Here is a 120,946-nt window from a genome sequence, read left to right as displayed (position 1 = left end):
AAAATGTACCGATACAAAGCACATTCTTCTGATAGGTCCTCAACTGGCATGTTAATATCGCACCCGCAAAACACCAGTCTTAACCGCAACAGTGAAGAGGCCGTTCCGAGATGCTGGTCTTCTAGGCAGTTGCAAAAAACATGCCATACCTCAGTCTGGCCAATAAAAAGAAAAGATTAAGATGAGCAAAAGACCACATACACTGGAAAGAGTAGAACCAAACACAAAGTCCTGTAGAGGTATTGTTGTGACAGTCTCCCAATTGTTTTTATATGTGGTGTTTTCTGTCTGAACTTTGTTCAGCAACATGTGTTATAAAAGAGACTTTTATTTTTGATGGGGTATGCCAGTTTAACAATGATCAGACATATATAAAGTACGTTTAATTAAAAAATGGCAAGACTTTCTGTACTTCTATACACAATTTTAGTTTAAATGTTTAATTTACTTTTCCGCTTTTTTAATGCATTTTCACATCTTACTCCAAGACACAGTGAGGATCTGTTGAAGGTCATCTTACCACATGACCTTTGTCTCATCAGACCACATGACCTTCTCCCATTCCTCCTCTGGGTCATCCAGATGGTCATTGGCAAACTTCAGACGGGCCTGGACATGCGCTGGCTTGAGCAGGGGACCTTGCGTGCTCTGCAGGATTTTAATCCATGACGGCGTAGTGTGTTACTAATGGTTTTCTTTGAGACGGTTGTCCCAGCTCTCAAGGTCATTGACCAGGTCCTGCCGTGTAGTTCTGGGCTGATCCTTCACCTTCCTCATGATCATTGATGCCCCACAAGGTGAGATCTTGTATGGAACCACAGACCCAGGGAGATTGACCGTTGGTAGGTGATTTTTATTTAAAAATCATACAATGTGATTTTCTGGATTTATGTTTTAGATTCCGTCTCTCACAGTTGAAGTGTACCTATGATAAAAATTATAGACCTCTACATGCTTTGTAAGTAGGAAAACCTGCAAAATCTGCAGTGTATCAAATACTTGTTCTCCCCATTGTATATCATATGCCCGGTGCCAGCTCTAGCCATTTGGGGCCCTAAGCTAAATTTGTATTTGGGGCCTCCTCTCTTCTATTGGTCGGGGGGCTCCCTAGCAGTCAGAGGCCCCTAGCAGTCAGGGGCCCTAAGCGAACACTTATGTTGCTTATGCCTGGAGCTGGCCCTGCATATACCAAAGACATACATGACAGTACAGTGATGCTTTTGTGATTTTATTGAATAGATGTATAGTTGTATTAAGAGTTTGTTTTCTTATATGCAGAAGTGCAGTTTCCTTCTCAGGCAATGTAATTCGACCTGGCACAGACCAAGGATCAGAACACCTGTCATGATATCTTATCAACCAGTTTGGCTCACTGAGATGTTTTTTGACACCCAGAAGTCTTTAATGTCTAGCTTATAGTGTTACTCCAGAGAGAGCCATAGGGCCTGCCCACCTTCCCCAAATGCTAACCGCCACTCATAAGCTACAAACTGAAAAGAGAAAAGCATCCAAATGCCCTGAGTGTCTTAAGGATGTCCTCTGAATGGTTTGTCATGTCTTGGTCCCCTGGACATGCCTTAGACATTCCCTGGACATGCCTTAGACATTCCCTGGACATGCCTTAGACATTCCCTGGACATGCCTTAGACATTCCCTGGCTGCTGGTGATACCCCACCAGCTTCCTGACTGAAAAAACATGTTTTGTCACATGCATGTGTCAGCTGTGTCACATCGCTTTACATTCTTTTGTGTGTAATTTTCAGCAAAAAAATACATAATTTCAATGACTTTTGCTCAATCCTCTGCGCTGCTGGTGAAGTTCAGAAGACGACAAGGGAAGCTCCAATCCCATTTCTTCAGTTAGCTCCTCCCCTGGTTAACTCCACCCTAATGCCTGCGACAGCTCCAGCAGGTAGACGCCCATCCTCCGGCAAACTGCGATAGGTCCTTCCCAGCGTCGCTTCATTCGTTGAACATTTGCTCAGGTTTGGTTCCTAGTGAACACACCTCAGGGTTTATGACACCTCCAGGTGGTGGAACCCACCGTTGGACTCCCTCTGTTTCTCCCTCTTCCTGGTTTGGACCAGGGTGAAGACTAGAGCAGCCAGGGTGCTCCTGCCCGGACCCCCGCGGGTTACACTGCGACCTCCATGGCTGGAACACACCTCGCGGCTCCTGAGAAAGTATGTCTTGACATTCCCGCGACACTCGCTCACGCCCTTCACATATATCTCTCCTCGTAGCTCTCGCGCGAAGCCCCGCCTAACCAGGACACGGCTAGTACCTTCTGGGACCTGAACATAAACACAGACGTATTCATGAATCCCTGCAGATTAACAAGCAAAAAAATAAATAAAAGCTCTGTTACGTAAACAGGTTTCGAGCAATGGCTTTGCTGCTAACGTTTTTATAGACTTTGATATGCGCTTCTCACCCATGGAGAGTGATAATTTGTACCACAGTTGACGTTTTTATAGAAAAATTATGAGAAATGTTAAAACCCAAAAAGTAAACACTGATATTTAATATCCTCTGTTTAAGTTCCCACACTTTAAATGTTGGTGTAACCTGTCTAATGTCCATGTTGTAAACCTGAATGACCCTATACCTCCACCCACAAACCCATGACTAGTATATACCTGAATGACCCTAAACCTCCGCTCACTAACACATTACTCGTATATACCTGAATGACCCAATACCCCCACCCACAAACCCATAAATAGTTTAAACCTGAATGACCCTATACCTCCACTCACTAACACATTACTAGTATAAACCTGAATGACCCTATACCTCCACTCACTAACACATTACTGGTATAAACCTGAATGACCCTATACCTCCACTCACTAACACATTACTGGTATAAACCTGAATGACCCTATACCTCCACTCACTAACACATTACTAGTATAAACCTGAATGACCCTATACCTCCACTCACTAACACATTACTAGTATATACCTGAATTACCCTATACCTCCACTCACTAACACATTACTAGTATAAACCTGAATGACCCAATACCCCCACCAACAAACCCATTACTAGTATAAACCTGAATGACCCTATACCTCCACTCACTAACACATTCCTAGTATATACCTGAATGACCCTATACCTCCACTCACTAACACATTACAGGTATAAACCTGAATGACCCAATACCCCCACCAACAAACCCATTACTAGTATAAACCTGAATGACCCTATACCTCATCTCACTAACACATTCCTAGTATATACCTGAATGACCCTATATCTCCACTCACTGTCGTTACTTTATTTACTAAAATTAGCATCTTCTGTGTACTCCACTGTGTTGTTAGCATTTCCCTGTTGTGTATGAAACATGTGACCCACCTGTATGCGCCCACTTACTCCAGTGCTGTCCATGCGGCTGGCCAGGTTCACGGTCATGCCCCAAATGTCATACTGAGGCTTGGTGGTGCCTATCACCCCCGCAACCACCGGACCGTGGGCTATGCCTACAGACACAGGTCAAAGGTCAAGTGGGGTGTGTTTCTGTGTGCGTCGTGCGAAAGTAAAATCGCAATAAAGAAAATTGACAACTTGGTCTCAAGTACCAAAATTACATAGCAATGTACTTGAAACCAAAGACATTTCAAAGGCCTTTTTCTCATAGTTACAACACTCATTTCTCATGAAATATGTCAACTGTTCCATCAGACAATCAACTGTTGCAGCCTGATATTGGAGTAAAACTTGGCAAGTGTGTATACAGGCTACATGTATATGTTAATAAGCTACAAGGAGTGTGGCAGCCATGTAACATTCCTGCCCAGCCATGTCTTAGTCGTAGCAGATACTGTTTTCACTGAAGGGTGTTTTCATGGAATTCACCATTTCCTCTATTTGTGACAAATTTCAACCTCTATTTCCAGCCTGGTGTAGTCTGACCTGGAGTAGTTTTAATAGACTCTGGACTTAAAATGTTTCAGGAAGCAAGTGTTTTGATGAGTCTGGCTGTTGGTTTATTTGTTCCAACCCCTGTAGTTAACTGTTCACATAGTTTTGTCTGGTTTTCAATCTGCTTAATGCCTGATCTTGGTTTTCCAGAAATATAAGTGCCCAGGCTTATTGTGTTTTCATACTGGGGAAGAGGCTGGATGGCAGTATGGATTTATGGGATTTCTGGGATGCCAGCCAATGTACATCTTCACTGACAGTACCTAGATTACCACCTGTTGCTGTGACTTGTTCTGTTGATGAGGCAGTACTTCAGCATTGCTCAGACTCTCACAATTGAACAGATTAATAATGTGTTATTTTGGGATGGGCAGATTGCTTCAGGCTAGTGTTGTAGTAGAAACACAACCAGATGAATTTCTGCTTAGTTTAAACTGGGTTGTGGCATATCCTGTGTACCTGCTCAATTCAACCATTGTGTGTGTGTGTGTGTATTTGTGTGTTTTCTTACCAACACGGAGCTGGAAGCTGTGTCCAGAGTCTGTATTTATCTGTTTGAGTGTCGCCTGCATTTCCAGAGCAAACAGCACCAGCTCACTGAGGTGATGCCACTGATCCACGCACTCCTGTGACACAAATATCATAACATTCCTTCCTCACACACCTACAACAAACATCATTACTGTTCCTTCCTCACAATCCTTTAACACACCTCATTACTGTTCCTTCCTCACACTCCTACAACACACCTCATTACTGTTCCTTCCTCACACTCCTTTAACACACCTCATTACTGTTCCTTCCTCACACTCCTACCACACACACCTCACTAGTAATCCTTCTTCACAAAAAAACATTGAAATAAAAGATTTTGCCATTTACGGATAAGCTATTGAAATGTGATTCTTCCAGGTATTTGATAGTACTTTAAATGTAGCTCAGTTGATTGTTTTCAGTGGACTTGCCAAGAGGGCACTGACTGACCTGTTTGTCTGGACTCAGGCCAGAGGCAGCCATGTAACAGCTGCCGATGGTTTTGATTTTCTCAATGTCCTGAAAATACGTTTCATCCAGCAACTGGAGACCCAAAGACGCACGGAGAAATGAGAAGAGACAGAATAAAGAAGAAAACATATCAGCAGGTAACTAATCACATTCGGACAACTCATGCACTTGCAGTGTGCGATTGTTACCTCGTCAAAGTCAGCGATGATCTCGTTGAGAAGTCGCAAACACTCCACATCCTGATGGATTAATTCTTTCTGTTTGTAGTAGTCAGTGAAACCTGGGATGGAGGCAAACAGCACCCCAACACGCTCGTAGGACTGGGAGTACAGGTCCTAAACATACACCAACATCAAGTCAGATACCACGACAAAACCCAGGAATAACACTACAGGATTAAACATTCACTGGTCATCAACGCCCGGACACCCTGAAATACAGAAGGCACCTTGGCGGCCAGCCCATAATGGCCTCATGCCTCGTTCTACTCCAAAACAAACCTGCAGTCTGGAGGTCACGTGCTGTAACCCAATTTATCAAGGCCCCAGCACCCCCTACATGAGCGACGTGAGGGGCTGCTACTCAAGAGGCCGTCCTACAAAAGCCTGCAGAAAAGCCTGCAAATACACACACCTGGTTGTGCCGGTCTCGCCCCAGGAAGTGTTGCGCGACGTGTGAAGGCAGGATGTTGAAGAGCAAACATTCATTGTGTTCCCTTAGTTCCTTCATGTCCATCACTTCCTTTCTGGCCTGCAGACGCCACAGAAAGTCTAAGCGTGCTGTCGCCTCCAGCTGGACAGGAGGGGAACAGCATTTTAAGGATTACGGTGGAGGAGATAGGAGGAAAGGGGTGAAAGGAGGCCGGAGGAAAGAGGAGAGAGGAGAGGAGGAGGAGGGAGTACAGATCATACCTGTCTACTGTTGTAAAGTACAGCCATCGCAAACATGGCCATGAGCAAAACACACACATCTTTCCTCCTCAGGTACTGATGCCTGCAAGGGGCATACAACACGACGGGAATTACATTTTGGCATTTGCTTGTGTTAGTTAGTGTGTGTGTGTGTGTGTGTATGTCTATGTTACCTTGTGTTTCCAGATGTGTGTTGCACAAACAGTGTGTGGTAGCTGACCTCTATGAGGTATGTATACACAGCTATAGCCGTCAGTGAGACAGCTAGCTTCAGGAGACAGTGCAGCCTGAAGAACACAGCACACGACACCATGGCAACCACCCCACTGAAAACCAGGAACTAAAAGAGACAAGAGCTCTTCATCACCAAAAACAATATTTTCAAGAAATAAACAAAAACACCTTGAATAGTCACACCAAACAGGCTTAGGAAATTATGTATTTCCAATGTTTAAGTTTAAGCGTTAGGCATTAGGGTTAGGTCATGTTTAGGTTTGGGTAATGAGGTTAAGGTAAGGGTTTGGGCCAGAGGGTAGGGAACATGGAACATAGAGGGAGTTTTCAATGCTGAAAGTGTGTGTGTTTTTACCTCAGGATTAGAACAGATATCAACAGGCCAGGTAGAGATGTGCTGCTGAGAGGTTATTTTAGTGTCAAGCTCCACCTCCAATTCTACACACCAAAGCTAAAACACACACACACACACACACATGCAGTTAAGCAGACAGTCACAAACAGTTCATTTAAGACAAAATGCCCAATTGATCTCATGAAACAATCATATTTTTCATGGATCCATTCCTGCCCAGCCATGTCTTAGTCGTAGCAGATTATACTGTTTTCATAGAAGGGTGATTCCATGGAATTCACCATTTCCTCTATTTGTGACAAATTTCAACCTCTATTTCCAGCCTGGTATAGCCTGACCTGGAGTAGGTTTAATAGACTCTGGACTTAAAATGTTTCAGCCGGCACAGCCAGAAGTGGACTGGTCACCCTTCTGAGCCTGGTTCCTCTTAGGTATCTTTCAAAATTTCGGCCTTCTTAGGGAGTTTTTCCTAGCCAATGAAATTCACCACTGTTGTTGTTTGCTCCTTAGGGTTTCAGGCTGGGTGTTTTGTCCAACTGCCGTTGCAAAAAGGGCATTATAAATACATTTGAAACAGGATGTAAAAGGATGTGGCCTATGATTTCACAATAAATCCCATGTCAGCTCATAGCCCCTGTCACCTCATGTATCAGCCAGCGCCTAAACCTAATGACCTGTGTAGTCAGTCAGTGATGCCATCTCATCCATTACATGCCGAATGTATCTGAGACAGAACGCTCAGCAGGTACGCCACTGTATGTGGGTTTTATTTGGGTTGGTTCTGGTATAATGAAATGCACCTCACAAATGCAACGAAATTAAAACTTGAAGGTGGCACCACGCAGTTTGTTGGTGGAGCATGGCTCCAGCTAAGAGTAGCAAAGTGGGTTTGATTCCTTCGGTCCCCCCTCGACACGGACAAACGCTTGAAACGGGTCAGAGAACCAACGTGATCATCGTATTAGATTTTAGAACTCACTATATCTGATGAAGCCACTCCAAAGTTGATGATGACAGCAGTGAGTGTGAGGATGGTTCTGGCACTCTTGGTCTCGTGGACCCAACAGCAGATAAACTGCAGCGCCAGAGGACACCGCTTGAACTCCTCGGCCAGAACCAGAACCAGCAGCAACAGATACATGCACACGCACACCCCGAACTGGACCAGCATTGGAAACATTCTGAGGGGCGGGTGTTTTTGTGTGTGTGTGTGTGTGTGTGCACGTGCGTGTGTGTACGTGCACGAGGTGGGAAAGGAGAGTGGATGGGAAAGGGAACAGAAATAGGATGAAATCAGAGGCAGAAGAGCATGTGAACGTTAGAACTGATTCTGATTCTGGAGGATCAATGGATTTCATTTAAAAAAAAGTTACTTCAATTTAATGAATCATGAAACGCAGTCACACAAATATACACACACACATATATACACACAGAAACACACAAATATACACAGACACGCACAACCAGATTAACCTTGCGGCAGAGATGAGGGCCTGAGAGGCCAATAGGAATAAAAAGATGATGAAGGATCCCACCAGGTTGGACTTAAACATCTCATCACGCATTTGGGAAAACTAGGAAGAAGATGGAAATATTCATATGTCAAAACTAGGAAGGATGGGAATGTTCTCAAACAGGTGAATTAATATGTGCTCAGTTGTCAACCTTGAGTGGTTCTGTTAATGAAATCTTGTCCATATATGAGAAAACACCTCTTTATATACATCTATAACTAACTAATATAATACATGTAAATAGCATGAATCTCAAAGTCTAAAAATCTTATAATATTGTTATTCTCACACTTTAACCTCAACCTCAATAATAAGAATTCATAAAGGTTTTTTTACGAGGATACTGTAGGAAAAGAGCTACTCCCAATGGATACATATTTTTCCAATAAGGAAGATGGATGCCAAACATTTTCAGTACATTGAAAATGTAGGTCTGTTTGAAGAAGCTAGTACATAGTTAGTACCAATACACGTTTTCTTTCAAAGGGGGCTGAAGAGGTACTACAACAATTAGAATTACTAAATTACAATTACTACAACAATTACAATGGCTGAACTCAGATGTATGTAATGTGTCATGAAGGCAAGCAATCAAACAATCAACTCACGGTATATATGTATGTGTGTGTGTGTGTGTGTGCGTGTCTGTATGCCCCTACCTTGTCCTCAATGTGTCTGTCCTTGAACTCCTGTGTGAAGGTGGTAATGTGTTCCTGTCTCATCCGTTCGCTGCTCCTGACCTCAATGGCCCGCTGGATCCTCTGGTTGACCTCCCGCGTGCCTGTCCGCTGCACCGCCAGCTGATTGGGCAACTGGGACAGAGAGCTGTTGCTGAAGGTCGCCAGGATCTGGTCCGAGAGGAGATGTTTGAAGAAATATTGAAAATCCTTCTATCCATTAGATAGAAGGGTTTCATTTTACAGACAGAATTCAGGGCGGAAGCAGAACACTCACGAGAGGTTAAGGGTCAGAGGTGAAGGGTCAATGGTCGCTTACACAGTTCATTCCGATGATGTTTCCAAATGGCAGCGTGGTGGTCCATCCGGTGATGACAGGCTCCTCCTGACTGAACCGCTGAGACAACTTGACGGGCTCCTCCTGTTCCTCCTCCTCGGACGTGTTGCGAATCAGGAACGTGTCGATTTTGTGCTTTCGCAGAAACTCGTTTCTCTCGTGGCCGTGGCCCTCTTCCGTTTCAAAGGCCCCGTCCAGGCAGTCGAGCGTTGCCCGGGAGATGTGGATACGACCCGGCACACCTCCGGCCTCCAGCATGTTGGCGATGTCCACGTCCCAGGACCACACGTCAAACTGCCATTTCTGCAGACCCAGCACCCCGCACAGCACCGAGCCAGAGTGGATCCCGATACGCATGTCCACGTCACGCTTCAACTCCCTTCGCACGTACCTGCAGGTCAGAGGTCACGGAGCGGACACAGGCTTTGGGTTAACACCAAATGTCACACTGCCTAGAAAATACTTATATTTGGGGTCCAGGAATTAAGTGAAAGGTTTAAGACATGACTAGTGTGTCTGTGTGTGTGTGCTTGTGTTACTTTATGGTGTTGATCATGGCAAGGCCCATCTCCACACAGCAGCGTGCGTGTGCTCGCTCAGGCTCTGGAACTCCTGACACACAATAGTAACAGTCGCCAAGGATCTTGATACGCATGCAGTGGTGCTCCTGCGCACAAACACACACACACACACACACACACATGGAACTTCCTCTGAGCCAACTTCGTGGATTGCTGATTGAGGATAACCTGATCATGTGGTCTCACCTCAGCCAGACGGTCAAAGCGGCCAAACAGCTCATTGAGCGTTCGGACCAACTCCTGAGCCGACAGGATCATGGACAGAGAGGTGAAGCCTTTTATATCGGCAAACAGAATACTGTAGGGAGAGAGAGAGAGACACAGTGTGTTGTCTGTACATAAGCTGCATTTTAAAAAGACAGATGTCGTTTTGACCGGTCTTTCAAGCAAACTGATCGCCAAACTGGTGTAATTGTTCAAAAAACAATCGGTGGGACCAACGACATAAAAAGGCTGTTTAGTTTTTTCTACTACAATTACTATCTTCTTGCTTTTGTCCGAGCTTTTCTTCTTTTTGCATTATGTTAAGGAACAGATTTATTATCAGGGTGGGGGAGTGGGTGGCTGTTGGAATGAACAGGCATCCATGTTTTATTTATACATACCTTGTCTGTTGGGGAAGACGCAGGTTTATTTCAAAACGGATCCAACTTTTTGGAAACGTAATGACCTCTACTCCAACAGTCTATTGCGTTGCCAAGAAACTAGGAGGCGTGTGTTGTGGAGGTGATGATCACTGGTCTTGCACCGCGTGTTGTCAGACAGACTGACCATGGAGGATGCTATTCTGTTAGCAGTAGCACACTGACGTTTGTTTCTTTAGGCAGGCTTACTTTTGTAATAGTTTACTGTGTTCGTAACATTTAGAGCGGGGCGATGTTGTAACATCTTTAAGAACAGTTGGAAGGTCAAGAGAAAATATTGCATAAGTTGTGGAGGGTGTTGTTATGGGGAAACGTACGCTGATTCATTTACTCTGGCCTGATGACCTGATTATGACCTGATTTAAACTGCGGATCTTCTCAGCTGCGTTTCTGTCTCCTGTTAAGTTACAGACTTGCTGGGGTTCTGCTGTGTTTCCTTTCAAGTTACAGGCATGAGTTGCTTCTACCACTAAACCGCAACCTTGTGTATCGTTCCCTTTTTGTTCCCCTTTCAGTATGCTGGAGACAGTAAGGGAGCAGTGCTTGCTGAAAGTAGTGTTAGGATAGCTCATTGAAGAGGAATGTCAGCCAATTGAATGAATACAAATACTGCTTCCATCTTGTTATGTATTCATCCTCTATTTTCTTATTAATTTACTATATAGGAAGGCCATGCTCTCATTAGAGGAACTTTGGTGACGACTAATTTCCTTGCATGCATGTAAAAAAAGAACTTGTTATATGTTAAAATTCCACAAAACCTAGACCATCCCCTAAAGCGCCCATGCATGTAATCTAAACCCCCTAAAAAACTAAAATAGTCTTGCTAGGCAGCCAACTGTCTGGTTTTCCCTGGTCCAACCCGGGGATATTCCTGGAACATTTGTCTCTAGCCCAGTACCAGCATTCCCCCAGACATTTTTATCAGACCCTTTTCAGAGCTTAAAAATTGACTTTCAGTCCAATCCAGAGCTACCAGCCCTACAGACTTCTGTTTCCTGTTCCCAGCCTTTGGATGTTTGTCTCTGTATATTAGTTCTAGATAATGAAAAGCACTCCACAAATGTAATACATTATTATTAATTATTATTCTCTGTACTGGTGAATGTAGGTCTTGTGTGTGTGTGTGTGTGTGTGTGTGTGTGTGTTTTGGTCACTCCCATCTGACATCTCTGTACTGATGAATGTAGGTCTTGTGTGTGTGTGTGTTTTGGTCACTCCCACCTGACATCTCTGTACTGACGAATGTAGGTCTTGTGTGTGTTTGTGTGTGTGTGTGTGTGTGTTTTGGTCACTCCCACCTGACATCTCTGTACTGATGAATGTAGGTCTTGTGTGTGTGTGTCTTTTGGTCACTCCCACCTGACATCTCTGTACTGGTGAATGTAGGTCTTGTGAAACTGCTGCTGCAACTGGTCATCATCCATGTTGGTCATGTCAGCAATCATCTCCAAGGCAACAAACCGCGGGATTATGGAGTTAACCAAACGTTCCTGGGGATGAGAGGTACAGGATGATGGTTGTTCTCACTCCCTCACCCCCTTCTTCCCTCTCTCCCATTCTCTCTCGTCTCTCTCACTCTCTCTCTCTCATCCTACCTGTCAATTCAATAGGTGCTTTACTAGCATGAAGGGATGAAAAGGCATGAAGGGTTTATTAGCCCTCACATGGAGGCACTGAGCAGGCTAGATACTGAGCCACGGGGAGCAGAAAAGAACTGTCAAAAGACCTGAGTAACAAGGTAATGGAACTTTTCAAAAATGGAAAGGGATATCAAAAGATATCCAAAGCCTTGCAAATGCCAGTCAGTACTGTTCAACCCACAGGTAACTTCAGGCGAAATACAGGCTGCTCTGGAAAAAGACAGTGTGGTTGTATCAAGGAGCACAATATGACGATACTTGAACAAAAATTAGCTGCATGATCGAGTTGCCAGAAAGATGCCTTTACTGCACCAATGCCACAAAAAAGCCTGGTTACAATATGCCCGACAACACCTTGACACGGCTTCTGGCACACTGTAATTTGGAGTGACAAGACCAAAATAGAGCTTCATGGTCACAACCATGTTTGGAGAGGGCTCAACAAGGCCTATAGTGAACAGAATACCATCCCCACTGTGAAGCATGGTGGTGGCTCACTGCTGTTTTGGGGGTGTGTGAGCTCTAAAGCCCCCGGGAATCTTATGAAAGTTTATGGCAGGGTGAATGCAGCTTGTTATCAGAAAATACTGGCAGACAATTTGCATTCTTCTGCACGAAAGCTGTGCACAGACTTTCCAGCACGACAATTATTCTAAGCACACGGCCAAGTTGACCATCCAATGGTTACAGCAGAAAAAGGAAAAAGGTTCTGGAGTGGCCAACACAGTCTCCTGACCTTAATATAATCGAGCCACTCTGGGGAGATCTCAAATGTGTAGATCATGACCAAAGACTGCGTGACCTGGAGGTATTTTGCCAAGACGAATGGGCAGATATACCACCTTTAAGAATTCGGTTTCCATTTCTAATGGATTCAAGTGTATGACAGGAAAATACAAACTTGGCTGGAATTTGGTCCTTCGTCCATTAGTATTTTTTGCTTTTCCTGTGTCTGTAAATCATCTAAAATTTGGAATACATCTGGTCAGTTTTTCAAATATGGAGTTTCTTGGAGAAGAATATTTCTTACAGTAAAGCAAAAAGTGCATCTCTTTCACCATCTCTCCTGTCATGCACGGACCACATTCACACTTTCTCTGTCTCTCATCCTACCTGTCTATGGTTCTTTCTATCTCTCTTTCTCATCCTAGCTGTCTTTGCTTCTTTCTCTCTCTTTCCCATCCTACCTGTCTGGTTCTCCCTCTGTCTTTCCCATCCTACCTGTCTCTGGTTCTCTCTCTCTCTTTCCCATCCTACCTGTCTCTGGTTCTCTCTCTCTCTCTTTCCCATCCTACCTGTCTCTGGTTCTCTCTCTCTCTTTCCCATCCTACCTGTCTCTGGTTCTCTCTCTCTCTTTCCCATCCTACCTGTCTCTGGTTCTCTCTCTCTCTTTCCCATCCTACCTGTCTCTGGTTCTCTCTCTCTCTCTTTCCCATCCTACCTGTCTCTGGTTCTCTCTCTCTCTTTCCCATCCTACCTGTCTCTGGTTCTCTCTCTCTCTTTCCCATCCTACCTGTCTCTGGTTCTCTCTCTCTCTTTCCCATCCTACCTGTCTCTGGTTCTCTCTCTCTCTTTCCCATCCTACCTGTCTCTGGTTCTCTCTCTCTCTTTCCCATCCTACCTGTCTCTGGTTCTCTCTCTCTCTTTCCCATCCTACCTGTCTCTGGTTCTCTCTCTTTCCCATCCTACCTGTCTCTGGTTCTCTCTCTCTCTTTCCCATCCTACCTGTCTCTGGTTCTCTCTCTCCAGGCGTACTCTCCCCTCTATGCAGCGTCGTGTCTCCAGGAAGGCCTGTCTCTGGGTGCGGTCAGACAGGTAATGAACGAACAGCCCCGCAGTGTTCATACCCAGGTACAACAAGGCCTTCACCAGAACCTACACATATAGACACACACACACACACACACACACACACACACAATCAAACTAGTTAGCACGCACCAAGGAGAGGAGAAGGAGACAGAGGATGAGGAGGAGAACGTGGTTGAAGGGGACGACGAGAGGGAGGATGAGAAGCACCGAGAGGACAAGGCGTGAGTGCGCTGGTCACCTTTCTGAAGAGTGCAGCGTCGTCGTAGTGGCACAGCGTCTCCACCAGGAGGTGCAGCGCGGCAGTGAGCATGCCAGTGAGGAGCGACCAGAGGAGTGGGAGGGGCAGAAGGGTGTAGGTAGCAAACAGAGTGAACAGGACGTACCACGCCTGGTCCTTCTCCAAACCCCCCACCACACCACCCAACACCTGCGCTGTCTGGGAGAACCAGCTGGTCAGGGCCAAGTATCTAGTACCACACACACACACACACACACACACACACACACACACATACACAATTTACATTTGATAGGCAGTTATACTGACCAATATGAATGTAGGAATAATGTACATCATTTACACAGGCCACTGCACAAATATAGGAAATGGCAATACAATTTTGATTTCTTTACCAATAGGAAGCAGGCTAACCAAAGGACATATCCTAACAGAACCTACCATATGTTACGGTTGTCTTGTGATGCTTTTACACAATACTACACTTGTACTTTATGTGAAAAATAGTACGGCATTGAAAGCTACAAATCTTCAAACAATGCTACTCAAACAAATCTCCACATTCACAGCAATATTCCAAAGGTTATGCTAACAAAGTTGACTTTCCCAATTGACTAGCTAATGGTATTTCTCCAGGTCGTTGTGCACAAGCACATCACCTATAGAGATGAAAAGAGGTCTCAGATGTGCCTATTTTAAATCAAGTAGGTGGAACTTCCCAGTGGATTAGGAAAATCTTGCACGACTAATACCTCAGCCATTCTGGTGATGACATCATCTTGTAAGAACAAAGCACCAGAATGGAGAGCCCCACCCCCAGGGCAATGAACAGGCCAATCAGACAGCATTTGGCTGTGTTCAGGCTGTGAGGCTCCGTCCACAAGGTCAGACCCAGGATGTGGAGTTTGGTGATGATGTCAATGACGTTGGTGAAGACCAGAGAGTTTATCCTCTGACCGGCTGCATGCTGCTGATACAACTGCTCCAGGTCTGGGGACCTGAACACACAGATGAAACAACACACACACACACACAGTTTAATATGCTGTAAAATATATATTTTAGTTATACAACCCTGTTTCCAAAAAAGTTGGGACGTAGCGTAAAATGCAAATAAAAACAGAATGTAATGATGTGCAAATCATTCATCCCTATATTTAATTGGAAATAGTACAAAGACAGCATATGAAATGTTGAAAATGTGTGTGTGTTTCTGTGTGTGGGTGTGTATGTGTGTGTGTGTGTGTGTGTATCTGCGTGTGTGTGTGTGTGTGTGTATCTGTGTGTCCTACTTGAAAGTGTGATGCAGATCTGGCAGGAACACTCCTCTGACAGTTGAACCCCAGGAGACGAAGTAGTCGGCGTCGCTGAGGGAGTCGTTGATACTCTGGGCTTCCGTGGATACTCTGTCCCGATTGTCTGGGTGGATACGAACCGCGGACGAACGCCGCTTATGTCCCACTCCCCCCCGGGACACCTTGCCACGGATCTGCCTGTTAAAGAAACATCCCATAATTATCAACCGCTAATCATCCCATATTAAAACCTATGTCCTTTCATTATAAACTAAAACATTAAAAATGTATAGATTTTTCTCAAATAGTGGTGGGTGGGGTTATAGTGGTGGGTGGGGTTATAGTGGTGGGTGGGGTTATAGTAGTGGGTGGGGTTATAGTGGTGGGTGGGGTTATAGTGGTGGGTGGGGTTAGGATTAGTGCGGTTTAGAACAGCGTCAAGGGTGGTTGATAATAATAATATATTAATAAAATAATGAATTGTGATTATAAATATGTACTTTTCTAAGTATATAATAATATGTACATTGCATTATAAAGCAAGCTGTCATTTGTAATAACCAACACTCATTCATTTATATTCAAGCAGCTGAGTCACAGAGGAGCAGTTTCGGAGGCAGGAGTCCACGTTGGAAATGTATGCCGGCCATTTTGTACCAACCTGTTGATGTCGTTGATGTAGGCATCTGTGAGCACTATGCGTGCCCCGGAACCTATTCCTGACATTGACCCTTCCTCTGGGTCAGAGGTTGGAGGGTATAAGTCACGCCGGTCGATGATGTGTCGGACGGCGGACTGCCACATTAGCCGTTTCCTCCGCAGGCCCGGAGAAACGCCGGGACTTGCACCGGCAGAGAGGGTTGGCGCCTGCAGAGTGATGTCAGCGGGGTGCCGGGGCTCGCAGCCGCTCTCCTCCCTGGCACAGGTCGCCATGGCTACGGTGCCGTTCTGGACCGCCACTTTGAGGTTATTTGGTTTAAGGTTCATGATGGAGGTTCGTGATGTCACCTATTGCAGGTGGACGCATACGTCTGTGCCTGTGTGGATTAGAGTTAAAAATAACAACAACCAAAATACAATTGCACTATGCGGAATAAGTAAGTACACACCTATAAGTTAGTACACACCTATCATTACGTAAAATGGCTAAGATTAGAAGCAGGTGCACCAACACAGGTGCAAATGATTAGAAAATCAGTGGAGTAACTTGTGAAGCTCCAGACAGATTTTAAAAATGTATTGATGCCAGTGAGTCTTGAAAGGTTATAAGGCATTTATCTGATGAATCATCTACAAATTGAGAATAATTCAGACCACTGGCAATCCACACCTCATCACATTCAGGCCAAGAGCTGACAAAACATGCTCACAGATGTCTCCAAGAAACCCCGGGGTAACATCAAAGGATCCACAGGCCTCTCTTGACACAAGTACAGTCGAAGTGCCTGAGTCATAAAAGACACTGTCAGAAAGAAACTGCACAAACTTGGCCGACATGGCAGTTCAGGAAGGAAGAAGCCTCTGCTCTCAAACAATCATATGAAAACACAGCTTGGGTTTGCCAGACCACAGCTTGGTAAACATCAAAACTACCACTGTAACAAAGTGATGTTTGGCCACAATGCCAGATGTTTGTTCAAAACAAAACACTACCTTAGAACAGAAAAATTAACCCTAAAGCATGGAGGTGGTTTCATCATGGCTTGGGGCTGCTTTGCTGCATCAGGGCCAATTTACTGTCATTAAGTCAACCATGAATTACATATTGAGAATTTTTTAAGAGAATGTGAGGCCGTAAATATTGGTCTGGCAACAGGAGAATGTATTTTTATTTATTTGAAGAACAACAAGGTGTGATAGAATAATTTTCTGAAAGCATACAGTATATGTAAGAAACATTTAAAATATACTGCATTTCTTTGGGCAATTTATTTTTACGGCCGAATGTTTTCCCCTGTAGTTCATCTGTATGGTTTTCCTTTAGTTGAAGAACGTACATCTATGGTGTGAAAATATTTTTGTGAAATATTGCTTTGGCATTATGTTTCCCCAGTACCGGTGGAGAAAAGAAAGATGTCAAAATCAAAACATAAAGATATTATGACAAAAACTATCCACGTTGCCCCCTTTACCACCAGGCCGGATCTCTAAACTGTCCAATGTTATTCGCACCAACACATTCTGCTCATTCCCACACTAATATTCCAGCCAGGAAGGCAAATTTGTCATGAAGGCACACTTACCTAGTGATCTCACCTGCATTGTAAAACTGGCATGCCTAATCTTAGGAATTCCTTAAATAATTAATGTTGGTAATCCTACAGGTGGCAAATCATTCTCATGAGTTGTTGACATATTTTCTAAAACACAAATGTGTGTGCGACTTTGGGTTGCCTGAGGGATCTTAACTTACCATAGTGGAGACGTTGGAGGCAGTTATGAGGTGTGTAGACCCATGATACCCACTCTCCTCATTTGACCTAAAACTGTGTGGGGTTGTAGAATGTACTACGGCTGTTCTTGAATTCAGCGTGCTAAATCTAGAATTGATCACGGTAGTCCATTTGTACCATGCGACTCCTCCCCCATGACTCGACCATTAGACACACAGCTAATCTGCTGCTCACTCAGAACAACTCATTTACTGCCAATATTTCCCATTTTTAACAATCACAACATTTTGCAAAACCCCTTTTGTCATTTCATCCACTCCTGGTTTTCCGGTCTTCCTCTACAATCCTCCTCTCTCCTCTCCTCAACCAACTCTTTCCCTCTGTTTGCCGGACTCTGATCTGCTAACCGTCTCCCTCTCACTACCATATATCCCATCAGATACAGAGCACTCCCCTTGCAGTTTCAGAGCAGATCCCACGCAGTTCCAGACCAGTCCCAGAGCAGATCCCAAACAGTTCCAAAGCAGTCCCCGAGCAGTTCCAGTACACTCCAGTGGATGAATAACTGTCTATGTTGGTAAGATTTGGTCAAGTCTTGCCAGGCGTCACAGTGGGAGGAGGGTTTAGTGGCGCTGCTCTTAGCCCGGAGCTCAGGTAATGAGCTGATAGACTGGCCAGATGGCACTAAAGCTCCCCCCCTGACCTCCTCTGCACCAGAGTTGGGGTCAATTCTATTTTAGATGCAGGGCATCGGACAGTGAACCAAAATCCAATTAAAATGTAAAAAGCGAATTGGAATTAAAGAGAATTGGAATGACAGTGCACTGATCCTGTGTAGACTAGAAGGGATGAGGAGCTGATCCCAATCCTGAACCGGCCTATCGGACTGACAGAGACAGGCCCAAGTGGGTGCAAGTGTGACGGGGAGGAGAAAAGATGGAGGGGTAAAAATGTGAGGGGGAGGAGAGATAGAGGGATGAAAGTGTACAGTCAAGAGAGGTCGGGTGTGTTGAAGTCAGCAGCAGGGAAAATCGAGTCCCTAGAAAGAAACGTTAAGAGATGTGTTTTCTGAAACCGGGCTCGTCACAGAAGAGTGCACGCTACAACTAACGGTTGTAAAAACACTTTAGATTCAGTGCAGACTCTTAAACACGAGGACGCTTTGGCTCTATCAGTCTATCTACCGAGGCCACACTCATGACAAATTGCGTTTGAGGTCGGTAACATATTGTCTTGAGTAAATTAGCAGGTTATGTTGGGGTTAATAGCAGGGTGTCTTAAGGACAGTAACAGGGTTAGTTGAGATCAGTAGCAGGGTGTCTTGAGGTCAGTGGCATAATGTGTTAATTGTCCAGTCCAACTGTTTGTTTTGCATGGCTGATGCCCTGGGCGGGTGGAGATTTCACTTAAGGACTAATGGAATGATCTAAACTGTGCCGGCTCCACCCAGCTGTGGCACTGTGCTATCTAAAGTAGTGAAGTCGTCAGTCTAAACAGAGTGACGTATCATTGTGTGTGTGTGTGTGTGTGTCAAAGTTGTGGGAAAACAGATGAGAGTGCCTGACAAGCTGGTCATCTGGCCAAACTAGGTAACCAGGCAAGAAGTGCCTTAGTAAGGGAGGTAACCAAGAACCCAATGGCCACTGTAACAGAGCTTGTAAGTTTCTCAGCAGAAATGAGAGAATGTGACAGAAAGACAACTGTCTCTGCAGTGCACAGTCAAGCAAGCCTTTATGGTAGAGAGGCAGCTGGTTTGGAGTAAATGGCACATAAAAAAATGCTGTCAGAAGAAGCCATGCTTTTGTGGATGTGTGCTTTGGGTCGGTGTCGTGCTGAAAGGTGAACTTCCTCTTCATCTTCAGCTTTCTAACGGACGCATTAAGGTTTTGTGCCATAATGGCCTAGTATTTGGAACTGTTCATTATTCCCTCCACCCTGACCAAGGCCCGGTTCCAGCTGAAGAAAAACAGCCCCAAAGCATGATGCTGCCACCACCATGCTTCTCTGTGGGTATGGTGTTCTTTGGGTGATGTGCAGTGTTATTTTTGCGCCAAACATATTTTTTGGAATTATGGCCAAAAAGTTCAACCTTGGTTTCATCAGACCATAATACATTTTCTCACATGCTTTTTTGGGGACTTTTTGTTTGTTTTTGCAAACTTCAGCCAGGCTTGGATGTTTTTCTTTGTAAGAAAAGGCTTCCGTCTTGCCACCCTACCCCATAGCCCATTCATATGAAGAATACGAGAGATTGTTGTCACATGTAGCACACAGCCAGTACTTGCCAGAAATTCCTGCAGTTCCTTTAATGTTGCTGTAGGGCTCTTGGAAACCTCCCTGACCAGTTTTCTTCTCGTCTTTTCGTCAATCTTTGTAATTTCTCGGTTGTGCCATATATTTTCCACTTGATGATGGTCTTCACTGTGTTCCATGGTATATCTAATGCTTTGGAAATTATTTTGTGCCCTTCTCCTGACTGATATCTTTCAATAATGAGATCCTTCTGATGCTTTGGAAGCTCTCTGCAGACCATGGCTTTTGCTGAGTTGCAACTAAGATAATGTCAAGCAAATCCTACTAGAACAGCTGAACTTCGTGATTAATCAGTCACTTCAAATGATGGCAGGTGTGTAATGACTTCTATTTAACGAGTTTGAATGTGATTGGTTAATTCTGAACACAGCCACATCCCCATTATAAGAGGGTGTGCACACTTAAGGTTTTTATTTTGAATTTTTCCCTCTCGAAGATTTCAGTTTGTTTTTCAATTGAATTGTTCACATTGTAGGTCATCTTGTAAAAATGTAATCCTGCTACAGGAGTATCATGTAGCCAAATATGATTTTATAGAAGCTCACTGCCATCCCCACTACCCAGGCCCCTCTACTGACTGTAACCATGATTCACAGAACAACCTGGTGGCTTCATTTCCTGTTTATTATACAAAAGAACAGTGGTAGACATATCAACAAGCAGGGGAGTTCAGATCCCCTGGAATGTGGTCTCTCACGAATCACACACACACACACACACACACACACACACAACACAGACACACACTCACGTGACACATACACACACAGACACACAGACACACACACACACACACATCATAGAGGCCCATATGTACTCATGACACTCAGGAGGTACCAACAAGACTGCCACTTCACATACATTTCATTGTGTGTGGAATGCCCTGTCACTAAACACCATTTACCTTTCTATTTCCTTTCTTTACGAGAGTTTACTAAGTGGGAAGTGGCTCAAGGGTCACGCGTGATGACCCCTGCAAATTCAGTCGGACACAGTCGGAAATGAGGCGCGACCTCTGGCAGGCCCGGCTTCATACTGAATTAAGAATCGAAGCGAAGAAATCAGTCACCGTCTCCGGCTTTCATGAGCTAATCAACCTAACGTGTGTCATATCTAACAGAGCAACCACATGGTGCCTGGGCTAACAACCGCTACCCCGGTCACCATTCTCACAGGCCTGCTTTGAAACATGCTTCACAGGAACAATTCAGCCCAATAAATAACCTCTTATCAAAATATAAAACATCACCATAAATACTGAAATACATAAACATACTATATTATACAGTATTTGACACAAACAACACAGTTAAATCATAGTTCATATTACACAAGGCCTGTAAGTACACGTTTTTCATAGTGTTCACTTCTCTTAATATAAAAATATAAATAGGTTGGATCCATATGCATGCTTCATCTCTCTCTATGTGTTTGAATACAATGCTCGCTACAAGAAAAAGATTAAAGTATTTTCTTGTGTCTTAGCTGTACCTTATTAAACATGTAAGTTGGCATAGCGAGAACAGTAAACTTACACCTCTGACAAGAACAAAACTAAAATTTCAATTTAGCGTTGCGTGGCTATACAAAACACCCAGTGGGCAGTTTCACAAAACGCATTCAGTTATCCAGCTCGCTTTCAGAAGATCTTAACTTTCAAATACAGCACCAGCCAACTGGAAGTGTGTCCAAACCTTTGACTGGTACTGTATGGTACTTAAGTCAGACTTGGATATGGATTTTGGATCAGTAAGCCTATCACACCATGCCAAATCTACCTCCACCGAAACCTGTCCAGACAGAGAGCGGGGTAACTGGTATAGGTGCTTTGTAACCTCCCCCCTCCATGTCTAAATAACTTATTCTAAATAATCCATCAGCTTTAATCACATAAGCACCACTGTCAGGGTTGGCACTGCCGATGTCATCGCTCTCTCCACCAATGAGGCGTCCTGGAGGCTTTGAGGTTGCCGGTGGTCATTTTAGTAGTTGTCTGAAGGTGGCAAAACACCTTTTACATTCCAATGTGAGAGGTCACCTAGACCAATGAAACCTAAATGCGATTTGGCAAACAGGAAATTGGTGCAGTGAGGACAGGGATTTTAGTAGTAAGAGTAAACCTGTATAGTACGACCCTCTAGACCAAAGACAGTTTAGTCTTCTGTAGTTTCCCTATTTGACCCATTACTTACTAATGGCTATATAAGTACAAGGGGTGCACTGGAAGCATTAGTTCTACCTACTGGTATTGGTAATCTCAGAGTCGATATTCACAACTTTCCCACTGCAAGGAAAACTTGATTTTATAGATCGCCAGCAAAAAATATGAACAAAGATTTAACGTTACTTATCAGCGCATTTCACATTACTTTTTAATTTTTAAATAAACGATAAAAATTTTAAGGAAATACTAAATTTTAGGCAATATATACACAAATACTTTTTATGAGCTATACAAATGTTAGTAAAGCTGCATAGTTCTAGAAGAGTCTGGAACTAACCTTTCTGGTAAATATAGTAAAACTTTCCAGTAAATATCAGTTGCTGAGTTGGTAAATGGTACAAATATTATGAAAATATGAATCATGTAACTATTTTTCTCTATTAAAAAAGTGGGAATAGGACCTGAAATTACTGGAATGCTTTTGAAATACAGTAATGATAAAACTATGAAAAAATGTAATATGTCACCTTTTTGTAAAATCAATACAATCATACAGTGACAGTGCAACATTGGTACCATTTCGGACACAAAAAAAACTACTGACACTACTCTGCCCTTCGCCCAGAGAGTCGCGCAAACACTGTCTGCGGACTCGACACCCTCTTAACGATAGATGTAACGTGAAATTAGGGTTTCGTAACGTTCTGAGCTAAAAATCCGGTACTTATAGAAACACCACAGTGAGATGTAACTGCTGCCGGGGCAGGGGTAGTCTGCCAGATGCCATGAAAGGCTGGTTTGTCTGAGTCCGAACAAAATTGATTGTTCCTGCTAATAAGTCCATAAATCTGTGTTAGCACTACCAATTGACGTCATGGATTTCACAACGGTCATCCCAACTCCTCAGAGTCACGTCAATGGGGAGGCAGTGTTGCTACAGTAAGAAGGACTGACCGTTCAGAGTGCAAACTAAACAAAAAAGATATACAGTATAATTATATGCAGTATATATTATATATATATATATGTAATGTAAATGTCACTGACGCCAGTCAAATCAATTATACTTAAGGATACGAACAACTGAGCGTTAGCACTCTAGCTAACAATTCAATCTCAAACTTGGTATTTTCCAAAAATTCCCCAAAAATGTATACAATATCCAGCGATAATAAAACAGTGTTTGAGAGCCAATAAGTATGGTTGAAAGGTGTTAACAACAATAACCTTGGCTATATTGAACGTCTGCAGATGGGGAACACCAGTTGTTTTCCCCCACGGGGGACTTCATTCACAGGGATTAACTGTGACGTGAATAGCGACTCTGAGCGTGTCTTGGTGGTAGGGGATGATGCTAATCTGGTCCAGAGAGTCAGAGAGGGGCCTGAGTCCTAACCATAGAGTAGGACAGATTAGGTCTTATTACAACCTACAATTCATATATTTATAATGTCAAGCTGTTGGTGAGCATTCCTTAACTCCACCACTGAAGCCCAATGGACCAGAGATCAAACATCTGTATGCTCTCTCTCTCTCTCTCTCTCTCAGTGTGTGTGTCTCTCTCTCTCTCTCTCTCAGTGTGTGTGTGTCTCTCTCTCAGTGTGTGTGTCTCTCTCTCTCTCTCTCTGTGTCTCTCTCTCTCTCTGTGTGTCTCTCTCTCTCTGTGTGTCTCTCTCTCTCTCTGTGTGTCTCTCTCTCTCTGTGTGTCTCTCTCTCTCTGTGTGTCTCTCTCTCTCTGTGTGTCTCTCTCTCTCTGTGTGTGTCTCTCTCTCTGTGTGTCTCTCTCTCTCTGTGTGTCTCTCTCTCTCTGTGTGTCTCTCTCTCTGTGTGTCTCTCTCTCTCTCTCTGTGTGTCTCTCTCTCTCTATGTGTGTCTCTCTCTCTCTCTGTGTGTGTCTCTCTCTCTCTGTGTGTCTCTCTCTCTGTGTGTGTCTCTCTCTCTGTGTGTGTCTCTCTCTCTGTGTGTCTCTCTCTCTCTGTGTGTCTCTCTCTCTCTGTGTGTCTCTCTCTCTCTCTGTGTGTCTCTCTCTCTCTCTGTGTCTCTCTCTCTCTGTGTCTCTCTCTCTCTGTGTCTCTCTCTCTCTGTGTGTCTCTCTCTCTGTGTCTCTCTCTCTGTGTGTGTGTCTCTCTCTCTCTCTCTCAGTGTGTCTCTCTCTCTCTCTCTCTCTCTCTCTCTGTGTGTGTGTGTCTCTCTCTCTCTCTCTCTCTCTCTCTCTCTCTCTCTCTCTCTCAGTGTGTGTGTCTCTCTCTCTCTCTCTCTCTGTGTCTCTCTCTCTCCATCCCTCCCACCACTGTGTGAGATAAAACAGTGGAAAGCTAGCCCATCTTCCTCACAGATAGAGCTGCTTTGGCACATCTTAACTAGAGACTTAAAAAAAATCAGTTATTAGCGAAATGTCATGGCAGCCAGTGGAGGAAAACATGGGGTGGTGCAGGGGCAGGGGGGTGGTTGGGGCAAAGGTCATAAGGACAGTCTAGCAGTGGGTGGGCGGGGCATTAAAGGAGACATTGTGGCGAGGGGTCAGGAGGTCAGGGTCAGTGTGCCATGCGCTGGGTACAGCAGGTGTCAGGAGGCCCCAGCAGGTGGAGCTCTACTTGATGTTCTTAAGCAGGGAGGTGCGGGCATTGACCACGGCCTTGAAGGCATCCTCGCTGCCAGGGGCAACACACTTGTCTGGATGGAGCAGCACGGCCAGCTTCCTGTACGCCTTGTTAACCTCCTCCCTGGAATATCAACAGGAATGAGAGTTAGGAACCAGAGCCCAGGAACCAGAGTTAAGAACCAGAGGCCAGGAACCAGAGGCCAGGAACCAGAGGCCAGGAAGCAGGGGACACTGCTGAAGCTGTATGTATGTGTCAGACTTGATTGTGAAATGGATGGAATCTAAGCAGATTTCTATTTCCTAATGACCTTACATAATCCAAGGCCACCCACCCCCCACCCCCACCACCAACCCCCCACCTAACCACGTCAGATGGGAATATGGTGATTAGGGAGATGACGATAAGAAAGGCAGAAAGGGGGCAGAGGCAGAGCAGGGGGCAGAGCAGGGGGCAGAGCAGGGGGCAGAGCAGGTAGAGACTGTGTAAAAGAAGAATTGGTTAAGGATAGTAGATGGAAGGTTATGAAGAGAGGAAGTGCATGTTAAGGGTTAAATTAAGAAGAGATGATCCGTTCTCCTCCTGATCCTCTTAACCCTTCCAGTCTGACGGAGACCCTGTTGTCATACTGACCTCACAACCCCTTACCTGAGAGAAATAGGACAGGTCATTGTGTACTTCTAATACTGACTGGACGGGTCAGGGTGTACTTCTAATACCGATTGGACGGGTCAGGGTGTACTTCTAATACCGATTGGACGGGTCATTGTGTACTTCTAATACTGACTGGACGGGTCAGTGTGTACTTCTAACACCGATTGGACGGGTCATTGTGTACTTCTAATACTGACTGGACGGGTCAGTGTGTACTTCTAATACTGACTGGACGGGTCATTGTGTACTTCTAACACTGATTGGACGGGTCATTGTGTACTTCTAACACTGATTGGACGGGTCATTGTGTACTTCTAACACTGATTGGACGGGTCATTGTATACTTCTAACACTGATTGGATGGATCATTGTGCATTTCTTAAAGCGACTGGACAGATAACCGACTGGTGAACTCATCGGTACAGTCCTCACTGGCTGGCTGGTGTTCTGACCCAATAACACCAAAGATAATGAAGGAAGTCCATTCCAATGACGCTAACTGAAGTGGCTCATGCAAGGGGAGGCATCTGTCGGGAGTGTCAGGGGGGTTATCTGTCGGGGGTGTCAGGGGGGTTATCTGTCGGGGGTGTCAGGGGGGTTATCTGTCGGGGGTGTCAGGGGGGTTATCTGTCGGGGGTGTCAGGGGGGTTATCTGTCGGGGGTGTCAGGGGGGTTATCTGTCGGGAGTGTCAGGGGGGTTATCTGTCGGGAGTGTCAGGGGGGTTATCTGTCGGGAGTGTCAGGGGGGTTATCTGTCGGGAGTGTCAGGGGGGTTATCTGTCGGGAGTGTCAGGGGGGTTATCTGTCGGGGGTGTCAGGGGGGTTATCTGTCGGGGGTGTCAGGGGGGTTATCTGTCGGGGGTGTCAGGGGGGTTATCTGTCGGGAGTGTCAGGGGGGTTATCTGTCGGGAGTGTCAGGGGGGTTATCTGTCGGGAGTGTCAGGGGGGTTATCTGTTCTGTTCAGTCTGTCTGTCTGTCCCAGCCTCAGGCGACCAGGGGTGGACACTGACCCCATGCCTGCCCCTTGAAGCCTTGTCTTACCGTGTGGCCCCGGGTTTGACCCCAAGCATGTCCCAGGAGTCTTTGCTGTTCCGTATGCGTCGGATGGTGTCAGCCTGCTCCTTGGTGAAGCCGACACTGACCTCCGCCACCGGTCGCTTCCCGCCATTCTCACACATGTCTGTGATGGAGGAGAAAAACGCCTGGGGAACACACACCGATTAGTGCAATCCATCAATAATCAATCATTCTCTGTCGGTGATCAGGTAACCAGCTGTGTGTGTATGTGTGTGTGTGTGTGTGTGTGTGTGTGTGTGTGTGTGTGTGTGTGTGCGCGCGCGTACCTGGAACATCTCACTGATACCCTCTCCACTCTGTGCCGATGTCTCAAAGTAGTGGAACCCTCTAGACTCCGCCCACAGCCTGCCCTCACCCTCGTCCACCACACGACGCTTGGTCAGATCCACCTGGGCCACACACACACAGTTAAGTCCAGTGAAACAAGTACACACAGGAGCACACATAGACACACACACACACAGACAAACACACACCTTGTTGGCACAGACAACGAAGACAATGCTTTCCATGTTAGCCTGAGAGCCCATCTCCTGTTTCATCTCCCCCAACCAGCTGTCCAATGCATCAAAACTCTCCCTCAGTCCCACATCATACACCAGCACCACACCCTGGCTGTCCTTATAGAACTCATTACGAACCTGCAGAAGGGAACAGAGACAAACAGAGAATGAGCAAAAGAGACAGAAAGGGGAACAAAGAACAATAGAGAAGGAAATAGAGAGAAATAGAGAGACAGAAAAGCGGACTGATATTAAACTAAAAGAAAACATCAGATACATTTCACATTCACTGTGTAGGTTGGACGGATTTGTGTGACAACAGCACTCTCTGCTGGTGAAATGACTAACTGCAGAGAAACAGCACAACCAAGTTTACTTATGGAGTAGGAGGCAATTACTGCTGCTGATTTAGACTCAAGGACAGGACAGGTACACAATTATAAAACAGTAGTTGTACAATTGATCACAGCTATTCCCAAGAAGATAATGTATGATAAAATAAAAAATATATATTTAATTAAACTGACAGGCAATCACCTGCTTTAGATTTTCACCTGGTCTGAAATGTACCATGGTGATCTGGTATGTGAGGATGTTGTTACAACATGACCATAACATAATTTACAACTTCGTTAAGCTGATACATGTGTCACTTAATTAAACGTAATACATGCGTTTGTATTTATAATCACTTTTTTTAAACCTTTGTGTCCTGTGAGGCTCTGTATATACAGCCTGGTACTTACAATGTCAGAGTTGAGGGTTCAATTCCCACAGAGAGCCAAGATGAAAACTTGCTGCTGTAAGTCACTCTAGATAGGACTGTCTGATTAATGACTAATATGTCAATGCATTTCTGTGTTGCTGAATATTTCATTTTGTTTGTGTAAAGCACAGACCTACCCAAATAAATAAAGTAATAAAGGTACTGACCTCGTAGAAGAATGGGTGTCCTGCCATGTCAAAGATGTTTACTTTGATTTCTCTGTCACGCACCTGCACTCTAAGGACAAGAAACAATCCATTACACAGACCGCTGTGGTAGAAATTTAAAGTACACCTAGCAGAACCCTTTAAGGCAGTTATTCAAAATACTATTTAATACAATAACTATTTAACATATTTGCAAACAGAGACAGAAAGCCACTAACACAAGTCTGTCTCCCATACAGTTCAGAAAACCTTTTGTATGGGCATGAAGGTGTGACAACAACTCAGAGAATAACTGACCTTTGAGCAAAACTTGCCTACGGTCTCAATCAGCCTAGGCATGTTCCTTTGATTAGTTTAGCTCTGTATTAGCACATCTTCCATTTTCCTACTGTCAAAATACATGAACTCAGTAGTTTACTATCAACACAGTACTTAGCTAGTGATCAATGACAGATCAATGACACAGACTGCCCTCCTAAACAATGACACAGACTGCCCTCCTAAACAATGACACAGCCTGCCCTCCTAAACAATGACACAGACTGCCCTCCTAAACAATGACACAGACTGCCCTCCTAAACAATGACACAGCCTGCCTTCCTAAACAATGACACAGACTGCCTTCCTAAACAATGACACAGACTGCCCTCCTAAACAATGACACAGACTGCCCTCCTAAACAATGACACAGACTGCCCTCCTAAACAATGACACAGACTGCCCTCCTAAACAATGACACAGCCTGCCTTCCTAAACAATGACACAGCCTGCCTTCCTAAACAATGACACAGACCGCCTTCCTAAACAATGACACAGACCCCCTTCCTAAACAATTCAACGACAAAGGAGGAGCCTTCCAGATCAACGACACGTGGGAGGAGCCTTCCAGATCAACGACACGTGGGAGGAGCCTTCCAGATCAACGACACGTGGGAGGAGCCTTCCAGATCAACGACACGTGGGAGGAGCCTTCCAGATCAACGACACGTGGGAGGAGCCTTCCAGATCAACGACACGTGGGAGGAGCCTTCCAGATCAACGACACGTGGGAGGAGCCTTCCAGATCTTGTTGATGAGGCCTCCCTACTCACTCCCTGCCAATTTCAGCCATCTTGCTGCACAGTGTAAGGCTTGAACAGACCGTGGTGGGTAGCTTGGTGCTAAGAAATATCCCTGTGCCACCTGGAAGGATCGTAGTGCATTGCTTCTAACCAGTCAGTGTCCTCTGACATGCATAGGGTGCCTATTCACTGACAGTCACATACTTCAACAGCTACAGTACACTAGTCTCCGCTGCTCATCTCATCTGCTTCAAGTATTAACGATCCGATCGAACTGCAATGTGCATCTCTGTTCTAAAAATCACAGAAATCTGCCACTTCATCCTGAAATAAAATGAATTGTTTCATTATCATGCAGGACAACTTACTTGGTGACTCCATAGTCAATCCCTATGGTGGCAAGATATTTGGGCACAAACCTCTTCTCACAGTATCTCTTGATTATGCAGCTCTGCAATGAAGAAATTACACTAGTGGATAAACTAAGGATAGATGAAGCACCTCATAATTAATAATTCTGTCTCTTCAGAAGTTGTCTGTGCAAGCATTCTCCTAGCTAGCTGGCATATTGTAGTTAAAGAAATACATTTTGTTTATCAGTATTGAATACTGCAATACATTATTTAAACATCGCTTTCCAGTCCAGTTATTTGCTCCATGACATGGGCAAACAATTTCAAGCATAATATCCTCCAGATTATGTAGCTAGCAACTACTGCAGGACTGGTAGGTCATCAGATATCCTCTAGGATAAATTACCAATAAGTATAACGTTTCAGACTATGTCTAGAATCGTATAACGTTGTTGTCCCTGGGTATGCACTAAAACATACTAAGATACTAAGTGTCGACAACGTTAGCTTGCAAAGAGCTACCTTGGGTTTAGTGAAGGCCAACGTTGGCAGAGTACTGTTGCTGGTTAGCTAGCTTTGTTACGCTACAAAAACAAATACATCTAATCTAATGTTCCGTTAATGTTATTGTAATGTTAGTTGACATACCTTGCCCACCTCGGCATTGCCAAGGCTGATTACTTTCACACGCAACGATTTCTTGTTCTCACGCCTCTTCTGCACATTTGTGTCCATGCTGCTGACACCTACACGCCAATTTTCTTTTTTTAAATGTCGTTATTTACGTCGTGGCACTGGCTGTCAAGACAGCTGTAATTCCAATGGGGAGCTATGGTTAGCCAGCTAGGTAGGCAACTAGCTAGCTAACTAATTTAGCACGCTCCTTAGCTGCTTATCAGACATTCACTCCATCGAAAACAACCCCCTTCAAAACCGCATTAACCCCTTAGCATCGTTATTGATCTGAACTGATATTATAAACGTAACGTTAATTTTGTAGACGTGACAATTATATTTGTAGGGGTTACACAGGTAGCTCTACATGCCTGTGGTGTTAAAGTTGTATTGTAAGTGCTGCTGTTTTGCACACGTCTCCTGACTGTCAAAGTACCTTTCGTTGCAGCAGATTCGTTGTTAAGTGAAAGAAAAAAAAACTATTATTAGAGAAAGCTGTATGAAAGTAAAATTTAATAATTTACAGCTAGTTATTGTCACATAAATTAGATTTTTGTATAGATGTTTACAGAGTAAATCAATAAATCAAATTATATAGTTTGTGCAACTGAAGCCGAATCTATGGCAACAGTGAGAAACGTCGGTAGATTCGACTGAACTAAAACGTAACACAAAATGTAAACATGAAGAATACTTATATGTAAGACTTTTCAGGTTGGTCTGAATTAAGATTTTATTATTTAATAACAATTTCAAGTCGTCTTTTATTTTATATATATGTATATGAGACTCTACACATTTAGGGCAACTTTTAGAACCCTTTCCTAACTCTTAATAGAACACAAATGTAAATTATTTTTAAATACATTTTCTCTTGCTGCCATTAGGCTTGACAAACTAAAATATCCCCCTTCAGAAATGTTTAAGTTACTTTATCATGTATATTTTGAGTTGAGTAATATGTTGGGTTAGTATGTTGGGGGCAAATAAATTTAAGTTAATCAAATGGACACATGTATTTCATACTTTACTATACTTATAACACGACTGGAAATAGCATGACTGGAAATAGCTGTAAAAAGTGAGGTAATGTCATACCCATGGTATAATGTCTCTTACAAACCAGATGGTTTGAATCCTGAATGCTGATTGGCTGTCATATCCCATCAGTCTTACAGCTAAGTTAGTAACCGATCCATAAACGCAATAAGGCAAGGATTTGTGAATCATTGCCAATACATCACAGTTTAGCGCTGTGTCCAGGCATTCCACGATTTGTTGTGCAGAAGAACTCTCTTCATCTCTCTCTCTGTCTCCCTCTCTACCTGTCTCCCTCTCAACCTGGCTCCCTCTGGTTTCTTAAAACTTCACCCTGTACTTGTCAAGAATACAGGAAGTAGTATGACACAGGAAGCATCTTACACCACTGACTACATGTAATTTAATACTGAGAAGAGACAAATTAAACCTTTACAAAGGAGAACCATATTAAAGGTGAAGTTTAATTAACTTACTGCGGGAACATTGTTGATTTTGCTACAATGCGGATCTAAGATTTGCAAGTAGATTTTTATGTGAAAGACAAGACAAAAACGAAAATGGCTTTCAAATATTCTCCCCCAGAAGAAGATCTCAACTGTCCTGTATGCTGTGATATCTTCAAGAATCCTGTCATCCTGTCATGTAGCCACAGCTTCTGTAAAGTATGCCTGGGGGAATACTGGAATCAAAAGAAAACCTGGGAATGTCCAATTTGCCGGAGACGATCATCAAAGCGCAACCCTCCATTTAACTTGGCATTAAAGAACATGTGTGAGAACTTTGTACAAGAGAGGACTCTGAGAGCTTCAGCTGGGTCTGAGACCCTCTGCAGTCAGCATGGGGAGAAACTCAAGTTCTTCTGTCAAGAACATCAACATCCTGCCTGTGTAGTGTGTCAGACTTCCAGAAAACACCTAAACCACAAGTTCTGTCCTATAGATGAAGCTGCACATGATTATAAGGTGAGTAATTTTAAGAAAATAAACATTCAGAATTGTTTCAAATCTATAGTGAGAATGTATTAGACAAACATTTGGACCTCAAAAGATTCTAAAATGTATTTGTTATCGGCTTTATTGATCTACTAACAGTGTTAGAAATGAAACCCTTCTTTTTCAAATCTAAATTGGTGGTTCATTTTTATTTACACAGTTTATTGTCATACAGAATTCTAAAAGTGCCAGATAAAGTTAAGACCATCAAAAGTATGTAAACTATGCCACCGTAACCATGGGGAATCAATACAGAAACTTAACCTTCAAAGTGTTTCTCTTTGAGACCCATTTTAGTTTCACTTTTGAATTGTTTCATTTAGAGCAAAGAAATGCTGCTGTCTGCCAATTATTCCATTGTGTGAATGTAGGGACAGAAGAAAATGCTATTTCAGTTCAGAATAATAAACAAATGCCACTAAAATATAAAATATTGCACAAGCTGAAGAATTGAAATGCATCCATGCAACTCCACACTCCACGGATAAAGATTAATTCACACAGTAGTCTTGAAAAACTATTGATATATAACAAGTCTATAAACAATATAAATGAATTAGTGCCAAGGAAAAATGAAGTGAGTAGGGCTGTCCGTTGTGGATTGAAGGCTGTAATGCCCCTCTGAAATAGACAGTTGTGTATTTTGTTGCAGGAGGAACTCAAGACTGCACTGAAGCCCTTACAAGAGAAACTGAAAGATTTCAATAAAGTTAAGTTAACTTGGGACCAATCAGCAGTGCACATTAAGGTAATAATACTGACAGGAGGCAATATTTTATATAGCTGTAATTCACTAAGTGTGTGAATCAACAATTAACTTTTTTCTATCTCTGTCTCCAGTACCAGGCTAAGCACACAGAGAGCCAGATCAATGCTGTATTTGTGAAGCTTCATCAATTTCTACAAGAAGAAGAGGAGGCCAGGATAGCGTCTCTGAAGAAGGAAGAGAATCAGAAGACTCAGACGATGATGAAGAAGATAGAAGAGATTAGCAAATATATATCATCCCTTTCAGACACAATCAGAGACATAGAAGAGGAGATGAGAGCTGATGATGCTTCATTTGTACAGGTAAGAAATCAAACAATTATTCTTGTTTGAGATCTGGTGATAAATTAATAATTACATTTATCACATTGACAATCCTCTGTCCTTTTTTCTCTGTAGAACTACTCGTTCACGATTAAAAGGTAAGAGAGCAGCTTCATAGTCTTTGTCATATAGTAGACACTTTTACCTAGAGCTACTTAGTGTTATGTGCTGTTCTCAAGGGCACAACAGATTTTTGTCCACCTTGTCAGCTTGGGTGATTTGTGATTCAGATTCAGAATCAAATTAAAATCAACTTCATTTATAGATCATATTTCTTGAATGAAATCCATTTCAATGTGCTTATGGACAAAATAAAATGTAAGATAAAAATGTTATGCTTAAGACATTGAAATCGTTAAACAGTAAAAAAAGAATTGTGACCATGAAAGACTAATGTATTATAATGGGAAAGGGTTTATAGTAGAGAAAAAAACACAGGAAGCAAATAGCCCATTGGTTAGATACAACCAATGGGCTGCTGGTTATCAAAAGGTCAATGGTTTGAGTACAAACAAACCATTGACCTTTGATGCTGTACCAGAGTCCAGTGCAGTCTGCCAGACCCAAAGATGGTTCCAGGGGAGCTAATAGATGTAGCCAAACACCTGGGCAACCTGACGTTCATAGTCTGGGAGAAGATGAAGGTCATTGTTCAGTACAGTGAGTATTATTCTACCTTTATAATAATAGAATGGCATGTTTTGTTTAAACCCAAATGGCTAACATAAAACATTTTATATGAAATATTTGGACATTGGTTAGGTTCTCTGTTTCCTGTTCTCTCTCTCTTTTTAGGTCCCATTATTTTGGACCCCAACACTGCCTACCCAGCTCTGCTCCTGTCTGATGATCTGACCAGTGTGAAACATATTTACACACAGGAGCTTCCTGACAACCCAGAGAGGTTTGATCTGAGTGAATTTGTTCTGGGCTCTGAAGGCTTCACCTCAGGTACGCACAGCTGGGATGTTCATGTTGGAGACCATCCAAACTGGGCGATAGGTGTGATCCAGAAGTCTGTCTCCAGGAAAGGACGTGCTTTTTGGGATGGAACCTGGGGAATACAATTCCAAAATGATAAATACGTTGCAGTGAGCCCATTTCACATATTACATCCCCTTTTAGTGAAGCAGAAAGCCCAGATTATCAGAGTGCAGCTGGACATGGACAGAGGAAACCTGTCTTTCTCTGACCCTGTCAGTAACACACAGTTGCATACATTTACATACATCTTCCTTCAGAGTGTCTTTCCACTCTTCTATCACCCGCTGTTTTCACTCGTACATGACCAGTCATTGACAATTGTGCCAGTAAAAGTCTCGATAAGAGACAGTTGGACCTGATACCACCTTTGTCTATAACAGTGATGCAGAACAGAATATGTAAATTCTAGTCAATTCATTATTTTTGCTTCTAAAAGCACCAAATAGTGTTGAGTTGGTTGCAACTTCATATAAAACATTTAGTTATAAATACGTCTTGTACAGTTCAGTAAAAAAAATCTATTTACTGTACTGCTTATCTAACACAAATGTCTGCTATGTTTGTTTAAAAAGAAAATCCATGGGAGGCCAGTATGGAAAAGGATAAGATGTATCCACTCACTGCTTTGAGTCACTCTGCATAAGAATGTCTGCTAAATCACTTAAATGTAAAATGTCACTGTTTGTTTGAAATGTAAAGTGCTTTGTTCACAGAACATCATGTTTTCATCACTCTTATTATTGTTTCAATACAGTGTGCATCATGGAAATGAAAGTAGATTTAATGTAAAACAGGAAGCAGAGTGATAGACAATTACAATGGCTTCTAGATCTTCACGTCCAGAGGAAGATCTCTACTCTCCTGAATGTTACGAGATCTTCCATTATCGTGTCGTCTTGTCATGTATCCACAGATTCTGTAAGGCATGTCTGCAGGAATACACAAACTGACATGGACACATTGTAGTCCGTGAATGGTTTCTCCCTCTTCACAACATGGTGGGCGGTTGCAATACATTTTTCAATTTGGCTTGGCGCCACTTCATTCATTCAGAGCAGGCAGGCATTTATTGGTGTAGCCTCAGGGTTGTCAGCAGCATACTGCAGAGACTTAAGAGCTGGTTTTCAGTAGTTGTTTGTTCCCTTGAAAAACGACAGTCTTATTGGCTTTTGTCGGGAACGCACAACATGTATGGCAGTATGTGTCCCTTGCCATTATGGTTTCGGCCCACAGAAACTGTTCTTTCCACAGAAGCAATCATTGTCGCGTTCAATTTGCCTCATACAATGGCATGTTTGGCATTGCATATATTGCATATCCGATTTGGCTATGTATTGTGTTCTTTCATTTATACATGGAAAAAGTAAGTACATTTCAGGAAAGATGTGGTACAAATACTGGGTAAACATTACAATTATCTTCTGATCAAATGTAATCCACGGTGTAAACATTACAGTTATCTTCTGATCAAATGTGATCCACGGTGTAAACATTACAGTTATCTTCTGATCAAATGTAATGCACGGTGTAAACATTACAATTATCTTCTGATCAAATGTAATCAACGGTGTGAATATTACAATAATCTTCTGATCAAATGTAATCCATGGTGTAAACATTACAGTTATCTTCTGATCAAATGTAATCCACGGTGTAAACATTACAATTATCTTCTGATCAAATGTAATCCACGGTGTAAACAATACATTTATCTTCTCATCAAATGTAATCAACGGTGTAAACATTACAATTATCGTCTCATCAAATGTAATCCACGGTGTAAACATTACAGTTATCTTCTGATCAAATGTAATCCACGGTGTGAATATTACAGTTATCTTCTGATCAAATGTAATCCACGGTGTAAACATTACAATTATCTTCTGATCAAATGTAATCCATGGTGTAAACATTACAGTTATCTTCTCATCAAATGTAATCCACGGTGTAAACATTACAATTATCTTCTGATCAAATGTAATCAACGGTGTGAATATTACAATAATCTTCTGATCAAATGTAATCCATGGTGTAAACATTACAGTTATCTTCTGATCAAATGTAATCCACGGTGTAAACATTACAATTATCTTCTGATCAAATGTAATCCACGGTGTAAACATTACAGTTATCTTCTCATCAAATGTAATCCACGGTGTAAACATTACAATTATCTTTTGATCAAATGTAATCCACGGTGTAAACATTACAGTTATCTTCTGATCGAATGTAATGCATGGTGTGAACATTACAGTTATCTTCTGATCAAATGTAATCCACGGTGTAAACATTACAGTTATCTTCTGATCGAATGTAATGCATGGTGTGAACATTGCAGTCTCATTTGGGTCTCAGATGGTCTATATTGATTTCCATCAACACGTTCATGGAGTGAGTCCAGATCAATGCCTCATCGATAACATCGTCATCATCCTCATCCGGGAATAAACACAGAAGAATGAGAGAGGTCGGCATGCCGACGAGTGAACAGGGCATGTAGGCGTGGCAACACACGGATATGTTATATCTTGACATTATATTTAGTATATATTGAGTTTTCCGTGTGGGAAGCCAATTCTGGATGGGGCTGCTTGCTTAGTAAGAGCTATAGTCCTGGTTAATTAGGACTATAATCTGAGAGTGTTCAATGCTATTGAAGGCAGTTCCCTGACCCCTGATCAGTAAATTTCCACTATCTGTCAATAGCATCCATTACTCTTGCTAGACAGATGGGCATCGGTAACAACAAACACGTTGAACAAGTTCTCTCCACTCTCCATTCTTGGGTAACTAACAGGAAAGTCTGTGAACATAGGTCAACAAAATTATTTCCGACTTCATCAACTCCATCATCATCATCGTTGGCTGGCATTAATGCCAGATCTGTTTGTGCTGAAAATCTACTGCCAAAACAACCTTGTGTTGGTCACGAAGCAGATGATCTGTACCTCCATCTGTCCTATGTCCCGGTTCTCAGCCTGACGACCGCCGAACGGAACATTCTCCTGCTCGGATCTTAGTGAACAGCGGGATAGGCTGTTTTTCTCAGATTCTTACTGAACAGGGGGAGCGTATTATCCTTCCTGAGAGCAGCAGCTGAAAACATTTCAAGACTTGTTTGTAGGGTTGTTATTAGACTGTGTGTGTGTGTGTGTGTGTGTGCAATAGAGAGATGGAAATAGTGAGGGAGAAAGGGGCTAACGGTAACCAGCTAAGAGTTAACAGAGTGAAAAGAGGGAGGGGGGGGCGGGTGGTAAAGAGTAAAAACACAAATGGAGGGAGGGAGTCGGTGAGAGGAGGGAAAGTTTCTGAACTCGGTCCGGCAGCAGTCCTCGGTCTCTGCCAGAGAGCACTGCACCCTCTAAACCTTTCCTCGGGGTGCCGGGACTCCAGTGGCCCCTCAGGAAAAGATGCCCCTAGGCTTGACCTTCCCTCGTCGTCTGCCCCGCCTCCCGTTCCTCCACAGGCTGCGTGGCGTGACCATGACCCGTTTGGTCCAACCGGACCTGCTGGGCCTCTGCCAGGGCCCTCGGAAGCTGCTTCTGGACTGCACGTCTCTGATGGACCATCGCTCTGTCTCAGGTAAATAACCGCTGACCCCATCGGCCTCCAACCTGGTGTCAGTCGGTATCCTTGGGCGACAGGTATGTTAGAATCATGTTCTTTACACACGTTTTGTGCCTTTGTTTGTTCATTTTATTTATTTTTTGGGGGGGATCCCCATCCTGCCAAAACAGCTGCCCTTCCTGGGGTCTATAGAAAACACAAAACACAACAAGGAACAAAACAATGATACATTGTGTGTGTGTAAGTGTGTATATATGTGTGTCGATCTGTGTGTAATTGTCAGTGTGTTCCTGTTTTGCTATCATAGTTAGATAGTGAAACATGTAAAAGCATCTGAGGTGAGGGCATTTCGTTTGTCCTCACTTCGACAAGAAACTTAATCTGAAGGTTAGAATTAGGGTTATGTTTGAGTATAGGCATTAAGGGTTAGGTTAGGTTTAGGGTAAGTTTAGGCATAACGATTAAGTAATTTAGGTTAGGGTTTGGTGAAAGTCAGTGTCATGTTTAGGCTTAAGGTTAGAGCTTCTGGACTTTTTTTTAAGGAACTAAATAAATTGCTGGTCCTCACGTTGATAGTCAAACACAAGTTTCTCAGTGTTTATGTGCCACAGATACATAATGACTCTCACCTGGTCTCGGTTATTAAACAATCTCTTAGCTTCACCTACTAACCCCATGACCTTTCACCCTACTGGAACCTTACCTGACATATCTCACAGTTCACCTGTTTTCAACCCTTAAAGGAATTACCTGTAACTGCGACATACATTTTGTTCCTTTTATTATTCAAGACTATAACCTATTGCTTCATGAGCTTGGTTCAGCTGTACAAATCAAATCCAAAAAATTGTGACGTCATAGATGATCAGTCTTGACGTCCAAATCTCAGTCAATTCCAGTTGGTCACATTTCTCCAGCACCATGTCTTAGCCATTTTCAGGAAGAGGATCGGGGAAGACATTTAGGTGTTGTATAACTCCCATTTGAACACCCTTTAATCGATTTCCCCTTTGAAATAAAGTCCGTATTTCAGCATAATGTCAGAATGGCTGAGTTGCATTTGCACTGTGTGTCTATCTATGTCGATTGCTGTTGTATTGAAGGACTATAGCTGGAGTTGAAGCAGATTACCTCTGACGACGCTCGGCTGAGCTGCTTCACATGAAAGGGATCAAATCTCCCACACCGCTTTGGGCCATGCAGGCCGTCCTCCATCTGACTCAAATCTGCCTGGTTTCTCCCAGCAATACGGAGCCCTTCATTAGCATTTCATTTCAACACATCGCAGTCTGTAGGTGGAAGGAACACAACGCGGTCAGGGAAATTACCTCGGAGGCGTTCAACAGAACTGACCCCCGCTGTAAAATATTATTTGTCCCTAACTTAGAAAAATGGAGGACACTAAATCGGATTAAGACACAGGGATTAAATGAGGCTGTGTGGATGAGAATACCGGATGTGGTGGATGAGGACATTCATCATTGTAATACCTTGTTCTGTGTTTGTCAGTGTTTGTGTTGGGAGGGGCTATTTACCCACTCTCTCTGCCAAGCTATCGCTGTGCTCTCTCTCCTTTTCTGTCTCTCGCCCTCCATCACTCTCACTCTCTCTGTCTCTCTCTCTCTCTCTCTACCGCGGCTGCTCAGTCCAGTGGGCAGTCTTTCCCTGTGTCACTGCGCACGAATGAACGAAGAGAGAGGGAGAGAGAGATGGAGGGAGAGGAAAAGAGAGAGGGAGGGAGGGAGGGAGTGAGAGAGGAGGAAAAGAGGAAGAGGAGTAGGGAGGGAGGGAGGTTTGGAGGGAGGGAGGGGGATGGATAGAGGGAGTGACAGAGGAGGAGGGAGAGAGGGGGGCGTGTGTGCTTGCTGTTTTCTACCTGCATCACCGTCACACAGAACAGGGGATGTCTGGCTCAGTGAGAGGGTGTGAGCGTGTGTGTACGTTCCGGCATTTGTGTGTCTCTGTGTGGGTCTGTGCGTGTGTCTGTACCCAGGCATTGTTATCGAGTCCGAGCTTAGCGGTGCTGCAGCCGAGGTCACCATAGCCTGCTTTCATGCACAGGGTGTGTGTGTGTGAGTGTGTGTGTGTGAGTGTGTAGATTAGCATCACTCTGGATGTAGCCAACGGGGGGAGGGGATCCCTTCAGTTCATCCATCCATGTACGGTAAGGTTGATGTGTGTGTGTGTGTGTGTGTGTGTGTGTTTAAATGTGTGTGTACATGTGATTTTATGTCTACATTTTTCTTCTGTGTTTGTGAATGTGTGTGTGTGTGTGCGCAGTGTATTTTCCTCCGTTTCCTCTTTGCTTTTCATGTCTCGACAGAGTTTGAATCTCTCTCTCTGGTGTCAACAGCAGCTGTTAACCGTGTGCTTTTGCATTGTGTTTGACCTGTGTGTGTGTCATGTGACCATGTGACGTGTGTGTGTGTGTGTGTATGTGTTGTGAATGGATTAGCTATTGTAAATATCTCTGACCCTAACTACTGTAAACAAACACTGAACAGATGTTCAAACAAAGAGCTGCGTCATCATCACCACTAGTCCTCACGCTCACTCACTCTGTTGTCCTTCGTGGTGTCAAACATGTGCCCGGACGGCCTGTCTTGGAAAAAACGCTGGCCACAGGGAAACAAGGCCACCGATCAATTAGTTGTTTGGTCTGTTCAAATCTACAATCAGTCTGAAGCTCCGCCCCGTGTCATCACTGGATTGGAGGAGAGTGTGATTGACAACAGGCCAGCATTCTGTACAGTTCCTCTGCTGTTGTGTGTAGCACAGAACTATCAGCACTAAGCGTTGCAATCAGATGCTGCTGAGATCTGATGCTCATGTCTCTCTCGCTCTCTTTGTAATCTTCTGTCAAGCACCTGCCTCTCCCTATAGGCACCCATACTGGGAGTGAGGGAGAGATGGAGAAAGAGTGAGAAAGAGTGAGAGAAATAGTTAGAGGGAGGTCAACAAAGGTTAGTTGGTTTTCTTCATGTGGATCGACAAAGAACAACATCATCAGCAGCCCCCCTCCACACACATGGACGTCATCGTGTATTTAAGCACGTGCGTGTGTGTGTATGTACAGTACTGTGTGCATGTGTGTGTGTGTCACAGGTTTGCCTGTACCTGCTGCCAAAAACCTTCACAGTGAGAGGAAAACAGGGAGAATTGGATCTCAAGGGCACATTTGGCTCATTTCCATGAGAAACATTCATGATTTTTGGGGCTGAATGTTTTAGATTAAATGTTCCAATCGAGGCGAGGTCAAGATTTAGCTTACGTTTAGGTTTAAGGATTGAGATGTGTTTTTAGGTGTTAGCATATCATTTGGTGTCCACGCAATAGTAAAATGTGTGGTGATTTGTGTGCATGTGTGTGTAGGTGGTTTTGTTTTGTTATTCTGACATGTTTAGCTGAAATAACACACCCACACAAGCAGAATGAAACTCTGTCCCAAAAGGAGATTTAGACACCCCCTGCACCTCCCTGACTCCTCCACCTCCCTGACCCCTCCACCTCCCTACCCCCTCCACCTCCCTGACCCCTCCACCTCCCTACCCCCTCCACCTCCCTGACCCTCCACCTCCCTGACCCTCCACCTCCCTACCCCTTCCACCTCCCTACCCCCTCCACCTCCCTACCCCCTCCACCTCCCTGACCCCTCCCCCTCCCTACCCCCTCCACCTCCCTACCCCCTCCACCTCCCTGACCCCTCCACCTCCCTACCCCCTCCACCTCCCTGACCCTTCCACCTCCCTGACCCCTTCCACCTCCCTACCCCCTCCACCTCCCTGACCCCTCCACCTCCCTACCCCCTCCACCTCCCTGACCCTTCCACCTCCCTACCCCCTCCACCTCCCTGACCCTTCCACCTCCCTGACCCCTTCCACCTCCCTACCCCCTCCACCTCCCTACCCCCTCCACCTCCCTGACCCCTCCCCCTCCCTACCCCCTCCACCTCCCTACCCCCTCCACCTCCCTGACCCATCCACCTCCCTACCCCCTCCACCTCCCTACCCCCTCCACCTCCCTACCCCCTCCACCTCCCTGACCCTTCCACCTCCCTGACCCCTCCACCTCCCTACCCCTCCACCTCCCTGACCCTCCACCTCCCTACCCCCTCCACCTCCCTACCCCCTCCACCTCCCTGACCCCTCCACCTCCCTACCCCCTCCACCTCTCTACCCCCTCCACCTCCCTACCCCCTCCACCTCCCTGACCCTTCCACCTCCCTGACCCCTCCACCTCCCTGACCCTCCACCTCCCTACCCCCTCCACCTCCCTGACCCCTCCACCTCCCTACCCCTCCACCTCCCTGACCCTCCACCTCCCTGACCCTCCACCTCCCTACCCCCTCCACCTCCCTACCCCCTCCACCTCCCTGACCCTCCACCTCCCTGACCCTCCACCTCCCTACCCCTTCCACCTCCCTACCCCCTCCACCTCCCTGACCCCTCCACCTCCCTACCCCCTCCACCTCCCTACCCCCTCCACCTCCCTACCCCCTCCACCTCCCTACACCACCATCTCCCTACCCTCTCTTTCGTATAGGCAGCACTCAGTGAGATTGCCAGTGTACTCTATCACTGTGATCAATAGGCTGTTCTCAAAGGCTGTGATCAACATAATTCACAGAATGGGCCTCCCTCTGTCTGTATCTCTTGTCCTCATCTCTCTTCTTAAATCAGTTAAGAAATTATAGTATTTACTTTGTTTGTTATTCATTGGTTGCCGTGTTCTCATGACAACAAGTCACAAATCTTGTTGCTGTGATAGCACATTGAATTTAGAGGACTCATTTTTTCTATGCTCTTGAAATAATTTGTAGATCCCTATGATTTTGAGGGAAATAACCTTGGCAGGAGGTTAGGAAGTGCAGCTCAGTTTCCATTTTATTTTATTGGCAGGGTGCACAGTGCCTGTCCTCTCTAGGGAGCTCAGTCTCCCTATGATGGCCTCTCTCGATAAGGGCACTTAGTCTGTGTGCCCATAGCCTGTCTTCTCTAGAGTCTGTAAATAGTCTGTGTGCCCATAGCCTGTCTTCTCTAGAGTCTGTAAATAGTCTGTGTGCCCATAGCCTGTCTTCTCTAGAGTCTGTAAATAGTCTGTGTGCCCATAGACTGTCTTCTCTAGAGTCTGTAAATAGTCTGTGTGCCCATAGCCTGTCTTCTCTAGAGTCTGTAAATAGTGTTCTTTTGTTTTTATTTCATTTCAGATCAGTCACAGTGATCAGGTATTAATGTGTGAAATAGTGTTTTTTGCTCATGATTTGTCTCTTTTTGTTGGTCTCCCTGTAAAATCTTTAACCCCTCCCCACACACACACACAACCCTCAACTGGACAACATCTTGCAACTTACATATTTTTTTGTAATTTTTTTATGCTCATTCTACTGCTTTTATTTGGATTATTTGCTTCATTGCTTTTGTATTAATTTGTTGTACCAACGGCCAGAACAAATTCCTTGTTTGTTGTGAAACTTACTTAAAACACTGAAAAGTGGTTTGCCATGGAAGGTTTGAGAGAATTTGCTATCCTTGGAGGGATATTTTGTTTCTACAACACCTAAAAAGGTAGGATGCTGCTTAAAATGCAAATAAAAGCTAAATTAAATTATGTGCTAATCCGTTATTAATAAATAATTATTGCTAATATTAGATCTATGAAAAGCCATGCTCTGTCCCGTATTGAAGTTCCTTGCCCTTGTCTAAATTTATTTAACACTTTTACTCCAATTGTTTTAGATGACTTTTTAGATATCAAATCTCATTTAAAGCACTCCTTTTGCCCCCCAGACATTATACCACCCAGACTGCTAAAGAAATTATTGGAACAGTAGGTCCTGAACAACTTTCCATTATAAACAGTTCTCTCCACACAGGTTGTGTTTTGACTCTTCTTAAAAACCTAATCTTGACACCTCTGTTTTTAATAACTACAGGCCAATTTCCAAGCTGCCCTTCTTATCCAAACCTTTTGAGAAAGTTGTAGCAAAGCAACCTTTAGAGGTGGTGGAACATAATCTTATTTTTGAGAAATTCCAGTCAGGCTTTCGTCAGAAACATATTACTGAAATTGCTCTTACAAATGGCTTTTTGTTGAATGCTGACTCTGGAGAATGTTCAATCTTGTTATTAAGGGATCTTAGAGTAGCTTTCGACACCACAGACCACAACATTTTATTTGACAGACTTAGAAATTGGTTTGGGATCTCAGGGATTGAACTAGATACAGTGGGGAGAACAAATATTTGATACACTGCCGATTTTGCAGGTTTTCCTACTTAAAAAGCATGTAGAGGTCTGTAATTCTATCATAGGTACACTACAACTGTGATAGACGGAATCTAAAACAAAAATGCAGAAAATGACATTGTATGATTTTTAAATAATTATTTTGCATTTTATTGCATGACATAAGTATTTGATCACCTACAAACCAGTAAGAATTCCGACTCTCACAGACCTGTTAGTTTTTCTCTAAGAAGCCCTCCTGTTCTCCACTCATTACCTGTATTAACTGCACCTGTTTGAACTCATTACCTGTATAAAAGACACCTGTCCACACACTCAGTCTAACAGACTCCAATCTCTCCACAATGGCAGAGACCAGAGAGCTGTGTAAAATTGTAGACCTGCACAAGGCTGGGATGTTCTACAGGACAACAGGCAAGCAGCTTGGTGAGAAAGCAACAGCTGTTGGCGCAATTATTAGAAAATGTAAGAAGTTCAAGATGACGGTCAATCTCCCTCGGTCTGGGGCTCCATGAAAGATCTCACCTCGTGGGGCATCAATGATCATGAGGAAGGTGAGGGATCAGCCCTGAACTACACGGCAGGACCTGGTCAATGACCTGAAGAGGGCTGGGACCACAGTCTAAAAGAAAACCATTATTAACACACTACGCCGTCATGGATTAAAATCCTGCAGCGCACGCAAGGTCAGGGGGCTCAAGCCAGTGCATGTCCAGGCCCGTCTGAAGTTTGCCAATGACCATCTGGATGATCCAGAGGAGGAATGGGAGAAGGTCATGTGGTCTGATGAGACAAAAATAGAGCTTTTTGGTCTAAACACCACTCGCTGTGTTTGGAGGAAGAAGGATGAGTACAAACCCAAGAACACCATCCCAACCATGAAGCATGGAGGTGGAAACATCATTCTTTGGGGATGCTTTTCTGCAAAGGGGACAGGACGACTGTACCATATTGAGGGGAGGATGGATGGGGCCATGTATCGCGAGATCTTGTAAGAGCATTGAAGATGGGTCGTGGCTGGGTCTTCCAGCATGACAACAACCCGAAACACACAGCCAGGGCAACTAAGGAGTGGCTCCGTAAGAAGCATCTCAAGGTCCTGGAGTGGCCTAGCTAGCCTCCAGACCTGAACCCAATAGAAAATCTTTGGAGGGAACTGAAAGTCTGTATTGCCCAGTGACAGCCCTGAAACCTGAAGGATCTGGAGAAGGTCTGTATGGAGGAGTGGGCCAAAATCCCTGCTGCAGGGTGTACAAACCTGGTCAAGAACTACAGGAAACGTGTGATCTCTGTAATTGCAAACAAAGGTTTCTGTACCAAATATTAAGTTCTGATTTTCTGATGTATCAAATACTTATGTCATGCAATAAAATGCTAAATAATTACTTAAATCCAGAAAATCACATTGTATGATTTTTTTGTTTTAGATTCCACCACTCCCAGTTGAAGTGTACCTAATTAAACAAATTACAGACTTCTACATTCTTTGTTAGTGGCAAAACCTTCAAAATCGGCAGTGTATCAAATACTTGTTCTCCTCACTTTAGGTTCAAGTCGTATCTGTCAAACAGAGCATTGTAGTGTCCATTAATAATTATACGTTTTCCTCTGTAGCTGTCTTATGTGGTGTTTTCCACAGGGTTCCATCTGGGGGCCAATCCTGTTTTCCTCTGTAGCTGTCTTATGTGGTGTTTTCCACAGGGTTCCATCTGGGGGCCAATCCTGTATTCTCTGTCTATGCTCCCATTCGGAGGTGTAATTCGGCAGCATTTCTTTTCATTGCTATGCAGATGATACGCAGTTGTATTTGTCGGTTAAGCCAAATGATTTGAGTAAGATTTGTGTTCTGGATAATTGCCTTGAAGATGTTACAAAATGGATGTCCAAAAATTTTCTTCCGTTAAACACTGAGTTTTAATTATTGGCCCCTAATCTATTTTTGGATGATGTTAGGTTGGCTCTAGGATCGCTAGCAAAAAATACTGTGCCTGTGGCCAGAAATCTGGGAGTTTTCTTTAATCCAGACTTACAATTTGAATATAACACAAAAAAACTGGTGCAGTCATGCTTTTACCAACATTTCCAAAATAAGATGGGTTTTATCTTTTGCGGACACTGAGAAAATTATACATGCTTTAATTTCAAGTCGCCTAGACTGCTGTAATGCTTTGTTTACATGCCTCAAAAAGTTCCTAGGTAAACAGAATTCAGCTGCCAGACTTCTTACAAGGGCTATATCAAGGTCTCATAAAACCCCAGTGTTGGCAGCTCTACGTTGGTTACCGCTGAATTTCAGAGTAGATTTTAAAATGTTACTTTTTTGGGCATTACATGGTCTGGCACCTGATTACATTAGTGACATGCTCAACCTATACTGCACTGTTAGGCCTCTCAGACCAGCTGAAAAAGGACTTCTAGCTGTCCCAGAGTCTAGACTGGAAACTAAAGGGAACCGGGCCTTTGATATATGGTCCCCTTGACTCTGGAAGAGCCTACCACAGAATGTCAGAGATGCTATGTCAGTGCATTATTTTAAATCTTACCTAAAACTCATTTTTATAACATGACTTTAAATAATATTTTATCATTGTGATTTTATATTTTGTTTATTCTTTTTACTTCCTTTACTTTAAAAAAAATATATATATATGATATATATATATTTATATATATATATCATATATTATTATTTTAATGTATTTCTATTTGTTTGTAAAGCACTTTGTGAAATTGTACTAGAAAAGTGCCATGCAATTAAAGTTATTATTATGTATCCCTACATTTAACTGACAACAGTAGAAAGACAGTTAGTTCACCATAGACCACAACACGTCTGTGTGCCTGGAAGTGATTGGGGAGGTGAAGGTGTTGTGGCGATTTCCCTGTTTATTTCTAAAAAGAAGTGTTCCTGTTCTAAGCAGTTTATTAACAACGTGAGTTAGATCAGATCCAAACCAAATTAACATTTTGCTGAATCTTTGCTGGATGGGACCAAACCACAAGGATCCATCTCCTTTATACCGTGTCCCTTGGAGAATGGTGATGTCTGTGTCTTCTGCACATTCTGCGTTTACGCCCTAAAGTCTGAAAGCAGCGGACCCTTGGACCTGGTATATTGCAGGATGATGTAGTAAAGACGTCTGATCCCCGCCTCTCTCTCTTTCTCTATATTTCTCCACCTGTCTCTCTCCATCCTTCTCAACACTTCTCTCGTTCTCTCCCTGTCTCTGTCTCTGCTGTCTGTCTGCCTCTGCAGGTGTTTGTGGATGCTGTGGGGCCTTGAGACCTCGCTATAAGAGGCTGGTGGACAACATCTTCCCAGAAGATCCAGAGGTACCTGGTCTCACTGACATCGTGCGCTTAGAACCTGCATTTGCTTCCACGGGGGGACACGTTTTGATTTCGAGTAATACCGATTTGGACGTGTGAAAAGGTTCCCTTTAGAACCGCAAATTAATGAAATGGTTCCTCTTAGAACCACAAATTAATCAAAGGGGTTCCACTTGGAATGCCCAGAGAGAAATCTACCTGTCATAATACTCACACAATCACACAGCAGCGCACTAACGCAGACACACTGAATGTTTCGTTTCTGCCTCCATTAGGTCAGAGATTAGTTTGTTAATCTCAAACGAGACGTTATCATCTGAACATCCAGAGCCAAATTCCTGGGAACATTTTTGTCTTTAATAACATGCATGGGTGTACACGTGTGTCTGTGTGCGTGCGTGTGTGGATGTGTGTGCGTGTGTCCCTTGCGTGCAAGAGTTACTCTGAGCCTTGTCTAATCCTGGCATGGGATAATGATAGAACTGTCTGTGAATTGAAGCATATGTCACTGTTTAATTTCTCTCTGTACCATTTAAAGGATTTATTGGCAGGGGAATCATCAGCAATAAAATAAATCAACAATTAATTAAAAATAATAAGCAAACCTTCCGGTCTGGTTTTGCAGACACAGAATATGCCTTGTCCAGGTTTTAAAAAAAGTCAAGCACGAATCAGTCCTAGACTGACTGAATGTGTTCAACTGGATGCCTTTCACTCGTGACAGCAAAAAACAAATCTTGCCAGAGTTACCTTAGGTATTTTTGCCAAATACATATGAGAGTTTAGATATTTAGAGGTTTTTTTCTGTGTCTGTATATGAGAAGGAAATATCAATCTCAAATTTCGTCATATTACATTTGGCAATGATTTAGGAAGTGCAACTCCGTTTCTACCTAATTTTGTGGTCAGACAGTCAGTCTGTCTTTTCTTGGGAGCCAGGTCTGGTTTTGATGGCTTCTCTCAAAAGCAAGGCTCTATAGGTTTCTGAACAGAGCCCTAAGACCAGCTTCCTGGGGAGATTTTCCTTCCGTTAAATGTCTTTGTTAGGGAAAGTTTGAGAATTTCTTTGCTGCTTTTTGGGATGGTGTAGAAGGGCGTCCTTGCCTTGTCTCTTTGATTTATTTGATTTGATGTTTCTCTTTCTCACCTGTCTTTCACTACATCCCTCTCTTTATCCCTGCAGGATGGTTTAGTAAAGGCTAACATGGAGAAGCTAACATTCTACGCTCTTTCGGCTCCGGAGAAGCTGGATCGGATTGGAGCCTATCTCTCTGAGAGGCTGTCCCGTGATGTGGCGCGAAACAGATACGGGTAAATACACAAACGCTCACAGACACACACGCATACACACACACAAACACGCACACCTTTTTTTGCACCCGCAAACACACACAGAAACACTTGAACACAAGTATTTCAGCTTTCAAACTGTATTATGTAAACGGTATAACGGTATATATACATATGTATGTATGTGTGTGTTTGTATTTGTGTATATGTATGTGTGTGTAAATATATATTTGTGTGTATGTGTGTGCAGATATGTGTGTAAATATATTAATATATGTGTGTTTGTATTTGTGTATATGTATGTGTGTGTAAATATATATTTGTGTGTATGTGTGTGCAGATGTGTGTAAATATATTAATATATGTGTGTTTGTATTTGTGTATATGTATGTGTGTGTAAATATATATATTTGTGTGTATGTGTGTGCAGATATGTGTGTATAGCCATGGAGGCGTTGGACCAGTTGTTGATGGCGTGCCACTGTCAGAGCATTAACCTGTTTGTGGAGAGTTTTCTCACCATGGTCCGCAAGCTGCTGGAGGCCGACAAACCCAACCTGCAGATACTGGGAACTAACTCAGTAGGTCACACGCACACACAGGTTGTCACAACCAGCAACATCTCACCTCTTCTGTAATCCCTCTCATCACAGACACATGCATGAGAGTACTTTGCTCTTACAGAAATAAGGGCTTTCTGCAACCTGAATTGAGCATGTTGCTGTCACAGGGGTGGAAACCCTTCAAAGAAACCGTACAAACCAGGCAGAACCAATTTGGTTCCCGATCTCAACCGCATTTGGTCACTATGGAACCCTATTTACACATCAGATGTTTATTCCTTTACATATCATCATATATCATCTCTCTCATGTGCATTAGAGAGATGATATGGTACACACATTGAGAGATTAAGGAGATGATTCAATGGATTCAGGTCACACCTGAACTGGAGGAAATGGAAACATGGAGGAGGTTTACTCCACTTACACAAGATCTACTGGCAAACAATTTGAGAGGCTCCCTCACATCCACTCTTCACTCCACAGTCCTTCTCTCTCTTCCTTTCCTCTCATCCTCTACTGGCCCTCAAAATACAACTGACAGTGGGTGTGCGTATGCTCGTGAAGTCAACATACTGCACAAAGGCATGAATCAGAAAAGGATACTTACAGAACTAGTACATGTAGTGCTAATCTAACAATGGCAGTGTACCTGCTCATGTTCTTAACAAGGAGACTGTGGTTTTTCTTCGTATGGGGTGCAGCTCAAACCTCATCATTGCATGATTACCCGAAGCCTCTAACCGGCATTTTGTTCTGCAGTTTGTGAAGTTCGCCAACATCGAGGAGGACACTGCATCCTACCATCGCAGTTATGACTTCTTTGTGTCACGCTTTAGCGAGATGTGTCACTCCAGCTATGAAGACCCTGATGTACGCACCAGGTGAGTAACTCCATGGTGAAGTGTGCATTGGAACCCTTAACTCCATGGTGAAGTGTGTATTGGAACCCTTAACTCCATAGTGAAGTATGTATTGGAGCCCTTAATCCCATGGTGAAGTGTGTATTGGAACCCTAAATTCCATGGTGTAGTGTGTATTGGAACCCTTAACTCCATGGTGAAGTGTGTATTGGAACCCTTAACTCCATGGTGATGTGCATTAGAACCCTTAACTCTATGGTGAAGTGTATATTGGAACCCTGAACTCCATGGTAAAGTGTGTATTGGAACCCTTAACTCCATGGTGAAGTGTGTATTTGAACCCTTAACTCCATAGTGAAGTATGTATTGGAGCCCTTAACCCCACGGTGAAGTGTGCATTGGAACCCTTAACTCCATAGTGAAGTATGTATTGGAGCCCTTAATCCCATGGTGAAGTGTTTATTGGAACCCTGAATTCCATGGTGTAGTGTGTATTGGAACTCTTAACTCCATGGTGAAGTGTGTATTGGAACCCTTAACTCCATGGTGATGTGCATTAGAACCCTTAACTCCATGGTGAAGTGTGTATTGGAACCCTGAACTCCATGGTGAAGTGTGTATTGGAACCCTGAACTCCATGGTGAAGTGTGTATTGGAACCCTTGACTACATGGTGAAGTGTGTATTTGAACCCTTAACTCCATGGTGAAGTGTGTATTTGAACCCTTAAATACATGGTGAAGTGTGTAGTGGAGAAAGACTGGGTAGAAATGTAAGTCTACCTTCAGTAAAACAGTGTTCATTTTAAACTATAAAGCGATGTCCTCCCTCTCTCTCTCTCTCTCTCTCTCTCTCGCTCACTCAGTCTCAAGGTGTATCTCCTTTTCCTCTCCTTTCTCACCCCCCGCCCCCTCCAGGATCAGAATGGCAGGTATCCGTGGTCTTCAGGGCGTGGTGAGGAAGACCGTAAACGATGAGCTGCAGGCCAACATCTGGGACCCTCAGCACATGGACCAGATAGTTCCTTCACTCCTCTTCAACCTTCAGGTCCATGTGGAAAGGTGTGTGTGTGTGTTGCTTGTGTGTGTGTGGATAGTGTGTATTCTAACAATGAGTGCGCGCCCAATTTATGTGGCCTCTACTAGTGTGTGTGTGTGTGTGATGTGGGTAAATAGTGGGTCCCCGGGCTGTGACGAGGAGAGCCCAGCTGAGCTGACGGAGAGGTGTTTCAGAGAGCTGCTAGGTAGAGCTGCGTACGGCAACATCAAGAATGCTGTCAAACCCGTACTCATGTGAGTCCCACAAACACACGCAATTAAATGCAGGCTCACACACACAATTATGTTTGACTACCACAAACATTATTCGCATTAACGGCCCTATTTCTCCTAACTCTTAAACCTGAACCTAATTCTAATTCTTACCTGAAGTGTAAACTTTGTGTAAACTTTGTGTAAACTTTGAGTAAACTTTACCCTAAACCTAACCCCTAAGCTGTTTCCTTGTTTAAAAAAACTCACAAGGGAAGGAAACCCTGGACCAATATGCCAACACAAACACACAAACACACACACATAGACAAACAATGCTTGCTGAATCCAACCCCAACTAATTTTTTGTGTGTTCAGGCACCTGGACAACCACTCTCTGTGGGAGGGGAAGAGCTTTGCCGTGCGCTGCTTCAGGATCATCATGTATTCCATCCAGGTCGGTTGTCAGAATCACCTACAGGCACTGATCAGGAATAACCTCATTGGTCAATGATGAGTCATCTCGTTGCTCAGCATTTTGTTCCACCTATGCTGGTTACACTGCCAGTCAGGGTGTCTTTATGTGTGCTGCCCCTGCTAATAATGAACAGTTTTCCATTCTGTGGAATACCTTAACAGGGCTTAGTACAATACAATGTAATGTTATTAACAAAACACATACCTTTCCAGCATGAATTCTGGCTTACAGCAGTGATCTCTTTGCATCATGGCAAACGTTAAACAGTTGCAGGAAATTGTTTTAAAATGGCTACATATTCAAATGTCATTTAATTGTACCTTCTCAAGGCCCCAGTGTTGTTGTGTTCAGCTCTGCAGTGGTTAAGTCAGTTAAACTCCCAGTGTTGTTGTGTTCAGCTCTGCAGTGGTTAAATCAGTTAAACTCCCAGTGTTGTTGTGTTCAGCTATGCAGTGGTTAAGTCAGTTAAACTCCCAGTGTTGTTGTGTTCAGCTCTGCAGTGGTTAAGTCAGTTAAACTCCCAGTGTTGTTGTGTTCAGCTATGCAGTGGTTAAGTCAGTTAAACTCCCAGTGTTGTTGTGTTCAGCTCTGCAGTGGTTAAATCAGTTAAACTCCCAGTGTTGTTGTGTTCAGCTCTGCAGTGGTTAAGTCAGTTAAACTCCCAGTGTTGTTGTGTTCAGCTCTGCAGTGGTTAAGTCAGTTAAACTCCCAGTGTGCTTGATTTATCTCACAACTGGGTTTGGATAATGTTAATGGGTTCCGATAATGTTAATGGGTTCTGATAATGTTTATGAGTTCTTATAATGTTAATGGGTTCGGATAATATTAATGGGCTCCGATAATGTTAATGGGCTCCGATAATGTTAATGGGTTCTGATAATGTTCATGAGTTCTGATAATGTTAATGGGTTCGGATAATGTTAATGGATTCGGATAATATTAATGGGCTCCGATAATGTTAATGGGTTCTGATAATGTTCATGAGTTCTGATAATGTTAATGGGTTCGGATAATGTTAATGGATTCGGATAATATTAATGGGCTCCGATAATGTTAATGGGCTCCGATAATGTTAATGGGTTCTGATAATGTTCATGAGTTCTGATAATGTTAATGGGTTCAGATAATATTAATGTGCTCCGATAATGTTAATGGGCTCCGATAATGTTAATGGTTTCTGATAATGTTTATGAGTTCTGATAATGTTAATGGGTTCTGATAATGTTTATGAGTTCTGATAATGTTAATGGGTTCTGATAATAATCCCTGTCACTTAACGACACAAACATAATCTCCCTTCTCCACTTCCTCCCTGGCTCCAGTCGCAGCATTCTCACCTGGTAATTCAACAGTTGCTAGGTCACCTGGATGCTAACAGTAAGAGTTCTGCCACAGTGCGTTCTGGGATAGTGGAGGTCTTGTCCGATTCTGCCGTCATTGAGGCCAGTGGCTCTGTGGGTGAGTGTATTTGTATTTGTTTGTAAGGGGAGCTCAGTACAACACGAGAACACTCAATCCCAAATGCACCCCTGACACTGAATCCTACGCACTCAGGGAAAATGAGAGGATATGATCAATACTACTCCCTGTCATGTCATTGATAGTGCTGGCCACTAGGGCGAGAACAAGCCAAATCATGTTTGTACTGTTTGTACTGACTGTATTACCAATCCAATGCGTGTGTGTAGGACCCACGGTTCTGGAGGTGTTCAACACCTTGTTGAAACAGCTGAGGCTGAGTGTTGACTATGAGCTCACTGGGAGCTGCGACCCGTATGACAGCAACAAGACCACAACGGATCAAGAGAAGCAGTTACAGGAGGCCGTCATCAAGACCATAGGTGAGAAGCTGTGTGTGTCTGCGTCTGTGTGAGTGTGTGTCTGCGTGTGTGTGCGTGTGTGTCTGCGTCTGTGTGTGTGTGTGTCTATGTGTGTGTGTGTCTGCGTCTGTGTGTGTGTCGTGTGTGTGTCTCCGTCTGTGTGTGTCTGTGTCTGTGTGTGTGTGTGTGTCTACATTTTTCATGTGTTCTTTCCACCCAGGGTCCTTTGCCAACACGTTGCCTATCTACCAGAGGTCAGAAGTCATGCTTTTCATAATGGGGAAGATCCCTATTCCTGGAATATACCCTGCCCTGGGTTCACCTAACACTGGGTAGGACACACTCCCAACACACTCAAGATGTTCTGGACAGGTTTGGTGTCTCCAGTGGGTAGGACACACTCCCAACACACTCAAGATGTTCTGGACAGGTTTGGTGTCTCCAGTGTAGTTTACTCTCAACATGCATTTATTCATTCATCTATCACAGTAGACACCAGGCTGCACATTGGCACCAAATATAAACCTGCCTTCATGACATTGTGGATTGTTTATTTCAGTCCCCAATTTGACTGTACTTCTGATTGTCTCTCTTCTCTCTCCATATCAGGTTTTATTTGACCACAGCTCTGATTGTCCCTCTTCTCTCTCCATATCAGGCTTGAAGGCAGTAGGATGATCCAGGTGATGCTGTTGAAGTCTCTTCTGCAGGTGAATGTCCGTTATTCTCATCATAACGACATGATAATGACATGATAATATGATATGGAAAGATTTGTTTTGTTTAAATGGAAGACCTTCTACAGGGTTTTCTGAATGTGTAGGTTTTAGTATAAGAACACAGTTAATTCTGGAACAATACCCAAACAGAGGATTAAAAAGGAAAATAGAGTAGTGATTTATTGATGCCCTTCATGCCAACAATTTATCAGCTTTGCAAATGTTTACCGTAGAAAATACAGTATGTTTTGTCATTAGTGAGATTAGTAATGGAAAGTCTATGCCAGGGTTCTGGAGAGGAGAATACAGCCAATAGTAGAACCTCAGATTCAGGAGGAACAGTGTGGTTTTCGTCCGGGCCGTGGAACACTGGACCAGCTCTATACCCTCTACGGGGTGTTGGAGGGTTCATGGGAGTTTGCCCAACCAATCCACGTGTGTTTTGTGGATTTGGAGAAGGCATTCGACTGAGTCCCTCGCGGCATCCTGTGGAGAGTGCTTCGGGAATATGGGGTCCTGGGTCCTTTGCTAAGGGCTGTCAGGTCCCTGTACGTCCGAAGCAGGAGCATTGGTCCGCATTGCCGGCAGTAAGTCAGACTTGTTCCCAGTGCATGTTGGACTCCGGCAGGGCTGCCCTTTGTCGCCGTTTCTGATTGTAATTTTTATGGACAGAATTTCTAGGCGCAGCCAGGGGCCAGAGGGTGTCAGGTTTGGGGACCACACGATTTTGTCTCTGCTCTTTGCGGATGATGTTGTCGTGTTGGCCTCTTCAAACCAGGACCTTCAGCATGCACTGGGACGGTTTGCAGCCGAGTGTGAAGCAGTGGGGATAAAAATCAGTACCTCCAAATCCGAGGCCATGGTCCTCAATCGGAAAAGGGTGGCTTGCCCACTTCAGGTTGGTGGAGAGTGCCTGCCTCAAGTGGAGGAGTTTAAGTATCTAGGGGTCCTGTTCACGAGTGAGGGAAGGATGGAACGGGAGATTGACAGACGGATCGGTGCAGCTTCTGCAGTAATGCAGTCGATGTATCGGTCTGTCGTGGTGAAGAAAGAGCTGAGCTGCGAGGCGAAGCTCTCGATTTACCGGTCAATCTACGTTCCTACTCTCACCTATGGTCATGATCTTTGGGTCATGACCGAAAGGACAAGATCCCGGATACAGGTGGCCGAAATGAGCCGCTGCTACTCCACATCGAGAGGGGTCAGCTGAGGTGGCTTGGGCATCTGTTTCAGACGCCTCCGGAACGCCTTCCTGGGAAGGTGTTCCGGTCCCGTCCCACCGGGAGGAGACCCCGGGGAAGACCTAGGACACGCTGGAGGGACTATGTCTCCCGGCTGGCCTGGGAATGCCTCGGTGTCCCCCCGGAAGAGCTGGAGGAAGTGTCTAGGGAGAGGGAAGTCTGGGCATCTCTGCTTATCATTTATTTGATTTATGGTGATATGTATTGTAATTTATCAGATTAGTGGTGATATCTATTGTAATTGATCAGATTAGTTGTGATATCTATTGTAATTGATCAGATTAGTGGTCATATGTACTGTAAATGATCAGATTAGTGGTGATATTTAGTATAATTGATCAGATTAGTGGTGGTATCTACTGTAATAATCAGATTAGTGGTGATATGTAGTGTAATTAATCAGATGAATGGTGTTATGTTGTGTAATGATCAGGTTAGTGGTGATATGTACTGTAATTGATCAGATTAGAGGTGCTATGTACTGTAATTGATCAAATGTTGGATGATATATAGTGTAATGATCAGATTAATGGTGATATGTAGTGTAATTGAACAAATTAGTGGTGATGTGTACTGTAATTGATCAGATTAACAGTGATATGTACTGTAATTGACTGTAATTGATAGTGATAGTGACCATCGAGACTGTGATTGCGAATGTGAACCTGAAAATAATCATTACTGTGGCATGTCTGTCTCTCCCTCCTGTCTCGCTCCTCTCTCCCTCTTGTCTCCCTCCTGTCTCTATCTCCTCTCTATCTTCTCTCTATCTTCTCTCTCCCTCCTGTCTCCCTCCTGTCTCCCTCCTGTCTCCCTCCTGTCTCCTTCCTCTCTCTCTCCTCTCTCCCTCCATTCCAACCCCAGGTGGCGGAGTGTTATGAGAGCAGTAACATGTTGACGGCCCTGCCCTCGTCCTTCCTGGAGCCCCTGCTTTCCTGCACCCTGATGGAGGACCCTGACATCCGCCTGCTGGTGCTTTCCATTCTGATCAGCCTCATAGACAGACACCAGAATACACACAAGTTCACCTTACTCAGGTCAGTCACACACACACGCACGTGCGCACACACAAACACACACACACACACACACAATCAAGTACAGTATAGTCAGTGGTTTAGATGAGATTAGATTCAACTTTATTGTCATTGAACATTACATGTACAGTACAACGAAACACAGTTAGCATATAACCAGAAGTGCAAAGAGAGGGCAGAAAATGTACAAGTATTTACAAGTATTGAGTATATGTATATTACAAGTGGAATGTTCAGATGTGCAATGAAGGCAAATGCAGTACAAATGGCAATGCTAAATGTGCAATGTAAATAGAGGAGGGCAGGAAGTTTACAAGTATTAGCAGGGTTGGGTAGGTTACTTTTTAAATGTAATCCGGGGACAACTAAATAAAATTTTATATGACTCGGCTAATATTATCAAAGATGTACTCTGTTTTTACCAGCCCTCCAACCAACCAAAACCAGAGACATTTAAACTAGCGCTTCCTCCATCACTGAACTGGTTATGGTTGCCCACCTTTGCGCGCATGATGATCACACACACAACTGAGGCGAGCAATTCATATTTTGGTTCAAATAACAATGTTTTTATAACATTAAATAATAAACTCAAACATACAACGTGTCATAATTGTTTTCAGTTGAAGTAATACAAAAGTAATTATACATTTTTTCAAAAGTATTTGTAAATGTTGGTAACGTAACGGATTACAGTTACTGTTTACTTGTAATCCGTTACTCCCCAACTATGAGTATTAGGTATAGTGTCTGTTACAAGTGGGATAATAGTTGTTTGGGTACAAATGGCAAATTCTTAAATGGCATTTTAGATGTGCAAACAAGGCAAATTAAGGCGTAAATGAAGCACTATTTCAGCATAGTATTTCCTGTATGTTGAATGACCCACAGTCATTTTATTAGGTCAATATATATTAACGGTCAATGTTTTGTCGTCAAACTGGTTGTCCCATTTTTTGTTAGGTGATTCCCCGAGCTCATTAAAAAGGCTGCTGTATTTTTCACTTAAACCATATAGTCTACAGGAAACTACTGGACAACAAAACATAAAGAATAGATATCTCCCTCTATCTTAGCATCTTGTCAGACATTTCAGTCCTCAAGCTGAAGGTGGAAAAGTGTTCCAGACAAGACAATCTCTTCATGAAAAAGGTATGTGTTTGTCTACTATTGTAATGTCCACAAATATAGTGCAGTAGCTGTTAAATGAACATTTACAGAAGAGAAAAAGATGTTTCAAAGGAAAGTAAGTTTTTTAATATTTGATGTGTGTGTATGGGTGTTTGTGTGTATGTGTGTTTGTATATGTGTGTGTATGGGTGTTTGTGTGTATGTATGTGTGTATATATATGTGTATGGGTGTTTGTGTGTACGTGTGTGTGTGTATGGGTGTTTGTGTATGTACAGCATGGCCATCGTCTCTACAGACACATCTTCCTGGCATGTTTAGAAGAGAACAGTGGACGGAGCCACTACGAGGCTCTGTTTACCCTATTGGCTCTCCTTAGCGTGGAGCTGGCTAATGAGGAAGTGGTAGTGGACCTGATACGCCTGGCTCTAGCACTGCAGGTACCTATTACTCATTATCAGACAACGGCCAATAGAGTCAGAGAGTATCAGAGAGGACCAACAGAACTTCAAGTTGTGAAATTCCCCTTTGAGAGAGCTAGTTGAGACAAGAACAGATCGTAACCACAGCATGTTCCTAATTTGCTCAATAGTAATCAATCACGTTAGCTGGGAGAGACGCTGGTGTTTCTCCCGTGCCTGATTTGTTGTCTTCTCCTGGTAGGACCTGGCCCTGGCCAATGACGAGAGACTGTCTCTGTATAACCGCTGCGCCGTCCACGCCCTGTGTGCTGCCTACCTCAGCCTGATCTCCCAGCTGACCACCGTGCCTGCCTTCTGCCAGCACATTCACGAGGTAGGGCTGTGTTGGCGCCCCCTGGCTGTTGCCCACAGCACACAACGAGCCGGGTACAGCGGCTGTTCAGAGGTGGCCTCAGTGGGCGTGACCATATCGTTCTGTGGGCGGGACCTTACTGAGTGTCGTATGTCGTATGTCGTCTTTCGATTTTCGCAGCTTAAGCCATTGCGAGACGTGGCTCCAAATGCAAAGGAACCTCTGATGTTTGATGACGTAAACGGACACTTTTACACCACGAATATACGTCACATTATAAAAGAAAAGGTTTTAAGTAAGCGAAACCCGCCATGTTCTGCCCAGCAGCAACGTTACGATTGGTGTCCGGTTGCACATGGTGTTTCGGTGAGATAATTGGTTGGTAGGCCAGGTCGATTAAACCAGTGCATTGCCAGGAATGACCCAGGTTCCTTCTCAAGTTTAATGGTTTTTCTACAAGACATTCTGCAAATTAACATTTGTTCAACCTTGTGGAGAGTGAAAATCCTCACAAAGTTAGTAAAACAAGGAATGTTGCGGGAACGTTTAGCCGCAGGAAAACGTTTAGTTTGAAGGTGAATGTTTCGTTGGTTGTTAGGGTTAGGTGTTAGGTTAAGGGTAAGATTAGGTGTTTGGGGTCAATGTTAGGGTCAGGTTAAGGTCAGGGTGTGGGAATAACTGTGTTTGTGTGTCTCTAGGTCATAGAGCTGAGACAGAAGGAGGTTCCCAACCTTCTGCCTGAAGACGTCTTTTCTGACCCCCCCAGGTACACACACACGCACACACACACGTACGGTCACACTAAATGAAGACGTCTGTACTGACCCCCCCCAGGCACACACACACACTCACACTAAATGAGACTGATTTTCTTAGAAAACTGTGCGTGGGCGTGCCTGTGCGTGTGCACGTGTGTGTATTTTTCCAGAATTCCAGCTTCTCTTGAAGGAGTGGAGGGAGCGGTGCTGTTTCAGCAGTGTAAGATCACTGAAGTGCTGGGAGGGAGTGGCTACAACATTGAAAGACTGAACACTCCATTCACCCCTCAGATTACAGGTACACACACACACACACACGCGCGCACACACACGCACACACACACTCACGCGCACACACACGCACACACACACACACTCTCACACACACACACACACACTCACACACACACACTCACACACAAGTACAGACTGTAGATATGCGTGTGCACACACACACTCACACACACCTTACTCCATTTACCCACTAATCGTGTGTGTTCGCAGATGAGGACCGCCTGTCGAGGAGGAAGAGTATAGTAGACACCATCTCTATGCAGATAGACATGGACCCCCGATACAGCCCTGACACACTACAGGTACTGTGTGTGTGTGTGTGTGTCTAAGCCAACAAACTTCTATTGTACGGCTCAAGAATCCATAGCCGTGATTATATGGCTTTTAATTGGATTGTGTCAGAGGTGTAACAGAGTCTGGCGTAACTGTCTCCCTGTTGTCCACAGAAGTCTCCAGCAGAGGAGATCACCTTTGAGACCCTAAAAAACGCCATGGGTAAGAACACGCACGCCCACGCCTACACAAACATTTATTGTTGTTGCTGTTGTTGTTAACAGTCACAACAACAATGACGACAACAAAGATTCTCTCTATCTCACTGTCCCTCCCTGTCTTCTTTTCCTCTACCTTTTCCTTTCAGTGGACAACGCAAATGATGAAGAGCAGGAGAAGGAGAAGAGGAGGCTGCTGGTAGAGAGGTTTCAGACCGCTCCGTTCGAAGACCTTGCCGCCCACTGTGGAGCCAAGGTGACCCATGAACTTCGACCTTCAACCCATCGCCCCTAACCTCTTTGAGCTCCTAAACTCTGTTGAAAAAATAATATTAATTGAGTGCGTGTTCACATATGTGTGTCTTTTCCAGTCCTCCCTGCTACAGAGTAAGCTGGACCAGATCTTTGAGCTGACGATCAGGCCGCCTCCCAGTCCTTCTGGCTCCGCCTCCCAGGGCCAGACCCCTTCTCGCTCGGTTCCTGTTTACGAGATGAAGTTCCCTGACCTCTGTGTCTACTAGCCTCACACACATACACACACACACACACAGAAACACACACACATAGACACAGGCTGCTGGATCTCCTCAACTGAAATACAGAGTGAATAACCAAACTGTCTTCACAAGTATATCCATGTTATGTGTTTATATGAAGCAATAACTTTACATAGCAATAATGTGACTGATTATAGTAGACGAAAAGCCTGTTTGTGTGTGTTACTAAGTGACTGCGTGACTAATGTTAAACTTAGTGGGTTTTTCACATGGATACATCCATGTTTCAGGAAGTGAATCAGGCTAAACGAAAAATATCATGCCAATACAGTTAGCCAGCTAACTTTGCACACTAACAATATCCTGTCAATGTAGTTAGCCAGCTAACTTTGGTCACTAACAATATAGTGTCAGTACAGTTAACCAGCTAACTTTGGTCACTAACAATATCCTGTCAGTGTGGTTAGCCAGCTAACCTTGGTCACTAACAATATCATGTCAATACAGTTAGCCAGCTAACTTTGGTCACTAACAATATAGTGTCAACACAGTTAGCCAGCCAACTTTTGTTGCGCTTCACTGTTTGATTTACATTTCCAACCAGTTTAAAATAAGGTACCTTGAGTTTCTGGTACAGTACAGTATGTTGTCAATATACACCACTAAGGCTGTATCTAGTCACCTACGCATTGCTTTTCTCTCATTTTTACAAAACAACTGTATTTCAAAATGTATCTGGTAAACCTTTTGATTCTGCTTTGTGATATTACACTGCTTGGGTCATCACAATTATCAATGTAAGTCACAGCAAGAGTGTCTGAATTTACTCCATTCTACTCTGCTCTTTCCTACTCTATTCTGCTGAACTCTGCTCCATTCTGCTGTAGTCTGCCCTATTCTACAAAATGTGGCTCCTTTCTTGTCTGCTGTATTCTACTGTGGTGCTCTACTTCACTTCACTCTACTCCTCTTGCTGTGCAAGGGACATCTGTGGCACCATTGATATTCTGAAAGTCAAAATTCAATCAAAATCTAAATGCAGAACCCCCCCCCCCCCAATGTGGTGTGTCAACCCCATTTGTGTCTTGTGGTTTTGCTACAGATTCTTGGATGTTTTGTTCTCTATGTTTGTATGCATTTATGTATGTATGTCTGTGTGTGTGAGTCTCATTCAATTGAACTATTTTAGTTGTTTTTTTTACGAAAGCAATATAGGCACAATTGTGAACGACAAATCATTAAAAAATATGATATTTTCCCTATGTGATGATTATCTGTGATGGTGTGTGATTCAAAGTTGTTCTTGGTTTTATGAATCCACCGTATACTGTCTGTGTGTACTGTCTGTGTGTACTGTCTGTGTGTGGGTGTTTGTGTGTTTTTGTTGGCCATGTGTATTGACCATCTGTTTGGACTGTGTAACTGTCTAGTTGTCTTATTCCCGAGTGCTATATCAGATAGACTACATATATTATACAAATATAAAATATTACATTATATAAAATCTGTGTGTGTCGATTCTGCTTTTATGATTGAACTGGAATCCAAATGATCGATATATACACATACTGAAGGCCTGCTGGTTGGCTCTTTGTTCGATGGCTAAGTGGCATTAAAACCCACATTTGCCTGGATTAACACCTTTAAGAGGCCGTGTGGCGGAAAGCAGAGGTGGAGTGATTGGAAATGGGAGGAAGTGGGGGGCTGAAGTGGGAACAAACCAGGAAGAAGATCAGGCCGAGGAGATGGGTAGGAGAGATGGGATGGAGGAGATGGGGTGGAGGAGAAATGGAGAGGAGATGGGGTGGAGGAGAAATGGAGAGGAGATGGGGCAGAAGACATGGGGAGAAGAAATGGCATCACAGGCTTCTCATAACTTCACACTGTAGTTGGCTATGATAGTTTGGTTATGATAGTTTGGTTATGATAGTTTGGTTATGATAGTTTGGTTATGATAGTTTGGTTATGATAGTTTGGGTATGATAGTTTGGGAATGATAGTTTGGGTATGATAGTTTGGGTATGATAGTTTGGGTATGATAGTTTGGTTATGATAGTTTGGGTATGATAGTTTGGGTATGATAGTTTGGGTATGATAGTTTGGGTATGATAGTTTGGGTATGATAGTTTGGTTATGATAGTTTGGGTATGGTACTACTGCAGCTGGTATCTTTGCAAATTTAGTGATGCTGTATCTTAGATTTCTTTTTACCACCCAGGATGGTGTGTGTGTCTATGTATGTCAGATGGGTTTGTTAACATAGTCACATTCTGATGTCCGTTGTATCAACAAATAAAAACGTATTGACTGTGGTTGACTGCAATAAAATGTACAGAGTTAAGATTTATTAAAGAACACATCAGCTAATATCATTGCTGTGTCAGAGGGCAAAGTGATCTCAGCCAGTCACAAGCCTGTTTCCTAACGACCAATCAAACCAGAGCTTACTGGATATCCATCCTAAAGTGTTAGATGGGGAGTTTAAGAATATCTCCTTCCCGACATTCTTCTCCTCCACCGCCTGTTCCTCCTCACTCCTCCTCACTTCTCCCCTCCCTCTGTCCTTCTCTCCCCTCACTGCTCTCTCTTCTGCTGTCCGTCTTTGATGATGACGTTTTTGAACAGCGTGAGCAGGGGTTTCTGGGTGCGTTCGTCCCAGCTCTTCATGAAACCCCCATAGCGCTTAGTGGCAGGCGGCCCGCTCCAGCGGAAGTGTTTCATCTTGTACGAGCCGTCCTTCTTCTCCTGAAGGCTGAACACCCCGCCCAGATTATCCGCCTCCCTCCCCAGGCCCTCAGGCTCTCCGCCCTCTGTGGCCCCGGACTCCAGGGAGGGGTACGTGGGCTCCTTGTTCCCCAGCGCCCGCCTCATCTCGCTGGGAAAGGCCTCGGACGACTCTTCCTCCACGCCGTTGGTGTAGACCTTGACCGGACGGCGTTTGCGCCCCACAGGCTTCCCCCATCGGAAGTGCTCCATGGAATAGGAGCGCTTGCTCTGCACGTCGCTCTGCTGCTCCGAGGTGGAAGCCACTGAGGAGGGGGAGAGGGCTGACAGGGGAGAGGAGGGGGGAGGGGAATTGAAATCGGAGACGGGTTGGAGGTGCATCTCGCCGGGAAATACGGGATATTCCGCGGTGAGGTCGGATCGACAGAGTTCGATACACTCCTGTGAGGAGGTGAGAGGAGAACGGAGGAGTTGAATAGAGCGAGGAGAAGGGCATCGTATAACTGAATAACAATAAAAACACTTTTAACGGCTTGCTCACATACCTGAATATACAACATGCGGCGTTTATAAAGCCAATGAAAAGAGAAATCTGCACACAGCTGTTGTCAACATGCCAATAACAATGGCACATAATCTCATTGAAGCAAAGGTGTCTGGTTTGGCTTTTGTCAGAGCGTTTATCCATCTTATTTGAAGGAATCACATTTTTATCATTTTCATCAGCATAACTCACCAGGATGTTGCTCTCAGAGGTGAGATCCTGACAGTGAGGTTTCTCCCAGCATTGGCCTTTAACCCCTTCGAATACACCCACCACGGCTACAGCCAGTAACCACAAAGGACACAGCATCTTTGTCCTGCACACAGAACACAGGTTTACTGACACAATAACGGCTTGCAGCTAAAAGATTTGAAAAAAGTTTCAAGGCAATTGGATGTTTTAGAAGCATTATATTTTATTTTCAACAAATGTACAGGCATACATTAGAATTGACCACAGCCCTGGTGGCTAAACTACTCAAAAATGTACTTAATAAAATAACAAGGTTTTGGTAAAATAATCATGTTGATTAATGCCTGTAATTTAATAAACAAAAATTAGATCTTCAAATTTAATTGATATTTCTTTCTCAATCCATGAAAATATGACATTTAAAATTCAATGATTTAAAAAAAAAAAAAACTATAACATTTTAAGATAAGTCTGAAGAAGATGAGTCTAAACATGATGAATCTAATGAATGTCACCAACCTGTTCTAACTGTGACTCTTCTCTCCTCTTGACCAGACTATCACTGAATCTTCTCTGGAGCTGTCCACTCTTGTGTGTCTGTGCTGTTGTCTCTCGGTATGTGTCGGTTTGTGTGTGGTTGAGTCTAAGAGTGTGTGTCTCCTCATCTCTGGACATCTCCTTTTATACAGTACCTGAGTGACGGAGGTTCCCAAAGCCACACACACATATACACACACACACACACACACACACATGCAATGACAACCATGTCCAGTCTTTGTCCACTAGTCATAACTTGAATGTCAGCAGAGTGAACAGGTGGGTAGAAACACACATACACACACACACACCACACATACGCACACACCACACACACCACACACACACACACACCACACCCACACACACACACACACACACCACACACACACACACACCACACACACACACACACACCACACCCACACACACACACACACACACCACACACACACACATACACACACGGGTGGGGGACAAGGGTCTTAGCGATGGTCTGCCATGGCGTCAGAGGGGGCTTGTTTTCTAGGCATTGAAGGTGAGGGTGTGGCGTTACATTGGTCTGAATGGGTCTGATCGAAGGCCTGCTGCTTGGCTCTTTGTTCGATGGCTAAGTGGCATTAAAACCCACATTTGCCTGGATTAACACCTTTAAGAGGCCGCGTGGCGGAAAGCAGAGGTGGAGTGATTGGAAATGGGAGGAAGTGGGGGGCTGAAGTGGGAACAAACCAGGAAGGAGATCGGAGATGGGTAGGAGAGATGGGATGGAGGAGAAATGGAGAGGAGATGGGGGGAGGAGAGATTGGGAGGAGACATGGAGGAAGAGAGACAGGGTGGAGGAGCGATGGGGAGGTGGACATGAGGACGAAGAGATCAGGGGATAGGAGACATGGGAAGGAGATGTGCAGGAGACATGATGAGGAGATGGGGAGGAGACGTGATGAGGAGATGGGGAGGAGACGTGATGAGGAGATGGGGAGGAGACGCGGAGGAAGAGAGACAGGGTGAAGGAGGCAAAAACCTTTCTCCTCCAGTTTTACTTTGCTCACTGTTGTTCACTCAACATGCATATTAACATTGTGCAAATCATTTGAAAGCTTATAGACAGAATAGCTTATTCAATGTACTGACCCAAGTCCGTTTTCTTTTATAGACGGAGCTCTTTGGAAAATGGAGGAAATGGGGATGAGGCATGGTGAAAGGAGCTGAAATGAGACAGCATGTTTACATAATCCCCATTACTGTATCTGCGAGGGCGTCACTGAAGGGGTCTATTTACATCCTCACGTTTGGACGACACCTCCTGGGGTCAACAAAATGACTTTAAAATACTGGGTGCCATCAATGACACTCCCCCTGCGCTGAGACCGCCCCTTTGGTCAGTCATTTTCAATGGCATTATCTGGCCGTCTGTCCCATCGCAGCCTCTATTGAACTCTTATCAGTGATTCTACCATTCAATGTGGACATCCTCTCTGTTAACAGCCATTGACATTCAATTCGCACACACGCATGCACAAACTCACACAGACACTCACACAGACACACACACACACACATTCAAGTGGATGTCCATTAGTACACGGATGTGACCTTGGCTCGCTGGTTGAATGGCCATGCGATCAACAACAACAAACCCAGACGCACATACATTCATTCATATACAGAGCTGAGTGGTTTGTGGAGCTGAGAAGGCATTCAGTGAACTTATCAACGACAAGACACAAGCACATCTGTTCTTTAACGTTTATTGACAGAATTTACCATTAATGCCAAAAAAATAAAAAAATATCTGAAAGCAGTGGTCTCTCTGCGGAGATAATAGCTCTAACCAAAAGGAAACACAGAGAAAGGAAGAACACCATGGCCTGGGTTCAACTGCACAATCAGCACTGCAGACTTTTAAATATATAGGGTGCAATGCAGTGTTAATTGTGTCAACAAAAAGAGATGAAAATATTAGTTTTCAGTGGCTGTTGACGAGATCATAGCTGACTAGATAGAAAAGGAAAAAAAACATTAACTAAACAAAACATATTTTTCATTATCTTTGTGATGAAAGTCTAATATAACTACCACAGTTGGATAGGAGGACTTTGGAAATTGAGCTTCTCAGTGTTCTTTTTTCAAGACGCTCTTTCAGATATATTGTTATGTGTAATTTGTTATTGGCATATTGACAACAACTGGCGTAAATATTTATTCAAATGATACAAATGTGACTTAAAATTTTTGATAATTCAGTCAAAATGACTGAGACTAGACTAAATAAAAAAATAAAAAACTGTGCCAAAATAAATGGTCATTATCGCAATGTACTGTAGGGACTAGGCTATTTGGAAGACAGACGTTTAATGGTTCCACCATCCAACAGCAGGGGGTGCTGTTGCTCAGGTATACCGGACATAAACAGAGGCAAGACCGTTTCTGGCACTCCAAAAACACTGAGGCCATGAGTTGCAGCTTCATCACCCCATAAGAGAGCAAAGACTGAGTATTATGATCATATTGAAAGTATGTATGTTGAATTCATGATCTATTGATGAAAGACGATCTATAACGCTTTACAGCCTTTATGATTACATTTTTTATTTAAACCCAGGAAGCAAACCCCATTGCTCATTTGGATAAACACTAAAAAACTCCCAAGACAGACAATCAAAAGTTAATGACAACAGAGATATATATTACAAGATAGAGTCAATTTGGGATTTATGTATTTTGCTAAGCAAAAACATAGGCTATACCCTGTTAGCCAACTGTCTGTTTTCTTTCTGTCTCCTCTCTTGACAGCCCTGCCTAAGTTAAAAGAATATATGTTATTAGAGATGTGATAGCTAGGTTTGTGCATCTCAGATTGAGTTACAGACATGTGTCCTGATCACTTTGATATTAGGAAATGAAATCTCAGTTTCCAAGCAAAAAATGTTTTCAATTAGTCCAACTGTTACCTTCAGTGTGCCATCTACACACAAAATCATCCAGCCAAGCGGGCCTGGGTGTTTGCTCACAGGTGTGTGTGTGTGTGTGTTTGTGTTTACAGTTTGTTAAAGCAAATGCATAGTGTGTGTTTGTGTTTACAGTTTGTTAAAGCAAATGCATAGTGTGTGTTGTGTGTGCGTGTACGTTGTGTGCGTGTGTGTGTGTGTGTGTGTACGTTGTGTGTGTGTGTGTGTGTGTATGTCGCATGTCACTAGGCTGAATCCTATTATGGAGGATTATGGGGATAAGATGTCTGCTAAGAGTTCTGACACCCCGTCACTTTCTTCTGGAAGACAGAGACGACACCTCACACACACGCACACACACACACACACACACAAACACACGCAAACAAACACACACAAACTCAAACCAAGACTCGCACAAAGAGGGGGGAAAGAAATCACAGAGAGAAATAGCACACATATATATTCACAAGAAGATATTCCTTAGACTCAGCCTTTTCCAATGAGGAGTTGTCACCGTCCACATAAAGGTAGGAACCATTTTTTATTGATCGAGAGAGAGCTGGAAAGAGAAATGGTGGAGAGAGAGAGAGAGAGAGGTGGGTGTGAGCGAAAGAGAGAGGGTTTCGATCCGCTTCCCATCAATCAAATGTTTAACGTATTGTGTGCATGTGTGTGTGCGTGGTCACACCCACAAACAAAAGTTTCTTACGGTATATGCAGACAGTTCTGCCAATGAGGCGTCTATCTAAACCTTCCAAGAGTGGCACTTTCTCATTCGTGTGCATCGCTTAGCGATCATTCACACGTCTGAAGCGTGGTGTTAATTCCTGTCAGTTTTTGGGAAAACCGTTATGTGCAGTGAAAGCAGAGGCGGTAGGATCACAACACAGCGCAGACCTGGATACACGCGCGACGCGAAACCCTCGCGCCTCCTTTCATAGGAAATTGCCTTCTATGGTCGGGAAACACCGTCAGCAATTACAGTAGAAATTGCGGTAACCAGAGGGGCCTTTCTTGAACTCTGCCAAACCCAACTGTAGATAGTTTTAATTGGCTCCACGGACACACCGGACGATGATGGTTTCTGCGTTGAGTTCCGATGACGGTGCTGAATCACGTACATTCACTAATCCAAGGATGAACTGTGGCCACAATGGTGCGCACCGCTCCGAGACTCGGGTCGCAGCTTTCCGCGTTAGGGCGCTGACGACAAAGGTTATGTAATCCAACTAATCTAAAAGGCCTCGCCCACCTACTTAGCTAACCCACACTACATACTGCAGGTAGGGACGGAGGGAGGGAAATTATGAATGGGAGAGGAAGCATAGAAAATCAGAAAAATCTATATAAACTGAGTGAAAGAAGGGGAAAAAATCATATATTTAAATGCCAAAGAGCGTTAGTGGTTGCAAAAAAAGACATGTAAGAGAGGGAGAAACAATCAAGGAGGGACGGGGAATGTTGGAAAACAGCTGTATCTATCTAAAAAGGAGAAAGATGATCTACAAACTTCTTCAGGTAGAAGGCACTTTCCATAAGGTGAAAGCTCTCATGGGAATGGTCAACTCCAAAGGTCAGGAGTGAGCCCTCTATCCATATTAATGGACTGATGTCATAGGGGAAAACATGTATATATACTCCGCAGAATTCTGCATTAGTACCTTCAGAGAACATTGCAAAACCCAAAATATTTAATTCAGAGCAGAATTAGGATTGCACTTATTAAATCAAAACTCTGAAAATAGAAGTAAAATGTCACAACCACCTGAATGGAAACCTAAAACAAAGCTCTTATCTAAAGAGAGATGAACCTACAGGAACGCCCGTTCACAGACATCCACAGAATCCCAGGACAGCAGCACATTTCCCCCATCCAAATAATGTAAAAAACTAAATGTGTACTAGCTGACACGCTGGAACTAATCAACCAAGCAAATGGAAAAACCAGGTTGGGTTGAACAGAGTTTAAAGTGGCAGGACCGATCCCTCAGATAAGGATGATTTCAGTTGCTGCATGTAGACATCAAACTTGGGAATCTCATTGCTGCTATTCCTGCACTTCATTTGCACAGGCACCTTAATTTACCTTCCTTGCACATTTATACATGCCACTTGTAACTTACATTATACATAATACTTGTACATTTTCTGCCCTCTTCTATTTGCACTTCTGGTTAGATGCTAACTGCACTTCGTTGTACTGTACTTGCGTACTGTTCAATGACAAAAACGTTGTATCTAATCTAACATTTAGGAAAGCCTTGACAATGTCTAGACTCAGTGAGCATCATTTTCCTATTTAAAGAGACCAGTGTCTTGAGAGAAAACAGGCTATGTATAATGAGATCAGTGAATGTGTTGACCCAGCTGAATTGTGTTAATTTTCTCGTCATGCACACAGATGAAACACTGTACCAAGCTAATAATACAAAATGTTTACAGTCTTTATTCTGTTTAACATTATTGTGTGTATGATTAATTATTTACCTCTAAATTTATATTTGTATGAATGTTATTCATCTTATGGTCCAATTGTTTTGGCAACATAAACAAATTACTCCTGCCAATAAAGCCTGTTTAAAATCAAAGATAAAGAGAGAGAGAGAGAGAGAAAGAGAGAGAAAATAGAAGGAGGCTACCAATACAGCTGAAGTGAGAGAGACCGATACATAGACAAGAGAAACAGGAGGAAGGTATTAGAGAGTGGTTAGAGGATGGACAGATTTGTCACCAACAATCTCTCTATGACGTCTGCCTGTTTAGGGGTTCCATCTGTGTGCTGAGTGGTCGCGGTAAGAGTTCCAGGAAGACGAGGGTTGACATGCTCAACTTAATGATCAATTGTGGTCTCTGGAGATCTTAAGCGCCCATTGGAATGATAAAGCAGGCTGTGGTCTGACCTACAGAGAAAGAGAGAGGTCAAGTGAGGTCACATTATCTGTGAAAGTGGTGGTGGAAGAGCAACACTGTATATTAGCATAAAGAATCTGGCTTCTTTTGGCCATCCCTGTGACAGATTGTCAGACAGTTAGAGAGAGAAAGAAGAAAATGACAGACGGACAGCGAGAGAAAATGAGGAGAATGAAAGATAGACAGCTGGAGAGAAAGAGGAGACTGACAGGCAGCTGGAGAGAGAAAGAATAGAAAGACAGACCTACAGGGAAGAAGGGGAGAATGACAAACAGCTACTGGAGGAAGGGGAAAGGGTGAGCTGGTGATGGGTGTTTTAGTCTGTATTTAATGCCTACTGATCTGTCTTGTGGTGAGTCCATAATGGGATTCTCTTCCTCAGATTGGAATTTTCCGGTGACACACATCTACCTGCTTAGGTACCACAACCAGCCCACACCCAGCTCACACCCCACAACCAGCCCACACCCAACTTACACACCACAACCAGCCCACAACCAGCCCACATCCAGCACACACCCCACAACCAGCCCACAACCAGCCCACATCCAGCACACACCCCACAACCAGCCCACAACCAGCCTACAACCAGCCCACATCCCACAACCAGTCTACAACCAGTCCACCAGACCACACCCAGTCTACAACCAGCCCGCACCCAACCCACACCTAGCCCACACCCAGCTTACACCCCACAACCAGACCACAACCAGCCCACACACAGCTTACACCCCACAACAAGCCCACACCCAGCTCACACCCCACAACCAGCCCACACCTAGCACACACCCAGCTCACACCCCACAACCAGCCCACAACCACCTCACATCCCACTACAAGCCCACAACCAGCCCACACCTAGCACACACCCAGCTCACACCTAGCTCACACCCACAACCAGCCCACAACCACCTCACATCCCACTACAAGCCCACAACCAGCCCACACCAAGCACACACTCAGCTCACACCCAGCTCACACCCCACAATGTCAGATGGTGTGTGTGTTAACCATGTGTATGTCTTCCCAGATGTTGTGTGTGTTAACCATGTGTATGTCAGATGGTGTGTGTGTTAAACCATGTGTATGTCAGATGGTGTGTGTGTTAAACCATGTGTATGTCAGATGGTGTGTGTGTTAAACCATGTGTATGTCAGATGGTGTGTGTGTTAACCATGTGTATGTCAGATGGTGTGTGTGTGTTAAACCATGTGTATGTCAGATGGTGTGTGTGTTAAACCATGTGTATGTCAGATGGTGTGTGTGTGTTAAACCATGTGTATGTCAGATGGTGTGTGTGTGTTAAACCATGTGTATGTCAGATGGTGTGTGTGTGTTAAACCATGTGTATGTCAGATGGTGTGTGTGTTAAACTATGTGTATGTCAGATGGTGTGTGTGTTAAACCATGTGTATGTCAGATGGTGTGTGTGTTAAACCATCTGTATGTCTTCCCAGTGAGGATGCTGCCATAGGGAGAGGAGGATGTCCGTGTCTCACTGTGCTCCAGTCTCTTCGTTGGTGGGGAATAAGAGCCAAGAACTGCTGGACTGCATGCAAACCTGAATGGCCATGTGGTCAACTGGACTGGGAATAGACGTGGTTTAAGACAAACGTGTGGTTCGGTTTGGCGCCCATGCTGGATTTCAACTGAGGGTGGTCTGCCTGAACTTGGACTAGGGGTCTTCCTGGATTCAGATTCGGTTTATAGGGTTTCCCTGGAGTTGGATTCGTTTTTTTTTTCCGGAACTTGGATTTGGGGTTTCTTCCTGAACTTGGATTTGGGGGTCTTCCTGAACTAGGATTAGGGGATCTTCCTGGATTTGGGAAGGATTATAGGGTCTTTCTGGGGTTGGATTAGGGGTCTTCTTAAACTTGGATTAGTGGTCTTCCCGGACTTGGATTAGGGGTCTTCCTGAATTTGGATTAGGGGTCTTCCTGGACTTGGATTAGGGGTCTTCCTGAATTTGGATTAGGGGTCTTCCTGGACTTGGATTAGGGGTTCTTCCTGGACTTGGTTTGGAAGGTCAGGATGAGATTGGCTCTCCTGTTATCTGCTGCCTTACTGGGCCTTTGGGCCACTGCACTGGTGACAGGAGACTACTCACCCTCAGACACACACACAGATAGACATCAAGACACACCCTCAGACAGAGACGAGCACGACACCAAGGCAGAAAGAGACAGGCAGTCAGATTCTGGTTCTGTCATTCCTCCAACGGACTGCCCCCAGGAACCAGAGGAAGACTACCAAAGGGGCATGCATGCTGACTCCCATTCGGACACACACCCAGATCCACACAATTCACACGATACACACCCAGACTGGTTCATGGACTCACAACCAGACTCACATCTGGATTCACACCCGGACTCACATCTGGATTCACATCTGGATTCACACTTGGAGTCACATCCAGATTCACACCTGGACTCAGACCCAGACTCAGACCCGGACTCACGCTTAGACGTCCATCCCATCAGCAGCAGCCTTATGCAGTGTGGAGAGTACAGTAATGAGGTGCTGCCTAACGGGAAGTGTCGAGTGACTGCCACACTGCCCCAGCTTCAACACCAGCGCTGCCCCGACATGTTCCGATGCACGGATGAGGTGTCCTACTGGCTCCATGAGAACCAGGAGAGAAAGCAGCAGGTGGAGGACCTCCAGGAGACTATCTCTCAGCTCCAGGAGGAGCTTCGCAGCCACAGGCACCGCATAAAGTCCCTTGAGCTACAGGTCAGTCAAAGACCGTTATACAAGTCTGGTTACCAGGATTACAAGGAGGCCTGAGCTCTAGAGCTACAGGTAAGTCAAAGACCGTTATACAAGTCTGGTTACCAGGACTACAAGGAGGCCTGAGCTCTAGAGCTACAGGTCAGTCAAAAACCATTATATAAGTCTGGTTACCAGTACTACAAGGAGGCCTGAGCTCTAGAGCTACAGGTCAGTCAAAGACCATTATACAAGTCTGGTTACCAGGACTACAAGGAGGCCTGAGCTCTAGAGCTACAGGTCAGTCAAAGACCGTTATACAAGTCTGGTTACCAGGACTACAAGGAGGCCTGAGCTCTAGAGCTACAGGTCAGTCAAAAACCGTTATATAAGTCTGGTTACCAGGACTACAAGGAGGCCTGAGCTCTAGAGCTACAGGTCAGTCAAAGACTGTTATACAAGTCTGGTTACCAGGACTACAAGGAGGCCTGAGCTCTAGAGCTACAGGTCAGTCAAAGACCGTTATACAAGTCTGGTTACCAGGACTACAAGGAGGCCTGAGCTCTAGAGCTACAGGTCAGTCAAAGACCATTATACAAGTCTGGTTACCAGGACTACAAGGAGGCCTGAGCTCTAGATCTACTCGGCAGTCAGGGGAGTAGAGTGTGGAAAGAACTCAGACAAATCAATCATCGTGATGAATATCAAGCATTTTGGCAATTTGACTATGATACAATATTTTTTTTAATTATCTGTGATTGGATAAAAAAAAATGTTTTAAAAGAATTGGCTAGTCTGGTTGAAACATGGTGGTCAAGCCTACTGCCACATCTGGATTTGAGCACCTTTCCGCCTCCCTCATCTCCCCGACCAGGACACACATGGAACAAGATCTATGAATCAGTCTTCCTAGTTGGCCTGTTCCACATATTGATCTAGCTGCATTTCCTGCCAACCTGTAGAGGCCACTCCACTGTTTTTCCTCTTGTTACTAGCAGTCTTAATTCTTTGTCCATTGTAATTCCATTGCTAACATCTGAGCCCATGGTCATTTGTCATTGTGTATTTATATTTTCTTGCCCAGGCATATTAACAGATAAATAACATGAAAAATGTACAATAAAAGAAGGAAAGAAGTTTGCTGAAGGGAAAAATATGGGCAGACACATTCATCTATAACAACAATACATTATTTTATTTAGTTTTTAATAAAATATCTGTATCATTTATTTGATGTTAGATTATTATATTTAGTTATTGATAAAATATCTGTATCACTTATTTGCATTCATATTCGTGGCGCCCTGAGATTGGCTCTGAGATTGTGCAGTCATACTGCATCGATGCCCATGACACATTTTACATAATCATCTTTAAAAATTAACAGATGGAGGTAATAAATAATGAACAAATGTTATATATAGAATCTCTGGAACAAGGAGGTGGTTTTGGTTTTTCTCTGTGACGTCTTACAAGTGAAAAGGTTTTTCTGTTTTGAAAAAGGAATCAATCCATAAAGGCTTACAAAAAATATTTTCACATCTATTGGAAAACTTTGTAAGTTTTGTGAAATCCCTTTAAAGCACAATAACAGCACAGTCACTGTCAACTCATAATTTTCCATTATTTCTTGGAGAAAATTGCTAAATGATCTATGCAAAATGTATCCTAAAAAAGAAATATATGGCATATTGAACTAACCGGAATATAGTAAAAAAAAATATATGGCTTAGACCTCAGTGCATAAACAACTATCAAATGAAATATATCTAACTTACAGTAGCAGGGTGGTAGAGCTCTGAGGTTTGACAACTGTCTAAGTTGAAGGTGCTGTGATTTAACCATTCAACAAACTGACGCTGTTTTTACTGTCTGTGGTCAATTGGATGAACACAGCAAGTGGCACAGATTCAGGGGCAAGCAGGTAGCACTGTTGTTGTCTTACCTGGGAACTTAGACAAATCAAGATGGCAGTGATCTTCAGGGCTGAAAGTTGTAGCTTGAAGATTTATTCCTGGGTTTCTGATTTAGTTCCAGACCCAAGTTTCCATTTAAAGTTGAAAAGCTGTAAAATCCTGCTTTCTAAGCAGTCTTGTAACTGGTAAGTCAGATTTCCAGAGTTTTTAATGTAGAATTAACTATTATGTTGTATAATTGGTGCTTGGCTGTCCCTGCCAACCAACTGCTTGCTTCTGTTAAAGAAACTTCACTTGTTGAGAAAGTAGCAAGTACAAGTAGCAAGTGTGAACATTTGCAATTGTTTAAGACATGATTTGCCCACAGAAGTACTTGATCTCAGCTTGGTGTTTTAGTGTAGGCCTAAGTTTGACAGGACCCCCATTCACAACATAATGTTTCAGAGGGCCACCATGATTGTGTCTTGCTGACGAAACTCAGAGGGTGACTTCCACAAAGTGGCTGAGGGTTTAATAAATGCATACCTGATGCAAGAAGATGAAATCTATTACATGCAACCATTTCTGATAATTATTTTGGTTGTGTTTGTTGGATCAAACCTATAGTAAGCAAGCATGTGTTCTTGTATTTTTTCACTAATAACTTATGTCAAATATGCTGGAAGTTTCTACAAGAGCACTTTGTAAATATACAGAATAAGAGAACTCTCTTCCTCAAACACAGATGCCCATTTCAGGTTTTCATACAAGATAAAGTTGGGACCTTAAGCTTTTACCAGAAACATAAAGGACAAAGTGGTAAATAGCATCTAAAGGAAGTACTCCGGAACTATAGGAGCATCAGAATTTTAGAACTACATGAGTGTCTGAGTTCTACAACTACAGGAGAGTCTGAGTTCTAGAACTACAGGAGAGTCTGAATATGTACAGCTTATAACTTGTATAGATGTTGGCTAAACCAGTCACCAGTAGTGTGTGTGTGTGTGTGTGTGTGTGTGTGTAATTGAGGGAATTTGTTCGTCCTTCCTGAATAGTTTTTTTGTAAATGTCACCAAGGGGTTTCTTTCCCCTAATTCGTATTACCTTGTCCTATGGGTTCCCTAAAGCACCAAGGAATGCACCTATTGAAAGTCGCTCTGGATAAAAGTGTCTGCTAAATTACTAAAATGTTTGATGTAATTCCAACTAATTTCCTAATACTGCCTTTACCCCTTCCCATTATCCCCTAACCCCCGAAGATAATCTCTCCCCTCCCCCAGTCCCCTGGCAATCCTGCTCTTCTGGCTTCGTCTTCCTCCATTTCTCCAGGTGTTAATTCCTCCTTAGCCCTCAATGCTAAAAGGATTATCCCGCAGCCTGCCCTTGCCTCATCTGCCTCTGTGGCCCTCTCTGAGTTCCTCCACACTCTCCCTCTGCTGTAGCTGGGTTTAAAGGGGCACTGTATAGAATCCTGCCTCTAAAAAAATAACATGACTAGTTGCCTTCTCGTCTTTCCTTACCAAACAATACCTGAATAATGCCAGCTAGTCCAGGGTGATATAGGGTAACAAGGATAGTGCTGTGAGTCTCTAAAGCGAGTATAATGAGATTACAAGTCAATGCAAACGAATAGATGGAGTTTCGAAAAAGTTTAAACAGGGAATATCTCAGGCACTCAGAAACATGTTGTAGAAAATCATTATTTGAAATCTTGACTGTAGATGCGTACTGGTCATTTTTGCATGCACGCACTGTATGCTAGTAGTTCAGTGAAAAGCTCAGCCCATTTAACCTGATATGTAACATACCAATCCAGGTGCTATAAGATCTGGCATGCGTTATGCAGCCGGGCAAGAACTCACCCCCCCCACTCCCTTGTCCTCCAGGGTGAGGACAAGAACAATGTGAACGGAACCCTGGAGCAACGCTTCCGATCGTTGGAGGCTCAGTTCGCTGAGGCGGACAACATGCTGCACGTCCACAGTTCCATCCTGTTTGATCTGCAGACTCAGGTCCGGAACCTGTCCATGACGGTCGAGCGGATCAAACGAAACCCAGGCTGCATGATCAACATAGTCAGAACCAGCCCACTACTCAGCGCTCAGCAGGCACTGCATCCAGGTACACACACACACACACAATTGTGCACATGTTGATATCGCTACAATTCTGTCGGGTTGATTACTATATTTAAAAAATCCCTAACCCTAACTTTAAACCCCAAAACCCTAATCTTAATCCTAAACCTAACTCTAGTTCCATGAGTAACCTCCAGCCTCCAATTACATAAAAACAAACAAATTCCCCTTGCTTGAGTCACTTGCTGTATACAGAACATGTTGACACAGACATTTCAGTAACACAACTGATAAGCATCCATCTTTTTATTTGACAGCAATTTGTTGACAGGTGTGTCTTGGGGTCTCACCCTTGATCTCAGGTGTGAACAGTTCACTATGTTCAGGCACTATGATCAACCGGGTTGACACATTTTGAAAACTAGGCTGCTTGCACCACATCTCAGTGACCCTCAGGTGTTTCACGTAAGAGTGGGAGGAACAGAACATGCATCTCCATTCAGGAGGGAGTAGAATGAGGTTCCACAACAAGAAAAAAGTAATTGAGCAGCGCATTGCTGGAACCTGTACAGGAATCACGACAGGATTGCAATTTGCTGAGGGATTTTGTACACTCGTCTTTGGAGAGCTTACCTTGTGTTGTTGAGTAAACTTTGTCTTGTTTGAGCGAACATTGTTTCATTCTAACTATTTGCTGGCTCAAACCTTTAACTAATCAGTTGCTTACTGGAAGCATCAGTATCAGGTTTGAAATGTAATTATAGGCAACCGGTTGCTGAGAAGAAGCATAGTTTAGTCACTTGCTCAGCAACATATATTTTTCATGAAGCACAAAAATCTATATCTATATGTAAAATGCTGGCTCTGAAAACATCATTGAAGTATAAAGTTTTTAGCTTTGACTTATTCCGAGAGTTTTGAGGCAGAAGTACAGAGTAATTATTGAGACAGTGAAGCATTTTTTCTTCTTTTAACTTTTCACAAACGTTTTGATTTTAGATCAAACCTTCACTATGAAGTACAAACCCGATTCCAAAAAAGTTGGGACAATTCAAAGAAGAATTGCAAAGAGTTTGAAGTTATCATCATCTACAGTACACAATATCATCCAAAGATTCAGAGAATCTGGAACAATCTCTGTGCGTGAGGGTCAAGGCCGGAAAACCATACTGGATGCCCGTGATCTTCGGGCCCTCAGACGGCACTGCATCACATACAGGAATGATACTGTAATGGAAATCACAACATGGGCTCAGGAATACTTCCAGAAAACATTGTGGGTGAACACAATCCACCGTGCCATTCGCCGTTGCCGGCTAAAACTCTATAGGTCAAAAAAGAACCCGTATCTAAACAGGATCCAGAAGCACAGGCGTTTTCTCTGGACCAACGATCATTTAAAATGGACTGTGGCAAAGTGGGAAAGTGTTCGGTGGTCAGACAAATCAAAATTTAAAGTTCATTTTGGAAAACTGGGACGCCATGTCATCCGGACTAAAGAGGACAAGGACAACCGAAGTTGTTATCAGCGCTCAGTTCAGAAGCCTGCATCTCTGATGGTATGGGGTTGCATGAGTGCGTGTGGCATGGGCAGCCTACACATCTGGAAAGGCACCATCAATGCTGACAGTTATATTCAAGTTCTAGAACAACATTTGCTCCCATCCAGACATCGTCTCTTTCAGGGAAGACCTTGCATTTTCCAACATGACAATGCCAGACCACATACTGCATTGATTACAATGTCATGGCTGCATAGAAGAAGGATCCAGGTACTGAAATGGCCAGTCTGCAGTCCAGAAAACATTTGCCGCATCATAAAGAGGAAGGTGCGACAAAGAAGACCTAAGACAGTTGAGCATCTAGAAGCCTGTATTAGACAAGAATTGGAAAACATTCCTATTCATAAACTTGAGCAACTTGTCTCCTCAGTCCCCAGACATTTGCATTCTGTTATAAAAAGAAGAGGGGATGCCACACAGTTGTAAACATGGCCTTGTCCCAACTTTTTGAGATGTGTTGATGCCATGAAATTTAAAATCAACTTATTTTTCCCTTAAAGTGATACATTCTCTCAGTTTAAACATTTGATATGTCATCTATGTTGTATTCTGAAAAAAATATAGAAATTTGAAATTTCCACATAATTGCATTCTATTTTTATTCACAATTGTACAGTGTCCCAACCTTTTTGGAATCGGGTTTGTATTATGTGGCAGTTTTTATTTCAGTACTTGTACATCAGCGCTTGCGATGAGTCCGAATTCACAGTCCATTCATGGGTGACGTCACAGGAAGTTCCTAACGTGGGAAGTTCAAAGTGCATTCTAACAGGATGGAGTCCCCAGTAAATCTGCAGGACCAGGGACTGTGTTTTCCCTTAAACAGGGTGAATCAGGAAGCCACTGAAGGTGTTCTGTTGTGGACCCATTTCATGGAGAGTATGGCCCAGGGGCAGACACATGGAGACTACATCATTCTTTTCCAGCTCTGCAACGAACCCATTGGAAAAGTACCTAAAATGTGCTTTAGGAATGAAGATGCTGTTCCACGAAATAATTTGGCTGTTCTTGAAAAGGTGCAGTCCAGCGCGTTGCTTTGAACGGCCAGCAAGAGCGGTGAACCTGAAGTAGTAGACTCCATTCACTGGTGCTGTGAACACACCTGCGTCAGAGAAGATCAGCGCGTGAGGAGAGCATTCCCCATACAGATGGACTGAACAGGGGGGGAGGAGGTCTCATCAGGGTGAACCGAACCACCAAGGGGCACGGACACATTCTTGACCTGGCTCAGGTATTTGATCTAGCAACCACTATTCACGGGCCAGATACTCTAACCTATGGAATCCCAGGAATGAAAAATGTCAGTAAAGGTTAATTGATGAACACATTAAAATGTAAAAAAAGTTGTCTCGTAATTTCCTTTGCCTACTATTAGCCAACAAATAATAACAATAATAATAACAATAAAAAATGAAATATAATACATTTTACTCATAATTAATTTTATTTATCATTCTGATTATAATATAATATAAGGAAAATGGGACATATTATGTGAGGAAAATAGGAATCAAATAATGATTAAACTGTGCTAGGCCTGAGAAAATAGTAAAACTGAGGTGTTGAAAAATATATAGGGTGAGTAAACGATAAATGGAAGAGTAAAATAAATTATTATAATAGTAGGCAAAGTAAATAATAAAAAAAAGTTGTTATACCTAACTATCCTTTTAACTAATTGACACATCAAATAAACTTTTACTTACATTAGTCATTCCTGGGATTCCACACTAACCACTAGGCTGCCCTGCCACCCCGTCTTGAAATAATTGGAGGAGAAGGTCTGATTTGAGGGATCGCTGGCTATTTCATCCAATGGATGTCTAGGGGAGGGCTTACTTTCACATGCTGACATGATGACCACACAGGCCCGGTTGGGTTAACATGCTGTTTTTATGTTATCTGTGAGACCGGTCTAAGTTCTACGCGGTTGTTTGTACTGGCCGCTGTGGTCTTACGTGCCAGTCCAGGACGTCATGGAAAGTAAGATAACATGTTCCTGATTATTTTCCAGTAAATGACATACCCACATGCGTACCTGTTGTAGCGCTGTAGGCCCCACCAACGTTCGTGATAGCTTTGTTGTATATTACGCCTGTGTCCTGGTCGAAGGGTCCCACGTCTCCTGAGAAATTCATGCCCGCAGAAAACGCCACCTTTGGCTTGTCTGGCGAAACACCAGTGCAAACACATTGAGTGTTGTTGATACATGAATGTGATTGATTTTAAGTGGACGTGTTTTAAAATATGGATCTAACATTTTATAGCCACACACTGGTAAATAGTCAATACTGAGTCTCTGGTTAGCTGTCCTACTAACTGTTCAAATAACATTAAGCTAAGAATTGTTGCTGTAAACATTTGTAAAATGGCTAAATGTGCATGTTGACATTTAGACATGTATAAAAATGGTTTATCGATGCTTAGGCCAATTTCACAGACATTTCTAATAATTGTTAATTGTTCTTATTTGTATGTACACAAGTCTTAAAACTCAAAATGTTTATTGTTAAATGATTCATGGTATTACCAGGTTAACACAACCCCATAGATTATCTTAAAAGAAATTGCAAACGAAGGGTAACCCAAGGCCAATGTGAAGGAAGACACAGAAATGATGTGTTGGACTAAATCATAGGTTCATCCATTCTGCTGACCTCTGAAGACTTGCAAACGTACCTTCTATCCTTCTATATGGTCACAGGCGACCCACCATCACAATGAAGCAAATAATGTAAACTTGCCTGCATTTACGTTCTCCAGTTTTTCCACCCTGTCCCTGTAGATCTTCAGTTCAGTCCTGGTGAAGCTCAACTCTTTTTCTGTTTCACAAGCATGTTCCTCAGGTCCTGTAGCTCAGTCCAGATGTCAGAAGTCTTTCTTTGCACTCCACTGTCTCCCTGACACATTGAACAAGACAGAACGGCAGCACCAGCAGAGCTCCAGGAAAACCCCTCATTCTGAAACGATATCAAAAGTCATGAAGGATGCATGGCTCAGTCCCCTTTTTTTATACAGTACATGCACATACCTTAGTTAATTATTACATTTAAAATAAAGTTTTTTAAAATTATATATCAAACACTGGGGAGTAGAATTTGGACTTTTGATAGTGCAGACATGTGGACACATCCAGTCAACGCACTGCAGGTTTATTGACTCTGTTGTGATGTTGGAAAAGTTCTTCTCCCCCATCACTATTCTAAGGAATGGGAATTGACGGGAGTGCTCACAAAGACTCCAAATAACATGTCGCGTTGCTGGATGAGAAAATAATAATGTAATTCGGTCAACAGGAAAATCATTTACAGTTTTTCTCAGTCGCTTTGGTGCATTTTTCACATCATCCCTAACATGTGCAAAATAATAAGTGCATTTCTCAGAACAATTTGTAAAAACTGCAATATACAATAGATATGTTTCTAAAGCTAGTCAGTCACTAAAAAATCCTTAGCAAGTCTCTCAAAAGTAAATGTTCATGCCAATGATCATGTCATTGTCATCAGAATGATTAGTCATGGATTCATTGTTCACGATCAAGGTTGTCAAAATGTTTAGGCATGTTGTCAATGTAACTGTTTACTTTGACAGTATTACCTGATGTAAACTTAGGCTACAGTTTGGATGAGAGTTACTGTATTGAAAATGCACAAGGCTGCACTTCTATGGCATATATCAATTTCAACAGTACTATTTACATATTACTGAATGTGGGTTATTGATTGAAAGAGACTGGACAGGATTTTGTTTTTCACAGCTTTTACTAGTGCTACTTCATGAAAGAATTTTTAAAAAATTACAGTAAGAAAAAGACAAGGGTCACAAAGAAAAAAAAAAACTAAATTAGAAAGAAACACAGGAAACAACCCTAAGGCATAACTTCGCCCGCAGCACTGTTCTAGTGCTGTCTCTACACATCCAGATGTTCCTGTCTGTCGGCCACGTGGAAAGAATCTGTTGGAATGCCTTATCCATCCTCTGCAGGGGTTAACTGTGATGTCCTCACATGCTGCATCCATTGTAGCCAGCAGGGTCATCTGTGTGTGGCTGACGATCGTACACCTTCCACCTCCATGCTGAAAATAACTCCTCTCTTGGGTTAAGGAAAGGTGAATAAGGTGGGAGGAATTCTATGAGCATCCTCGGGTGGGTCACAAACCATTACCTTATGATGTTAGATTGATGGAAACTCACATTATCACAAATGACCGCATACTTTGGCAAATCCTCTCTAAACAGACCCCTCTCATCATCAGGGATGAGAGCCCTGTAGAGTCTCTAAAAAGTTGAGTAGATGCTGGGTGTTGTATGGCCCTATAAGGGGGATATGGGTTAGGACACCATGCTCTGAAATAGCAGCACACATGGTGGCCTGGCAAATCCACAGTCGCTCTGTGACCGATGATATTCCGACCCCGCCTTCTGCATTTGGTCAGGTTGAGGCCAGCCTCATCCACGTATATACAACGTTGTGAGAGAGTTCACTTGATTCCAACTCCATTACACGCATTATCCCAGAACACACAGTTGAATGTGTTTTGGTAAGGAAGAGTGACATAAAATTTACATATACTGCATGTTCCATCCACAGCAATGAAAATTAGTGCAGTTTATGCTTACTGTACAATGTATCACTATAAAATGTTGCTGTAAAGTAGTTACATAGGTATATGTTTTACCTGTACATACTGGTACTGTAGCAAAAGGTCTAATAGAAATGTGTAAAACTATGCTTTATGACAAAGAGTTCAACATTTTGCATGTAATGGCTTATGCAAGGAACTAATGCCTAGATGTTTTGAGGGGTAAGACTATTCAACAGAGAACCATCTACTATATTTTGATCAACATGACATGAGCAATTGAAAATGTGGAAAAAAGCGGAAACTTGTACATTATCAGTTGCAATATGTTCAAAGGAATACGAAATTGCTTTAATGATGTGCACAAGTGACTAGACGATTTGGAATTTGTAAAAGTAGTATCAAGAATTGATCTAAGAAATGCACCAAAGCTCCTGAGAAAAACTGTAAAATATTTGTTATGTCTAATGACTCTGTCGCTCCCACAACTCAAGTGGCCTTAGTGACTTAGACCAGTGGTCATCAACTGGTGGTCATCAACTGACTTAGACCAGTGGTCATCAACTGGTGGTCATCAACTGACTTAGACCAGTGGTCATCAACTGGTGGTCATCAACTGACTTAGACCAATGGTCATCAACTGGTGGTCATCAACTGACTTAGACCAGCGGCCATCAACTGATGGTCATCAACTGACTTAGACCAGTGGTCATCAACTGATGGTCATCAACTGACTTAGACCATCAACTGGTTTAATGATAATTCAACCAAGACCCTGTTGTTGGATGGGTCTCTCTTGCTAGATAGACTGTGTCTGAATGGGCTTTTACTCAGTTAAATATAAGTCAAATGAATAACATAAATAGGTTATGTTTGTGTTTCGAAAAGCTTGACAGCCAATCACTGTGAAGTGTGCGATCCAGTCTTGGGAAGCAGTGAACATATCGGAGGTATGTCCTGATTCTGCAAATCGGCAGCTGTGAACGCTCCAGGCCATAACCAGTCTTTTGGGTTACTGTCTGTCAGTATGCACTGGGCCACAGGGTTGGTTTGGGATTAACCAGAAAATGCACTTCTATCGATGAAAGGTCTGTTGTCCATGTTGTGCTTTGGCCCGAATCCTCCAGAGGTGCAGCATGTGAGGAACTGTCCCATAGACTGTGCGTCTCTGTACTACAACGGGGTTCATCGGTCGGGAGTTTACACTGTGGTGCCCTCGCTGGGAGGACACCCTTTGGAGGTCTACTGTGACATGGACACTGAGGGTGACACTCCGTTCCTATCTCTCCCTCCCTAATCTCTGTTTTTAACTCTCTCGTCTCTCGCCGTTTCTAACTCTCTCCTTTACCTTGCCCCCTCCTTTCTACTTTTACTAACTCCATTTCTGTCTTCCCTCTTCCCGTCGCCCCCTCTTTCGTTCTCTCCCCATTGCCCTCCCTCTCAACTCTCCCTTCCCCACTTAAATGTTTTTCCCTCTGCGATGCATCTGTAACACACCAGTCTGTGCCAAATGAAGGATCTCAGGCCTCTCAGTGTAAAATGTTCTTCCCTGTCTGGTGCCAGGTGGAGGTTGGACAGTGTTCCAGCGACGTCAGGATGGGAAGGTGAATTTTAACAGAGGCTGGCAGGAATACAAGGAGGGGTTTGGAGAGCTGAGGTATGGTTACTGATTGTTTTAATCGGTGAAGATCATTATTCTTGAGTTAATTGACAGTAGGTTTGTTAACTGACTGAAATTGATTGGGAGAATCCAATCCACTTACAGGGATTCAAAGTTTGAATCTGTCCCCAATCAGAGGAAAACATCACCAGCTTTTTTGTTTTGTTACTTTTAGGAGAAATGTCCTTTCCTAGTTAAGTGTTTTGTAATGTTTTTCCAAAACACTTCCACCCATATTCGCTGAAGCTCTGGTGTAACTCTGGTGTAACTCTTATTAGACAATAGAGCATACAGTATATGAGATTTCCACCCCCATGTGTCTCATATATGTCACAAGGTTCTTTTTTTCCCCAGTTTCATATCATAAGCCACATCAACACAAGCACAAGAGACAGAAAAACAAAGGTTTTATTTTATAAAACGTTCCCACCGTAACCTGGTAAAACATGGCAGCCTAGACCAGTCTTGCCTGATTCAAGTGATTGCTTGGGAACGTTGAGCTTGCTGCGCTTCTGGCGTTTTACCCATGCCGCCATTTTGAAGAGGTTAACCCCCGCCATGCTGGCATTTTGATGAGGTCAACTACCACCACGCCGGCACTTTGATGAGGATGACCCCAGCCGTGCCACACATGTCCACCTCTCTGCTGTAGGTCGGTGCACAATCCCCTGTCATTTCAGCAACCAAATGCTAAAACTGCAAGGAATATACTTCTCTTCCTTCAGTAACTTCCTGTATCAACTGTCTGATAACCCTCTGGACTTCTGGGTGGGCAACAAACGTGAAACCCAAAGCGCTCTTTCTTTCCCTCTTTCTTAAACATTGTTTTTTTCCCACCCTTTTTAAGAATAGGTACTAACAGTTGCAGGAGGATTTGAAAAACTGGGCATGCGATGTTAGAATAGTCCACAAGGGGGCGTATTAGTCCACACTAAAAAGTTACACCACACAAAAATAACAAAACAATGAAATACACAAACAAATATTTTGTCACACAAACAGCTGTACTAATAAATGAATCTCAGCAATGCCTCAGGTTCACTAGGGCGACAACCACCCAAACACCAACCCCTTCGTTGTAACATGGTTATTGGACTGCCGAGTTGTGTCCATGGAAACAGCCGTGTTGTAGTATTAAAACAATTTGATGTTGTTTGGTTGTTAGGTCTGAGTACTGGCTGGGCAACGAACACATCCACCACCTGTCAGCCCAGGGAGAGTACAGCCTCAGGATCGACCTGGAGGACTGGACACACCACCACAAACACGCTGTCTACCAGAGCTTCAGGTAACAATACAAACACGCCATCTACCAGAGCTTCAGTTAGCAACACAAACACGCTGTCTACCAGAGCCTCAGGTAACAACACAAACATGCTGTCTATCAGAGCTTCAGGTAACAACACAAACATGCTGTCTACCAGAGCTTCAGGTAACAACTTGACTGAAATATATAACCAGTACAAAAATGTCTCCAAACTGGGTAAATCAGAAAAATATGACTTACGGGAAGGATTGTCCTGTCAGCAATTTGGAAAGTCATTATTGTCTCCTTTTAATCGTAAGCCATAATTGACTCAGTATTTTAATATAGGTTAGGTTGAGATTAAGGTTAGGGTAAGGTATAGCATTAGGGCTAACAGTTAATGTAGGATTTTAAGGGCTATTACTGTACTTTGGTGTCCCTATTGAAGTGTGTGTGTGTGTGTGTGTGTAGTATTGAAGGTGAGGAGAACCATTATCGTCTGCATGTGTCAGGCTACAGTGGCACAGTGGAGGACTCATTCAGCTGGTACCACGACAAGCAGGACTTCAGCACTCCAGACACGGGAGACATCTGTGCAGAGATCTCTCACGCCGGCTGGTGGTACCACCAGTGCTTCTACTCAAACCTCAATGGGGTCTACTACAAGGTTGAGAACACGCACGCACGCACACGTCCGTGCACTCAGACACACACACACACACACAGAGAGAGAGAAAAAGAGAGAGAGACACACACTGACAGACAGACACAGTTACACAGCCAAAATGCAAACAAGTGATGTTATTTCCACCTGACGCGTGTGTGCGTGTGTGTGTGTGTGTGTGTGTGTGTGTCCGTGGCGTGCAGGGTGGGCGGTACTCCTCTAAAGCAAAGACCCTGCTGGGTCCGGACGGCGTGGTGTGGTACAGCTGGAAGGACTCGGACTACTACTCTCTGAGGAAGACCTCCATGATGATACGACCCAGGGCCTTCAGGCCCCGACTGTCGCCATGACGACGGCTGCGGGGCGCCGCCGCCAGGCGACCACTCGGGGTGTGATGTCCGACCTCCACCGGGGGGGTCAAGGGGAACACAGGACACACCCACGCGGACGCCCACAGCCACCTGGCCCGGCTCTTCCTTTGGGAGCTCTGTAAATACACCCCACACACACTGTAAATGTCTGTTGGTATGCTTAATGGTTCTCTGTGCGATCTACGCCGTCGTTCGAAGGTTTGGGGTCAGTTAGACATTTCCTTGCTTTCCATGAAAACATACTCGAAATGAGTTTCAATAGGAAATAAAGCAAAATGAATTGGAAATATAGTCATTAGGTTAGAAATAGTGGTTTCTTAACTGAATAATACATTTTAAATGCGTCCTTCAAAACGTTGCTTTCGTCAAAGAATCTCCCATTTGGAGAAATTACCTTGCAGACCTTTGGCATTCTAGCTGTCAATATGTTGAGGTAATATGAAGAGATTTCACCCCATGCTTCCTGAAACTCCTCCCGCAAGTACGATTGGCTTGATGGGCGCTACTTACGTATCATACGGACAAGCTCCTCCCACAACAGCTCAGTAGAGTCCATTGACTGTGCTGGCCACTCTATTATAGACAGAATACTAACTGCTTCTTTCCTCAATAGTCCTTACATAGTTTGAAGCTGCGCTTTGGTTCATTGTCCTGTTGCAGGAGGAAATTGGTTAAAATCAAGTGTCATCCACTAGGTATGGCACAAAATGAGTGATAGCCTTTCTTCTTCAAGATCCCTTTTACCCTGTACAAATCCCCCACTTTACCAACACCAAAACACCCCCAGACCATCCAGCGTCTTTTCATTTGGTCAGCGTCTCACAAATGCTCTTCTTCGTGATCCGAACACATCAAACCTAGATTTGTCGGTCCATGACACTTTTTTTCCAATTTTCCTCTGTTCAGTGTCTGTGTTCTTTTGCCCATCTTAATCTTTCCTTTTCATTGGCCAGTCTGAGATATGGCATTTTCCTTACAACTCTGTCTAGAAGACCAGCATCCTGGAGCTGCCTCTTCACTGTTGATGTTGAGACTGGTGTTTTGCGAATGAAGAAAGTTTTGTTTCTGGCCATTTTGAGCCTGTAATTGAACTCACAATTGCTGATGCTCCAGGTCATCAACTATTCTAAAGAAGTCCAGTTTTATTGCTTCTTTAATCAGCACAACAGATTTCAGCCGTGCTAACAAAAGGGTTTTCAAATCCGTTAGCCTTTTAAAATGATAAACTTGGATTAGCAAACACAGAGTGCCATTGGAACACAGTTGGTTGCTGATAATGAGCCTCTGTACGCCAATGCAGATATTCCATTGAAAGTCTGCCATTTACAGCTACACATTTTCATTTACAACATTAACAATGTCTACCCTGTATTTCTGATCAATCTGATGTTATTTCCATGGACACATTGTTTTTGCTTTTCCTTCCGAGGAGATTTCTGAGTGACCCCAAACCTTTGAATGGTTGTGTATGTGGTTGAAGGGTTCTGGTGGGGGGCGAAGACGACGACTTAGAAGGGAAGAAGCACCTTTAAAGAGTAATCCATAGAGATGTGAGGACAGACCGGGAACTCTGTTCAAGAAGAATAAGACATTTCATGTACATTCTGAAAGACATTGCCAATGTCAGTGCTTGTATACTATGTATATTGTTACGCTACTTGCCGAAATTGCTCTTTGTAAATATTATGGCAGATGAGACTGACATTTAGATGTTCAACGAAGTAACTGTCTGTAGGTTTGCGAAACAGTTCAATAAATACTAATAACATTGTAAATATTCAATATAATGCACAATAATGTGATTTTTTTTATGTACATTTCTTCATGTAGACCTATTCTTCAAATTAACTTTGCTTTTTAAACAATAAAGCGGCTCACTGATGAGTTGGACATAAACCCAAACCCACATTGCACGACCTGACAACTCAGTTCCCCTCTGGCTGTCATGTCCTTAATTCCTGTCAACAACAAAAATGGTGACGGTCATTAAAACAACATTTGCATAATATTGCAATGGGGAGAAACCCAGTGAACGGACACACTGAAGGTGTTCCGGGCCCTGAAGAGCATTTCATAAACATAAACCTGGCAGTGATGGGCAGGAGGTGTTGGGCAGGAGGTGAGAGAGTAATCTAAGAACAGAAGATCAACTGTCTTTCTGGGGATGCAGCAGCGTCTGAGGTGGCTTAGGGAGGAATTGGCGAAGGCGGTCGTAGCATCGGTGGCCTCTCCATCCCCCTCCATCTCTTTCTGCTCCGCCATCCACAGTGGTTCGTACACCAACGGATTGATTTCTGAAGTTTGACAGTGATGGAAAGTCGCATGCTAATAATGCAGCTGAGAAAGTCAGTCCAACCTCATGAAGGAAATAGTACTAGCGATAACCGGTGCAGCACACAAAACGGTGAACGTGTTATACCAAAGGCTAGTAGCAGTCACTTTGGGAGAACATGATCACAATCTTTTTCGGGGGAGCGATCTCGGTAACTTTTGGGAAAGTGTCACACGCTATCTTGGAAGGTGACGGGTACATTTTCGCATGTTAACACTATAAAAAAAAATATTATATCCCGTTGCAACTCTATACCAACAAGCCTGGTTAATCTGAATAATATGTAACGTAAAAACAGGATTACAATCAGGGATAATGGTGGGTATGTGGGTTGGTATAGATCAGAATTCCTTTCAGACAATCCGGAGTGACTATATTTGTCTATTCCTGTGTAGCTGAATTACTCAGTCTTTGAGAAAACCCTGCTTTGTCAGAATTTACAACAGATTTCCCACCACTTCCTGTTGGAAGGTCACAGTTCACCGAGCAGTTACATACAGTTCCAGAAACCCCACCATACGATCTACTATTACCGTCAGTTCTGGATCTATTCACTCACAGTACATCCTTTCTATGCATCAACAGTCACCCCTGAGATTGAACTGTCTTTCCTGGTACATTGGCAGTTATTTCCCTTTTATTCATTTTGTTATGGGTGTGTGAAAGAAATGTTCCAGATATGTTTCAGGAAAGTCCAGGAAGCACATTATCATTTAATGTACAGATTGACAAATGTTATGAAAATTAATATTTTTGTTTATTGCATATGTATGACAAGAATTGCACAACAGGGGAGACATTTCCTGTCCACAACACAGCCCTGGCAAGATTACCATTATATCTGAATATCATGGCCCTGACTTACTGTTACACAAGACGACCATCACATCTGGATAAAACGGCCCTAACATTCTGTTACACTAGATGCCCATTACATCTGAATAACACAGCCCTGACATACTGTTACAGTAGATGACAACATCTGAATAACACAGCCCTGACATACTGTTACAGTAGATGACAACATCTGAATAACATGACCCTGACATACTGGATAACCATTACATATGAATAACACAGCCCTGGCAAACTGTTACACTAGATGTCGATTACATCTGAATTATAAATCACATTTTAAAGGACATTGTTACAATTCTGCTGACAGAAAATGTAACATTTACAGTAGTAGTGTTGTGATAGAAGGGTTCTTAAAAGATGGAAGTGGCAGACCTGTGATATAGCATGGTTGCAGATTATTGTTAACCTTCCATTGAGCAGACACATGAAGAGATTTAGGCCTTACCATGCAGTCTCTGCCATAGCGGATGCATGGCATTTAAAAGACAGCAAATTTCTGGTGGAAAGACCACAAAGACACATTATGTCAGAGATCTGTGATGAAACATAAGGAAGCTTGAGGTAACGAGCAGCATTAGTTCCTGGGTTTTGGACCAATCAACAATAATGCATTTTGGAATGTGGGAGCTCATAACCAGGAATGGACCCAGAACTTAACTGAGTACACTGAAAAACTGTAGAATTTAGTACTGGGTTAACAGAGATAAAAAGTTACATAGCTGAGGGAACCGGATCAAATTGAATCCTGGCCTTGTTATGTTTAAGTGTGCTGGAGAATATCAGTGAGGCAGGAAGGAAAGAACACTATATACACAGATAAACATGTCCCTTTCATCGATTGCTCTTTCACGTTTGGTCCTTAGGTTAAAAGCCCAGTCCCGGTTTCCAATCGCTCAGAGAAAAAGGGGGTGAGCAGAGTTAGAAAGGGAGGGAGGGGGACAGAGAGGAGACATAAAGCCGGAATGGGTGGAGAACCAACATCAGCAGGGTCGCATTCAGACTGTTACAGTGTGCAATGTATGTGTCCTTTTGTTGGATGAATGAGGGTCACGCCGAGAGTGGTGAAATCGTTTTGTGAGAGTAGGCTTCTGCATATCTCTGTGTGTGTGTGTGTGTGTGTGTGTGTGTGTGTGTGTGTGTGCGTGCGCGGCGAGACGGCCGGAGGGGGATGAAACAGGCAAACAGAGCCAGCAGTGTGTTTTCCCGAGTGGGAGGGGTCAAGGGGGAGGAAGGCTGATGAGTCACATGATATTTGGTACTCTCTCGCACTCTCTTTCATTCACTTTTTTCAGAACAAGATGAACAACGTTTGTTCAGTAACACAGAGAAAACCTCCGACCAAAAGTAAACTTTAAATATAAATATATACATATCTATATATATCTATATTTTAAATAAAAAGATATATTGCAGTATTTACGGATTAGGGAACAAAACACTGCAGGTCGGTCTGCAGCGTCACATTAAAATACAACAACATCGTTCTCTTCAGTTCCTGGTGTGGATGAAGGCCCAGTGTGGCAGGGTCTTCTCAGGACCTCATCCATGACACTGATCCATCCAAGTTTGTCCTCAGAAAATGAGGTTATGGTTGTCGGTTGACGAAGCAGTAGAAGCAGGGAACAACAAGGCCCGTGTGTGCGTGCATTTCCCTTCACAGAGTGGTGAACTGGCTAAGAGCTAGCTTCAGCTTGTCAGCAATCTGATCAATGAGAAAACAACATTACCAACATGCAACAGGACACAAGAACTACACGAACAAGGAAATCACAACTGTAGCAAGGGTTGTCATGCTCATTCATGGAACGCTAGTGCCAGTTTTTGCTTTGTTTTGTCCTTTTCACTAACATCCTCGAGGGGTAAGGGGAGGCGAGGGGAGGTGCTGGCTAATCTGTGATCAAGTACCAAGGAGCAGAGACAGCCCGCAGGCAGTTGAGCCACTATGGGATTAGTTTGACACATGAGAACTACAGTAACGAAAGCAGCCACAGCGTTTGTCACCCTCTTCAGACAAGTGAGACATACAAGGTATGGCTGCATGGCTCCGGAGATGTTTTGAAAGACAACACCCCAATGCCTTCTCTTCTCCCTCTCAATCTCTCACCGTTTCATAGAACCTGATCTGTTCTTCCAGGTAATGCTGCATGACTCTGTTGTAGTCATAGATACGGTTGCTATGGAAGTGGTTCATCTCAGCTGTATGGAGAAACAGGTGGCAGGTAGAGAGGTCAATTTACATACAGTCAAACCACAGTTAGAAGTGTGTGTGTGTGTGTGTGTGTGTGCGTGGCTGTGTTACCTTGAAGTGAGTAGGACATGATACTGGTGCGTTTTCCCATGGTCACTTTGTCCTGTGTGGTGATCTTTCCAGCTAGCATCATTTTATCAGCTTCCTTCACCTTATCTATAGCAGCCTAAAGCACACACCCACACACACACACACAGACAGTCAGTCAGTCCAGTTGGACTAGTACGAATGTTCAATAGTGAGTATGTTATGGTTATGTAAACAACTAAACCTACCCTTTAACACTAGAACAGTACTACTGTTATCTGTTGAGCATGTTATGTTTATTTAAACACCTAAACCTACCCTTTAACACTAACACAGTACTACTGTTATCTGTTGAGTATGTTATGTTTATGTAAACACCTGAACCGTCCCATTAACACTAATACAGTAGTGGTATATGTTCTACTGAACCTTGTGCCCTGCCACAGTGTCATGGAAGCTGCCGAGCAGTCCTTTGTATTCCTGGTTTGTTTCCATCAGGAAATGAAGGTCTTTTTTGGGCTGAAAAAAAAAGAGGTTTGTTTTCACTCCGGGTCCAAAGTTCAGAGTATGAGAGCCAGAGAAAACCAGACAGACAAGACTGAGGGAACAAATAATAGGCAGAAAGATATGAAGGAATGGGGAGAGAGTAGAATTGCAAAAACCTATCAAAAAAACCTATCAAAAAATGTAATATGGAATCCTACAACCAGGATTTCTAGAAAAACCTGGGACCATTTAGGATTATGATTTTTGAGGAAGTATACAACGAGATAAGTACAGGAAATGCCTCAAGGACATGGAGGACCATGAGGATGTGATGTGTATGTGTGTGCGCGCGTTACCTGCTCAGCCACAATCTGCGCAATCTCTTCATAGGTTTTCCCTGCAGCTGTTAGAGCATCTGTAAGCGTGGTCTCTCCTGCACAAAACACACACACAAAGGTTGTATTCATTTCTCTTTATACATACATTTTCATTGTCAATGTGCAGAAGAATCAGTAAATCAAGTAATACTTTTTGCAAATGTTCACGTTTATTTGGTAGAAATAATTTTAAATGATTGCTGCATATGTCTGGCTCTACACAGGCCTTTCACTCAAGGAAATCGCCACCTCTAAAGACCCTGCAGTGCCAGCGTGTTGACTGTCTATGTGCTCTTCACATAGTGAGTTCCTTACACAACCGCTGCCAAACCTCCCCATCATTCACGATTTCATGGAAATGATCCAGCTTGAACCTCTATTTACACTGCATGTCTGGGACGTACCCCTGTCCAATGTGTTGCCTAAACAGAGTGCCTGTTTGGGTCATGCAGATCTTTCCCAGAGCCTGCGGTTACGAGTCACAACAGACAGGTTTGTTGTACAACGCGTTGAAGTGTGGTGACTCGTAGACTCCACCACATGAAGACACCCAATCTTCTCCGGGGAGGAAGAGGCGATAGCGACAACAGAGCGAGGAATGGCTACGTACAAATAAAATACACAGGCTCGGGAACCTTCAGCCCCCAAGCGAATATTCTGGAGAAGGAAAGACTGGAGGAACGCCAACTTCACAGCAACTCTGTACAGTACATCTGCTAGGGCTTCGTGTGGCGACACTGTCTGTTACTCAGACATTACCTTGTTACTCAGACATTACCTTGTTACTCAGACATTACCTTGATATCCACTAGTGTTGAACACAGACGACAGATTCTGAAAGGCCTTCCCAATCTTCTGGTACTCCTTAGGCAGAGCTAAACAGGTCAAACGTGGAAACAGAACTGGGTTGATGCGCTGCAACGCGTAAAGACTTTCAATAGGAAATGGTTAGGAGGGAGGTTTAACTTAGGAGAGGAGCTGGTTGCAGTTTTCTGATTCAAAAGCAGCAAATGTGTGTCTGTGTGTGAAACCTACGGCCAGTACATCGTTTCCAGTGTATATTGCCCACGTTCAGCAGGTCTTTAACTCCATCATCCATTGACTTGGTAAACTTGCTGAACAGCTCACACCTCTGCTCCCTGCACACGGTCACACAAAATAAGACATTTACTTTAAAGCAAACCGTTGGTGTGTGAATTCATGGAATCTCAGTGTGTTTGTGTGTGTACCATACACTTCAACTGAGTCCAGCTCTGGTGCCTCAGGGTCAATGGTGGAGAAGATCAGAGGTCCAACACACTCATCCTTCTCAGCTTTCCTCTTTCCGGTCTTCCACTCCTAACCACACACAGACACACACACACACACTCCATCAAGTACCGAAGGCAGGAATAAAAAAAGGGCTGTCCAGTGCAGAATCACATGCTGGCACCGTTGGCATCTATTCCCCTGTAAAGCTTCTAAATGCTGTTGTGGTGTTTTATCTCACATCTCCTGCAGGCTTAGATGATTTTCATGCTTAACATTTGATTTATGATAAGTTTTGACGGTCCTGTTGAGTCCAGTGGTGAGTGCAACCACAGGACCCTGTACATTCTATGTGACACGTCGCAGGGCCAAAGGACCCAACACAACCACAGGACCCTGTACACCCTGTGACATGTCGCAGGGACAAAGGACCCAACACAAGCTGTACCGCCACTATACTTGTGCATATCTTAACATTCCTGAATCAACAGGAAATGTGATAATTAGGCCCATGTCCCCACCTTCTCGTCGTTGTACGTGAGGAAGAGCTGGAAGACCTCACTGCGGGAGATGACCGGATGACGGCACATTCGACACATCCACCCCTGAAGCCTCTCCATCCTCATCTTAATGAACTCCTCCTCAAAACGACCTGACAGAACGGAGGGAGCATGACCTCAGTACTGGGAAGACCATATCTTATTGTTAACAGTCATAATGGGGTGTACAAGTTCACATATACCCAAAGAATGAATAATCCGCTGCGTTGCATTGAAAGTATCGTACTCTGAATAACAGTCAACGTGTCATTGGGAATACTGTTTTATATTTGAAGACCTGGGTGTTTCAGTAAATTGCCATCATTTCACACAATCCTTTTGTGAGGCGTAGCCAGAGATGACTAGTTCTGTAAGATCGCAATTGTCCGGGTGGAAAGTGGGGATTCTTCATCTACAGACTCCGTGTTATAGCATGTTTAAGGCATGTTAAGACTTCATCATATGTGAATATTATCATCCACATTATATCACCTTTAGGAAACCACGGTAGGACTGGCCAACCGGTTGGCATGGAGACCATCCACTAACCTGTGACTTGTTTGTCGGGAAGGGAAGGGATGGGGACGGCAGAACCAAACTTCTCCAACAGGCGCTCATACAGCCAATCAAAATGCTTATACCTGTGATTGACAGGCCTGCTGGTCGTCTGCAGGACGACAAGAAAGGGAAGAGAGTCAGAGGAGTGTATTTCTGCACGTGTGTGTGTGTGTGTGTGAGAGATACTTACATTGGGTGTGACTTGGTATTCTATGTAGCTCTTCAGGCCGTACAGCTTGGAACCTTTTTTAGGGTCGGCCACAACACAGTCAAGAGGAGACTCTGGATATAACCACACTGGGCCCACATCTGCTATCTACACACACACACACACACACCAAAAAATGCATACACACAAACAATAATGACATTATCTTTAACATCTATCCCACAATAGACGGCGTGGTGTAAATGTTCAGGACAGATCTGACGACTCACGTAGATGGGCAGCCTGTCCTTGCCTTTAGGTGGTAGTTTAGCCAGCAGGTACAACTCAGGGTTGGGGGTCTTGGAGAAGGGAAACCTGGGGGAGAAGACAGACAGCCATCACAGTCAAGCTACTGTGGAGCCGTAGTGCCACATCAGGGGATTCTCCTGGACGGAAACACTGGAAATCTGTTAACGCTCACAGAGAATTAAACACTGGGAATCTGTTAACACTCACAGAGAATGAAACACTGGGAATCTGTTAACGCTCACAGAGAATTAAACACTGGGAATCTGTTAACGCTCACAGAGAAGTAAACACTGGGAATCTGTTAATGCTCTCAGAGAATTAAACACTGAATCTGTCAACGCTCACAGAGAATTAAATACTGGGAATCTGTATGATAAACTATTACATATCATTATCTTCCTGTTTGCTTATGCATGTGTGTTTTCACTTGTTGAGACATACATGAATACGTGTGTGTGTGTGTGTGAGTTTTTCCTACTTGTACAGACATATATGAATGTGTGTGGAGTGTTTTGTGTGTGTGTTTTTCCTACTTATTGAGACATGAATGTGTGTGTGTGTGTGGAGAGTGCTTGTGTGTTTCATACTTGTTGAGACTAACACAAAATTGTGTTTGTGTGCAGTGTGTGTCCTACTTGCTGAGTGTTCGTTTCCTGTGTGAGTGTAGGTTGTGTCCCGTGGCTCCTCCGTCCTCATCCACTGGTGTGTCTCCATCACCTCCTGTAGACCTGGAATCATCCCACTCTTCATCCCATTCACCATCATCATCTTCCTCACCTACATATGCACACACACGAATTACAAAAAACTACAAGTAAATAAATACCAGTGCAAAGATCTTGCCTAAGTGCGTGTATGTCTGTTATACCTGCGTTGTGTTGTGTTTGGGGGTGTCCCTGGGTGTTCCAACCCCCGGCAGGTTCGCTGGGGTAACCACCTCCCGGGGACCAAGGGTTGTTACCGTTAGCAACCTGAGAAAAACAACAGCGGCACTGAAGTTCAAAAACCACACACACTCAAATACCCGTAATACTCCTACAAAAACCACACACACTCAAATACCCATAATACACCTACAAAAACCACACACACTCAAATACCCGTAATACTCCTACAAAAACCACACACACTCAAATACCCGTAATACTCCTACAAAAACCACACACACTCAAATACCCGTAATACACCTACAAAAACCACACGCACTCAAACACCGATATAATACTCCTACAAAAACCACACACACTCAAATACCCATAATACTCTCACAAAAACCACACACACTCAAATACCGGTATAATACTCCTACAAAAACCACACACACTCAAATACCCATAATACACCTACAAAAACCACACACACTCAAATACCCGTAATACTCCTACAAAAACCACACACACTCAAATACCCGTAATACACCTACAAAAACCACACACACTCAAATACCCGTAATACACCTATAAAAACCACACACTCAAATACCTGTAATTCTCCTACAAAAACCACACACACTCCAATACCCGTAATACACCTACAAAAGTTGTTTTCAACACTGGCTCGGTGTGTATCAGTGGGTTTCTGTTCCACAGGAACAAAATGGCTTCAAGGTTAAGTGCTCTAGCTCTGAACCACGCAGTTTTAATGGCCAAACATTGTATATATGCATCCCGTTGTACCCAGTTTTAATGGATAGAAATCAGGTCGATGTGTGTGTGTGTGTGTGTATGTTTGTCTTATTGGGTGTGTTTGTGTGTGTCCTAATGGCTGGAGAGTGTTTAGACTTGGCCTTGGGGTTTCGAAAATATGCCCCCAGCGCCATGGTAGCAGTGAGATGCCCCCGACGCCATGATAACAGTGAGATGCCCCCAGAGCCATGGTAACAGCGAGATGCCCCCAACGCCATGGTAACAGTGAGATGCCCCCAGAGCCATGGTAAAAGTGAGATGCCCCCAGAGCCATGGTAACAGCGAGATGCCCCCAGAGCCATGGTAACAGCAAGATGCCCCCAATGCCAGGGTAACAGCGAGATGCCCACAATGCCAGGGTAACAGCAAGATGCCCCCAATGCCAGGGTAACAGTGAGATGCCCACAATGCCAGGGTAACAGCGAGATGCCCACAATGCCAGGGTAACAGCGAGATGCCCACAATGCCAGGGTAACAGCGAGATGCCCCCAATGCCAGGGTAACAGCGAGATGCCCACAATGCCAGGGTAACAGCGAGATGCCCCCAATGCCAGGGTAACAGCGAGATGCCCACAACGCCAGGGTAAAGACATCTGTCCCATCATGACAGTCTAAAACATTAACCATACACTGGTCCCCAGTAAATGTCTAGTTTCGACATCATCAGTTACTACATAACCATGTTGATGTATAATAGACACTTATATTTGCTGTTCACAGCCCTCTCTACACCCTCATCTCTCTACCCCCCTCCCCACCCACCCATTTCTCTACTCTCTTTCTCTCTAATTTCCTCCTCTCTCTGATTTCTTCAAACAGCTGATCACAACAGAATAACAAACTAAGATGCAGCTGATCACAACAGAATTACAGACTAACAAAAACAGCTGATCACAACACAATCACAGTCTAAAAGCAGCTGATCACAACACAATCACAGTCTAAAAGCAGCTGATCACAACACAATCACAGTCTAAAAGCAGCTGATCACAACACCATCACAGTCTAAAAGCAGCTGATCACAACACATTCACAGTCTAAAAGCAGCTGATCACAACACAATGAAAGTCTAAAAGCAGCTGATCACAACACAATGAAAGTCTAAAAGCAGCTGATCACAACACATTCACAGTCTAAAAGCAGCTGATCACAACACAATGACAGTCTAAAAGCAGCTGATCACAACACAATGACAGTCTAAAAGCAGCTGATCACAACACAATGACAGTCTAAAAGCAGCTGATCACAACACATTCACAGTCTAAAAGCAGCTGATCACAACACAATCACGGTCTAAAAGCAGCTGATCACAACACATTCACAGTCTAAAAGCAGCTGAATCCAGAGAATAGGAAATATAACCTTAAGTCACTTGCTGTGACACAAGACCTCTGAAAGAATCAGTATGTAACCTTTATGACACAGACCTAGATACACACACCCACGGGCTCGGAGTCTGCCCTAAAAAGCCCTACACACTATACTAGTGTGTGTGATGCGTCAGTGTATACCTGAGTGTTTGTGTTGTTGGTTGACTCATGCCTGTAGGCATCAGGACAGGCAGCTGTGCCAGCCTGACAGAGAGAGACAGAGAGAAGAAAAGTTAGAAGAAAGAGGGGCAGGTCTGAGAAGGGGGGTACTGTACATTGTCATAATCAACCTCTTGGACTTGACTGTCTTCCATTTTAACTTCACTGGCCTATTCCCTACTTGATTCCGGTCTTCATCTGCAGGATGAAAGCATTGTCATCTTTATCACATGGACCTCAGTGAACGGAGGTTTCAAAGACACTGTTTTCCAAACACCAGTCCACAATAGCAACGTTTGTTCAGTCCCATATTGAAGTGTGTTACTCCTGCTCTCTAAACAGGGCAGAACTACAGCAACAAAGGGCTGACAATCACCCACGTGTCACCTGTCACGAAACTGGGAGTGGTGATGGAGGCTCACCCAGAGATACAGGTTAGACAACAGGTCTGACTGACTAACTGAGTCACTGAATGACTGACTCGATGACAAATTGACTGACTGCCTGATTTACTCATGTCTGTCAGAATTGCTGCCCTTGTATTTTCTTTTGGGTAAAGTCTTTGCGGACTGCTGTTTTATTGAGAACAGGATGTAGTAACTATGGGTTTGGTATTGCTGCGTTACCTAACTGCCTTCACCTTGAACAAACAATAAAAGAGGGCCATCATGCCTCTGTTTTGGTGAAAAGCTCAGGGTTGGGCCATGTGTTGAGTAGACAGTGTTGGTGTACATTCAGACAGTTTACCAAAACTACAACAAAATAAGCTTCTATTTCTGTATCCGATGGGGTTTTACAGTTGGTCTGTCTGAGACAATTAATTATTAAGTGTTATTCTTCAAGAGTCATGAATGTATAGGTCAGGTTCTAAGTGTTGATAAGTGGTTGGTACAGTCAGTGTTGATCAGTGGTGGGTTTAGTGCTGATAAGTGGTGGGTATAGTGATGATAAGTGGTGGGTATAGTCAGTGCTGGTAAGTGGTGGGTTTAGTGATGATAAGTGGTGGGTATAGTCAGTGCTGGTAAGTGGTGGGTTTAGTGATGATAAGTGGTGGGTATAGTCAGTGCTGGTAAGTGGTGGGTTTAGTGATGATAAGTGGTGGGTATAGTCAGTGCTGGTAAGTGGTGGGTATAGTCAGTGCTGGTAAGTGGTGGGTTTAGTGATGATAAGTGGTGGGTATAGTCAGTGCTGGTAAGTGGCGGGTATAGTCAGTGCTGGTAAGTGGTGGCTTTAGTGTTGTTAAGTGGTTGTTATTGTCAATGTTGTTAAGTTCATTTTATCGTCCCAGCTCTACTCACCTGTATGTAGTCTTCTGGCACAAGCCCACATTCTCCTTTGGAGTTCTGAGCTTCTACCCATCCTCCACCAACATTCTACAGAGAGAGCGAATGTGAGTAAGGGTGAGAGAATGTGTGTGAGAGAGAGAGAGATGTGGACATCAGCCAACCACATAAAATCCTTTGCAGTGTCATCAACAGCAGACTCCTACATTTCCTGAGTGAAGTCAATGTACTAAGAAAATGTGCAACTGTCGTTTGACCTAAACACTATGAGTGCCCACAAGTACCCCAAGCACATCCTAACTGACAAACCAACATTACGGAAGCAAAGTCTTTGTTGATTAAAAAAAAAGAATGTTTGGACACAATGGCCCTCATTTATCAAAAGTGCATACACCAAATTTCCAGCGTACACCTGGCGTACACCCAAAACCACGGTGACAAATATATTATGATCCACTGTAAAAAAAACAATAACATAATTACAAACTTCAGTGTTTATTTTTGTGAAACATGGACTTCAAGGTTTCATTTGTGTGACTTTACCAAAGCATTTGACTTATATGTATTCCTTCAGATGCGAGCCTGTGCGCTTTACATGATGTTTCAGGGTTAGGCCCGGCAGTTGCGCATGGACTGGGTTCAGTAATAAAAGGCTTTAAATTACCAAAATATAATTCAGACTGACAAAATAATAAAAATGACATTCTTCTTCTTTTAAATAATAATACAAATAATAATAATAACGACATTCTTCTTCTAAATAACAATAAACGTCATTAATAATAAATATTATGAAATAATAAGACGAATATTACAAATTGTCATGCAATTATTAATGTGAATGAATGGTACTCCACATCACATCATCATCTTTTATTCCGCTTTTTAAACTGCCAAATGAAACAATTTAATTTCTTTCTACCTTCCTGGTGATCGTCTCACTCTCCACGTCAGAGAAGTTTCTCTTTTTTGCCGTCTTCCGTGTGTTCATGGCGTAAAATGAGGGCGTGGGGGAAGTGGAGACTTGAATATATAGGGGCGTGTTATTCTAATGACGATCGTTTTCAGCCGCGGCTTTCATCAAGGGCAGGTATTGCGTACACCTGGATTTTAAAGGTACGCACAGCTTCATAAATCAGGCGGTGAGAGGAGTGTAAGCAAAATCTTACGCCAACATATACGCCCGTTTCTACGCAAGAATGATAAATGAGGGCCAATGTGACAAACACACACATTTCATCTCTCAGGGCAAGATGGTGAGTCAGGGGGTTTGAGGTAACTCCACAGGTATCTCCACAGGTATAAAGTGAATGAGAGACAAGGTAAGACCGGGAGACAAGGTAAGACCGGGAGACAAGGTAAGACCGGGAGACAAGGTAAGACAGAGAGACAAGGTAAGAAGGTCTTTCCACAAAATCCAAAACACCCTACAACTAAACATCCCATTTAGCAGAATCAAGACTCTGCAAAATATCCTCAGAGTATGGGGCAAAATCCCAACTATTGCATGCAAACCAAAATTAGGAGCATACTCACAAATGATCAAAAACACTAGGTAAATGTATATTTCTATATAAAATGTATATTTTGTTTCTCAAACCCTCTACAACAACGTCCTCATCTACAGAGGGATGAACCCATAGAAGAGCCAAACATACATACGCACCATCGTTTAGATTCATTAACCCACCCAGTTAATGAAGAGCGTACCCGCCCGGTTAATGAAGAGTGTACCCGCCCGGTTAATGAAGAGTGTACCCGCCCTGTTAATGAAGAGTGTACCCACCCGGTTAATGAAGAGTGTACCCGCCCGGTTAATGAAGAGCGTACCCGCCCGGTTAATGAAGAGCGTACCCGCCCGGTTAATGAAGAGCGTACCCGCCCGGTTAATGAAGAGTGTACCCGCCCGGTTAATGAAGAGTGTACCCTCCAGGTTAATGAAGAGTGTACCCGCCTGGTTAATGAAGAGTGTACCCGGTTAATGAAGTCAGAGGCAGGGCCTTCTCTCATAGAGCTCTACTACTATACAATGATCTGCCAATTAAGGTTAGAAATGCAAACTCAGTGCAAACTTTCAAGTGTCTACTAAAGACTTGTCTCTACAGCCTGGTCTATGATTACAGGTGCTGGTCACAAAATTTGAATATCATAAAAAAGTTGATTTATTTCAGTAATTCCATTCAAAAAGTGAAACTTGTATAATGTATACATTCATTCCACACAGATTGATATATTTCAAGTGTTTCTTTCTTTTAGTTTTGATGATTATAACTGACAACTAATGAAAACCCCAAATTCAGTATCTCAGAAAATTAGAATATTGTGAAAAGGTTCAATATTGAAGACACCTGGTGCCACACTCTAATCAGCTAATTAACTCAAAACACCTGCAAAGGCCTTTAAATGGTCTCTCAGTTTAGTTCTGTAGGCAACACAATCATGGGGAATACTGCTGAAGACAGCTGTCCAAAAGACGACCATTTACTAGGGCAAGACACAAAAGGTCATTGCTAAAGAGGCTGGCTGTTCACAGAGCTCTGTGTCCAAGCACATTAATAGAGAGGCGAAGGGAAGGAAAAGATGTGGTAGAAAAAAAGTGTACAAGCAATAGGGATAACCGCACCCTGGAGAGGATTGTGAAACAAAACGCATTCAAAAAGAGTGGACTGCAGCTGGAGTCAGTCCTTCAAGAACCACCACGCACAGACATATGCAAGACATGGGTTTCAGCTGTCGCATTCCTTGTGTCAAGCCACTCTTGAACAAGACACAGTGTCTCGCCTGGGCTAAAGACAAAAAGGACTGGACTGCTGCAGGGGTATGTTCTCTGATGAAAGTACATTTTGCATTTCCTTTGGAAATCAAGGTCCCAGAGTCTGGAGGAAGAGAAGAGGCACAGAATCCATGTTGCTTGAAGTCCAGTGTAAAGTTTCCACAGTCAGTGATGGTTTGGGGTGCCATGTCATTTGCTGGTGTTGGTCCACTGTGTTTTCTGAGGTCCAAGGTCAACGCAGCCGTCTACCAGGAGGTTTTAGAGCACTTCATGCTTCCTGCTGCTGACCAACTTCATGGAGATGCAGATTTCATTTTCCAACAGGACTTGGCACCTGCACACAGTGCTAAAGCTAACAGTACCTGGTTTAAGGACCATGGTATCCCTGTTCTTAATTGGCCAGCAAACCCGCCTGAACTTAACCCTATAGAAAATCTATGGGGTTTTGTGAAGAGGAAGATGCGAAACGCCAGACCCAACAATGCAGAAGAGCTGAAGGCCACTATCAGAGCAACCTGGGCTCTCATAACACCTGAGCAGTGCCACAGACTGATCGACTCCATGCCATGCCGCATTGCTGCAGTAATTCAGGCAAAAGGAGCCCCAACTAAGTATTGAGTGCTGTACATGCTCATACTTTTCATATTCATACTTTTCAGTTGGCCAACATTTCTAAAAATATTTTTTTTGTATTGGTCTTAAGTAATATTAAGATTTTCTGAGATACTGAATTTGGGATTTTCATTAGTTGTCAGTTATAATCATCACAATTAAAAGAAATAAACATTTTAAATATATCAGTCTGTGTGTAATGAATGAATATAATATACAAGTTTCACTTTTTGAATGGAATTACTGAAATAAATCAACTTTTTGATGATATTCTAATTTTATGACCAGCATCTGTAAGTGTAGTCTGGACCAGAAGCGTGAAGGTGACCAGAAGGCTTGATACTGTCCACACTTGCTGTTTTGCCAGGTGGGCTCTCATCGCCACTGGGATGCCCTCCCTACAATGCCATTCGGGGGCGGAGTCACTGGCTTGTTGTTGACTCTCCGTTGCGCCCTTGTGCAATTAGGCTGTACTCTGCTGGCAATACTCAGCCCTCATTCAGGGTGGATGTGGTTGGTGGGTTTCCTTTTGGTTGATGCTTGGCAATGTGGATGGATTGATTTCCTGCTTGTTGGGCCCTGTCCGAGGCCTCCCGCAGATAGGGCCACAGTGTCACCAGACCCCCCTGTCTCAGCCCCAAGGTCTTACGCTGCTATATTATTGTGCCGGGAGAGTAGGGGTCAGTTCGCCTTCTCCTCTAAAAATCCTTGTAAATCTAAGATGTTCCCTGTGTCCTGCCGTTTTAAACTTAGGAGGACATGAGGTCCTGGCCCACACCTGAGGAGTACCTGGCTTGAAAGACCCATTGCTGTCCCTGTCCAAAGTTCTCCTGGTTGCAGATCAAGACGATACCTGATGATTTCAGCTGCCACTGTGTTGACACCTCCCCCTCCCTGGTGTTGTCCCTGTCCTCGTCCATCTGGTCATTGCTTCCGAACTGGACTAAGTTTAAATAGACTCTGGACTCAGATAGCCCACATGCCTTTATTAATTATTACAATTTGCACTCTTAATATGTTAACCCGGCACAGCCAGAAGAGGACTGCTCACCCCTCTGAGCCTGGGTCCTCTCTAGGTTTCTTCCTAAATTTCGGCCTTCTTAGGGAGTTTTTCCTAGCCACTGAAATCCAACACTATTGTTGTTTGCTCCTTGGGGTTTAAGGCCGGGTGTTTTGTAAAAGCGCTTTGTGACAACTGCTGATGTAAAAAGGGCTTTATAAATACATTTGATTTGATTGATTAATGAAGAGTGTACCTACACGGTTAATGAAGAGTGTACCCGGTTAATGAAGGGGTGTATTTGGTTTATGATGTGTACCTGGTTTATAATGGTGAGGATCTCTCCTTCTTTGACTGTCAGCTCATTATTTCCTGGTTCAGCTGTGAAGTCATACATCACCTGGGCCTACAACAGAACAGCCCCCAACACACAGAAACACAGTGAGAAGGAGAGTAAAGGCTGGATTCCTTGGTCGACCCAGACAAACACACACCTTCCCTTCTCAACGAATGGTAGGATAGTCAGCAGCAGTGAAACGAACCACCCCCCAGCACACACACACACACACACACACACACACACACACACACACACACTCCCTTTCTGTCAAGTCTGTCATTCTCTTCGAAGAGTTTCAACAGCCCAACTGAGACAGATACCAATGTACAGTATAGGTAATGACAGTGAGTATAGAAGGCGTTCAATACATTAGGGTTAAAATTGTAGCACGATCCCATAACGTGCCGATCGCTGGGATACAGCAAATAAAACATAATACAGAACGATAAAAAATAAACAATAAGATTGGATTGGTTTTCGAATGTGATTTGACCGTTAAACTATCTTTGAGCACTTATAACTCCCTCACCCATACTTAATAATATTATGTAAATATATATAATTCTTAACATCGTGTCAGGAAAAGCTGAATAAACGTTCCTACCGTTGCCATCGCTCCAGCATTTACAGCGGTTTTTCACAAAACGTTGTCTCGGAGAAAACACCCCGCATCAGAATAAGCCCAACGAAAACAAAGCGAACTAGGCTACTCCCAGCTCTAAACACTACGCTTCTTGCGGCGTGGTTAAAACGATTCGCTTTCAATCGTCTGAGCCAACAGCGTGTTGGTAGTTTTCCCAACAACAGTGGTTTGTTGGTGACTTTGTAAACTCGCCGTGAAGAGGGAGAGCGGGTGAGTGGGAGAGTAGTGTGGAAGGCACCCGGAAAGAGCGGCTCTTCCTCCAAGCAGGAATTCCGAACATGTTATCGGGGTGCGGATACAGTTGGACTGTTCAGTAACTTCAGTTCCTTCACGATAGCGGTCGTTCCGCTGTCACAGGTTTTACTCGGTAAATAAACACACCCGTCACCGAGCAGACATTCAAGAACTTAAGTGAATAGATATAACTTTTTAACAGGATACAGTTGTTTCCTTCGTAAGCACTTGTGATCACTGACTTTGTAAATGTAGTCACGGAGATTTAAAACTGACCAGAGTGATAGCATTGTAGACAACATTAACAAACCATACAGGCAATAATAATCATGGATACCGATGAGTCCATTGAACTAAACCATGTAGGCCTCTTTAGCTTAGACTATTAATCTATTAGGCTATATACGAATGTATAAAGCTATGTCTAACAATCCCTCTTTAAAGCCATTACATTGCAAAACAATTCTGATGAGGTTGTTTTAATAATCTGCGCTGGCTGTTGAATCTTTTTATTTACATTGGCATATCTATCTGATATGTACGAGGGATGGGCGCGGCTACAGGCCACAAAAGGGACACCGTCTCCAAACAAAGCGACTCTTGTCTATACCAGAAACTGTAGTCAGATGCAGGATAAAGTGAGTAAAGTGCGCCATCAAGTGGTGGTCAAGTATGTTATATTACCTCTTCCTCTGCCTCTGCCTCAATCAGACAACACAGCGTTCACACTTTCTCAACCAAAATCAACATGTTGATATCCACTAAAGTATTTATTTTTCCATCGCTGTTGGTGAGTTTTGTTTGCTGTTGGCTGAAGTAATTTGAAGTACTAGCTGGTAGTAGTTTTTGTGGGTGGCAGTAGCAGCAGCAGTAGTTTTGTGGAGTATTAGTATTGACTTGGTTCTTCAGTTGTGATGAACTGGAGAATCAGAGAGGTCAGGTCTTCCCTCAGGAATATCACACTGACGATATCATGTGACATAAGTACCAAGAACATAATATCAACTTTAAACAAGCCAAATTGCCCCAAACTACACTGGACCCCTGGACATGTCTGGCCACTGTGACACAGCAGTACCACACGTCAATAACTTAGACCACTGAGCCACTCAGGACCAATTCAAGTTCTTTTTAGAATTTGGGTTGGGTTGCAATGTCAGTCTTTTAATGCTATTACTATCACTTTGGTACCATTTTCAGTTCAAGTATGTGGCAATTTTCCACAACCCTTCGTACAAAAAACTTAACAGATCATAAAAAAGTAAAGCTAGGATGGGTTGTCACACACCTGTCTGTTGTTGAGGTGCATCAGTCAAACAGGACCTAATGTGGTAACAGAAGACTAATCTCTGCACACTCAGAATCAATGCAATTTTCAATTTATTTGAGCTTTCGGTCAAACAACCTCAATCAGAGTAGCATGCTCTGTATGCTGTATATGCTGAAGACTTGAATAATGAATAATGTTATTATTCTGATCATTGATACAGTATATTTGTGTGCAGGGAGAGTTATAGGTATTGGAGACTTCAGGTGACACCTCCCCATTCTTTCCTTGCTCAAGGAGACAGTTTTTCTTTTCCCTCTTTATTCCTGACCGAAGGGCTGCGATCAACTCATCACTGTTGAATACTTTGTCATCCAAGTTTTCAGGTCTTTTGATAGTCCAGGCCCCACCTTGGCATGTAGTTTCGGGTAGGTCGGTTGCCATGGCGTAGTGAATGTTCCCCCTACCGCTCAACAGAGGGGGACCAACACCACAGGATAACAGTGGTGCTGATGGACCAGTACATATTGAGTCAGATCTCCCTGCCATACAGGATCTCTGAACCAGACAAAGACTGGAGAATCCAATTGCTAAAACAAGAAGACTAAGAAACTAGCTACTCAGGCTTTTTGAATTTCTCCAACACATACAGTGGATATAAAAAGTCCACACAACCCTGTTAAAATGCAATGTTTTTGTGATGTAATAGAATGAGACAAAGATAAATTATGTCAGAACCTTTTCTGCTTTTAATGTGACCTATAATGTGAGCAATTCAATTGATAAACAAAAACTGAAATCTTCAAGGGAGAAAAATAAAAACCTTACAATAACCAAGTGTGCACACCCTCTTTTAATGGGGATTTGGCTGTGTTCAGAATTAACCAATCACATTCAAACTCATGTTAAATAGAAGTCATTATGCACCTGCCATCATTTAAAGTGTGCTTCCAAAAGCATCAGAGGGATCTCATTGTTTAAATATATTAGCCAGGAGAAGGGTACAAAATAATTTCCAAAGCATTAGATATACCATGGAACACAGTGAAGACCGTCATCATCAAGTGGAGAATATATGGCACATCCGAGACATTACCAAGATTGATGAAAAGACGAGAAGAAAACTGGTCAGGGAGGCTTCCAAGAGGCCTACAGCAACATTAAAGGAACTGCAGGAATTTCTGGCAAGTACTGGCTGTGTGCTACATGTGACAACAATCTCCCATATTATTCATATAATTCTCCATAGTTTTTTCTACTAAATTCAAATTGAAAGGTATAAAAGGACAACCCTAATGCCAATTTTAATGTGAAACATGTCTGTCCAGACACTCACTATACACAAACACTGATTATTATGATTGTGTGTGTTGTACAGTATTAACTGAAAATGTACAACTAGTAATGATGAAGACAGAGACAGGGGCCTGTATCAGAGCACATCATACACAACACAGACACACATATGCAACAAAACCACAACCACACATACACAACACAACCAGACATATGCAACACAAACACACATACAGAACACAACCACATATAAACAACACAACCAGACATATGCAACACAAACACACATACAGAACACAACCACACATACACAACACAACCAGACATATGCAACACAACCACACATACGCAACACAACCACACATACACATACACAACACAACCAGACATACACAACACAACCAGACATACGCAACACAACCAGACATATGCAACACAACCACACATGCAAAACACAACCAGACATATGCAACACAACCACACATAAACAACACAACCAGACATATGCAACACAACCACACATTCACAACACAACCAGACATATGCAACACAACCACACATACACAACACAACCAGACATGGATAAAATGTAACATTGAGGATCATGGAGGATGACATAAACCCGTTATATCTTTGAAATGTTGGTCCTTTATTCAAATGTAAATTTTTAGACAGATGGGGCTGTGAGTCTGAAGGATTGATAGGATGTAGTGAGGGTCAAAGGGACTTCAATAGAACAAATATGTTGTTTATATAGGAGACAAAGCAGGACAGTAGATGACATGAGATCAACTTAGCTAAATTACTCAGTATTCACTAAGACATTTATTCTTATCAACATTCTGATTTTCCATACAGTCAAAGCACTCTGTCTTTGTACAACGGAATATAGGTATGTACCGACTGACGGATCTGAAGCCTTCAAACACCTGCTGTTTTGTGGGTTTAATTGCATTCTGTCCATATCTTGTGTTCTTTTTAGGGTCATAGACATGGGTGAAAACAAAAGCCTTCCATTTATTGTCATTTATCTTATTAAACACATGAAGCAAGTTGATAATGTTGACTCCGTCGTCAGCATTCAAGCATCGGTCCAGGCAGGGAGAGTAATATGAATAGAAGACCACACACTCATTAGTTGCTCCATTAAGCAGGTTATTCATTCGATCGTCCGTCAGGAGACTATACTCTGCATGTTTTTTGACATTTGAGAAGTAAGGTTTGGCTGCAATCAGCCTTGAACTTGTAAATATCGGAGAGGTGCTAGATAGGAGTTTATTCTGCACCCTATTGGACTCTGTTTCAAATGTATATCCTCCCTTTTCGCATTGCTGTTGTGTTTGTCCCACAGCCATGGCATACTGGCCAGATGCCGGACCAAACCTGAAGGAAAGGAGACCAGGCAGATCACGGTTTCAGAGGACCAGGAACGCTGGGTAACATTTTCAGTTCTTTACTATTGTATTATACAAAACCACTAAACTTTACCGGCAATACCTACAATCAATCTGGTTCAAACTGAATGTTAATTCAGCATTATTAGCAGGTGTGTTAAAAGGCACAAATCAAATTAACTCCGTCTAAAAACCTACCTAGAGAAATAAGGTACTCACGTTTTCATGTGGTTCACTAGTTTAGGCAGGTTGGGGATCCCATTCCCAAATCCTGCCCAGAGAGTGAGCAGGAAGAAAAGGACAAGACCTCGTGTAGCTACAAACATCTGACAACACACAGAAATGGCATCATCAATTACAGGACACAAACACTCATACTTACATTTTAAGGTTTCAAATTACAATTCTACTTTCCATGACCCCTAATTATAATAACAAACACAACCCTGAACTTAACCCTAAACCTAACCACAGTTGTAATTCTTACTATAAACCTATAGTGGAGTGGTTCTCAAAGGTACTCAGCCACCTTGGACTTTTCCACATTTTAATTTTCAACATGAAATCAAAACTGATATAATTAGAGGTCTTTGTCACTGACAAATACCAATATGCAAAATCTGTGAAGGGTTCTAAATTAATTGTAATTAAAAAACAGAAAGTAATTGATTGCATATGTGTTCCCCCCCTTTGCTATGACGCCTGCCAGAGTTGAGCATGTTAGTTGAAAATGCTGCTTAGTGCAGAGATAGACTGGAAACAGTCTCATTATACCTCAATACTCAAAAATATACATGCAAACGGAAGATTAAAAAAAACATTGGTTCATTTTGTCTAACATAGCAAATATAGATACGTTGGGGGTGAAAAGCAAGTGTTTATGATCACATAAATGAAGTTTAAATGGATGACACAATACATAAAGTAAATGTTATAATTGTATTTGAGTAAACAGGTGGTTATTGGTGAAAATAACTTTGTTGGGGGCTTAAATGTCAATAGTGAATATTTTGTTGTGATTTATCATACCGGGTCAATTTGACCCGCTAAAATAATGAGTGAAATCAAATGATTAGCATTTACAAGGGTTGACCCCTAAAACTCCATTATAACCCTTAACCCCATGCCTAAAAAATATATTTATTTAATTGAGGACCGGCAAAATGTCCTCACCAGTCATGATTTGCCATGGGTTGCTTGTTATTCCCCACCGACGCCACTAATGTCGCTTGGGCACTGTGGCTCTACTCCTTAATGTACTTAGTAAAAATATTGTAGAATCTGTAGATGGACTCAGGACACTGTGTGGTGAATCCACAGGAAAATACTATTCATCTGTGTACCCTGATACAGGGGAGGTCAGTTTCTGTTAGACTGCTCAACACTTCAAATAGATTGACTAAGCGCAAACACCAACTCTGCCTGCCCCCACACACACAAACACACACAAACACACACACAAACACACACACACACACAAACAAACACACCCAATGCACACAAACATGCTCAAACATCTCATAAGTCACTGTTGCAAAGTTTTGATCTGTTGCCCTCATCTTATATATTAATAATGTGTTAAAATATCTTAATGTGTTAAAAATATAGATTTTAATGGAAAATACATTTTTTTATGTTAATATTTTTTTGTTCATTAATTCTGTTCCAACTTAAATGGTATTGTATCTTGAGGCACATTTGCAAAAAATAACCGGTTGTCAATGTGCTTTTCCTGTATAGATAAATATGTGCTACTACTGTACCAGACTTGTTTTACTAGTAATAAATGCTCTGCTGTTGCTATTTACTACCAAGTATTGCAAACATCCCCACTCCTCCATCTGATACCATGTAAAATTTGTAAATATAAATACACTGTACTCTGTTTTTATCCTTATCATTATCTACATTACTATGTTTATTAGTAATGTATCTTTTTGCATTGATCCAACAAATACGACTTGAAACAATGTCTGTGTGAATAGACCAGAGACAATTACATGAAGGAAGTTTGCCTCATTCAAAAAGGGAATAGCTGCATTTTTCAAAAGCTACAAAAGCATAAAATTCATCCTGGAGTATGTTTTAAGTGTTCTGCCCTGTCAATTATGTATGTGCTATGCAGAAAATACCAACTATTTGTTTTAATCCAATTTATATAAATATATAAAATAAAAAATAATATAGTCATAATTTAAATACTTACAATAATTATGAATTTTTGCCACTGAACAACACAAAAAAGTAAATATTGTGTAAAATTTAAAATGAAAAAATTTAAAACAAATTTTACTAAATTAAAAACTAAATTAAATTAAAAAATTATACATGTCACTTCCATAAGCTGAAATAAAATATCCCCAATAGTTTTCAAACACACAATAAAAAGAATATTGATATAGTATATAGTTCATGGAGAATATTTCAATCTGATCTCTTAATCAACACAGAATAACATTAAGTCAATTCAACTTCAGGGTTCTCTCCAGTTAGGATAAGCGATTGTGAATCAATGTAACCTGTTTTGGTGCAAATGAAATGACAACAGGTGCACTGGAGAGCAAGACAACCACCAAAAAGGGAATGGTTTTGCAGGTGGTGGCCACAGACAATTGCCCTCTCCTTATCCTTCCTAACTGACTCTTCTCTAATTTTGCATTTTGCTAGTGTAATTGTCACTACTGGTAACATGAGGCGGTACCTGCAGCCCATTCAGGTTGCACAGGTATTCCAGCTCCTCCAGGATGGCACATCCGTATGTGCCTTAGGAAGAAGGTTTGCTTTGCCTCCCAGTACAGTCTCAAGAGCATGGAAGAGATACCAGGAGATGGGCCATTACATAAGGAGAGCTGGATAGGACTGTGGAAGGTCATCAACCCAGCAGCAGGACCGCTATCTGCTCCTTTGTGTGAGGAGGAACAGGAGGAGCACTGCCAGAGCCCTACAAAATGACCTGCAGCAGGCTACTGGTGTGGATGTTTCTGACCAAACTGTCGGCATTCACCAGTGAACGCCAGAATTGCCAGGTCCATTGGCGCCCCTTTCTTTTCACAGATGAGAGCAGGTTCACATTGAGCACATGACAGGGTCAGGGATGTTTTGGGGGAGGCATATCCTTGTAGGGTCGTACAGACCTCCATGTGGTAAAGGGACGAAATCTTAAGACCCATCATCAGACCTTACGCTGGTGCAGTGGGCCCTGGGTTCCTCCTGGTGCAGGACAATGCCCAGCCTCATGTGGCCAGAGTGAGTAGGCAGTTCCTGGATGATGAAGGCATTGAAGCCATTGACTGGCCCTCACGTTCCCTAGACCTGAAACCAACTGAAAACCTATGGGACATTATGTGTCGCCGCCAAGTAGCACCACAGACTGTCCAGGATCTCACTTATGCCCTAATCCAGGTCTGGGAGGAGATCCCCCAGGAATTGTCTTATCAGGAGCATGCCCAGACATCTTCGGGACATGCACTCTACTGAGTCACGTTATAAGTTGCCGTGATGAAATTCAACAACCTCAGATTGCAATTGTTTATTTAGATTTTCAGTTTGAAGCCAGACCTGATGTTGTTAATGTTTGAGCATTGGTGAAATTCCAAAATGTAATGTTTGCTGTTTATAAAGAAAAACAAAGTATCATGTTCTGAAATGAAAGAGAGCAAATTTCACCAGTTGTGTGCAATGACCTTTATCGTAAATGATTAAATGGGTTAGAATAAATATTTTTTAGAAGGCACTGTTGCCAGGAATACTGTTTTTTTTTTTTAAAGATTAGGCAATTGTTTAAATTACCTGCTTTGTAGACAACAGATGCAAGCTGAATATTTACAGTACTGACCCCAATGTTAAAAAGTTACTAAAAAAGCATAACACTATGTATAAAGAGAGAAGTAGAATATACAGTATCTCACAAAAGAGAGTACACCCCTCACATTTTTGTAAATATTTGATTATATCTTTTCATGTGACAACAGTGAAGAAATGACACTTTGCTACAATGTAAAGTAGTGAGTGTACAGCTTGTATAACAGTGTAAATTTGCTGTCCCCTCAAAATAACACAACACACAGCCGTTAATGTCTAAACCGTTGGCAACAAAAGTGAGTACACCCCTAAGTGAAAATGTCCAAATTGGGCCCAAAGTGTCAATATGTTGTGTGGCAACCATCATTTTCCAGCTCTGCCTTAACCCAATCAATCAATCAATTAATCAAATCAATCAATCACATTTATTTATAAAGCCCTTTTTACAAAAGCAGTTGTCACAAAATGCTTTTACAGAAACACCCGGTCTGCTTCGTAACCTCTGACTGTTTCATCCTAACGTTGTTGGTTCCAAAGTGAATAACAATATCTCTGTACTCTCTATACTTGCCAGTTTTAGACTTCGCTAGCACCAACCCCAGATTTGCGACTACGTCGGTGGATCTGCCCCCCTGATTCTTTAGTCTAATACTGCGGGTAATGGAATCGCCGATGAATAAAGTTTTTAGTTTTTCAAGGCCACCGGTAGAACATGCCTGCCGATCATTCCCCTCCGAAGACGGCTCGGGCCTTGACTCCGACTCCAGTGGGGAAAACCTGTTGAAAGTCTCAGTTGGATTTAGCAACGACACAGGTTTAACTGGTCGACGGCATTTCTTCCCAGTGCCCAAGAGAACGTTCTTGCCCGGCTGCAGGAGCTGTGCCGGGGGGCTAACAAAACTATTGTTTCTACCTGGTGGCACTGACGCAGTTTTTTTGTACTTCTACACTAACATAATCCTTGCCTGACATTTGCGTCAGAAGCCGAGCCTCTAACTCTGCTGTCTTTACCTGAAGTTGAACGTTCTCCTCCTTGTTGTTGCTACAACAATTACAGTGATAAGGCATAGTAATGATATTTAGCGTCGGGTGTTCAGGGGTGAGTAGTTCCATTAATTATGTCCAAAAAGAGTCCCGGTGTAGTAAATTTGGGTAAGAGGTCAACAGATATATTGCGTTGGTAAAAGTAGAATTTGATCAATTAGTTTATATAGAGTAAATTCAAAAAAAAGTTTGGCAGGTAGCCAGGTAGGTAACAGCAGGCAGCATACAGCACGTCAACGATCCCACCCTCTTGGGCATGGAGTTCATCAGAGCTTCACAGGTTGCCACTGGAATGACGACATCACGGAGTTGTTGGATGTTAGAGACCTTGCGCTCCTCCACCTTCCGTTTGAGGATGCCCCACAGATGCTCAATAGGGTTTAGGTCTGGAGATATACTTGGCCAGACTTTTACCCTCAGCTTCTTTAGCAAGGCAGTGGTCGTCTTGGAGGTGTGTTTGGGGTCGTTATTGCGTTGGAATACTGCCCTGCAGCCCAGTCTCCAAAGGGAGGGGATCATGCTCTGCTTCAGTATGTCACAGTACATGTTGGCATTCATAGTTCCCTCAATGAACTGTAGCTCCCCAGTGCCAGCAGCACTCATGCAGCCCCTGACCATGACACATTTTGTGCCATAGACTGGAGCAGTTCCTGTCATGATGTATGCAGAGGGGCACATCACATTCCTTACACTTCCATGTGGGGTCTAATATGTTCCCATCCATCTAACACTTGCATCTCCACGTTCTTATGGAGCTCTGCCATTATTCATGTACCTTGGGCCACTGTGGAACATTATCACTTTCCTCTGTACTTTGTCTTCAGTAAGTATTCTGACTCAGTTGCTTTCTACACACTTAGTTGAATTAATTTACAATGGATTATAATCCATTATACCCCATAATGACAAAGCAAAAACAAGTCATTCAAGATCTGTGCAAACTTATTTAAATTAAAAAATGTACATAAGTATTCAGACCCTTTATTTATCATCCCACTTTTATTTGCAGCCAGTCAGATTGAATTGGGAATGTTGATGAACTGATCTTCAGGTTTCCCCAAGATCTTCCAATGGGGTGTAAGTTTGTGAGATTCATAGACTTCACCTGAATCTGCTCCAGAAGAAAAGATAGAAGAGAGGCAGGTTTGATAAGTGGGGTACCCTATTGTCATAATCAGCCTATTTGACTTGACTGTCTTCCATTATAACTTCACAGGCCCTATTTTCTGTACCTAGGTCAGATTTGACTCCGGTCTTCATCTGCAGGATGAAAGCATTATTCTACGGAGCCAAATTGAGCTCAAATATAATGACTGTAAGAAAAGCGAAAACGAACTGAAATATTTCATAGTATGAAAAAACAAAACTCAATGGAATGAAAGAAATGTATTCAAGCGTGGAAAAATCGTATCCTAAAATGATTAAATTGATTTTCCGATCTTAAAATGTCTTTGTTCAAACACATTTCTTTTGGAGTGTACCCGGTTAATGAAGAGTGTACCCGGTTAATGAAGGGTGTACCCGGTTAATGAAGGGGTGTACCCGGTTAATGGAGAGTGTACCCGGTTAATGGAGAGTGTACCCGGTTAATGGAGAGTGTACCCGGTTAATGAAGGGGTGTACCCGGTTAATGAAGGGGTGTACCCGGTTAATGAAGGGTGTACCTACCCGGTTAATGAAGGGGTGTACCCGGTTAATGAAGGGTGTACCCGGTTAATGAAGAGTGTACCCGGTTAATGAAGGGTGTACCCGGTTAATGAAGGGTGTACCCGGTTAATGAAGGGGTGTACCCGTTTAATGGAGAGTGTACCCGTTTAATGGAGAGTGTACCTGTTTAATGGAGAGTGTACCTGTTTAATGGATGGACCTACTTGGGCCCGGTTTCCCAAAGCACTAAGATGATCTTATGATGCACGTAAGTGCCCCGTTATTTTATCAGGGCATTATCCAAAAGCATTGTTACTAAAATGGCACGTAACAAATGGCTCCGGACCACTCATTAGTCCACTGTTTTTGTGAAGTAGCAGCTCCCTTAACATTTAAGGAGTGATCGCAAACAGTATTAAAGCCAGGCAAACCTAGTTCAGTCGGCCCACAACAGTTAAACTGACTAAAATTTTTACTAAGTTTACCTCCACCACAAATAGCGTCTATGTATGGCGTTTGCCACTGGCTGTTTTAAAAGCGTATTAGCCAGTAATAAGCTTTACTGGTATCTACTAACTTACTGGAATAGTCATAAAAATTTTGCAATTGCTAGCGAGTCTGCCAAAGGTCTTGCATTTCATGGCATAAGAACGTATTTTTTTCTTTCATGGCAAAACAACGTAATTTTTTCTTTCATTCCTGAATTACATTTATACAATAACTATCAATAAAGGTGACGATAACTAACTTTTTCATCAAATGAAAAGACGAGAGAATTGTGGAATCTACCAGAAAAAATTAATAAATGTAATTGCTGTCAATAGATTTGGACTTAGGATGAGAGGCACTGTCTTAACCACTACGCCACGGCATTATATGATTCTGGTAAGTAATCAAGCTTTATCGGCATGAAATAGGCTTTTAAAATGTATTCATAGCCTAATTCCCTAATTCCCCCGTTGTAACAAAGTCCATCTTAAGGTTACGTGCATCGTTAAACCCTCTTACATGCCACATTATCAGGAAACCGGGCTCCGGTTAATGAAGAGTATGCCTAGTTAATGAAGAGTGTACCTGATTAATGAAGAGTATGCCTAGTTAATGAAGAGTTTACCCGGTTAATTTATGTATTCTGTTAATAATGTGTACCTGGTTTATTATGGTGAGGATGTGTTTTGATTGATTAAGATCTGGAACGTCCAGATAACTGCAGCAGAAAGCAGCTGGAATCGTCAGGTATCGTCTTGATCTGCAACACGACCAGGTGTGGGCCATGACCTCATGTCCTCCACAGTTTAAACAGAGCAGGAGAAATCTAGACCTCATGTCCTCCACAGTTTAAACAGAGCAGGAGAAATCTAGACCACATGTCCTCCACAGTTTAAACAGAGCAGGAGAAATCTAGACCTCATGTCCTCCACAGTTTAAACAGAGCAGGAGAAATCTAGACCTCATGTCCTCCACAGTTTAAACAGAGCAGGAGAAATCTAGACCTCATGTCCTCCACAGTTTAAACAGAGCAGGAGAAATCTAGAGAGTGCATTTTTTAGATTAACAAGGATTTAGAGTGGAGAAGGAGAACTGACCCTAATCCCCTGTCACAACCATCCTGAAATGAGAGCTGAGTATTGCCAGCAGGGTCCACCCCAATTGCACGATGGGTGCAGTGGAGAGACAACAACAAGCCAGTGACTCCGTCCCCGAATGGCATTGGAGGGAGGGCATCCCAGTGGTGATGAGATCCCACCTCGCAAGACAGCAAGGGTGGACAGTATCAAGCCTTTCTGGTCACCTTCAAACCGTTGGGCCAGACTGCACTTAATCATAGACCATGCTGTAGCGATGAGTCTTTAGTAGACACTTGAAAGTTTGCACTGAGTCTGCATTTCTAACCTTAATTGGCAGATCATTTCATAGTAGTGGAGCTCTATGGGAGAAAGCCCTGCCTCCAGCTGTTTCTTTAGAGATTCTAGGTACAATTAGAAGGCCTGTGTCTTGCGATCCAAGGTTACGTGTAGGTATGTATGGCTGGCAAAAAAACTAAACATGGACACACCCAGAACTAAATGTTGGTGAAAGTGCAAACAAAATAATTTTTCTTTTTCAAACGTGCAGTGTCAAACCTCCAGCAAACCATACCATCAGAAAAACCCACAGCTGTAGTAATGAAGACCGTGTCATTTGGCTGCTATAATGCCCTTTATTGAACTGATACTGTAACGTACAAAATACACCCACATCAAGGGAATCTGAATGGCACAGCCGTAAGTTCACACGTATGCTTTTCTGCCAGATCAAACAAAGTATCCAAGTAGAAGTTTAGATGCAAAGGATGGACAAGGTCCAGAGGTGATAAGTGAAAAGAGGTGAAGGAGTGAGAACAAGGAACGTGAGTTTGGAAAAGGAGGAGAGGAGTGGAAGAAAAAGGTATTTATTTGCACTACAGATCTGGGATGTGTCTTCAGGTCAGCTTCTTTACGTCTGTGGATATCCACGTAAACAGGGGTCATCAGGGATCATCTCTCTATGACCACACTGAAAGCACACATTTTGATCACATCTATACAGAGGGAGGATGGCATTAATTGTTTTGAAAGATGCATACACCTCAGCTCTAGTGGGCAGTGTCTGGCACTGAGGGGCATAGAGTTTGGTGAAAACAAAGGCCTTATAATTTTGGTCGACCCCGCTGAAGACTTCAGGAAGGAACTGAATAATGTTACAGTTTTGATCAATAATGCATTTTTCAATGCAGGGTGAGTTATAGCTATAGAAGACCACACATTCTTGATTCTTCAGTGTTTTCATCAGCCCATTCTTTCCCCCAACAAGGAGACGATACTCTGAGTGTGTCATTTTCCCCTGTTTTCCTGTAGGACGGGCTGCGATCAACTCAACACTGGTGAATAATTGCTCTTTCTCCAAAGCTGGAGGTCTTATGAATGTCATTTTTCCATCTTGGCATGTAGTTTTGGGTAGACCGGTTGCCATGGCATACTGTACCTGCTTCTGACCGCTAAACAGAAGAGGACAAAGACCAAGAACACAGGATAAGGGTGGGGCTGAGGTACCAGTACATAATGAGACAGATCTTCCTTCCATACAGGATCTCTGTAGCAGACAATGTCAGATGAGGACAACTAAAAAGCCTTCTGCCCCAGACCCAGAAGATTGTGCAGAAGTAGTAATAGTTGTAGTGGTAATAATAGTGTTTGTGATAGTGGTACTAGTTGTAGTGGTGGTAGAAATAGTAGTAGTTGTAGTAGAGTAGAGGTAGTAGTGGTAGTAGTAATTGTAGCAGTAATAGTGGTGGTAGTAATAGTGGTGGTGGTAGTATTAATAGTAGTAGTAGTAGTAGGAATAATAGTGGTAGTAGTGGTAATAGTTGTAGTAGTGGTAGTAATAGTAGTAGTTGTAGTAGTAATAGTAGTAGTTGTAGTAGTAATAGTAGTAGTTGTAGTAGTAGAGATATTAGTGGTGGTAGTAGTAGTAGTAACGGTGGTAGTAGTAGTGGTAGTAGTAGTAGTAGTATAGGTATTAGTGGTGGTAGTAGTAGTAGTGGTAGTAATAGTAGTAGTTGTAGTAGTATTAATAGAGGTATTAGTGGTGGTGGTAGTAGTAGTATTAACGGTAGTGATAGTAGTGGTAGTTATAGTAGTAGTAACAGTAGTGATAGTAGTAGTAGTAGAAACGGTAGTGGTAGTAATAGTAGTAGTTGTAACAGTAGTAGTGGTATTAGTAGTGGTAGTAGTAGTAGTAGTAGTAACGATAGTAGTAGTGGTAGTAGTAGTAGTAACAGTAGTGGTAGTAATAGTAGTAGTTGTAGTAGTAGTAGTAGTAGTAATAGTAGAGATATTCGTGGTGGTAGTAGTAGTAGTAGTAACGGTAGTGGTAGTAGTTGTATTAGTAGTAGTAGTAGAGGTATTAGTGGTGGTAGTAGTAGTAGTAACGGTAGTGGTGTGTTTTACACTGGGACATTTGAATATGTATTACTGACTCTGTCATGTACTTCACCACTGTAGACAGTTGATTCGTTGTCATCCCCATCCCAGCTCCAGCCCAGAGAGACAGCAGGAAGAGTAGGACCACTACCCTCATCGCTGCGCACATCTGAATCAAGGAAACACACACACACACAAAATGAGATACAACTGTTGACCTTTCGGGCCTGTTCCTTCCCAGGGGGGCCAAGAATGATAACATCTACAATTGTGCTTATACGTTTGCATACCCTGGCAGAAATTGTGAAATTTTGGCATTGATTTTGAAAA

The 120,946-nt window shown here is 43.2% G+C and overlaps 8 protein-coding genes and 1 long non-coding RNA gene across 19 annotated transcripts in view; 3 read left to right on the top strand and 6 right to left on the bottom strand.

The window, feature by feature from the left end:
- Positions 1 to 1,186: 1,186 nt before the first annotated feature.
- On the bottom strand, positions 1,187 to 19,418 carry si:ch211-132f19.7 (adenylate cyclase type 8). 8 transcript variants are annotated; one of them, XM_034297526.1, is made up of 23 exons: positions 17,598 to 19,418; positions 16,555 to 16,629; positions 15,846 to 16,221; positions 15,182 to 15,382; positions 14,642 to 14,887; positions 13,890 to 14,118; positions 13,565 to 13,714; positions 11,559 to 11,689; positions 9,739 to 9,850; positions 9,511 to 9,638; positions 8,954 to 9,362; positions 8,617 to 8,805; positions 7,905 to 8,017; positions 7,420 to 7,621; positions 6,441 to 6,536; positions 6,025 to 6,191; positions 5,852 to 5,933; positions 5,574 to 5,732; positions 5,129 to 5,275; positions 4,920 to 5,012; positions 4,447 to 4,561; positions 3,369 to 3,493; positions 1,187 to 2,295 (listed from the first exon to the last, which is right to left on the bottom strand). In XM_034297526.1, exons 3-23 carry the CDS (start codon positions 16,169 to 16,171, stop codon positions 2,017 to 2,019), a joined length of 3,699 nt encoding a protein of 1,232 aa, XP_034153417.1. In that variant the 5' UTR covers positions 16,172 to 16,221; positions 16,555 to 16,629; positions 17,598 to 19,418; the 3' UTR covers positions 1,187 to 2,016. The 8 variants fall into 8 exon arrangements, with proteins under 8 accessions (XP_034153417.1, XP_034153413.1, XP_034153414.1 ...); XM_034297522.1 differs by having other exon boundaries at positions 16,515 to 19,418; XM_034297523.1 differs by having other exon boundaries at positions 15,846 to 16,629.
- Positions 19,419 to 24,264: 4,846 nt separating this feature from the next.
- On the bottom strand, positions 24,265 to 30,326 carry dnajc27 (DnaJ (Hsp40) homolog, subfamily C, member 27). The gene is made up of 7 exons (XM_013137574.3): positions 29,885 to 30,326; positions 29,252 to 29,334; positions 27,823 to 27,892; positions 26,863 to 27,027; positions 26,653 to 26,775; positions 26,351 to 26,511; positions 24,265 to 24,777 (listed from the first exon to the last, which is right to left on the bottom strand). Exons 1-7 carry the CDS (start codon positions 29,969 to 29,971, stop codon positions 24,645 to 24,647), a joined length of 822 nt encoding a protein of 273 aa, XP_012993028.1. The 5' UTR covers positions 29,972 to 30,326; the 3' UTR covers positions 24,265 to 24,644.
- Positions 30,327 to 31,509: 1,183 nt separating this feature from the next.
- LOC105031562 (E3 ubiquitin-protein ligase TRIM39) lies at positions 31,510 to 34,379 on the top strand. The gene is made up of 6 exons (XM_010906050.5): positions 31,510 to 31,914; positions 32,597 to 32,692; positions 32,785 to 33,015; positions 33,112 to 33,134; positions 33,578 to 33,696; positions 33,832 to 34,379. Exons 1-6 carry the CDS (start codon positions 31,510 to 31,512, stop codon positions 34,377 to 34,379), a joined length of 1,422 nt encoding a protein of 473 aa, XP_010904352.2.
- Positions 34,164 to 36,878, bottom strand: LOC117595596. The gene is made up of 2 exons (XM_034297313.1): positions 35,204 to 36,878; positions 34,164 to 34,780 (listed from the first exon to the last, which is right to left on the bottom strand). The coding sequence occupies exon 1, from the start codon at positions 36,351 to 36,353 to the stop codon at positions 35,235 to 35,237; it is 1,119 nt and encodes a 372-aa protein (XP_034153204.1). The 5' UTR covers positions 36,354 to 36,878; the 3' UTR covers positions 34,164 to 34,780; positions 35,204 to 35,234.
- A 424-nt stretch (positions 36,879 to 37,302) lies between these two features.
- efr3ba (EFR3 homolog Ba (S. cerevisiae)) lies at positions 37,303 to 61,871 on the top strand. Of its 4 annotated transcripts, XM_034297312.1 has the most exons (23): positions 39,397 to 39,751; positions 46,836 to 46,942; positions 47,089 to 47,165; positions 48,346 to 48,473; positions 48,883 to 49,033; positions 49,778 to 49,899; positions 50,795 to 50,938; positions 51,053 to 51,169; positions 51,506 to 51,584; positions 52,928 to 53,063; positions 53,294 to 53,446; positions 53,646 to 53,757; positions 54,084 to 54,135; positions 56,250 to 56,422; positions 57,499 to 57,574; positions 57,830 to 57,991; positions 58,215 to 58,346; positions 59,024 to 59,091; positions 59,254 to 59,381; positions 59,588 to 59,679; positions 59,824 to 59,872; positions 60,018 to 60,124; positions 60,240 to 60,389. In XM_034297312.1, exons 4-23 carry the CDS (start codon positions 48,367 to 48,369, stop codon positions 60,387 to 60,389), a joined length of 2,310 nt encoding a protein of 769 aa, XP_034153203.1. In that variant the 5' UTR covers positions 39,397 to 39,751; positions 46,836 to 46,942; positions 47,089 to 47,165; positions 48,346 to 48,366. The 4 variants fall into 4 exon arrangements, with proteins under 4 accessions (XP_019909643.2, XP_019909641.2, XP_034153203.1 ...); XM_020054084.3 differs by lacking the exons at positions 39,397 to 39,751; positions 46,836 to 46,942 and adding an exon at positions 37,303 to 37,602 and having other exon boundaries at positions 59,827 to 59,872; XM_020054082.3 differs by lacking the exons at positions 39,397 to 39,751; positions 46,836 to 46,942 and adding an exon at positions 37,305 to 37,602 and having other exon boundaries at positions 60,240 to 61,871.
- A 905-nt stretch (positions 61,872 to 62,776) lies between these two features.
- Positions 62,777 to 64,531, bottom strand: pomca (proopiomelanocortin a). Its single transcript, XM_010906053.4, has 3 exons — positions 64,345 to 64,531; positions 63,826 to 63,949; positions 62,777 to 63,530 (listed from the first exon to the last, which is right to left on the bottom strand). The coding sequence occupies exons 2-3, from the start codon at positions 63,940 to 63,942 to the stop codon at positions 62,940 to 62,942; spliced, it is 708 nt and encodes a 235-aa protein (XP_010904355.1). The 5' UTR covers positions 63,943 to 63,949; positions 64,345 to 64,531; the 3' UTR covers positions 62,777 to 62,939.
- Positions 64,532 to 67,602: 3,071 nt separating this feature from the next.
- On the top strand, positions 67,603 to 88,287 carry LOC105031570 (angiopoietin-related protein 7). The gene is made up of 8 exons (XM_034297198.1): positions 67,603 to 67,843; positions 71,684 to 72,962; positions 76,720 to 76,954; positions 84,184 to 84,321; positions 84,620 to 84,713; positions 85,882 to 86,004; positions 86,434 to 86,629; positions 86,830 to 88,287. The coding sequence occupies exons 2-8, from the start codon at positions 72,258 to 72,260 to the stop codon at positions 86,974 to 86,976; spliced, it is 1,638 nt and encodes a 545-aa protein (XP_034153089.1). The 5' UTR covers positions 67,603 to 67,843; positions 71,684 to 72,257; the 3' UTR covers positions 86,977 to 88,287.
- Positions 88,288 to 90,070: 1,783 nt separating this feature from the next.
- snx9a (sorting nexin 9a) lies at positions 90,071 to 106,657 on the bottom strand. The gene is made up of 18 exons (XM_034297578.1): positions 105,954 to 106,657; positions 105,329 to 105,415; positions 100,640 to 100,714; positions 99,324 to 99,386; positions 96,996 to 97,098; positions 96,763 to 96,904; positions 96,109 to 96,193; positions 95,861 to 95,986; positions 95,662 to 95,779; positions 95,095 to 95,225; positions 94,560 to 94,663; positions 94,361 to 94,464; positions 94,123 to 94,200; positions 93,305 to 93,381; positions 92,892 to 92,981; positions 92,487 to 92,601; positions 92,292 to 92,383; positions 90,071 to 91,889 (listed from the first exon to the last, which is right to left on the bottom strand). Exons 1-18 carry the CDS (start codon positions 105,960 to 105,962, stop codon positions 91,842 to 91,844), a joined length of 1,647 nt encoding a protein of 548 aa, XP_034153469.1. The 5' UTR covers positions 105,963 to 106,657; the 3' UTR covers positions 90,071 to 91,841.
- A 12,188-nt stretch (positions 106,658 to 118,845) lies between these two features.
- The window catches only part of LOC105031567, a 3,708-nt gene continuing 1,607 nt past the window's right edge, over positions 118,846 to 120,946 (bottom strand). The window contains exons 2-3 of the long non-coding RNA XR_829698.4: positions 120,673 to 120,785; positions 118,846 to 119,691 (exon numbers count right to left, since the gene is read on the bottom strand). This is a non-coding gene — a long non-coding RNA (uncharacterized LOC105031567). The remainder of the gene's footprint in view (positions 119,692 to 120,672; positions 120,786 to 120,946) is intronic.

This window comes from Esox lucius, chromosome 15 (genome assembly GCF_011004845.1).
Source record: "Esox lucius isolate fEsoLuc1 chromosome 15, fEsoLuc1.pri, whole genome shotgun sequence".
NCBI classification, from domain to species: Eukaryota; Metazoa; Chordata; class Actinopteri; order Esociformes; family Esocidae; genus Esox; species Esox lucius.
The sequence above is the reverse complement of the archived record's forward strand: the minus strand, read 5'-3'. Positions and strand labels throughout refer to the sequence as shown.

Bases quoted from the DNA above. Each gene is read 5' to 3' on its own strand.
- snx9a (XM_034297578.1), bottom strand. The intron at 96,905-96,995 runs GTATAACAGACA...GTGCATATGTAG, and splicing joins CCAAACACAACACAACGCAG to GTGAGGAAGATGATGATGGT. The intron at 92,982-93,304 runs GTAACGCGCGCA...TTTTTTTTTCAG, and splicing joins CGCAGATTGTGGCTGAGCAG to CCCAAAAAAGACCTTCATTT.
- dnajc27 (XM_013137574.3), bottom strand. From the start codon at position 29,971: ATGGACACAAATGTGCAGAAGAGGCGTGAGAACAAGAAATCGTTGCGT. The intron at 29,335-29,884 runs GTATGTCAACTA...TCTTCATTGCAG, and splicing joins GCAATGCCGAGGTGGGCAAG to AGCTGCATAATCAAGAGATA. The intron at 26,512-26,652 runs GTACGCGCGCGC...TGTGTTCCCCAG, and splicing joins GTATCAGTGAGATGTTCCAG to GCGTTTTTCTCCTCCATCAC.
- LOC105031570 (XM_034297198.1), top strand. From the start codon at position 72,258: ATGAGATTGGCTCTCCTGTTATCTGCTGCCTTACTGGGCCTTTGGGCC. The intron at 72,963-76,719 runs GTCAGTCAAAGA...CTTGTCCTCCAG, and splicing joins TAAAGTCCCTTGAGCTACAG to GGTGAGGACAAGAACAATGT. The intron at 76,955-84,183 runs GTACACACACAC...CGAATCCTCCAG, and splicing joins TCAGCAGGCACTGCATCCAG to AGGTGCAGCATGTGAGGAAC.
- LOC117595596 (XM_034297313.1), bottom strand. From the start codon at position 36,353: ATGTTCACACCATGCATTACATTCGATCAGAAGATAACTGTAATGTTT.
- si:ch211-132f19.7 (XM_034297521.1), bottom strand. From the start codon at position 16,171: ATGAACCTTAAACCAAATAACCTCAAAGTGGCGGTCCAGAACGGCACC. The intron at 8,806-8,953 runs GTAAGCGACCAT...CTCTCGGACCAG, and splicing joins ACATCATCGGAATGAACTGT to ATCCTGGCGACCTTCAGCAA. The intron at 2,296-3,368 runs GTGGGTCACATG...GTTTATGTTCAG, and splicing joins GAGTAAGTGGGCGCATACAG to GTCCCAGAAGGTACTAGCCG.
- pomca (XM_010906053.4), bottom strand. From the start codon at position 63,942: ATGCTGTGTCCTTTGTGGTTACTGGCTGTAGCCGTGGTGGGTGTATTC. The intron at 63,531-63,825 runs GTGAGTTATGCT...ACCTCCTCACAG, and splicing joins CCTCTGAGAGCAACATCCTG to GAGTGTATCGAACTCTGTCG.
- LOC105031562 (XM_010906050.5), top strand. From the start codon at position 31,510: ATGGCTTTCAAATATTCTCCCCCAGAAGAAGATCTCAACTGTCCTGTA. The intron at 31,915-32,596 runs GTGAGTAATTTT...ATTTTGTTGCAG, and splicing joins AAGCTGCACATGATTATAAG to GAGGAACTCAAGACTGCACT. The intron at 33,135-33,577 runs GTAAGAGAGCAG...ATGCTGTACCAG, and splicing joins TACTCGTTCACGATTAAAAG to AGTCCAGTGCAGTCTGCCAG.
- efr3ba (XM_020054082.3), top strand. From the start codon at position 37,431: ATGCCCCTAGGCTTGACCTTCCCTCGTCGTCTGCCCCGCCTCCCGTTC. The intron at 53,758-54,083 runs GTAGGACACACT...TCTCCATATCAG, and splicing joins CTGGGTTCACCTAACACTGG to GCTTGAAGGCAGTAGGATGA. The intron at 59,873-60,017 runs GTAAGAACACGC...TTTTCCTTTCAG, and splicing joins GACCCTAAAAAACGCCATGG to TGGACAACGCAAATGATGAA.